The sequence below is a fragment of the Rhinolophus ferrumequinum genome, chromosome 5 (assembly GCF_004115265.2).
Source record: "Rhinolophus ferrumequinum isolate MPI-CBG mRhiFer1 chromosome 5, mRhiFer1_v1.p, whole genome shotgun sequence".
NCBI classification, from domain to species: Eukaryota; Metazoa; Chordata; class Mammalia; order Chiroptera; family Rhinolophidae; genus Rhinolophus; species Rhinolophus ferrumequinum.
In genome coordinates this window covers 24,450,429-24,594,607 of record NC_046288.1, presented here as the reverse complement: position 1 = coordinate 24,594,607, position 144,179 = coordinate 24,450,429, and the positions used below count along the sequence as shown (strand labels likewise).

At 33.4% G+C, this 144,179-nt stretch overlaps 1 pseudogene; it reads left to right on the top strand.

The window, feature by feature from the left end:
• The first annotated feature begins 37,436 nt into the window (after nucleotides 1-37,436).
• LOC117022060 (mitotic spindle assembly checkpoint protein MAD1-like) lies at nucleotides 37,437-38,662 on the top strand (annotated as a pseudogene).
• Nucleotides 38,663-144,179: the final 105,517 nt, after the last annotated feature.

Genomic DNA, 144,179 nt, shown 5'->3' with positions numbered 1-144,179 from the left:
TTTGTCAAAACTTACTAAATGATATGTTTAATATTTATGCATTTCATTGTACATAAAATTTATCTAGAAATAATTCTAAACAAATAGTAAACCTTGGTTAACGATATGTATGGTGAAACTGTAAAGGTACCCTTTATGAATGTCAGTAACTTATTTTGAATTGCCTCAAAAGAAAAGCAGAATACTGGATGAAAATAGGGACAGATAAGTGGATAGGTATGTACACAAACCAAGTCAGATAAATGTTAATGCTTAACTCTAGGTGATGAATATATGAGAGTTAAGTGTAAAATTCTTTCAACTTTTATGTTTAAAAATTGTCATAATAAAATATTTCAATAAACAACAGGCGCTAGTGAGGATGTGGAGCAAAGGGAACTCTTGTACACTGTTGGTGGGAGTGTAACTTGGTGCAGCCACTATGAAAATCAGTATGGAGGTTCCTCACAAAATTAAAAATATAACTACCTTATGACCCCGTAATACCATTCCTGGGTATTTATTCAAAGAAATCCAAAATACTAATTTGAAAAAATATATACACCACTGTGTTTCCTGCAGTGCTATTCACAATAGGCCAAATATGGAAACAACCAAAATGCCCATCAATAGATGATTGGCTAAATAAACTGTGGCACATTTATACAATGGAGTGTTATTCTGCCATAAAAAAGAATAAAATCTTATCATTTGTAACAACATGGATGGACCTAGAGAATATTATGTTAAGTGAAATAAGTCAGACTGAGAAAGACAAATGCCATATGATCTCACTTATATGTGCAATCTAAAAACAGAATAAACAAACAAAACAGAAATAGACTCACAGATACAAAGAACAACCTGATGATTGCTAGATGGGGGGAGGTTGGGGGATGGGTGAGAAAGGCAAAGGAATTAGCAAGCACAAATTGGTAGTTACACAATAGTCATGGAGATGTGAAATACAGTATGAATAAAATAGTCAATAAATTTGTAAACACTACACAGCATGTCAGATGGGTACTGGACTTATTGGGGGCATTATTTCATATATGACATAAATGTCTAACCACTGAGCATATCCCTGAAACTAGTATAAAATAACACTGAATGTCAACTATAATTAAATATATATATATATATATTTATTATATATTATATTATAAATATATTATAAGTATATTATATTATACAGTATACATGTATACCACATATATATCTCTATATATACATATATACATGTATATATACCATATAATACAATATACTTATAATATAATATACTTCTACTATAATATATTATATATGGTATATATATATAAATATGTATTATATATTATATATATATATATATATATGGTAATGGGATGTAAAGTACAGCATAGGGAATATAATCAATGGTATTGTAATAGCTATGTATGATGTCAGGGGGTAGTAGACTTGGAGGGTCATCATTTTGTGAGAGGTGTAAATGTTTAATCATTATGTTGTTTTGTACACCTGAAACTAATACAAAATAATAAAAATAAAATATTTGAAAATTGGAAAATTGGAAAATTGTAACATTACAATAAACGTTCAATTCTTACTTTGCTTTTGAAACTGAATTCTTAACTTCAGTACAGTTTCTATAACAAAGGATTATTTTTAATTTTACACTTAAAAATTCCCTGTTGGTTGCTATCTTTTAAAAAGTCCTGAAAAAAGTCAAGTTATGGTTATATTATGTGGAACAGGAAATTAACATCTCCTGTTCCCATTATTTTGGTTTTTAAACTGCCACTACTGATTGCTAAATACTTCAGATTTGCTGGTCTTAGAGCAACAGACTACTTTAGAATCTTGGGGTAGATTATGTTAGTATAAAATGCCAAATGAATCCATTAGTTAATAATAATAATGTAATAATAATAATAATAATAATAATAATAATAAAGTTATCTGCATGATTATGAACTCAATAAAGATAGGGAACTGGAAAGAATAAAATAAAAAGTTCTACTAGGCTTATTATAGTCTATAGTGTTCCCACTGTCCAGAAATAGTCTACTGGAATCTGGTTATATTTCATGATCCTGATTTTATATTGTCCCTCTTCTTTCTGTTTAAATATTTATAACAACTCCTTTAATATAACAACTCCTTTAAATGTATTAGTTTTCAGTTTTCATCATCTTTTAATTTATATCTATTTCACACAAGCAACAAGATAAATGGCTAAATGAGCTAGATTTGACAATATGTTAGGCATATTTTCATATCCTTTCTTATAGATCATCCTAACATGCACATTACATTTCACTGAAATACAGTACCTGGACCTTAATATGATATCTGAACTTAATAAGAAAAAAAAATCTAAGCCAGAATAGAATAAAAAGTTTAATATGAAATTTTAAGATCTCTCCAATGTTTCTACTACCTTTATAGACACCAGTCTGGATAAACTATGAAGGTTTGCATTATCTGATTTTCACATAATATTATAATAAAACAAGTTTGGCAGTGACCCCTGCAAAGTTTCTTAATATATGCAATTTCTTTCTTCTCACCCATTGATAGAATTAATCCTCTAGGTGACATCCTTCTTATCACCTCAACATTTTTTATATGAAAAGTGTAAAAGCTTTTTTTATTTTATTTTATTCAATTTAATGGGGTGACATTGGTTAATAAAATCATATAGGTTTCAAGTGTACAATTCTACAATACGTCATCTGTATATTGTATTATGTGTTCACCATCCAAAGTCAGTTCTCCTTCCATCACCATATATTTTACCCTCTTTACCCTCTTCTACCTCCCACTCCCCCACCTACTCTGTGGCAATTACTGAACTGTTGCTTTGTTTATGAGTTTTTGTTTGTCTTGTTCGTTTGTGGCTTTGTTTTATATCTCATATAAAGGGCTAATAACCAAAATATATAAAGAACTCATATAACTCAACAACAACAACAACAAAAATCCAATTAAAACCTGGGCAGAGACCCTGAAAAGATACTTCTCCTAAGAAAACATACAAACAGCCAACAGGCACATGAAAAAATGCTCAGCTTCACTAGCTGTTAGGGAAATGCAAACCAAAACCAAATGAGATACTTCACATCTGCTAGAATGACTATCATCAACAAGACAAGTAATAATAAGTGTTGGAGAAGCTCTAGAGAAAAAGGAACCCTCATACTCTGATGGTGGAAATGTAAGTTGGTCCAGCCATTATGCAACACAATATGGAGGTTCCTCAAGAAGAATTACCATATAACCCCTCTTCTGGGTATCTACCCCAAAAATCTGAAAATATTTATCTGTAAAGATATATTTACACCAAAGTTCATTGCAGCATTATTCATAGCGTCCAAGACATGGAAACAGGAATCCTTTGATAAACGTGTAAATTTTTCAAAGCATAATTATTTGTACCCCTCCGTCCTTCTAAATTACTTAGTACCCATTTCTATAATATAATAGTACTGTGTACTTGGTGATTGCACTTAGCATGACTCCATCCTTATGTAATACTATTTTGTTGGATCTGAATAACCCCATCCCGATCTCCTGGAATGGGACTTAATTTGCATAATTCACTCAGCAATCTTAATACTTTGGTCACAGTAATTACTATGATGGAGTCATCATATTGCATGCAGCTCAAGGCTGTTTTCATTCAAAGTGTGAAGGAAGAGAGCCTTCCTAGTCTTGTTTTGAATAGTTAGTATGTAGATGTGAGATTTGAATTGCTGTAGAAACTTTGCTACCAAAAAGAAAACTATCCTGAAGACTGTGCTGAGACACAACAGAAGGTAGAAGTAAGCAAATTATAAGAAATGAAGGCAAATATATGATCAAACCATGCTTTAAAATTAAGCTTTCTTAAGATATTTTTAATGATGTAAAGCAGTAAACTGCTTTATTGTTCAAATCCATTTGAGTTGAGTTTTACATTTTGTATAACTGAAATCATCTTAACTGAAGCATGTGCTCATGGCATTGTGTGGTTACTCTCTCTGTATCTTTGTCCCATATTAAATCATGAGGTCCAGGGATCAGAAGCCATGATGTCTTCAACTCTATATCTCTAAAACCTATCAGACAGCCTGATTCATATAAGAATTCAGTGAATACTTTTTTTTTTAAATGAGTGTATCAGTATGGTGCTGATGGCACATGGATTTTCAAAAATTAAACATCCACTTTTTTCAAATTTGTTGTACATACAGTTGAGCCTCATTATTCACAGATCTGTGAATTTATCTACTCTATAAAAATTTTTTGTAACCCCCAAATCAATGATTACAGTGCTTTTGCAGTACTTCTCAGAGAACTTGGGAATATTTGAGTCACCAGATATGTACGTGCCCAGCTGTGATTAAACACAGACACTCTCTGCCTTCATGTGTCATCTGTCACATGGAAACGACTAGAGGATGGAGATGGTAGAGAGCAGTGCAGTGTGGTACATGATGCTCCATCTCTAGGGTCAGTTGAAACTGTGGCACCTGTTAGTGGGTGGCCTCAGGCAAGTCGCTTCACACTCTGAACCTCATTTTCTCTTTTATAAAGCAAAAATTAGAACCTAGGCATCCAAATTGAAAGGGAAGGAATAAAATTATATTTGTTTGCAGATGATGTGATCTTATATATGTAGAAAATACTAAAGATTCCACTATTAGATCTAATGAACAAATTCAGCAAAGCTGCAGGATACAAATTCAGCATACAAAAATCAGTTACATTTCTCTACATTAATAACAAACATCCAGAAAAGGAAAGTAAGAAAACTACCTCATTTACAATAGTATTTACAATATATTTAAATAGGAATAAATTTAACCAAGGAGGCAAAATGTTTGTACATGGAAAACTAGAAAATGTGACAAAACTTATACAAAACACAAATAAATGGGAAAACATTTAGTGTTTATGGATTGGAAGACAATACTGTAAATAATGTCAATATTACCCAAAGCAGTCTTGAGATTTAATGCAATCCTTAACAAAATCCCAACACTTTTTGCAGAAATAGAAAATCCATCCTAAAATTCATATAGAACCTCAAGGAACACCAAAAGGCCAAGTTAATTTTTAAGAAGAACAAAGCTGGAGGTCTCACCCTTCCATATTTCAATCTTACTACAAAGCTACAAGTAATAAAAACAGATACTGGCATAAAGACAGACATAAAGGCAAATTGAATAAAGAGCCTAGAAATAAATCCTTGCATACATGGCCAAATGATTTTGAATTACGGGGAAAAGGACAGTCTTTTCAATAAATGGTGTTGGGAGAACTGGATATCTACATGCAAAAGAATGAAATTGGATCTTTATCTTATATCATATACAGAAATCAACTCAAAATAGACCAAAGTCATAAATGTTAGAATTAAAACTATAGTTTTAAAACTTTTAGAAGAAAACATAGGGGAAAAGCTTTGTGACATTGGATTTGGCAATAATTTCTTGACTATGACAGGAAAAGGACGGCAACAAAAGAAAAATATAATAATAAACTGACTTCAACAATTTTTTTTAACGTGTGCATCAAAGACACTATCAACAAAGTATAAAGGAAATCCACTAACTGAGATAAAATACTTTCAAATCACGTGTGTGTGTGTGTGTGTGTATGTGTACATATGTATGTATGTATATAAAATAAGGGGTTAATATAAAAATATATAGTGAACTCCTACAACTCAATAACAAGTACAATAAAAAAACAAAACAAACACCCAATTAAAAGTGGGCAAAGGCCTTAAAGAGACAGTTCTCCAAAGAAGATATACTGAGAGCCAATAAGGACATGATCTTTATCATTAGGGAAATACAAACCCAAACCACAATGGGATACCAATTCACACCCATTAGGATAACGGTTATTAAAGAAAAGCAGTGTTGGTGAGAATGTGGAGAAATTGAAACCCTTGGGCACTGCTGGTGGAAACATAAAATTGTGCAGCCACTGTGAAAAATGGTATGGTAATTTTTCAAAAAAAATTACCATATAATTTACAGCTATTTCATTCCTGAGTATATATTCAAAAGAATAAAAAGAAGGGACTCAGACAGATATTTGTGCACCCATATTTACAGCCGCATATTTACAGTAGCCAAAAAGTGAAAAAAAACTAACTGTCCATCAACAGACAGATGAATGGTGGTGATGGTTGCAAACAATGATAATACATATGATGTCACTGAATTGTATACTTCAAAATGATTAAAATAGTAAAATTTTATGTTATGTATATTTTACATAATAAAAAATAAATAAATGAGAGAAAACAGAGACAAATCTCTAGTGGAGAAGAATTCTACATAACTTATATAGCTCATTGGCCATCATTAGTATCTACTCATAAGTGTGAGCTGAACATAATGACTCCTTTCCAAAGAATACAGTATGTGAAGGAGGAAAAAATACTAACTTTGGTGTGGAGAAACCTGACAAATGCCACCTCAGCCAAGTAATCAAGATCAATGTCAACAGTGATAAGGTTTATTGATAGCATGATAGATATGAGATAAGAATGGCACTTTTGCTCTGTGATCTTCCTTCCAGAAATCCACAACATGGTGAATGATGAGAAAACCATCAGACAAAACACAAAGAGGTATGTTCCACAAATTCCCTGACTAGCAGCCCTCAAAATTGTGCATGTCATCAAAAACAGATGTCTGAGGAACTGTCACAGTTCCTTTGCTTTGAGACATGGGAACTACTAAGTGCAATGTGATGTCCTTTATGGGATCTGTAAACTGGAAAAATATATTAGGTAAAAAACTAAGGAAATCTGAATAAAGTATGGACTTTAATTAATAATAATACATCAGTGTTAGTTCTTAATTGTAACAAATATATCATACTAATATGTTAAAATAATAGGGGAAATTGGGTACAGGGTACATTTGAACTCCTTATTCTATCTTTGTAATTTTAATATAAATCTAAAATAAAAAAATAAAAAAAAAACACTTTATTTTAAAAAGAGAACAATGAGAAAATCAGTAAGCAAACCACAGACTATTAAAAAATTCGTAAAACATTTATCTAATAAAGGACTTGTATTTAACATATAATTATTCTTACTTCTACATTCAACAATAAAAGACAAAAATTTGAAAATGGGAAAAAGTTATTTTCAATAAGTTATTTCCAGGGGAACTGTTTCAATTGATTTTTTTTTTTCTGCATGAATATTTTTCAGGGAAGATAAAAGTAAATAGTCACTTTGTCCTCTAATGAGCATACTAATATATTAAGAGAAACTCATATTTTACCAGACACTAAGGGTAGTATCATCTTGAGACACACAATGAGTACTTTCTCTATGAAATGATGTGGCTTTGCTTTATAGATTATATTTGAGTGGATGAAATAGAGGGAGAAATAAAGGGTGAAGCCGTAACTCATGAGGCTCAGATAAGAATTTAAATTTCATAGCCTGCCTAAACTGAGAAATTAAATTGCGTAGTCTACAAATAGCCAGTATTACGGCATGTATCAGTGTTTTTTACTGATTAAACTTTTCTTAAATCAAAGAAAAGTGCTTGTTTCTTACCTACTAAACCTCTGAGTCTATATTGTTTATACAAATTTGTTTTATCTTCTTTCTTATTCCACTTTTGGAGAACGTTAATTTGTTTCACTAAGAAGCACTCTCTTTTTTTCTGTTTACGTTTTGTGTGGTGGATGGGATAGGTGGTAAAGTTCTGGGTTGGAATGGGGCACATATATAGTCTAGAATTTCCCCTAAATGACCATATTAGGATAAAATAAAAGGGTAAGATTTGAAGGTTGTGGACATAATGCTTTGTTTCATGTGATAAATTGTCATATTTCAAGTTCTCAGTAGAAGCCTCTTCATTTAAAAGTAAAATTAAGTGAGCCAGATACTGTATTTGTTGCTTATTTCAAAATTAGCCATTCAATTAATGAGAGATGTTGGCAAGGGTTAAGGATCAAGGACTCTGCATTATTCATTCATGTATTTATTATGTATTTCCTGCCACAGTACATTACCCTGAATCTATGTCTTATAAATAAGAATTGGGAACCTTGCAACACAGTGAATATCAATGCACGTTAGTTGTGTAGAAATGTATTACATGCACATGCATTAAAGTCATAGCACAATAGATTTGGGACCTTATATTCATTTAGTCCAATTTTATCATTTTTCAAATGGTATCGGGTGGGCATGGGAGTTGTTTTGAATAACTGAGAAAAACCTAAGTTAAATACCTTCTCAAAATTCTCAAGCATGGCTAGTTTCAGAACTAAAGTCAGAATTCGATAATCTTTATTTTCAATGTAACACACACTCCACTTCATCAGCCTGATAATTTGAAAAATGTAACAATTAATGTTATATCAACTTCAGGTAAAAATGTATAAACTTTGGTAAAAATTAAATAAAACATCAGTGGATATATATTAAACAATTATTTTCAAATATATTTTTAAATATTATTTTCCATTTTATATTTTAGTGTAATTGAAAGGAAACCAAAGTATAGAGTAATGGGGGTCAAACACTTAACATTTTGCATTTCAAGACTTTTAAGTCTTTTTTCTTTCCATCATTCTTGTATCCTTAGTGTATTTTTTTTCCTAAAAATAACTAATTGGGATAATATCTGATCCAATTTTGTACATTGGATATGTATAATGCTATTCTTCCTAAAGGTGAGAAGGTAAATAAATTCTGACATTTTCCCATCTATAGTAAATGTTAATGAATTCCAAATATTTAGCAAAATAAAAAAGAATAGAACATGGTGAAGACAGTCTTTTATTTGGGGTTGGCTAAAATATCATCCCAAGTGTTTCCTTCCCTCTACTTCTAAATCTTCTGTTTCTCTTATGAATATACATAAATAATCTTAAAACTAACTTTAAATAAAATAAATAACAGCTAACATTTTTTTTGTTTTAGTATTAGAAATCATTTACTTCACCTTTTTTTGACATATAATTGATATATAACATTATGTTAGTTTCAGGTGTGCAACATAATGATGCAATATTTGTATGTATTATAAAATGATCAAAACAAAGTCTAGTTAACATCTGTCACCTTACATAGTTACACAAAATATTTTTCTTCTGATGAGAATTTTTAAGATCTACTTTCTTAGTAACATTTAAATATGCAATAAAGTATTAATAATAATCACTATGTTGTACATCACATTCCCATTGCTTATTTATTTTACAACTGAAAGTTCGTAACAGTAAAAGCTAAGTTAAATAAAGCTGATGATTAGAAACAATTTACATCGTAGAAATAAAAACGAATGGGAGTCAGAAGATCTTATACAATACTTGCATTACAACTGACCTGCCTCACTGAACAATTGGTCCTTATTTTCCTTAATCTTGTGGAACAACGGGGCCAAAAACTTAGCTTTGTTAATGTTGTATGTTTCATAAATTACATGTTTATGAATTTTCTTACCACAAAAAGTGTCAGGTTTTGTAATTTATTTCACTGATCTTACGTTACATAAACTGAAATTCAAAAAATAATGACAATAACTAAAAAAGACTGTTCATTGTAAAAGAAGTATAAAATAACTCAAAGAACTTGCTATTACTTAAATTAATGTAGACTATCAATAAACTGTTAAGTCACTACAATTTAATTAAAGTCTATTGAAAACACCATTTATTACTTGTTCCTTAACTCTTCAAGGTAAATAATCATTCTTCCATGTTTACTTTTAGAACCATTTTATCAAAACTCTAGCAGAGTTTCTGAAATAAAATTTGAATATTGGAAATAAATAAGAAGTTTTTATCAGCTGCCCTATATCAGGGTCAAATTATGAATATCTGAGGGAAGTTTAAGAAGAGTGGAACATTAGTGATTTTTGGTCAGGGAACCAACTGGATTTGAGGAATTTTTTAAACTATAATTCAGGTACTTGTTTTTTATATCATTTAAATGTACAGCATCAATATAGAGATGTCTATTTCTTGCAATGTAACAGATTCAATGACTTGAATCACCTTTGAAATGTACAGCTGAGCTTATAGGAAAATATGTAAAATCCTTATTGGCCAAAGAAGAAAGAACTGAGAATCAGAGTAATGAGAACATGAGATGACATTATAGTAGTCCTGGGTAGTGTTGGTGGCTTCTAGTCTCAGGAAACAAAATTCTTAGTTTTCATACCCAGACATAGAAATGAAGGATGAGATATAGGGATAAACTGAAGTGAGAGGTTAAAGCTGAGTCTTCCACATAATGTCAGAAATTAGGATAAGCTATGCTGTCAGTGAAAAGGTAGCATACACACAAAAATAAATCTTACAGAAACGTATGTCTACTTTAACAAAAATTCAAAATGCTATAATTTTGTTTTATTTCATGTTACATTATTGTCATTTCCATTGAAATTACTTATTGAAAATATATTCATTCATTTGCAGATTTTGCCAAAATATACTCGTTTACTTATTTCCAAATATTGTTCGATAAGAGAGAACCATTCGCGTGTATGCAAAGCAGACACTTTTAAAGGTAACATTAAATGTAAGATTGTAAACCATTTTTGTATATTTATGCCATTTTTCGTACAATAATTATACATGCAGAATAGCAATTAAAAATGTTTTTTATAGTCAATGGTGGGAGAAATCTCTTTTTACATATGATGAGAATAAACCATACATTTGATTGAAAGAATGGCTATTGTACATAATGCATCTGGAGCTTTTCACTTAGAAGTCAGATGTTTCATTCATGAATATTGCAGTCAGTGAATGTTAAAAGAAGGCAATGATTCTAGATTTATAAGGCTGTACTAACATCGTATTTTGTAGGGCATCTGTAATAGCTCTATAATTACAAGGGAATTATATGTTCCTACAAATTACTTGATAATTATACTTGATATTACCAAGTAATTCAAAGATTAGTTACTATGTAACTTGCAATTTTGAGATCTCGTTGCAATGTATTTCTTTCCTTATTTTACGAGTTTGCTGATACCCTAAATAGTGCACACTCAGAGTATATTTCTAATTATTTTTCGGTTACTTTACTATATAAATTTGTTTAAAAAGCAATTAGTTTTCAGAAAGAACAAATAAATATGAAGGGATTACAGCCATTTATCTTCATACTTATTTTGTCCTTGTGGTATATTTCAGCATTACATTCTCTTTGATACAGATGGTTCTGTGAGGCATGCCAAAAGTTTCTGAAAAAAGTGACTTTTAAATCAAAATGATTAATCAGGTAAACTAATGTATAATATAATCAATATGAAATAATCAAAATATTACATTGCACCCAAGCACTTATAACTATATTTAGATTGACAGTTAAAACCTTAAAGATCAAATGTTGTCAGATTACATCAGAGACTCAACAACATTTATATAACATTAGTTGGCACATAGAAATTATAATATTTCAGAAATAGTGTAGCTATAGAGCAACTGGATGTTTGAATATTTGTGAGTTTTAATAAAAACGAAGGAAAAACATATTATAGAATGTTTCTTCGACATCCTATGCCAGTTAATTGTAATTAATGTTTTATATTGGGATTGCGGGATGCATAGATGTTTGCTTGCAAGGAAGCAACCCAAAGAGAAGGAGCTGGGTGCTGGCAGTACACCCCTCTTCAGAGGTGAAACAAGAATCACTTAGTTCAGAAAACGAGAGGAATTTAACCATATAGGCAGAGCTATAATTATAATTGGTGGTTTTAAGCCCTTCAAATGAAAAGTCATGACCTCTTATTCAGAATTAATAATTTCAAGACAGTAACAATTACCCATTAAACAAACATGAGATCAGGGTCTTTGCAACTTCATATGTTACATGCCTATGCAACGGGCCAAGTACAAGCATCCAAAATATTTGCTTTTGTGGCCAACATCAGCCAGGGCACAACAAAAGGGAGTCCAAAATGGATAATGCTTAGAAGTCCAAGCTAGCAACTTGAAATAAAGAAATATTCCTAACTGCTAGAATAAAGTAGAATTGAATGACCAATTATGTAGAAACCAAAAAAATGATTTATTTAATCATAAAATGCTTAAGACATTTCAAAAATTTCACTCTAAAAAAATTAACCGTATGTGCTTTATTATTAAAAATAAGAAAAAAACTGAAAATAAATTATGTAGATATCAATCTTAAGAAATCAGACAGTTGTCAAATTATACACAAAATTGTTATATTATAGCTTGAGAGAGAACTATTTTAAGTAGTGAAACATTATAAAAGTCAGTGACTATTGATTCCTATAGAATCAAGCTCAAAACATGAGGAAAAATCAGAAAATTCAGGGAATTTGTGTAGGTTCTGACTTAACAGACAAGTAGTGACCAAAGGGAAAAATGACATTTGAAACTATTACTTTGGGTTACAAAGTAAGTGTACTAAACTAATAATGTTTGGTTCAGATTAGTGATGGGGATAGAGACTAATTATCTGTGTTCTACATGATAATTGTCTATTACATCAGACTAACAAAGAGAAGGGAGGGAGGCAGGAGCAGGAAGGAGGGAAAAGACATGGCTACTGGCAAGAAGATGCTTGAGGATACAGAAGTGTCCTGTTAACTTTTTCCTGTGAAGATGAGCAGCTCATTGGTGGAAAGATAGAGAATGCAAATACAAGTAATGAGTCAGAATTTGCTGTAATCCTGTCTGGGATTTTAATGTGCAATTATCTCAATTTATTCAGCATTAAATATTGAAGAACCCCACTTTAAGTAAATAATAATGTAATATGCTATAGTGGTTACAAAGATATACTAGAAATAGTACACATGGATTTAATGCAAATATTTCACCTAAGGAATATTAGACTATTCAATAAAAACATGCATATGCATAACTCAAAAAAGAATGTAGCAAAATATAAAAATGTATAAACGTCTGTATATGTTTGAAAAAAGAAAATAATAAATTAACATATTAACATATTTATCTCAATGAGTCAAAGAAAGTCATCATTTAGGGAAAATGTTTTCCAACAGAAGAAGATTTTATATATATATATATATATATATATATATATATATATATATATATATATATATATATATATTCCATCTCATGAAAGAGTGATTCAAATACATAGGAAGCCATGTCTTATTCATGGAGAGGAAGTACTCATAATTTAAATATGTTATTTAACCCATAATTCAATTTAATCTGTAAATTCAATGCTAGTTGCATTGAAATTTGGGAGTAAGCAACAGGAACAGAGGATCAGAAAAAATTCCAAAGATTCACTTGGGAAATTGAACAAAATAAATAGAAAATTTCAGAAAATAAATATGATGGGAACTATTAAAACATATTTAAGCATGAGTAAAACAATGTGGTAATGAAATAGACATAGACAGAATCATAAGAAAAGGCAAAATACATCTATAAAGTTCATATAAAGTCTTTTAAATTAGTATAGTGATAGATTATTTAATAAATGTTGTTGGTATATCTGCCTATCAATTTAGTACATATATATATATATATATACACACATATATATATATATATATACATATATATATATATGTTCTTAACCTCACTCATATATAAATATATATTCAGACTTAATCAAGATTGAAATGTTAAGAACAATCCAAAGAAAGTGAAGAAAAGCCAAAGAAAGTGGTAAAGAGGTACTTTATAACTCATGGAATGAAGAAATTTATAGAGAGGAAAAATAGATAATATACTATAAATAAAGTTATATTATATTCTCATTACTTGTAACAAAGACCTAATTCTCTCAATATATAATCAACTTTTTAAATCAATAATAAAAAACTGTCTGAAATTGAAAAATGTGAACTGAGAACATGAACATATGGTTCACAACGAAAGATATATTCATGGATAACAACCATGTGGAAAGAGTCTCAACTTGCTCAATAAAGAAATGCAAATTAAATCAAGGTTTCATTTTTCTTACTCTATTAGAATGTCAAGAGTTAAAGAAGTGGATTAGAGCCAGTATTGGGAGGTAGCATAGATACATGTTCTCATAGGCATTGTTTTGACATTGTAAAATGATTCCACCTGTTCAGAAGACTTTGGTGCTATTTATTCACTTTTAAATGTATACACCAGCAGTTTTCCTTCTAGAATTTTAATACAGAGAAATACATATGTTCATAAAAATGTCTCTACCAAGGTCTTGGTTGATCACTGTGTATAAGAAAAATTAGAAATGCTGAGATATTAATCAATTAGGAACTAAATTATGTCATACAAATTTTGGGAAATGCACCAAAACTAAATTAAGAATACCATATATTAAGTGAAAAGAACAAATTGCAGAATGTCACTATAGTACATACCTACTTTTATAAATATATGTACATATGCATATATAATATAAATATATAAGCATATGTACTTGCACATATACAGAAATATTATGGAAAACATGCCAACAAGAATCATCAAAAATTATTACCATATAGTAGGCTTGAAGAAGTTGAGACTTATGTCTTAACATGTATTATGTTTCTCTGTGCTTTATGTATTTTTATTATGAGCCTGTCAATTTAATAATAATAATGAAATGGTAATTATAATATTTATTATTGAATAAAAATTAACAAATGCTATTTAAAGGATTTGGCAAGACCTAACTTGATGTGGAGTCAATATTAGAAGGAGTTAGACTTTGGATTCAAATAGGAATCCAAGTGTCTGAACCTGTATGATTGCAATAATAGAGCCACTTTTAAGAGACTGTAAAATGAAGGCTATCCATCATTGAGTGATAAGAGATTTTCATTCTCTCTTTTACATATTGACTTAGACATATCATTGAAAATACAAGTCTTTAGCTAGCAAATGGAAATAATGGTGTGAGTTTCAACTAGAGTTTGAAATAAAACCTCTTCAATTTAAAATTGAAGTCATAGAAAAATTGGAAGAACATAAGGGAAGCAATAACATTATGATGAAGCTCTCATTTTACTGTGATGTATTAAATATTTTAAAAGTCTTAAAAAGTCTATGGAGACATAGATGTAGATATAGATATATGTCTCCATCTATATCTATATCTATCTATCTATCTATCTATCTATCTATCTATCTATCTATCTATCTATCTATCTATACACATATAGATAGATATAGTGTTTTTGAATGTTCATAGTCTGAAAGTATTCCTCATGTGCTTACACTTCTTTTATCCTCACCTGTAATTGGTATTTTGGGAAAGGTTTTGAAGAAGAAAATTAAGATTGCTTCTGAAATAGAAAGCATTCACAAATTAATATTAGTCACAAGCTGGAGAGTCTCTAGCAAAAATTAAATCACTGGTTAGAGAATTAAAGCCAAATGGTACTTTTTCAACAACAAAAATACATACTTATTGTTTGCTACAGGCTCTGTGCAAATGAAGCCTACCTTTGAATGAAAGCCACAGAATAAAATGGTGCTTCAGTTATCTCCTACTTTGTAAGTTATGCCCTCTCTTAAAAATTGTACCAAATTTAAAATATTTCATATTTGTTTTAGACTAGAAAGTCTAAAAGGCCTGAGAGCAGCAAGGACACTTTTATTGGAAGCTTGAGAGGAACTGAGGAAATTATTGAACACTAAGAAAAGGTGACACATGTTATGAAGGGGCAGACTATTTGGCCACGCTGTTGCCTACGGTAATGTGGGTAGTTTGAAAATGTACCTAATGAACTTGTGAAAGCGGCTATGGAGATTTCCAGGCAGAAAGTAAAGATCTCAAATACCTCTTGGAACTCTCTATGATAAAATCTTGGAGGAGTGTAATGTATTGAGCAAGGAACTGTCTAGTTTCAAGGAAAATTTAAAGGAAATATGTCCACCTAAGGACTTGCTTGGTTGGAAAATAAAATTGCTTCTCCTTCCAACTTCATCATCAGTTTGCAAAATGTTCTCAAAGTAAGAGATTGCCTCAGGGAAGCAATGAACTTGAGGGTAAAGATTATGCTGGCAAAATGTTTTCAAAGTAAAAAATTGTTTAGGGTAGCAGTGAAATGAGGGTAAAGATTATATCCATGGTGGAGCTATAAGACTGTCTGTTAATATATCAGAAAGATTTAAGACAATGCCTCCTGCACACTCTCTTCCAAACCAAAATGCTTCCAAAAATCATATAAGCCTTGACTGCAGTTATTTGATTGACAGCCTAAGGTGAAAAGCAGCACGCCTTGAAGTCAGTTGTCTGTACAGCTTTCATCAATGATGCAAAATTGAGTAAGACTCATGAAAAAAATCTTTCATTTTTTAAGAGTTGTATTGTCAAAGGCACCATTAGTTCAGAGGACAAAAATGAAAATAACATTAAAATAAAAAGAAACTTCTGGGTCCTTATATGTCAATGGTCAGGAAGTAGTCTAAAAAGGCTACTACTAGCAAACATTGGCCATTTTTTAAGAATAAGAAAGAATAATTCAGTGGGTAGAACCAAGAGCTCAGAAAGTAGGGCAGACAACCAAGAAATACCAACCCTTGGGAGCAGAACTGGTCCTAATCCACATACACTTCATGTTTCTGAATAGAGAGATTTGGTGATAGACACCTGACTGAATCTCAAAAATGCTATGGAGCAATGACTACTATGTATTTCATTTTCCCATTTTTTAACTACTTTTGAACAACTATTACCACACAGTCACTACCATGACTCCTATTTCTATTACTATATAACAACTTTCTTGTAAACCTTTGTCTTTTTAAATACCTTTTATATATGAAAATGTAAACCAGTGCATTATCCAAGTATTTTAGACATCTGATCATCACAATTTTGTAAGAAAAGTGGTACACTTGGTAGATCTTTGTAAATCAGAGATATTACTCAGTTTTTAAGAAAAAATGTGAGTTAATTTTTGAATGAAGTTATACTATATGGATCAAATGAGGTTAATGTGTGGCTTAAATACAATTCTCAAAATATATTAATGTTTTATTTTGAATGGCGATTACTCACTTCTCTAGATTCATTTATGACAAAATTCAACAGACATCATGAGCATTTCAAAGTAGCCATAACATCTCTGGTCTAAAGTTTCAGTTGTGAAATTTTCTTTCCTGGACACTTCTAGATACTTAAGGTTTTTCCTAAGAAAGAAGCAGCATGTTAACATACTATGTATAATTAAGCAGAATTCTGGGGATTATCCAAGATGGTAGAGTAGATAAATACTGTACCTGCTGCCTTCCATGAACACATCATAATTACAACTAAATTATAGAATGATCAACTTGAAAAACCATCTGAAGTCTAGCTGAATAGAAGTTTTATAACTAAGGATATAAAAAAGCCATGTTGAGACTGATAGGAGGGGTGGAGACTCAAAACAGGCCAACTTCAAACCTTCGTGTGGTGGATGAAAACTGGGACGGATAACTTGGCCACAGAAGTTCCCGACAGAGGAACAGTCCCACACCAGACACCTGAGCTTAGAGTACTGGTGCCAGGAAATGGAGCCCCATGACATCTAGCTGTGAAAAACAGTGGTGATTCCGACCATGTGGATAGGACAGAAGGCTGGAGAAATCCAGACATCCTCTTAAAGGAACCATACAGACTCACTTGCAGGCACTTGCCCTGGGATCCAGCTGAGGGACAGTGACTCAGGGCACATTGAAGATATAAAGGGGCCAGACTAAGGTGTGTGGCTTCAAGACGAGGGCTGTAAGATAGTTGCTATTTTCCTTGTGGGGGGGCTCCTTAACCCAAGCAGCCGGCAGGCAGGTGCCATCTTTCCTGTGTTGAGCCCTCCCCCTTAGGTGAAATCTGAATCTGAATTGGTCCTGTGAGCTCTGCTTGTTCTGGTCCTGGTGACTCACTGAGACCCCATCCAAACCAACTCCTTACCGCACAAGGCTTTATCAGTGGCTGAAACTAATGGGAGCTAGTAGGTGGTAGCAGGGCTTAGTGAGTCCTGGCTCTTGTCAGAGGTACCCCAGACCTGGTACTAAAGGCAGTCATCCTCCAGTCACAGTGTGGCGTTTCCCATGTACCTCCAGGTCCAGCACAGACAGCTACCAATTCAACCAACCATGGATCACTTTGTAGCTCTTGCCAGGTAGTCCCTGACTGGACACAGCCAGTTGCTGACCTGGGCCTGCAATGCAGCTCCTCCCAAGAGGATCCAGAACCAAAATACTTGGAGTTTGGCTTTAGAGCACAGCAAACCACCACTCCATTAGCCCTGCAAGTGGCACACCCAATGGACAGTCTCAACAGGTACCAGAGCCAGCTGAGGCAAATACTGCTCTGTGGGGTAAGCCCCCCACATAGCAATCCATAAGCTGTGGCTGTGGTCAAACCTGACAGCCAGACAGCCTGAAGGTCAACCCCAATCACTGATGTGTCAATAGCAATCAAGGTTTAACTATAACAGGAAAGGACACACAACCCACATAAGGGACACATCTGGAGTACACAGAGCTGGTGACCAGGGAGACAGTGCCAATGGGCCCCACAGGGCACCTACTACATAATGTCAACTGGCAAGACTGGTAGACATAACAGATCTACCTAATGCATAAGAACAGACATAGAGAGGCAGCCAAAATAAGGGAACAAAGAAATACATTGTAAAACAAACAAACAAACAAAAAACGGAGAAAACTCCAGAAAAAGAACTACATGAAATGGAAGCAAGCAACCTACCACAGACAGAATTCAAAACATTGGTTTTAAGGATGCTCAGGGAACTTAGTGAGAACTTCAACAAAGAGACTACACGCATAAAAGAAGACACAGAAACCTTAAGAAAAGAACCAGTTAGAAGTGAAGAATACAATAACTGAAATGAAGAACACACTAGAAGAAATCATCAGCAGACTAGATGAAGCAGAGAATTGAATCAACGATTTGGAAGACAAGGTGGTAGGAAACACCAAAAAGAAACAGCAAAAGGAAAAAAGGAGTTCTTTTATACATGAGAATACTTTATGAGACCTTGGGACAATATCAAGCATAACAACATTTGCATCATAGGGGTACCAGGAGGAGAAGAGAGAAATCAAGGGATTGAGAACTTATTTGAAGAAATAATAACTGAAAACTTTCCTAACCTGGAAAAGGAAATAGATATACAACCCTCAGAAGTGTAGAGTCCCAAACAAGATGAAGCCAAACAGGCCCACATCAAGACACATTATAATTAAAATGACACAGATTAAACAAAAAGAACGAATCCTAAAAGCAGCAAGAGAAAGGTAATCAATAACTTATAAGGGAGTTCCCATAAGATTGTTAACTGACTTATCAACAAAGACTTTACAGACCCTAGGGGATTGTCAGGATATATTCAAAGTGATGAAAAGCAGGGATCTACAATCAAGACTACTCTACCCAGCAAGTCTATCATTTAAAATAGAAAGACAAATAAGTAACTTTCCAGACAAGAGAAAGCTAAAGGAGTTCATCGTCACCAAACCAGTATTACAAGGAATGTTAAAGGGACTTTTTAAGATAGAAAAAATAAATAAATAAATAAATAAATAAATAAATAAATAAATAAATAAATAAATAAAAATTACGAATAAAATGGCAATAACTACATTTGTATCAACAATTACTTTCAATGCAAATGGATTAAATGCTCCAATCAAAAACATAGGTAGCTGAATGGATACTAAAACAAGACCCTTACATATGCTTCCTACATTAGACTCACTTCACATCAAAAGACACACACAGACTGAAAGGGACGGAAAGAGTTATTTCATGAAAATTAAAATGGAAAAATAAAATCTGGGGTAGCAATACTTATACCAAAGTTGACTTTAAAACAAAGATTATAACAAAAAGACAAAGAATGACCCAGTAATCCCACTTTTGAGTATTTATCTGAAGAAGCTCAAAACGATACTTTGAGGGGATGTGTAATCCATTTGTTCATTGCAGCATTATTTAAAATGGCCAAGATATGGAGGCAGACTGGGTGTCCATTGATGGATGAATGGATAAAGAGGTGGCAATACATATATACAATGGAATATTGCTCAGCTATGGAAGGGAATAGGTACTTCACATCTGTGGAAGCATGTATGGACCTGGAGGGTCCATTGTGCTGAGTGAGTGTATTATGTCAGACAGAGAATGACAGATACAATGTGATTTCACTTATATGTGTAATACAAAGAACAAAACAAACAAGCAAAAGAGAAACAGACTCATAGATATAGAGAACATTTAGATGTTTGCCAGATGGAAGGGGGTTTGAGGGGATGGTGAAAAATGGGAAAGGACTAAGAAGTACAAATGGATACAAAATAGTCTTGGGGATGTAGGGTATAGCAAATAATATAATCAATAATTTTGTAACAACTATGTATGGCATCAGATGGGTAATAGATTTATCCAAGTGATAGATGGAAGGGGAATCAGGAGATAGGGTGAAAAATGTGAAGGGATTAAAAAGTACAAATTGTTAGTTACAAATAGTAGTGAGGATGTAAAGTAAAACATAGGGAATATAGTCAATAATATGGTAATAGCTATGTGTAGTGCCAGGTACATAGCTAATCAGGGGGACTAGTCAGGGGGATTACTTGTTAAATTATACAAATGTTTAACCACTATGCATACACCTGAAATTAATATAAAATAATATTGAATGTTAATTGTAATTGAAAAATTAAAAGGTGGGGGGAGGTGAAGGGTAATTAGAGGTTCAAATTTCCAGGTATAAAACAAATAAGTCATAGGGATATAACATACAGCATGGGGAATATAGTCAATAATATTGTGATAGCATGGTACAGTGCCAGATGGTTGCTGGACTTATGGTGATAACTTCTTTAGGTATATAAAGATTGAACAACTATGGTATACACCTGAAACTGATATAATATTGTATTTTTATTTTCAATAAAAATCGTTTTAAAAAAAGAAGAATTTTGGATAATATTTACAAGGCTATAAGTTGACTTTCTACAGTTCAAAAAGAAGAATGTATGAACAAAATAAGGACCCTGAACAACCACTTATTGCATTGTAAATCCTTAGTGTGTTTTGTGGGGGATACTGGAAATAAAATTTGCAGACTCTTGGAAGAGAGGCTACAAAAATAGTTAACTTTAATGCAGTAATATTGTAATTTATAACCATATAAATTGTTGAGTGGTATTTTAAGCTTAATCCATTCTGTTTGATTTTTCAATCCACATAAATTGTACAAATTCTTACATAGAAATATAGTATGCCAAATAAAAATCATTGCCAAAATCTGAAAAACACGGTTGAAACATAATGTTAAACTAGCACATGATGATGTGGTGGTCCTTTTAAGGGAAAATACATTAAAACTGTTAATTTTTATATCCTGAAAACAATGTAGCTTTATAATTATAAGTAATATTCAATCATTTTCATCTATATTTTTGGAATAGAAATTCCAAAGACTTTTAGGGAATTTGTGCACATTTCTGAAACTAGATTTTCTTACAGTAAATTTTAATGCAACTTTATAGGGAGAAGAAAGTTGTTAAAATAAGTTTTCCTGCATTTTAAAGTAGTCGAAATATAGCTATTTCAAAACAGTAAATTGCTATACATTTAGTAATAATACCTGTGATGATTTGGCAAGATTTCTAGCCTTGTGTTAAGCATCTTTGTTTTGAAACATCAGTCTTTGAATAGTTTCACCTATTTCTCCTCTGTGCTCATTTAAAAATTATTGAAATATTTTCTAAAACATTAAAAACATGCCTCATAGACATTCAGTTCTGTCAAGGGGAATATATATATATATATATATATATATATATATATATATATATATATATATCATCATCATCATCTAACGTTGTTCTAAAGACTTGTCAAATCTGTACAAAATGGAGAGATCGTTTCTGCATTATAGGCATGAAAATGGTTGTAATTAACTTCTCAAGCCCAACTGCATGGTGAGAGGCATAATTATAAAATAATTCAAACCAATCTCAGCTTAATTATTCTGCACAGGAATGGGGTGGGGGCATTTCCAATAGCCTCCTGTTGTGCTATTGGAACCAAAGCAAGCTTGATTAGTACAGATTATGTCAGGTTCTTCATCCAAATAGATATATTTACTCTCAAAGTAAAATGTGAGTGGTAACCTTTGTGAACTTACAGAACTATTTCAGAGAACTTAGTCTGAGCGTGTTTGAAAGAGGAGGATAGTGGATAGATTAGGTTGAGGTTATACACCTTGCAAATAAAGATACACTTAGAGAAGGATTCAAATCTGATTTGACAACAATGGCAACAAATTAAAACGTGTCAAGGTTTTGGACAGTTTTGATACTAAAGAGCCTTTTTTATTTGATTTGTGCCATTATAGTCTTTAGTGTGAAGAGAAGGAAGCACTGCAATCTCCATTAAAAGAGAAACAATACAATTGCTATTATTGTTGTTATTAGCCTGAATATCAGTGTATTTTTTCATGATTTTAAATTGTATGTTTTTTAAATTATTAAAAAAGTTTTTCGATCCTTCTTTTAAATAAAAATAAAATGATAGAATACTACTTTTATTGTAATGAGGTGTACAAATAATTATAATAATGGATGAAACACACAGTCAGTACAAAGCGATCGACAGGCACTAAAGAGAAAGCTATTAGAGAACTACTTAATATTATATAAGTGCTTTTTATGAAATGTCCAGTACTGACAATCTTAGGGACATTGCAGATATACCTTACATATTTTTTTTGTTTGTTCCTGTACTATGTCATCTTAAAATAATTTAAATATTTAAAATATCCAGAACACATTAAAACAAGATTGCAAAAAAAACACCATATAGAGGACACTGCTGGAGTTAGATCTACAGAAAGCCAAACATATTTATCACAAACACATCTCAAATACTACAGCTCTGAGCTTCTGGAAACCAGGAATAACATTAAACAAGCAACATAACCCTCATTGACTTAATAGATATGAGATGCAAAATATTTGTGGTATATAATTCTGAGAAGAAATAGTTATGGGGACTATTCAGTAACCGAGCCACATACTAGTTATTCTTTAAAGAATAAGAGCATAAAAGTTAATAATTTTATTTAGCCATTGTTCCATACTTAATGGAATATCTTTGAGAATCTAATGTTATGTAGACAAATATATAATCTTAATGTATTTTATTTATAACTATTTTATATCTGCATTCAGTTTTGTTTTAATTACCAATTTAATTTTCATTATTGTCTAATTCATTTGCTGTTTATTCTTTTAGTACTGATGAAATAAAGTATACTTTGAAAGTAAACTATTTTGATAGTCTGAAAATATTTTGAGAAAACAGAGAGAATCAATGATCTCATTATTGTATGAGCTTATAGATATATGAAATATGTGGAATATTTTAAATGATAATGTTTAATTAAAATTAAGCCAGTCTTACTTATTTTTCAAGTCTACACTAGGTATAGTTAGTTTTTGTTATCATAGGTACGTGTGGCAAAAACTATAGGATAAGCTCTTTAGAATTTTTTTATCTTTATTAAATCTATTTGGGTGACCGGTTAGTAAAATTATATAGGTTTCAAGTGTACATTTCTATAATACATCATCTATATATTGCATTGTGTGTTCACCACTCAGAGTCAGTTCTCCTTCCATCACCATATATTTGAACCCCTTTACTCTCTAGTAACCACTAAACTGTTGTCTGTCTACTGTTTTTGTTTGTCTTGTGCATTTGTTGGTTTTAGTTTTATAGGCTACATATGAGTGAGGTCATATGGGCTACTAAATAAGTCATTGCAAGATAGTTATCTTTTCTCATTCTTGAAATTTTGCCTCTTACTTCACTGTGTATCCTGAAATTATTTAGTCTGAAAATGTCTTAATAAATGGTTCTACAAGCAGAATTTCCAATGTTAGCTCTGAAAATGCTAATGGCAGTAAGTGATCATTTCATTGTAACAAATATCTCATAATGTCCTATAAGGACAATGACAATATTTTGGCCTACAAGAACATATAGGATCTCCAAATTAAGCAGATAAAAGATAAAGGGGAAAGAAAAATGTATGTTTCAAAAACTATTTCAGTAGTAAAAGAATTATCCGATATTTTTGTTTTACTTCAAAATCCCCACAAATTATCAATTAGTTATGATTTAGCTCCCAGAATTCAAACATTGCCAATCACATCACAGGCACTTCTTTAGAAACTATAAAGAAGTTTAACATTGAGGAATAGAACTATTACCAATATTGTAGATACTCTCACTTAAAAAATCCTAGAGTTATATGGCAGCTTATAAATATTTAGTCCAAATTACCTCCCATACGTAGGCATTCCATCTGCCAACCCCATTAAGTTGAATGCTTCCAAAAAAGAAGTAGCTGTATTTTTTTCAGGGATATGCAAAATTTCCTCAATGTAGCAAATCCAAATGATAGTTTATAAAAATAATTGTTGTTCTTGAAAGACCTACCTAAAGCAACAATAGATTGACCAAATTGAGAAGTGTGGTTGTGCGTGTGAGTGCCTATGTGTGTGCTAGTGTGTGTGTGTGTGTGTGTGTGTGTGTGTGTCTGTGTGTATTTTATTAATATTGAGCAATTTTATATCAAGGCCCGCTTTAAGTCTGTCTTTTGATAAAATCACCCGTTTTTTCACCATACTAACAATTTTTGCTTCACAATCAGAATTCAATGAGATGGTATAATTATTGCCTGCTTTGATTAAGATAGTGTTTTAGAAATGTAAATTCTTCCTGCTGGCTGTTAAATTAATCTGCCATGTAGTTAGTAAAGAGTCCTAGAATTTACTATTGTGCTAGGCATTTTTGTGTTCGCTCTTACCTCTATTCTTACTGAAAAACCCAGATTCAGCTGCTTGAGCATGAAAGACAAAGTCCAAGAGACAAGGGTCGGTTCAAAGAAAAGGAGGTTTACTTAAAATGCTGACATTCCGGGAAGATGGTGTGGAATCCTGTCTCAGAGGCCATCTTCCCTGTTCCTAGAACTGCCAGAAGGTTTTACATCTACATAAAATGAGGCAGAACAAAGGAGAGAGAAAGTTAGGTGATTCCTGGGTGCTGACATCTGGAAAAACGCATCCTAGGGTCTGATTTGTTCCAAGATAATGTTATTTCAGACCCAGTCATAGGGGCAATTCATATGTCATCTGGTGGAAATTTGCAAGGGAGTTGCAGTCTGGTTGTCAGCATCTAGAGGTCTAAGGCCTGAAACAGTTTATTTTAAGTCTATGTTCTGGCAATTAACCAGATTAATGAGGTATGCATGTAACCTTGGGAAAACACAGCAATTGAATCAGAGAGGAGGGGAAGGAAACAAAGAAAACAGACAAACTACATTGTTAAATCTTGCAAAATAGTCCATCACCCTTATACTACATCTTTTTTCTCCCTGATCCATTAATGGCTGACTCCTGCAAATTAGATTTTCCAATCTTCCCTGTCAATGGACCAAGCTTCTACCATTTTTTCTCCAGATCTAAGGATTTCTTTATTATTGATGGTATTTACAGACTTTCTCATTCAAAACAACAAAATTCCTCTAAGGACCATACAGATCCATCTGCAAATTGAATATGATTTACATAAACAAAACCTAGGATAGTCATCCCAGAAAGGCACAGAGACAGGATGGAGCTGCAGGTGGCTTTGCTGCATCAGCGGCTAGAGAGACATTGCCCAGAAATTGGAGTGTGCGAAATTGGGAGAGAAAGCACTTCTACCCCTTTCTCTCTCCGAATTAGCAGTATCTTCAGCACTGACTCTTTCTCATCTGTAGTTCCCAGCAGATCAATTCCCTGTGCTTTTCTGCTCAATGACCACAGATCCTGAGCTCAGGTCACCTTATCTTCTCCTTTTGTTTTATCATCTCTCAGAATGGTTGCTGCTTTCTGTGTTTGCTAATCTCTGATTGTCTCACTACTTATTGTTTGCACTTTTAGCATTTCTAGGCATATGTGTATTATCCTTTCTTAAATGCCCTTTGAGTTACTTAGCATTCTTTTGGTTTCCTTTTTGGACACTGACTTTAATGACTACTATTTTTTTGATGATGGACCAATTAAATGACAATCTAGAGGGACAAATACATTATATTAAGATTATTTACTTCAACAAGTTATGAACAACAAAGAAAAAGGGATTAATGAGAATAATAAAAATCTGGCAATACCTCTAAATGTTACTTTAGAGTTACTGTTCTGGTACAGAAAGACTTGAGCTAATACAGTGACAGTTTCCCTCAAAAACAACTAGAAGGTTAAATAAAAAATGTTCAATAAAAATTTATTTAGTTAACTAGTTCTTAAAATGTTAACATATTTTATATTTCACATATCAGTAGTAAAAAGCAATCCAAAATACCATATTCAGTTCTGCTAGAATTTCTTGGAATTCCACAAAGGGAAATGTTCAGTAATATCTATTCATTAGCAAACATTTATAAACTTACATAAGTCATACAGGTAATGTTAATTTCAATAAAGAAGTAATTGTGACATTCTTTCAGCTTTTTCTATATTGGCACAGAATGTTTCAGTCTTTTCTGATACAAATCTCTAGAACATTTTTCTCTATTATTAAGTGCAAATTTCTGCAAATAAGATTTTGGGAGTTTTGATTTTATGGAATGTCCCTACTAACTACTGATTTTTTAAAAATGAAACAAGTAATATTTCTTTCTAAAGCATTTCATAATTTACTCCATTTTCTCTTACAGTACTTTTCGTTTTTTCTTTTTTTTAACTTGTGGCAAGATAAAGTAAGACAAAATATTGTCTTTCCCTATATTTGTGTTGCCTAGAAATGATTCATATTTAAAGTTTATTCTTTCACCTTGGACAATCTGACAAGGACAAATGGTTCATATATCAGGAAATACCCTGAACTGTGAGGTGAGGCTCTCATAGTTTGTGTACACAGTGTCCTACAGAGGTGACTATAATGACTATAATACATCATCTGGAAATGGGCTGTAGAAACAGGGTGAATCCATGTCCCAGGAACAAAGGTTATTTATTTCGGCTGTTTTGATAGGAGCTGCTAGAAGCATTTTTCTAATGGTCCTAATGAGTCTCTGAAGACCTTGTTTCTTGTCTTATTTCTTACAGTACCAAAAATAGAAGTCGGTACTTGTACAGCAATAGAGCTAGATAAATAGATTTAAGAGCATTCTACAAACCACTTTATTTTATGGTTCTTTTTGTTGTTGTTTTCTTCCCCCTGAATGGACTTTAAGACAGTTTTAACTTGCAATCTATGGTTATTCTGGATCTCCTCAGGAAACACCAATAGTTGATATAAAATATACATAACATATGCTAAAAGAGTGATTCATATCCTTTACGTCTTAAAGGCACAGTATTCCCTGGCCATGTACAGAATTATTCAAATATATTTTAATACTATCCTCTGATTATTTATTTAGTGTACTCATTACTATGATTCTGAGTATCAAATATACAAACTGCCTCTTGAGAGAACAAGGGTATTACCTGAACAATACTCTTGGCAATTTTATAATTTTATAATTTTATACTTTAGCTACACTTATTTTTCAGAATTCTGCCTTTAACTAGAAATTATTCTTTATTTCTTAGTATTAGGAATAGAAGAGACTTGGATTTAAATAAGATTGGCATGATGCAGGCAGTCACTCTAGGAGGCTTTTTAAGTTGGGTCCTATCAATATGGCACCCTGATGGGTGACCAGTAATTCCAGATCAGCCATTTATCAACATAGATCTGAGACTAAAACATTCCATCCCAAGTAGAAATACATCCTTAAGAAAATCTGCTCAAATCTTAAAACTCACATAAACTTAGTTTGGAACAGAGACAACTTAATATTTTTGAGAGGATAAATAACTAAATCGTTATGTATTTACACTGAATGACTGGTTTTCTTTTTAGAGTAGAGGATACATATTTGTATTAATGGCTTAACGACTTTGTCAAGCCACTTGGCATTTTACAATATGCCTTTCTTTTTTACTTCTGAAAGAATATCACTAGTCACACTTCCTCCCTCCTGGGTCTTTTTATTCATCTAGTTTCACAAACTCTTTTCTCCTTTTCTACTAACAATCTTCTATATGATTCACTTTCAATTAAAGGGAGCATGGAAATGACTATCCAACTTTACGAGTGATATTTTACATTTTTTTCAATGTTCACTGAGTTCCTGAATACATCAAAAAAAAGCACTGAAGACCTTATTCCATTTGAAAAAAGTGCATACAAGGGGGAGTGCTTTCATTTCTCCCTCTTGTCAACAAGTGTATATTTTTGCCTTTTAACTGTATGAAATAAATTCATACTTCTCTCAACATAAACTATAGGTTTTTGTTTATGTATTGATATGATATTTTCAGTGAGATAAATAGGCTTTTTTTTTTTTTTTAACCATGTAACAAATGCAAAACTGCAATTCTGTTGAAACCAATCATGAAAAATGCAGACTTTCCCCCACCCAAATTGGGAACCAGGAGAGAATGTGGGAATTCTTAAATCTGTATGTAATAGCCTATTTTAAAAAATTGTTTTAGCAGCCCAAGAAAAATGTTCTAATTGGATCACCATCTAAAGTCATTAAAATTTGTGAAAATACAACAGAAAACAATATGGATAGACACTAAAAATATATTGTCTTATCTATGAGTTAATTAAGTAACTAAATCTAGTCTTAAAGAGTCAGCATGACATCTTACTGAATTTGAAAATAAAAAAAAATGCAAGAAAAGTGTTTATCTGCAGAAGATTTAGAAACTTACCCTAATTATTATTGACTTTTTTTCCATTCTTACATAATTTGGGAACAGGGATTACAAACAAACCTTTTAAATGTTCTTTAAAATTTTATCTATGGTTGAAATATATTGAAATTCTAAGCTGAATTCCCAAGAGAAGTCTGATTATAATCAATTGCTTCTATTGCCTATTTTGGTGAACAGGACGATTTATTTTACTTAACATGAGTGAGTAACTTACTCTTATAGACTGTATTATTTTAAATAAGTTTACGTTGCAAAAACAATGATTATTATTTTATTGTCTATTACATTTACAATCAGAGCCACATAAAATACACATAAGGATAAGTTCTTACAAGATTTTAAAATATGCTGTTTTTTAAACCATAGAAATCTATCAAATCTGCTAATACATCTGCAATAACAGCAACAATATTTCCGTTTATATAATCCATAATACTAATGCTTTCTTTTCATTAGCTATTTATAAATGGAGATCAAATATTTTCCCTTCAATCATAAATCTAAATGATATGATACACTATTGGCTACATTTATCATTTTATAATACAAAAGTAGGTGTACTCCATTTAAATAACACAATAAGAAATAAAATACTTATAAAAAACATAGTCTAGTGTATTTTAAGTGAATAAACAAAAACAGCAGGTTCACATTAGAGAAGAACTAAACACTGTGATGGGTGAGAAAAACAGACCAAAAACAGATTTCACTGTCAAGATTTCAAGAAGTCGATCATCTAAACAGAAGTGATCTATTTAAAGGATCTGGGAAATATTTTGACAAAATATCACCTTTAATATATTTATACATTGAAAGCTGATGGATAGAATACACAGATATAATTCAAGCAGTCACATTTTTAAGGGTTTTTAATTCATATTTTTTAATTCTTTACTTGCCTCCTTTCAGACAAGAATGATTCATGAAATAATAAATAGCTACATTTTGCTTCTCCATTAACCAAGACTATCTTCTATTCCATAAATGCAAATAAGATCATCTTTGGATTCTTTGTAGGATGCTAGCCTACAAAACCTCGATGGAGAAGGGAAAGAAATTGTTTAGGGTGACTGAAGGGTATATAACCAGGAGAAATGGAACTGAATGAAGTGAGAAGAAAATCTATGCTGATCTTCATATCGATGCCCTAAGTTTATTAGACTGTACAACTCTCTCCCAAGGGAAATGGTAAAAGCCCCATTATTTCAGTCACTTAAAATTAACCAGGCAGAATACCCCAGGACATGATGTTAAAAATAATCCTGGTATTGTCAGAATCAGAGGAAAGAGATGATCTAACAGGTCTTCCCAATCATTAATTTCCATGGTCTATGAACTAGTGATTGTGCCTGCAATTAGCACTGTTTAAATGAAAATGCTATTTCAATACCGCAACTAGCTTCCCTGAAGCTAAAAAGGTTGGACCTAATTCAAAGTAAAAAAGAAGCAGAGGAGGACTGGAGCCAAACTAAACTATAATAAATACACTTAAAAGTGACACACACACACACACACACACACACACACACACACACAAATATTTCTAATGTTGTCAGTGCTATTATAAATGGCTGTTTTCTTTTGTTTTTGTTTTTTATGTTTTTTTTGTTTTCCCTTATAGAAAGGAAACTTTGGTGGCAGTTATGATTCACTGATTTGTTTTCAAGTTCAGGAATAATGAGTGTTTGGAGAATATAAGGCTTGGCTCTCTAGTTAGCCACTTGAAATTTGTCCATGTCTTCATTCTGCCCGTTTGTATGTTATCGTATCAAGCGATTTCTAAAATTTTCAAAATGTGCAAATGAATTCCCAATGATGTCTGTAAAATTAAACTGTCCAGAGCAATGAAGCACAGGATTCTAACTCATCTGACATTCTTAGTAGCTATCCATGTCATAATTTTTTAAAAAATATTTAACTTTTTTCAGATATCTGTGAATTATTTATTCTTTTTATCATGCAAAAAAAAGTGGGAGAATTGAAAAGAGCGGCTCTATATTATTGACTCTGATTCTGAAAAATTACTTTCAAAATAAGAATGAGAATACTATTTGACTATCATACTTTCTAGAAGTGAATATTTCAAAATGGTATAATGAACACTGAATTGCAAGAGTGACGCAGGGAAAAGAGAACCATTTTCATATCAGTAACTACAATCATAGAAGTCTATCTGATCTTTGTAAAAGGCAGAAAAAAGAATTTGGCTGACTGTACTTTTGGTGAAAAGGAATAGACTGGCCATATTTTTTTCCTAATTCTTTAAACAAAATAATTCTTATGTTTTTGAACTCCACAGTTATTAGTAAGCCACAGTCTCTGCCCTCAAAAAGCACACAGAATAGACCAGAGGAGGTAAAAACATGCATTGAATATAGCACCGATTATAATCAAATAGTTTAATAAATATAACTATATTTGACAGAAAGATGAATTTGTCTGACTGATCAAGGACAGAGCTATCATTTGCTAACCTGTAACTGTGTATGTGTGTGTATTGTAAAGATCCGAAAAGGAGTTTTTGCAAGTTGGAGCAGAATAAACAATTACATGTTGTCATGCAGGGTCTCAGCTCTCCTTCCCAGCACAAGAACGCAGGATGTGGTGAGGCCAAAAAGGAACAACAACAGAGCCATAGATAGGGGAGTCATACCACTATATTCTCGATGGTGGCTGGCCAAGACACAAAAACAAATATCTGCCAGTATCCCAAAGAGGGGTCTTCCTGTACCCCAGTCTCACTGGCAGCAGGGCGAGACACAGGAAGTAGGATCAATGCCATCCGCAATGTAATCCGCTTGCTAACTGCACTTGCTAGCCACAATCCACACTTGCTAGGGTCTCTGCCAACCGACCCACTTTGCTAGCTGCAATCCACTTGCTAACCACAATCTGCTGTCCGCTTCTCTGCCAACCAACAACCACCTAGTGTAACCACAGCAGTTATATTAGTGGCTAATGGCTAACCGGTAACAGCTGACGGCCACCTAGCCACAGTGGATGGCCATCTGATTACAGCTATAAAATGTGTTTGGGGAATAACAGTTTTATGTTGTCAAAGGGAGGAGTTTAGGAAGGGGTGGTAAGAAAAAAGGTAGAAAAAATAGGATAAGAATTTTGAATATTATGAACTCCAATCATTGGCAATAGAGCACCATTAAAACAGTCTCTGTGTGTTCATTTGTCAGGTTGTTTATCTGGGGACTACCATGGTCAAATGTGCATACTACAAACATGACCTTGATAGACAGAATGGAAAGAGGAGGTTGCTGAAACCATGGAGATTAGTTTAAAGGCTAATGTAACAATCCAAACAAGAAGGTGAGCATTTTTCTTTTCCTCAAATTCCTTGTAATTAACTTTGGTCCCCTTTCACCCCACACCCCCCAAAAACTAGACAATATTGCCTGATTTTGGATAAGTATGAGTCTATTTTAATTCAGGGGAAATGAAATGTCATTAAGCTGAAAAAGATAAAAGAAAGTTTATCCATGTCACTTATGGCAAAACAATCAGCATAATATCCTTGGCAGAATTAGTACATAAGCAGAAAGTTGAATTTTACAAGACTATCAGACAGAAACAGATACCACCCTGTAATGCAAGGTAACACAAAGTACAAAAGTTGGCCTAAGGAATTTCAGCTAGTTTTGTGAATTTAACAGGGCAAGAATGGGATCCAGTGTGGCTTCTCAGCTATTAGCCTGGAATACTGAAGAGGCAAAGCTTGGAAGACCACACAGCAGGTGCTTTTACTGAAAGCAGCGTCATTCATTATCAAAAAGGAACATCTCACAAAAAATTGTTCTGAAGGAAAAAAATGTATTTTTCTATGATCACTTTAGAAATTTCTTTTTTCAGTCATATTTTCTTTGATGGCAGGAACATGAGGTTAGCAACATGAACATTTGCCTCATAGAGATCACATAGCTATAGGCAGCTTTAAAGGAACACTCTTTTAATCATTTTTGAACCACCTCTATCATTGAGTACTACTTGGGTATGAACCTTTTATTTTTTTAACCAGTTGCTCTATCAATGATGTATCTTAAACTTTGCAACTTAGCTTTATCACAAACACTAGAACTTTCCTAAAGCCCATTAGTACAGAAGAACATTAGTATAGAGAAAGCTTAAACCTTATCTTTAGAGGTATTTTCACCTGTCAGATGTTTCTACAGCAATTGCTTCTACAATTATTATTGAACAAGCTCCAGTATGTTTTTAATGCCACAACTTCTTTATGTAGCCTCTCTCTGTATATATTATATATTTATAAAAGTATTATATATAAATGCATCACATATATATTTATTAAATAAATATATATTAAATAATAAATACTGCACTGGTGAAGATATTCCTTAATATATACATCATATATTTATATATTTTTTAAATATTTATTTTCATTATATATAACATAATACATAAATATATTATATATAATGCAATTATGTAATATAATGCATATTTAATAGTATGTATAAAATATTTATATATATTTAAATAAATATATATGTATATATACATATATATGTATGTGTATATGTGTGTGTGTGTGTGTGTATATATATATATATATATATATATATATATATATATAAAATGTTGACATTTGATATGGACTTGTTGAATCCTAGGCACTTAGAAGAAAATAAAATCTTCCAAGAGATTTTTTTCCAGTCATAATCATTTTTGTCTTTGTTAACCTACTTTCATGTGTTGAGGGAGCCTCATCAGTAATGGATAGTGTTAATATTGCCAGATTCATTAGGTAAGGCATGAACTGTTTTTTGACCATTTATAGATGAAGAAAGTGATAACTAGGTGTTAAGTACCTTAACTAAGATCACAACCTCCTCGTTTGTCTGAACTCATTAAAATTTTCAGTAAACATATTTGAAAACCATTTTTGACAAACATTTTGTGTATTTGCTTTATGTTACATGTGTTGAATATATTTTTTTTTACCTCTCCTATGAAGTAGGTATGATTATTCTGTTTTATTTAATAAGAAAACTAAGATTGAGTCTGACTGGTCCTGAGAATGACGAGTGGATAAGACAGCCCTCAGCAGACCTACCATCACTGACCTAGTCAAAATTACCATTAAAAAAAGCTGCAGACATGGTAGCAGGTTTTAGTCAATATCTCAGCGACTAAGCAGTGAGGAAGGAACCTGGTTGCCAGTTACCAATGGGTCTCCCTCAACTTCGGAAAACCTGAGTCTGGCACTAAACAGATGAGGTGCAGAGGAAGAAGCTCAGTGACCTCAAACTCATTACATCTTCCATTAGCATAGCCTGTGAAAAATAAATTAAATAAATAAATAAATAATCAAATGACTAACACAGTGAAAGTTATTTTTATACAGAAGACTGCCATAAAGAAGGTAAATTGGAAAGCAACTTTGCAATTTAGGCGATGAAGAGATTATGGAGTTTGATGTTGTTGAAAGGGATTAGGTACAGCAGCAGCTAATTTTACAGATAGTGTTTCAGTTCAAGGCAGTAAATATGTAGCAGATCACAACTATCGTAAGTGTTAACCACCCCAAATTACCAACAGCAGCACCAACACAGTGAGATTGAGAAACGTGAATTCAAAGATGGCTCCAGGAAAGCAATCCAATAATGTCATCCTTATAGCAAATGGTGGTGATTGTCACCTTACTAGATGTGAAGTCACCATGATCCTCAATCATAATATACTAAGCTTCTCTAGACTATAATGGCAAATGCTAACAACCATGGTGAAAATAAAGAGAGTAGACCTGTAAGACAGACTGATGAAGACAGCCACTCTATTGAGGGCTTCTTTACCAATTAGAGCCTTGAGAGAGTATCAATAAAGAGGATAAGGAAAATTGAGAAAATGCAACCCAGAGAAAGTGACCACCTCAATTTTGATACTGCTACCTATTCAATTACCTACCCCAGACATCCATAAAACACTTAAATTGCAAGATGAAAGAGAAAAAAATGTAGTACATAAATCACATGAAAAAAAGAAAAGAATACCGTTAGCCCAGCAAACCCTAAACTCTTGCTACTCAAAGTATGAGGCAGGGACCAGCATCATCAGCATCTCCTAGGACTTTGTTAGAGATGCAGAACACTCAGGCTCCACCTCAGATCTACTAAATCAGAGTCTGCATTTTAACAAGATTTCTAGATGATAGGTATATACGCCAGGCTTAAGAATCACCACTTTTATTCAAAAAAGGGCAGAGAGACATTAGCATTAGATTCACCAGATAAGCAAAATGCATCTGCTCTGAGGCTGTGTAGGAAATCAGTGATTAAATGCTGTTTTAGCAGCTTTAACCTCATCCGATTTTGTGATTCAACCAGAAGTAACTGACATGAAATTATAGCAATAAGATTTGAACTAAAAGAGACAGAAAGAGCTCAGATGTTAGGAAAAAAATGTTTAAAATGTATAAATTTGCAAAGGTTACTACCTTTGAAACTTTTCAGTTGGTTTGACAAATCTTAAAATAGTAAAATAATAATAAATATGGAAAACATAAAATTAAAATCATTGTGATCAAAAGCAAAAAGAATGCAAATGAGTACTCCTGTTTATCTTAGGAACCAATTTTCCATGTAGGAGACAGACACTACAGGTGTAAAATTTAAGATATTAGGGAAAAAAAAGGTATTAGTGATGTATGGTGAAGTACTTATATTAGAAAGGGTCATGATTTCTTCATTTCTTTTCAAATGTTTTAATAAAATAACATTAATAAATATAATACTATGTGGGTGTATATATCATATATATCAATACAGATGATAGAGAGATAAAACAAAAGCCACAAAATATTAACAACTGGTGAATCTAGAAAAGTCCAGAATATGTTGTCATAAGTGAAAGCTATCAAAAGATGCTATCAAAGACTGCTAGAGTTGCTTTATAAATTATCTTGTAAAGGCACCCACAGATTAAAAGTGAAAAAATGTGAGCATTAATAAGAATAACCACCGAAATATATTGAAGCATAATATGTCTAATTCCATGAGTTTATTAAGATACAAAAATAATATATTAAAATTCCCATTCTTCACTTTTGGAAGATATCTAGATCTAATTTGCTATTTGAGAACTGGTGAATTAAAGAAAATAACCAGACATTTATCTTGATCACTATACCACAGATAACCAAATTATTATTGAGATGTTTCTCTCTATGGAAAAACACAGCTAATAAAGAAAAATATCATATAAAAACACCACTTTTCCAAGCTCCTAAAGAAATTCTGAATTTAAGCAATGATAATTAACAGCCACTAGCATCATAAAAAGACAACTAGCTAATATGTATCTCCTGATGGAAGTACACAGCATTCTTGCCAAAAATAATCTAAATTGAATCTGATTCAAGCTCTTATGTTTTGAAAGAGGGAGATGGGAGGGAGAGAAATGAGAGAGAGAGAGAGAGAGAGAGAGAGAAGACAAGTCAACTTCTGTCTGACTTACTTCACTTAACATGATAATCTCAAGATCCATCCATGTTGTTGAAAATGGCAATATGGTCAAGTAATATTTCATTGTATATATGTAGCACATCTTCTTTATCCAATCATCTATTGAAGGACACTGGTTGTTTCCATGTCTTGGCCACTGAATAATGTGGCAATGAACATAGGGATACATATATCTTTACGGATAAATGTTTTTAGATTTTTGGGGTAGATACCCAGCAGAGGGATTGCTAGATCATACTTAATTTTTTAAGAAACCTCCATACTGTTTTCCATAGTGGCTGTACCAATATACATTTTCACCAGCAGTGTATGAGGGTTCCTTTTCTCCACAGCCTTTCCAGCACTTGTTATTACTTGTCTTGTTGATAACAGCCATTCTAACAGGTATGAGGTGGTATATTATTGTGGGTTTAAACATTTAAAATACTTGCTAAGTGCTCATGGACTAGCTAACTAGAACTGTCTAAATTACCTGTGTAGCAAGTTTTGTTGTTGTGTTTACATACTAATGTTCTTTTTTGATAAATTTTTCTTATGTCTGAATTTTTTTAATGTGCATTTAAAGATTTTCACACATCATCATATACAGTCAAATCGAACAAGCTGCAATTTTTTGATAACTTTATTTTTAATTTGCAATATAACTAAAAACTATTTTTAAATGTTAAACTGTAAGAATGTGTTCATAAAGGACTTAAATAACAACAATAATACCAACAACAAAATCAATAGGAGTATAAGAAAAGTAATGTTTGACAATATAGTCATTGAACTGAATGAAAAAACATGAGCTTAGCATCCCAAAATAAAAGATGTGTTATAAAGTAGTGAGGGCATTTTAGAATTAATATAAAAAAGTAGGTCAATCTTGGATGTTTAACAGAGATAAAATATAGTCCAGTTAACAATATTTGATTGAAATTTTTCATAAGAAAATATAACAAATGATAATTCTATTCTTTCTTGAATTTTCACAAAATAATCAGCACACAAATTAAGGAAAACAAAATAAGTAGCACCCTAGAAGGCCTCTTCATGGGACTGATGAAAGAAAGGAGAATGGAAAATCAGTACGATGATGTTACCTTTAGTATAGGACAAAAGGAATAGAAGAGAGAAGGAAAAGAGAAAATGTTGGAAGGAAGGAAGGAAGGAAGGAAGGAAGGAAAAAAGGAAGGAAAAAAAGAGGCTGGTGTGGTGAGAGGGTAAGTATCCATGGAAGACCTGTGGGGAAACACCACTGTCCTATCCACCCTGAGGTCTTTGAACAACTTCATTCCTTAGTGAAAGGAAGGTCTGAGCTGGATGTTTCCACCTCTGCCCAAGGTTCTTTGCGAATATAGTACCAGCAAAGCATGCAGTTAAAGAAACGAGTAGAGCAGATCCATTGGAAATCTCACCTCATCCAGGTGGGGCGGGGAAAGATGCAGGTGGAGCTGATTCATAAAAGGACTTTCGTGGAGCTACTACAAGCGGCCAGCATCAGTGTCAGGAGCCATCAGCGTGAAGCTGACCACAAAAGGAGCTCCTGACTCGCATCTGGTAGTTTCAGGAGCAGGAGACCAAGGTGGAGAAGCTGAAGGAACAGCTGGGGCACAACAGGTTGTGCAAGCGGAACCTGAATACCGCCAGCAGCAAGAAGCTACGGCAGAAGGAGGACAGCCTGGCTGAAGCCTGTGAGACCACAGCTGCGTTAAGGGAGGATCTTAGAATTGCAGTGGAGTGTGATAAACCAGAAGAGGCTGGTGAAGTGCCTAGAGGCTGAGAAGCTGGAGCTGAAGGAGCAGCTGTACTTGCAGCACAACATATGACAGGAAATCATTTAGAAGATTCAAGAACTCCAGGCCAGCCAAGAAATGAGGGCAGACCAGGAGTACAGGATTAAGGATTTGGAGCAAAAGGTTTAAGTGCAGAAGCGGAATGCTGCAACTGTGAAGAGTGTGAACTCTGGTGCAGCTACTAAAGATAGAGAGGGAGCGGAAGCAGCGAAGAGAGAACACTTACCTGCTGCACCTGGGAGAACTGGCGGGGCTGCAGCAGAGGGGCTGCAGTCAGGAAAGATGCAGAAAATTTTAGTAGACTTGGAGCTGAAGAAGGCAAGGCTGCTGGCCAAGTGCAAAGCTGGGAGAGACTGGACCAGACCACGGGCTTGAACTTTAGGACCCGGAAGACTTTTTCAGGTTCATTGTTAAGCTTCAACATAAAGATTGGCCTCACAGGAGGATAGGAACTGTTCCATCACCTGCATCTCACAAGGCTGGAGAAGGTCAGGTGGCAGCTCTAGGAGGAGGGCCCAGGTCAGCCTCAGCTGCTGGAGTTGAAAAAGAAGCAGGAAACCCACCTAGTCCTGAGCGGAAAACTAGAGAAAACACATCCTGCTTCTGACGAAGGTGAGGAAATCAAGGCCCAGAGAGAGTGACTTTGCCCGGCGCCCACAGTGAGTAAGCAGCAGCATTCCGCCTCTGTTCCTCCCCCGGAGCATGCGCCCGGTGCTCTGCTTGTAGAAGGGCTCGCTGCCGGTAGGCTCCTGAAACAAACAGCTCTGTGCTACCCCCTTCCGGCTGGGTGTTTGGGAGCCCCAAAAGTGTTTGCGGGAGAGATAGTGGATATGGATGTGTCTGTTTTTGATGCTATGATTTAAAATTAGCAACTTGGAAATTTCCTCCCCCAACACTGATAGAATTGCAGCCCTCAGCTGAGGCAGAGGGCAGGAAGGTAAGTACCGTAGTAGTGGAGCAGGAGCCCAGGAGCAGGATGGGGGTCTGCCCTAGGATTGGAGAGGGCAGAGCCTTAGAGGTCTCCTTGGTGCAGGAGTGGGTGTAAATGACTGGAGCAGCTCCCGGTTTTCGTTGCCTCTCAGATGCCTCCCGAGCGTGGTTCCTGCTTCTACACTTGTTCTGGAAGGCCTGCACCCCCTGTCCTAAGAACGTCATGCAAGTGATTCCTCACTCCCACTCCTGTCGCCTTCCTCCACTACAGGCACAAGGCTAGGGCTGCATGGCCGCCAATGCGCTGTTCTTGGCTCTTTCCAGCAGTTTTCTCCCGACTTGCTTGATTGTGCACCCCTTCTTTAAAAAATGTAATATGCACGCCAGTATGTGCATATTCATTTTAAAAGCATATATGTCATGGTCAATAAATATTAATTTTTTTAAAAAAAGTTTAAAAATAAAATTACCTATATATTTTCTTAAGTGTGCTATTAAAATATTTGTGGTTATAATCAACATGTAACATTATATTAGTTTCAGTACAATATAACGATGCGATATTTGCATACTCCTATAATGTGAAATGATAGCCTATTTAACATCCATAAGCATACATAGTCACAATATTTTTCTTTTTTTTCTGGTGATGAGAGGTTTCAGGATTTACTATCTTAGCAACTTTCAAATATACAATACAGTGTTATTAACTATAGTCACCATGCTGTACATTACATCTCCATGGCTTATTTATTTTATAACTGGACATTTGTACCTTTTGACCACCTTCACTCATCCCTACTTTCTCCCACCAATTTGTTCTCTGTATTTATGAGCTCAGGTGTTTTTGTTGGTTTGTTTGTTTGTTTGGGGCAGGTTCTTTTGTTTTGTTTTTAGATTCCACATATAAGTGATATCATAGGATATTTGTTTTTCTCTGTCTGAATTATTTCACTTAGCATAATTCCCTCAAGTTCTATTTTGTCACAAACAGCAAAAAAAAAAAAAAAAAAAAAGATTTTATTCTTTTTTATGGCTGAATAATATTCCATTATGTGGTGTGTGTGTGTGTGTGTGTGTGTGTGTGTGTGTGTGACTTTCTTTATCCATTCACCCATTAGTGGACACTTAAGAGTTTCCATCTCTTGGTTATTGTAAAGGTGCAATGAATACGGTAGTGCATATATCTTTTCAAATTACTGTTTTTTCTTTTCTTTGGGTGAATACCCTAAAGTAGAATTGCTTGATCATGTGATACTGCCATTTTTAATTTTTTGAGGAACCTCCACACTGTTTTCCATAGTGGCTGCACCAATTTACATTCCTACCAACAGTGTACAAGGGTTTTCTTTTCTCTATATCCTCACTACCAACATCTGTTATTTCTTGTATTTTTTGATGATAGCCATTCCAAAGGTATAAAGTGATATCTCATTGTGGTTTTGATTTTCATTTCCATGATAATTAGTGATGTTTATCATCTTTTCATGTGTCTGTTGGCCATTTGTATGTCTTCTTTGGAAAAATGTCTATTCAGATCCTCTCCATATTTTTTAAATTGGATTGTTATTGCTATTGAGTTGTATGAGATCTCTATATATTTCAGATATTTATCCCTTATCAGACACATATTTGACAAATATCTTCTTCCATTCAGTAGTCTGACTTTTCATTTTTTTGATGGTTTCCTTAGCCATGCAGAAGCTTTTTAGTTTGATATTGTCCCACTTGGTATTTTTTAATTTTGTTGCCTTTGCTTTTGGTGTCACAAAAAAAAAAAAAAAAAAAAAAAAAAAAAAGATCATTACCAAGACCAATGTCAAGGAGCTTACGCCTATGTTTTCTTCTATGAGTTTTGTGATTTCAGAACTTTTATCCATTTTGAATTTGTTTTTGTGTATGAAGATAGTGGTCCAATTTTTCTTTTGCATGTGACTGTCCAGTTTTCTGAACACCATTTGTTAAAGAGATTGTCCTTTCCCCACTGTATGTTTTTGGCTCCTTTGACATATTTGACCATATATGCATGGATTTATTTCTGTGCTCTCTATTCTGTCCCATTGATCTATATGATTTTTATGCCAAAACCCATACTTTTTAAATTAGTATAACTTTGCTTATATAGTTTGAAATCAGGAAGCATGATGCCTCCAGCTTGGGTCTTATTTCTCAAGATTTCTTTGGCTATTTGGGGTCTTTTGGGTCTTTTAGGATTGTTTGTTCTATTTCTGAGAAACATGACATTGGACTTTTGATAGGGATTGCATTGAATCTGTAGACTGTTTTGGGTAACATTTTAACAATATTAATTCTTCCAATCCATGAGCACACAATATCTTTCCAGTTATTTGTGTCTTCTTCAATTTCTTTCATCAGTGTCTTACGGTTTTCACAGTACTGGTCTTTCACCTCTTTGGTTAAATTTATTCCTGGGTATTTTTTTTGTTATGATTATAAATTAGATTGTTTTCTTCATTTCTTTTTTCTGATAGTTTGTTGTTAGTGTACAGAAATGCCACAGATTTTTGTATATCAATTTGTATCCTGCAACTTCACTGAATTCTCTTATTAAAACAATTTTTTGGTGGAGTCTTTAGGGTTCTGCTACATAATATCATGACACTTTTAGTTCCTCTTTTTCAATTTAAGTGGCGTTTATTTCTTTTTCTTTCCTAATTGCTCTAGTTATGACTTCCAACACTATGTTGAATAAATGTGGCAAGAATGGGCATCTTTGTCTTGTTCCTGATCTTAGAGGAAAAGTTTTCAGCATTTTATCATTAAGTATTATGTTAACTCTGGGCTGTCATATATGACCTTTATTATGTTGAGGTACATTTTCCACAGTTGTCTCCATGAACAAATAATGGTATGATTTACCTGATGCTTTTGTTGACTTACCTTCAGGTATGAACTATTAAAAACCCCAAATAAGTATCAAAATATTTCAGCAGGTTAGACTCAGCAATCAACACAATTGAGGTTTCTACAACTTATCTTACTCTGCTTAGTAAATACATCTGCACACTCATGAGTTCTAAATGCTGATAGTAAACTTCTGTGCTACCTGACAGCTGTTTCTAAAAGAGCTTTTTCCCTAATATTTCTAAATTTTCACTTATCAAAACACCCAAGCACATTCATCAATAAAAGCAGATGTCTGTTAATTCAAGTGTACTTCAGAAATCCTGAATTGTCACAAGCTCATTTATAATCCAGCAAGGCAACTGTGATTTAATAAGGAACAAACCATACAGATTTTTTTTCAAGAAAGCACAAAAAATTGGAGGATGAATAAATTGGCAAGATGTTTTCATTTACTCAAGAGATAACCTTGAAGTAAACTAAAAAGGTATGCTGCCAAATTGTTCTAAACTGAGTAAATGTCATTGAATCACAGTGGTTATAAATCACCTTTCCATGACATAATATGACACGTGTACCTACAAATCAGTTTAATACAATGAGAAGAGAGATTAAGCTCCTCTATCTATTTGAAAACTATTTCCCCTGAAGCTCTACATAAAGTCTATATATTGGAAAAGTTTTAATTTCTAAACTGTATTTATAATTTTTATAAGAAGAAACTATTCAAAACTCTTATCACAACACAAAATTTTAACTTCCAAATTTTATGTTTGTGAGGCTAAAATTTTAACTTTATATATCTTTCATCTAGTCTTTTTAAATCTGAAAATCTCTTTCAAAAATCTACACAATATATTTTAAGCCAGTATAATAGTCCACCCTCCCTGGAAATTACATCATAAATAAAGTTCCTTGATAATTAATTATAACTAATGGCACCAGAATGCTCTCAAGAAAGCAATACTAGATTTTACCAGATTGATTGCTCTGTTAACAAATTGATAAACACATATTTATATTATTGTTCTATATAAATATATGATTATTTTTAACATGTATTTTTAAAATGCCACACAGGGAGTAATATATACTCTTGATACTTTAAAACCACAATAACTTCTACTTCTGGCCATAAAGGTATAACTGCATTTTTTTTAAACTGTATTTTACAAAGTTATCAATTTATAATGTATTGGAAAAATAAAATTGGTCCTTCATTGCTGATCATTGGAGAAGCACATTTCTATTCTACTGCAGCCTAGATTAGAAGTTCAAATGGGTTCTGCCTTATTCCCATCTTTCAGGGCTAAGCTTTCCCTTTACATACCAATATATAAAAGGATGTTCAAGTACTCTCAATCTCTGTTATATTGGCTTTGAGGATTCATTAAATGATTACTGAATGAAACAAAATGTCTCAGACAAAACAAGTAAATCATTACTCCAAACTGAATGACCAATGGGCAGTAGGCTGGATGCTGGCCAGAGGATAGTAACAAAATGTGTATATTGACCCTGAGTTTGTTTCCACACAAAGTCCTGGTGCCTGGACCTAACCATCTGCATCTGGTCTCTCACCCATCCGGCATACCAGAGTTAGAGTTCAGTTTTATTTTGTTTTCGTTTGTTTTCTAGTTCCTGAAAACTGAATTTCCAAGGCCCGGATGTTCCTTCTCCTTCTTTTCTATTACTTTCTTAAATAAACATTTATCTAATTTCTGCTTCTGAAAAACTCTTCTTAAGAAACATGCGTGTAAATCTTTTTGACTACTGCAATATCCACATCCCTTGTGTCTTCCTTTGTAATAGATGACTCAAATCTAATCATGCAGGGTAGAAAAAGAAGAGGTATATGAAGTGCAATTAAACTCTCACACACACACACACACACACACACACACACACACACACACACACACACACTGAGTCCACGGGGAAGAGAAAAACATACAGATTAATATTCTGGATATGATTGCAACCAAGTTTTCATATTTTTAAAATTTACTCTTATAAGAAGTATCCATCATTATTTTATAGATTTTAAACTGAAGAAGTATTACCTTGTCAAGGGCAAAGCACAGTGGTAGGACCAGCAATCAGGGTCAGTTCTGTCCAACTCCAAGCATGTTTACACTATCCTCAATGTTTTATAAGCAGTCCAATTCATTTCACTCATACCACAATAATAGTATATGTGAGTAATTAAAATTTTTATACCCTTTATTTATTTTTTTCTATTTAGTAGCTAACCAGAAAGAATGCAAGTTGTAGATGACATGATCAGAACAATTCTACAGCATTGAAATGTTTATATGTTGGGCTTTTTTTGAAAACACGTGGATTCTCTATGCACCTAAGACAAATTTAAATTTGATCAAATGTAGGTACCTAGTTGTATGTATCTTTAAAGAGTAGCATTATCCAGAGGACAGATTTGCTGAAAGTACGGTTACTAACCTATGCTTAACCAAGCTACAACACAAAACATCTATTTGCTTACTGTCTTTTAAAGGGTTAAATTATATTTGAATTTACTGCATTGAGTTGGCAGAAAATTCATCATTAAATTCAAATGTCTATGTATATGCAAATTAATCTATTGGTTAAATCAAGATCCTAAAAGGCAACAAACAAAATGTCAGCCTATAAACAGTAAAACAAACTCTGAGTTAAAATCAATGCCCTGAGTATTGAAAGTAATCTGTATTAGTTATGACTAAGACCAAATCTTGAAAAAGCTCCCTAAATAAATGAAATCCATAAATAAATAAATAAATAAGTATTATATGGCCTACTCAAACCAAAAAAAAAAAAAATGTAGAGCTTCAGATTTAAAAATAAAATTATCCTGCAAATGATAGTTACATAAATGGATGAGGTAGTCAGAACACTTGCAAAGTAAGAAGGTTTAGGATATTGAGACATTACAAACTTTTTCTTAGTATATTAGAATAAAATGAATATAAAAGCAATATGAATCAGAATAGTTTATTAAAATATCTAGTTTTTCCCTATTTCCGACATATTACTTGTTTTTTTCTCTTTGCGGTAAGAACTGTATTGGATAAAAAGAATAAAATTTCATTTCATGTCCTTTGCCTTGGCCAAGCACAAATGACTTAGAATGGCATTTATCTTATTAATCTAAATAGCATTAGGAGGGGAGAAATGAACAGAAGAAAAGAACAATTCTGATTTCTGAGGCTGCAAATGGAAATACTTATCAAAGAATGTGGTCTAACCATGTGATTCTCTGAATAGAAATAAGGGAACAACGTGCATGATTTGTTAAGGAGGTTTATCCTATAAAGTGTAAGGATGTAATTGTCTGTTACATCAAACAAATAGAAGTATGCTGATTCATCCATTTAGTTATATCTGTGAAATGTCCTAATTCCCTTATTTTTTTATATTTGATTTTATTTTGATGATATTAGCCCATATTCCACAGGAAGTGAAATGAAAAAAGATAATAAGTTATATTTTACAAATGATTTAAAAATTATATTTTGGACTTTAAAATTTTATTTATGTTAAAGTTAATTGCATTAAGAAGCTATTACAATGTTTTTAATTAGATATCCATTCTCAACCGCAGCACAAATAAATACTTTTTAATGCAACATGATATTTTAGGGTCAAGTACACATGAAAGTAAAGCAATAATGTTTAACTTGTGTTATGCTACCAAATCGTCATTTATTTGAGGCAACATGTTGTAATGAACCTTCTAGTTCTTGACTACATAAGCTCCGTGCAAGCAGGGAGCAGGCCTATCTGCTGGTTTACTGCTATATCAAGGGGATTTTTCTTTTCCTTTTCCGTTTTTTTTCCTTTTCCGTTTTTTTTTTTTTTTTTTTTTTTTTTTTTTTTTTTTTTTTTTTTTTTTTTTTTACCTTTTGGCCATATGAGCATGTGGAGAACTGTATAGTACTCCATCTCTCTCCTAAAAATTCACAATGCCTATTATGTTAAGGTCTCACAAAAGTCTTGAAACAAATCAAAGTAAAACAAAGCACAATAAAAACCAGTAACGAACTCTGTTTAAACCAACAGTTTCAAAATTCAAAATCAGAACCCTGCCTCTCCCTGCCCTGCTCCCACCCCCAGACATTTCTATTAATTCACCAGTGGCCTTTTTAGGAAGACACATGGATTCTCTAGGCTTCCAAGACAAATGTAGATACTACCTAGTTAGATGTATCTTTAAAGAGTAGCTTTCTCAGAGGATAGATTTACTGAAAATATGGTTACCTATGCTTAACCAAGCTAAACACATAACATCTATTTACTTATTTTCTTTTAAGGGATAAAATTATATTTAAATTTACTGCCTTGAGTTTGCCGAGGATTCATCATTAAATTCAAATGTGTATGTAAAGCAAGTTAATCTATCAATTATTCTAATAAGCAACAAACAAAATGCCAGCCTGCAAACAATAAAACAAGCTCTGAGCTAACATCAGGAACTTGTATTTCTTATTATGTTTTACAAGTTTTGTTTATTTAAATATTTGCTTGGATGTGCTTTATATTTACTTTTGTTTCTTCTCCAAGTGTTAAGCAAGACTTTTTTACAGGTCTCCATCTGCTGGTCATCACTTTGTTAAGCTACTTTTTATAGTGTGACACAGTTAAGAGTTAATTGTTTAAAACTCATAGATACGGAGAACAGGTTAGTGCTTCCCAGAGGGTAAAGGAGGAGAGAGGTTGTAGATAAGGGTAAATGGCATCAAATATATGGTGATGGAAGGAGAACTGACTCTGGGTGGTGAGCACAATGCAGTGTACAGCTGATGTATTATAGAATTGTATACTTGAAACCTATATAATTTTACTAAACAATGTCACCCCAATAAATACAATAAAAACTTTAAAAAAGAGTTAATTATTTTGTAAACACTGCTTTTATTCTTTGATCATTTGCTTACTTCCCTGCTTCTCTCTTCACTGTCAATCAGACATCTAACTTACCTTTTCTCAGGTTATAATTCGAAGTCATCTTGGATTTCAAGTCAACGACATGTCAGAGCTCAAAATTAATACTGTTATCCTCTGATTCTTTTGTCTCCTTCCTCTGTCTGACATTTAGTCTGTATCTTCATTTATTCTATGGCATGTTATTATTTTATTTTTATTTTTTTTTTTATCGAACCATCAATCTTGGTGTCATTACCACCACGCTCTAACTAACTGAGTTAACCAGCCACCCCAAGCATGTTATTTCTCAAAAGTGCCAAAAAATATTTCACTTGTAATAAATTAAATTAATTTTTAAAACAATGTAGACAGAGCAGTATTCAAATAATCCTATAGGAGATTCTTTAGGGGAATCTCACATGCAAGAGATTCATAGACATAGATGGGGAGGAAAGCATACATGGGGCATCACAGTCGGGGCAATGAAATATTGACAAGGGCAGCAGATTTCTCCCAATCTGACAAACTTCAATTACTTCTCAGCTGGCCTATGGCTGGCCTTGGCTATGCAATTATGATGTGTATACAAGTATGTGTGTAAGGGGGAGTGAAGGACAATGAATACATAAATTCATCTTTACACCTATCAAAACAAAATTAACACTTAGCCTTCAAAACGGAGAATATGACATGTATACTCTATTTTATTCTTGTGTCTCTCCTAGTTAAAATTGATTCAAATAAAAGTATATATCTTCCCTTAACAATTCCCTTAAAAAGATTTCAGAATCTGAGGCCAGGAATGGCAAAGATAAACACCTATACACATTTGTAATTTGTAAGCATTTTATTTGAAGTGGATCTTAAAATAAAACTATAACTCAGACTTAAATCAAAATATGACTCAGACTTCTTGGCTTTAGAAACTGAACAGTTACACATTTCAGTAAAATAATAAAGAATGATGAGTATATTTGTAGGAGAGGAAGATGAATTCAATTTGGGATGTTTTCAGTTTGAGGTGCTTATAGTACATCAGAATTAAGATGCTCATTTGGCATATAAAAGTACTTTCAATAACAATATCTGTGTTGTATAAGAATTCCAAACAATTTAACTAGATACCTCTTTCTGAAAGAGTTGAAGCATAAATTCCCACCCCAAAAGTATGTACTGTGCATTATGACATCCTTCTAAAGGCTACAATGTTGAAAGGGGTGGAGGAATTAATATTACAATAGAGAAATCTGACATACACTATCTCAGCCAGGTAATCAAGGTCAACTTCAACAATGACAAGTCATGTGGTTAGTATGTATCCTTGATATGATGTGATGAGAATGGCACTTTTCCAATGTGGTCTTCTCAAAATCCATAACCAGTTTAATTATGAGAAAACCATCAGATAAGTCCCAATAAAGGAATATTCTACAAAACATTTAACCAGTATTATTCAAAACTGTCAAAGTCATCAAAAACAAAAGTTTGAGAAACTGTTATAGTCAAGAGAGTCTTCTTTGAGACATGTTTACTAAAATGCAATGTGGTGTCCTGGATGGGATCTTGGTACAGCAAGAAAAAAAATAAATAAATAAATGATATTAGGTTAAAAGCTAGGGAAGTCTGAATAAATCATGGACTTTAGTTAACACTATAATAATATTGATTCTTTAATTGTGACAATGTACTATAGTAATGTAAGATGTTAATAATAGGGGAAATGGATGTGGCTTCCTCAATGTTTTATCCTCATACCGGGAATACAAGCCACAATCTTGATATAATTTACAAAATCTTTAGTTCACCTTTTCCTTGGTAATATGTATATCGGGATTCATCTAATATGTTCTCCATCACTCTTGGTGACCCATGAGTACTGGTTTTCTTCCTGTTCTGTGAATATGCCCAGACATCTATATGTACATTAGCTCTTTCTTCTTCTTGGAATAGTCTCTATTTCCTGATCTTTGTATGGCTGACTTCACCTGGCAATTGTCATTTCATCTTAGATGTCATCTTCTCAGAGAGACCATTCCTAAGTGCTTCCTCATCCACCCTCTATTTGCACTCTATCACACTATTCTTATTTTTTTTCTTTGGAGTTAATACCACTGGAAATTATTTTGCTCATTGATTGATTTGCATGTTTATGAACTCTTTAGTTCACTAGAATATACATTTCATGATGACAGGGATGCTTTATGTATCATAGGGTATAGGAGGTGCTCAATAAATATTTGCTGATGGATGTATGAATCAGTATAAAAGATTTAGCCAACAAAGAGGGGGCAAGAATGACTCAGACTTCTTGGCTTTAGAAACTGAATAATGAAACATTTCAGTAAAATAATAAAGGATGATGAGTATATTCATAAGAGAGGAAGATGAGTTCAATTTGGGATGTTTTCAGTTTGAGGTGCTTATAGAACATCAGAATTAAGATGCTCATTTGGCATTTTTGATTTGTCTGGTTCACTATAAAAAAGGTTTAGGCTGGGAATGCATATTAATAAGAACAAAAACTCATAATTCTTCATTAAAACTAAAGTTTCATTGTATTAATCAGGGAAGTAAAATATTCTTCCTATTTGACAAGAATGGGATTTGAAATTTGCATCCCAGAAACTAATAGTCAAAATAGGAAAAACAATGATGAGCAAAGAGCTTCAGTAAAATTTACTTGATTTTATCAAAACAAGTTATTTTTGCATTTAATCTAATTCCTAATTTCTCTGTCTTCTTTTACTACCATGAAACTGAGTGAATTAGTAGGTCCATAGTCCTCAAGGTCTTTTGTATGATATGATATTATGTAGAACATACTCTATCCTGTTTTGAGAGTGAAATCTATTAAGTGTGCCTTGTAATATTTACCCCTTGGCAATGGAGCTTCTATGATAATAAATGTTTTCTCTAATGTGTGGAAGGCCCACAACTTGAAGAGGAGAGTGAAGATTAGCAGAATGAGAAAAAGTAGAGTGATACAGCCTTTTTAGCCATACTACTTATAATGTAAGCATATGCCCCAACTCTTTAGATGAACATAATATGGATAGAATGTAACACCACTACATAAGATGTTATATTTATATCACAAGAGTCATATTTATAGATATAGAACACCAGGTATTCTGTCACCTCAAAACAGATCTGCAAAGTATTATTAGCCTTATATTACAGATAAGGCAATTGAATTACAGCAGGATTAAATTAACTTCACAGAGCTAGCAAATAGCTGAGCTATGGTTTGAAAGAAAATATATCTTGATTTCAAAGACTACTTAGCACTATACCATGTTGCCTCCTTTGTCAGACTTACTTCCAGTGCATTAACTTTTTAAATCCATTTAACAAATATTTATTAATTGTTCACTTCATGTCAGACATTCTGCTATACTTGGGGTACATAAATTAACTAAATAGACAAATATTCCTTCTCTTATGCTTTTTTTTAATGCTAACAATAAGCAAAGCTAAGAAGAATAAATATATAAATTAGATTATTGCAAGGTGATGAATGCTATAAGGCAACAGATTTAGGTAAGGGTAATCCAGATGCTGGGATAGGTGTAGGGGTTGTAATTTTAAATAAAAATGTCAGGATAGACCTCACAGAGAAAGTACCATTTGAGCAACTACTTGAAGGAATGAAAAATTAGCCATGCGGCTATGTGGAAGAAAGTTGTTCCTGGCAAAGACAGGAGTAAATTCATATACCCTGTATCCATTAAAGTCTTGGCAGAGAATACATAGTTCATTCAAAATGGGTGAAAGAAGAGTTTAATGAAACAGCTATTTACACGTGTGGTCAGGATATAAGGAAGCCACAAGAAAGAGTACAGGATCCCAGGTCCATTAATATAATGAGGGGGCAGGGAGAGAACAGTTAAGTACCTCACAGGAAGTCTGGAAGCCTTTGGTTAAGGAACTCAGCCTGCTTGCAGTGATTCCACAGAGAAGGAGCCAGGGTAAAAATATGTGGGGACCTTTCCCCACCCTCCTCCTGATTCTCTCTTGATGATTCCCATTGGCTGAACCCACCAGAAGCCAGAGTACATGGGAACTGTTGAGAGAGCACAGAGAGAAGTGGAGCAACATAAAGAGAGGATCTAGATAGGAAACCAAGGTCTTCAGATCCTAAGGTAATAAAAAAAGCCTAGTCTTTTCCAGGAAGCATAAGTAGACTAGTGTGACTGAGTGAGAGGAAGAGTGGTAGAAGAAGAGTGAGAAATGTAATAGAAAAGAGGTACATCGTATCTAGGAAACAGTGAGTTTGAATTTCAGTTGAAATTTATTTTGAAATACATGTGTACATGTAGCTAACAATTTGTTTTTTGAAATTTCCAAACATCCTTACTAACTTTATATTTTATATAAAAAGCTTGCTTCTAATTTGAAGAATTTCCACAATTTAGTAGTTCTTTGAATAGAAAGAAAGCCAGAAACTCTTTAAAAAGAAATGTACAGGGGTGTGGTAGATGAGGGTAAAGGGGATCAATTATATGGTGATGGAAGGAGAACTGACTCTGGGTGGTGAACACACAATGTGATTTATAGAGGATGTAATACAGAATTATATATCTGAAATTTATGTAACTTTACTAACACTTGTCACTTCAATAAACTTTAATTTAAAATTAATTAATTAATTTAAAAAATAAAAAGAAACGTACATAATTTAACATTACAATTTTACATCATTTTTAAGACTCTGGGTCCTTGTCACAAACCAATTTATATTGAAGTCTGTAGTTGCTATTTTTATAGAGTGTGATTTACAACAATTAAAGTAACCTTTCTAAGCAACACATTTTCATGTGCAAATTAATAATAACAAATCCTTCCTTACAATGTTGCTTTGAGTATTGTTTGAGTTAATATACATATAAAATAGTTATTGTAATTCCTAGCACATTCCAGTGTTAGCTTTGTAAGTCTAACAATGTTATTACTTTGTAGGCTAAAATATTTTTCTTAATCTTTCTCCAGAACTCTACCTAGAAACTTTCAGCAATCTAAATAATAATTTAAGAAAAGGATATCTCCACCCATGCTGTGCTTAGTAATTTATGGTAAAAGATTCAAATAGAGCACTTAGCCACTCTTATCTACCATTTTTGGGCTAAACATTTTACAACACTACTGAAGTACAAGAACAACTAGAATGTAACAAAAAAAACAAAACAAACAAACAAACATTGAGTAAACTGTAGTTTCATTCAAGCTACACCGTAATTAAAATAATTCAAATGTAAGCAAGTTTGCATTAGCATGTGCCATTAAAAACTTCTGAGGTTTGACTCAAATCTGGCCCTATAATTTAAGATTTCCACTATTCAAGTATCAAGCTACCAAATGTATATAGTGAAGTGTTGGGAACTGCATGTAAACGGGGCTATTCATTGAACTGTGAATTCTCTCTGATTTATTGTTTTGTCAATTAAGAATTTAGGAGCCTTTGAAGTATTCCCTTCTGACAACTGGTTTTGACATAGAGCTGCCAGGCATCATCCATCCCAATAAGAACTGACAGTCCTAAGATTAAACTATCATTTCCTCATGAAAATTGTGAAGGTGCATTTACATATAATTAGTATGCATGCTTTGACAGACCGACCAGGCATTTGCACTACTTTTTCAAATAAAAAGATGAATTAAATGTAAATTATTATTTATAAGGTAATCTAGTGCCTGAATTTGACTATATGTATAGAAAAAATGATTCCACAAAGGAAAATAATAAACTAGGGTTATCTTGTCTTTTAGGAGAAAAAAACAAAAACAAACAAAAGACACTTTAAACTAAGAGCTGAGCTGTTATTCTTTCCTGGTTTGAAGTATTTTACTTTATTTTAGCCTTCTTAATCTTTATTTAGGGAATGTTCTTATTTAGGAAATGTTCCAACACAGATTTTTCTGTGTAGACAGATGGTTGCATTGGCTTGCCATTTATGTCATAGTTAAAAAGTATTGTCCTGAGTGGAGTGCTGAATTGTTTCCATTTGCAAAGAGAATCTCTACTTGAAGTTTATCTAGCTTTCAGATAGTTACATAGATGGGTAGATAGATTAGTGTGTAGATAGATGATAGATAGATAGATAGATAGATAGATAGATAGATAGATAGATAGATAGATAGATAGGCAGACAAGAAACAATGTTTGGAAGGCTCTCCAAAACCAGGTGAAACCTTAAACATGGTATAGTAAAACCTAAGGAAATGCATAAAAGCACCATTATTGTTGAATTAGAGAACAACTTTACATAGTCTACATTTTCTTTGTTGTTTTATAAATTTATACAATATCAAAATTATAATCTAAAACATATCTTTTCAGTCTTAATATGTCCTACCATAATCACCTTATTCAATACAGTAATTAACTTGCTACTACAAGCACTCCCTATGACAAGCCTTCCTTACTCCAGATGCTACGTTTTGTATTTTTACATAACACTGTTAGAGATCTAAAATAATATATTTTGCAATTCTAGTTCATTGTTTATTGACTATCTCCTCCACTAAACCAAAATAACCTGAAGGATTATTTTTTGACAGGTGTTTTTCTAGTATGTGATAATTGCTCAACAAATATTCTTAAATAAATTAAAGAATGAATTTGAAGACATTCTTAAGGTTTTCTAAGATTTTGCTTTGTTCTAAATCTTGGTATGTCCAGCAGAAAAGAGTATACATAGAAAAGAAAGACAAAAGGATTTTAGATACTATCTATACTTTTCATGTCTTCTAGCCTCTATGGCACATATTATTTTTCTTGTGCTGTAAGAAAAAGGTATAGTGAAAGAATATGCTTTAAAATCACATATGGCTGGGGAGCTACTGGTCAAGATTGCAGAGTAGGTAAACACTGTGCAGGCCTCCTCCCACACCACAGCAAAATTAAAACTAAACTATAGAATAACTATCATTGAAAATAGCCTAAAGTCTAGCTGAACAGAATTCCTGTAATTAAGGACATACAGAAGCCACAACAAGACTGTTAGGGACAAAGACACAGAACTGGCTGTTCCCACACCCATATGAGGTGGTTAAAAATCAGACAGGACATCTAGGCTGTGGAGGTTCTCCCTGAGGAGCAAGCCCCACACCAGTCACCCCAGCTCAGGGTTCCAGTGCCTGGGAGAGAAGTCCCCATAACTTCTGGCAATGAAACCCAGCAGGAACTGTGGCTGAGTGAGATGGAGGGCTGCTGGAATCTCAGGTATTCCATACAGATTTATTTGCTGACAGATTCACTCACTACCATGTTTCCCTGAAAAGAAGACCTATCTGGACCATCAGCTCTAATGCGTCTTTTGGAGCAAAAATTAATATAAGACCTGGTATTATATTATATTATATTATATTATATTATATTATATTATATTATATTATATTATATAGACCTGGTCTTATATTATAGTAAAATAAGACCGGGTCTTATATTAATTATTGCTCCAAAAGACACATTAGAGCTGATGGTCTGGGTCGGTCTTATTTTCAGGGAAACACGGTATGAGGTCCAGCACTGGGGAAGCAACTTGAAAGGCACCAGGTACATACAGGGAGGAACTGAATTGTCTGGCTTCAGGGAGAGAAATGGAGGGGCAGCTTTCCCCCATAGAGAAGTGCTGGCAGAAGACATTAATGCTTGGTGAACCCTTTCACGACCTATCCTGTATGCCTAGGTGGGCACAATATCTGAGTTTCCATCAACCTAGCTAACACTGTTCGCCACACCCAATTTATGGGCCCACCAAAGCTGCTTCTGGTGTCTTTTACGTGCAAACAGCCTTCCCTGGTTCATGCTGTGGATTTTCCTAAAACCTTTCAAAGGTTCACAAACCCCGAACAAGCAGCATCTGGCCTCAGTGTGCCCCAGAGCATTTCCTGAACAGCCTCAAGCCAGGCACTGGTGACAACCAGTCTCGATCCACAGCTTATCCTCTACCAAGCACATCCATGACCAGCAGAAGTGCCAACCATTTGCAGATCACTTTGTAGCTCATACCTAATGGCCCTGGGCAGGGCATAGGCAGTGGATGATATTGGCCTGTACCAGAGCCCCTCCCAAGACGCTGCAGAAGCAATACACCTGGTGGCCATCTTCAGACCACACCAGAGCACCACTCAACAACTTTCACAAACATACCCAAAAAGCGGATTCAGCAGGCACCAGGATCCCGCTAAAGTGAATCCTGCTCTATAGGGTCAGACCCTGTACAACAGCTCCTCCACTATAATCACAGGCAGTCCTCACAACCAATTACTCTGAGGGTCAATCCCTTTCACTGATATACAAATAGCAATCAAGGCTCAACCACAACAGGACACACACACAACCCACGTAAGGGACCCACCTGGAGCATCCAGCTCTGGTGACCAGGGAGACTATGCCAGTGGGCCCCACAAGGCACCTACTACATAAGGCCACTCTACTAAGACTGGGAGACATAGCAGCCCTACCTAATACATAGAAACAAACACAGGGAGGCAGCCAAAATGGAGAGACAAAGAAACATGTCCCAAATGAAAGAATAGAACAAGCTGCAGGAAAAGAACTAAACAGAATGGAGACAGGCGATCTACCAGATTCACAGTTCAAACCACTGATTATAAGGATTCTAAATGATCTCTCTGAGAACTCAACAAAGAGATAAGAAACATAAAAATGGACATAGGAAACATATAAAAGAACCAGTACAAAATGAAGAACACAATAACTGAAATAAAGAATATATTTAGGAAATGAACAGTAGATTAGAAGAAACAGAGGATCACATCAGCAATTTGGAAGACAAGGTAACAGAAAACACCCAATCAGAACAGTAAAAAAGAAAAAAGTATTTTAAAAATGATAATTTAAGGGTCCTCTGGGACAACATCAAGTGTACCAACATTCACATGATAGAGTACCAACAGAATAACAGAGAGAGCATAGAGTTGAAAACAAAACTTATTTGAAAAAACGATGATGGAAAACTTCCCTAACCTGGTGAAGGACATAGACATACAAGCTCAGGAGGTGCAGAGAATCTTAAATGAGATGAACCAAAAAAGGCCCACACCAATACACATCATAATTAAAATGCCAAATGTTAAAGACAAAGAGAGAATCTTAAAAGTAGCAAGAGAAAAGCAGTTAGTAACCTACATAGGATGTCCCATAGACTGACAGCTGATTTCTCAACAAAAACTTTAGAGGCCAGAAAGGATTGGTGGGAAATAGTCAAAGTGATGAAAAGCAAGGATCTACAACCAAGATTACTGTACCCAGCAAAGCTATCATTGAGAATCGAAGGACAAATAAAGAGCTTCCCAGACAAGAAAAAGCTAAATGAGTTCATCACCACCAAACCAGTATTATAAGAAATGTTAAAGGGATTTCTTTAATAATAATAATTTAATAATAAGAAGGAAAAGAAGGGGGGAAAAGATTTAAAAAATGAATAATAAAATTGTAATAACTACATATCTACCAACAATTACTTTCAATGTAAATGGTTAAATATTCCACTCAAAAGACATAGGGTGGCTGAATGAATAAGAAAACAAGACCCATACATATGCTGTGTCTCACTTCAGATCAAGACACAAAAAGACTGAAAGTAAAGGGATGGTAAAAGATATTTCAAGAAAATGGAAACAGAAACAAAAAAACTGGAGTAGCAATACTTATACCAGACAAAATATACATTAAAATAAAAGCTATAACAAGACAGAAAAAAAGGACCCAATGTTTCCACTTATGAGTATTTATCTGAAGAAACCCAAAAGACTAATTCAGAAGGGCATACACATCCATGTGTTCATTGCAGCATTATTTACAATAGCCAAGATATGGAAGCAGCCTAAGTGTCCATCAATAGATGAACATATGAAGAAGAGGTGGTACATATATACAATGGAATATTACTCAGTCATATAAAAGAATCACATGTTGCTTTCTGCTATAATATGGATGGACTTAGAGGGTATAACGCAAAGTGAAATAAGTCAGATGAAGAAAGACAAATACCATATGATTTCACTTATATGTGTAATCTAAAAAACAAAGTAAATGAATAAACAAAACATGAACTGGTAAATACAAAGAAACTTTTGATGGTTGCCAGATGGGAGGGTGGTGGTGGGACAGGTGAAAAAGGTGAAGGGATTAAGAAATACACATTGGTAGCTACAAAATAGTCATGGGGATGTAAAATATAGCAAAGGTAATATAATCCATAATATTGTAATAACTATGTATGGTGTCAGATGGGTACTAGATTTATCAGGGTGAATATTCTATAAATCATATAAATGCCTAATCAGTATGTTGTACATGTGAAACTAATATAATGTTGTATGTCAACTGTAATTGAAAAAAAAAGTATTTTTTTAAAAAAATCACGTTTGTAATCATTCTTAATTTCCTCTTGGCAAATATTTCTAAATAAAAAATTAAATATCAAAAAATAACCTGATTTGAGGAAAGCCCTATAACATACTCTAATGAAAAAAGATGCAACATCTTCTACATTCTATTAGTCCTAATTATTGTTCTTTGTAGGTAATATATGCAGACATAGAATCTATGAATTAGAGAGAGGAAAATAAATAATTTGACTGGTATAAGAAAATGGTGTGATTCAGAATGGAACGTCAGAACCAGCAAATGACATAAAAAGCAAACATATGTTCATGACAATGCTGCCAATGGTTACATGTGAAGAAGATCACAAGGACAACGGGTCAGAACAAAAGTGAGTAGATTATATTGAACATGAAGAATCATGATACACAAGCTCTGGAAAATTTGGAAAAGGTGGGTTCTGTCATCTCATTCCAGAGTGTTTTAAGCCAATGATTTTCCATTTGTGTTTGGCAGAGGTCATAGGATACCTTGGGAAGCTACCATAGAAATATGCACATTCTCTGGGATTCTTCCAGACCATGGGTTATTTTTAGTATTTTTCTCAACCTTTTCCACCCTCTGTCCACCAACAAATGACCTCCTTCCTTCAACTCTACCCTCAGGTTCATAGTATGGTATTTGTAAAATACCCCCAATAAATTAAATGTAACAATACATTTAACAATAAGTTAAATGTAACAATAGTTATACAGCAGACCACTAATAGTTACTAAGAATACATTCCAAGAACTTTAAATATATCATCATTTTCTTGGAAATTTCTTCATTTCCATCACTACCTCTAACAAGAAGCTTTCTTTTGAAAGCATATTGTATATAATGGTAATGCATACAAGATGATGGCAGAGATACAATGAGGATGGTTTTCTCTAGGCAATGAAGTCTTGAAAGCAGAGAAGACATCAACTTCTACTCATCAATTTACTTCGTGCATATCACATGTGACTTGCATACAACGTGCAGAGTAAATGAATGCTTGGGTGATTGATTTAGCTCTGTAGGTTAGCTAAATAACTGGTATGAGTAGTCATCTCAGCATTATTATGAATGTAAAATCACGCCATGGTCCTTCAGGACTGCCCATTTCATAGATATCAAATTCATAGATATCAAATCTAAAAAAGCCATAGACCCAGTTTAAAATGATATATGTGACATATTCATATGTGTTAAAATGTAAATTTTAATTTTTGGCTTTATCTAGACACATCTTAGTCCTAGAATGGACTGAAATAAGCTGTCAACAAAAAAGAAAAAAAATAAATGAAACAAACAACAACAAACTCCCATACTTACATTTTCTTTTTAAACTCAGCTATTGAAAACAGGGATTTAACTCCTCTAAGCATGAACATAAATTCAAGTAACTGTCTTCAACAGCATATTCGATCCTTTTACAAGCACACCTTGGGGGGAAGCCAACCCATCTTTAATTAATTTAATTAGAAACAATTTTGTCAATTAACCTGATAAAATGGTGCTGCCTATGGGCTGGCTGCTTGTGTGGCATGAGCCCTGCTGCCTTTTGAAAAGCCAGCTGATAATTATTTGCCACATTTTCAGGCAGTGCTTCTGTTAAGGGTAGTGTTTGCTGAAGATTTATTTAACATGTTTTCAGCTGACATTCAGAATTCTAGCATTTCCTGTCAAACTATTTGTTGTATGTTCTAACCTCTGCATGGCTGTATTTTCACATGTTCATGAGAAGTGTTAGATTTGGTATGCTGTGTTGGTAACATTTTCTACAAATAATTTAAACAAATATCACTTCTACCATGTAAAGAAGAAATTGATTTTCTGCTAAAATAAACAGATACACACACACACACACACACACACACACACACACACACACACACACACACACTTCTGGCAACACCAGCCACATCATTTTATATATTACTGTGTGTGAAATCTTTGCTGTACGTTTACTATTCTGTTCTATATAGCTGATTAATTGTTTGAAATCCAAGTATTTAATCACTGATCAAAGCAACAACACCCCGTTTTTGTACAAATTACTGACCTGACAGAATGAAGATGATCAGTAAAAATAAATATCTTTGATACTAAAAGCACAAAATTAGCCATTGTATTTTTGTCATTGGCAACTACTTGAAGTTCATTTAGTGGCTGTAGCCAAGAGTGGGCAAAGACTGATAAAAATAACCCAACTGATAAATAACAAAATAAAGAAGGTTCACAACAAAGCGTTTTTCAAACAGTCAATATATTAGTTGAATTTAGATGAATGCTAGAAAATTATGAAACGACGACAGTAACAATTCAACTCAAGCTGTATGTGTACAAAATCAAGGTATTATTATATATAAACAGAGAAATTTTATATATATATATATATATACACAATTTTAATATTTAAATACATACAAATATTACTGATCATCCTCAAATAGTACTTAAAGTCTTAGAATAGGAGTGCATATTATATCCAATGCACAATAACACTCACAATATTTTTAATATTAAATTGCAAAATGGGGATTTGAGGGTGATAAAGAAAGTATATGGTATTCAAAATTTCTATGAAGACAGTAAAAATTCCATGACAGCTTTCTAAAATATTAGATGATCTATGAATAGATTAACATGCCCTTGATTTTGTATTCTTGTTACATATATTTATATAAATATATTACATATATTTATATAAATGTTTATATATCATTACACACACAGATACATATGAATATATAATCATTTTAAGTGGTAGACCATAACTCTCTTCTTAACACTGGTGAATGAATCATGATAATTTCTTGAAGAAATTATCTGATTAAAGTAGGAATAGTACTCAAGAGTATTTTAGAAGAGTCATTTTAGGATAAAAGATAAAGATATAGAGCCATGATGAGCAGGGGATATGATAGAAACAGAAGGGGTGAGGAGAAAAGGGAAGGAGGCAAGGAAAAAACAGACTTTGACAGCTGTTACACCAGATGCTTTAAACAAAAGTCATTGAGATTGGCAGAACTGGAGAACAGCTTTTCAATAAAATTATGCAAAATGGGTAAATTGGACAAAAAGCTTTTATGTTGGCAAAAATACATTCCTTCAATTACTTTTAAGACTAAAAGCCCAAATTGCTTGAGATCCCAGAGCTAGATAACATATGAGAACTAACAAAAAATAGTGTGGAAAAAACATGATTCCAAAATGTGATTATATGAAAAAAAACAATGGATTCATCACTTTTATCTATTATTATTGATTCCTTGGCATGATTTATAAACTGATCGGCGCATAACAAAATCACAGATAATCATTCAGGGAAATAAAAGAAACAATGAATGATGAAAATTACTGAGCCTAATGTAAAAGAACATTTAATTGCATACTTAAAGATTTTGCCAACCTACAATGATAGAATCATGACATCCATATTAAATATGTTTAGACATAGTACTCTCCATCATAAAATCAAAGAATTCTATGACTTAACAATAAATCTAAAACCTCAATTATACTGCAACCAGGAAAATTATAAGTAGTGAATTTTTAATGAAATCCCACTCAAGTTAGTGTATTTTACAAAGACTTTTGCTGCCTTTTTTTTTGTAATTAATTCATTTGAGATAAAAGTATTTAAGGCAAGTCATTGCTTTTAAGTAGGAGAAGCTCCTAGCCTTATTTCTTAATTTTAATTAACAAATGACTAGAGTCATTAAAGAAATAGTACTTTATATTTTTCCCAATTGTTTTTTTTTTTTAGAACTGAAAAATAATTATGAAGAACTTTGTGAGTCTCCTCGTTCCCTCCTTTAACTTAGTCCTCATGTCTACAAAGTTTAGAACATATTTATTCTGTACTGTGGAACTATTAAAAATATGATTTTCTTAATACTATCTATTAATTCAGCAGGTCCCAGGAACCTGAATTGTTAAAGATCTCCCAGGAAATGATATGCATGTTTTCCACCAATTTTTTTTGTTTGTTACAACAATGGTGTAGACCACACTGCCCCCATCTGAAGGCTCAGTTTTCCTTATGATCTAGGCCTTTAACTAAAGATGGCCCCTATCTTCCATGCTATTATTTAAAACCAAAAGTATATTGCTTCAGTGTCAAGATAATTTCAACAATTGCCATGTTACATTGCCAAAGGTGCATTTCTAAGATTGTGATACCTATGGAAGTACCTGAAACATGAGAAAGCTTTTCATCTAGATGTGGCTTTCAGGTATATTGAATATTAAATAAGTACCTAATACTATATTTATCAATATTAATGGCATCATTTACTTTTCAAAATTTTATTATTATACAAGTAATAAATGTTATGATAATTATTTCAAAATTAAGAAAAATGTGTATCAAAAAATATCCCTACCCACGCTCCTCCCACCATCACTTTTCTTATGATAACCAGTATATAAATGTGATCAAGACATTTGTACTGAAAATTATTTTATCACTGAAAAATCATATTTTGTATATATACCTATATCAATATAATTAATTATACCTCATTCTCTTTAATACTTCATACCACTGAGTTTTATGGATGTAATATTAATTCTTTCATCTGTCCCCTTTTGAGGTAATTTATGTTATCTCCTATTACTTTTCTCTCTGTATACACAATGTTGCAGACCACATCACTTACATATATTTTTATTTAATAATAAATATATTTACAGGATGTATTCTAAAAATTAAAATTGCACTGAACATATTCTTTAGATAGAAATGGCCAAATTGTTCTATCAATAAAAACAACAACAACAACAAAAAACTATCAAAACTATCAAAAAAACCCTCTATTTCCAATATGTGAGCATTTTTTTCTTTTTACCTATATGTTCTGAGCGGAATATTGTAGCCCTTTTAATCTTTGCTTTTGTCAATTGATAGGTGGAAAACTGTGACATCTTTTATTATTTAAATCTATATTTCTCCAATTATGAAAGATCATAAGCTATAGTATTACAGATGTAGTTAGTTTAATATGTTCTATCTGTTCATATACTTTTCAAAATTGTATGATTTTTTTCTTGTGAATTTTAAGTGTTCTTTATATCTAGACATTAATTATTTAATATATTTTGTGAGGAATCATCAGAAAGTAAGAACTAAAGTGTTATGAGCACGAAGTTCTTAGTTTCCATAAACATGGAGGAGAAAGGGGCTAAATTTTAGGAGGGATTTTTATGAAAAGAAAATTGAAGACTAAATGGACCATGTCATAAATTTGCCTTGAACTACCTAATATGAGAGTCTTGAAAGGAGTTGTATCCAGAAGGGAAAATTTCACCAGATTCTTCTTTAACAAGAGGTAGGAGCTACACTTTCTTCAGTGTTCTTTCCAATGAAAGACAGGAGAACAGTCCTAATGTCTATGGGAGTTAAGGAGGACTCTGTGTGCACCTAAATATCCAGTTAGAGTGGTGTGGGAAATTTCAATACCAGATAGCTCAGACTTCTTCCTAGATGGGAAAATATCTCACTTTTTTGCTTTTTTTGTGTGTGCTACTGATTTTTTATTTTAATAAGCATGCCACTATTATTTTGTTATTTTCTATTAGCATTATAAGTTGATGTTTCATATCATTGTATTTGAAATATGTTACTTTATTGCTAATTAGAATTCATAATAGTGGCAGTAAATCTTACAAGTATGTGTTAAACAGTATTCTAGGCACTTTATATTTCAGTTGCATTCAATTTCACAATAAATCTCTGTGGTGGTACAGGAGCTAGTGATTTATGCATAATCCCTGTAACATACTTATGATAAGTAGTCTGATGCATTTCCGGGCCAAAAATTTAGAATTATTCTCAGACTTCCACAATTAAATATGAGCTTTGATTAAGTTGCAACTAGTATCTAAATATTATAGCTCTTACTGTAAAATACTTAGTCTGGAGTTACTTGATGTTTATGAACTCAATGAGATGTTCATTTAGCCAAATCTGATTTAAGGCCTCTTTGGATAAGAAAGATAGTCTATGTACAGGTAAACCATGATTACCTGTACAGCAAATGCACCTTAGCAGAGACTAACATGCATAATAGTGGAAGTGTGATCCACTGTTTTTTTCTGGCTATCTTCCATCTAGTCGATCTTAGTCAGGTGTAGGAGCCTTTCTAAACCACCAAAATCTCTCTGAGTTTAGAGGTCCCGATCTTTAATTCTCAGATGATTTTCACTGTCCTGGATTGTCTTTTCAGAGTTTGACACCTAAAAAGCAAATGACCAGGCAACACAATGGCTGCTGTTGAATGTTGATTCTTAATAGAGAAAGACAGTAAGAAGGACTCTTGGTTTCATGGAATTCTTGAGTGCTGGTAAGAGACTGTGTTTGCCCAGGAGTAGTCATGTTCTCTTGAGCATACTGCTCCTGTTCTGTGGTCCTTCCTTTAGTTTCCTTCTATAGTCAATGAAGTGTGAATGGAGTGGAAAAAATGCTGATCAAGTATGCATACAAATCTTTAACCCAATACTTAGCTGCATATTTAAATTTCTTTAATTATCAAGAACTTCTTTCCATTTTTTTCTGCTTTGTAAGTGTTTTTCCACACAGAGCAGTGAATAATCCATGTCTGGCTATTTAGACTGGAAAATTGGGTTGAAGACTCTTTAGTATCCTAGTGAAGGCAGTTGATGAATAGAAGACCAGAGGATAATATTGTGGTTAGCATTTTGTCATTACCAGTAGAATGCAACAGAAACAAGTTTTTAGTGAACTTACAGCCAAATGAACATAAGAAGGAGTAAGAAGTAAAGGAAAGATTCCCATATATGATGACAGTTAAACATAAAGAGTGCAGGACAAAAGGTTCACCTATATTTGTAGTAGAAATAAAAACTGATAGAACTTTTTGTAGCATGATACTTAGTAAATCAGAGGTAAAGTATTTCTCGTTCCAAGTCCATTTTATTTAGCTGAGATTCTTCCCAGAATTTTATTTATTTTTAGTTTTTGACTTATTGTAGACTTCAGAGCTATTGCAAAATTATTTTTCTCTCCTAGACTTCATGATACTGATACTATAATAAACTGCAGGTTTTTGTAATTTTTTTCAAAAACTATTTAGTAATGAGTTTCTAAATCTATTAAGATGTGATCAGAAACTAAATCCTGTATCATGTTTGTCTATTATAGGATGTTTTACAGGCATTTAAAAAAGGTTCAGGAATATTAGAATACAAAATCTAACTTAAGCATCTATAACCAAATCTTGGTTTATATGCATATATAAACAATTCAATATTTTTTACATTATTCAAATATTCTGTATCTGATAAATTTTAGTCTACTTTTTTGTCATTGACTTCTAGTGATATGACAATAACTCAATGTAAAATTAAGTATTGAAATAGTCTACGTTGATTGACTTAAACATACTGACCTATAATTTTACATATAAGGGTTTATTAACATTTTATGTTAAATCCCTTTGTTCTACAATCAACAATTTTTATTTTGAAATTTATTATGCCTGAGATTAGCGTTGCCTCCCCCATTTGTTTGTATTTGCATAATATGTTTTGTTCATCCTCTGTGAAATATAGATGTAGATGTGCTATTGTGAGGCTCATACCATTAGATTTTATTTCGTATTTTGTTGGGAAGCATTTTGTTTTTACTAAGAGAAGGTCAACTCATTTATACTTGTTGGCAAAATTAGTTTTTTATGTTTTCATTTACTTATTCTTAAAAATATTTTCATATCTTAATGTTTCATTGCTAATTTTGTTATTTTCCAGAATAGGTAAATAAATAAAATCTTAAAAGTTTGAAGCTAACCTTGGTTTTGCAGTCAGTGATTTCAGGAAGTTTCACTGTGGCACTGTAAACTGTATCTTAGAAAGTATGTTCTGTCTAGTTCAAAATGTGTATGTTCTCAGTGGTATGCTCATATGATTCTGTTCTCGAAAATAGAAAAAAATATAAAATCTAATAAATCAATTTATTTTTAGAAAAATATAGTGGCAGATGCTAAAAGTTCATGTCTTATTCTTTCTTGTTAACTTAAATGTCAGTTTAAGAAATGACTTTCTCCTGCTTAGAATTTATCTCTTAACTCAGTGATTCTCAACTGGGGGAAATTTTTACTTCCCTGAGAACATTTGTCAATATTTGGAGACATTTTATTTGTCACGACTGGTGAAAGGGTGCTACTGGAATCTAATGAGTAGAGACCTGGAATACTGGTAAACATTCTACTTTGCACAGGACAACAAAGAATTATTTGGTCCAAACGTCAATCATGCTGAAATTCAGAAACCCTGCCTTAACTTATAATTTTGTCTTTAACATTGGAAACATTCTGTTATTAAATAAAACAGGTCTGAAACTAGATCAAATAGTGAGGGATAAAAGGCAAACTAAAAAATAAAATAAAATAAAAAAATAAATTGCCACAAGTTCTTTCCTCTCTTATGGGCTGAATTGTGTAACCCCAAAATTCAAATATTGAAGTCCTAAATCCTACCTCAGAATATGAGTGTATTTGCAGAAAAGACCTTTAAATTGGTAATTAAGTAAATGAGGTCATATGGGTGGGCCCTGATATAATATGACTGGAATGTAAGAGGAGATTAGGAGTCAGACACACACAGAAGGGATACCACGTGGAGGCACTAGAAGAGATCACCATCTCCTAGCTAAGCAAAGAGGGCATCAAAAGAAACCAAACCTGCTGGCACCTTGATTTTAGATTTCTAGACTACAGAACTGTAAAGAAATACATTTCTGTTATTTCAGCCACCCAATCTGTGGCACTTTGTTAGGACTGCTCCAGCTCTAGCAAATTCACATGCCCTTCCCTTGCCATGCAATTTTCAGTGTCTTCCCATGACTTGCTTTGGCTAATGCCATATTATTAAGCATGATATAAGCAGAGACTTGAAAAGTTCTAGTGCATGAGACTTGTCCTTGCTTGCTCCTTTTGGAAACCCTGTGATTTTCTTCATATAGACAACACTGGGCTAGCTTGCTGATGAGAGACATGGCTCAGATACACTACCCACCCCCATTCAACCAGCCCCATTTCTCTCAGCCAAGAATTATTCAACATTCAGAAATCGAGACACTTTGATGAGCAGAGTATTGCTAAACTGAGCACATCTCAAATTACTCCCCCACAATCTTGAGTTAAATAAGCCACAATGATTTGGATTGTTTAATGGTGGCAAAAGCTAATCGTCAGGTAATCAATAAAAATGTACAAATTATAGGTCAGTTTTGTTAGATATTAGCATTCCAAAACAAGTTAGATCCCATTTTTTAGTACTCTAACTAGGAAAAGTCTACCAGTTGCTATTGCTATCAGTGCGCATTTTTCTTAGTACTTTATTGTAAATCAGGTAATTTTCTTGAGACTAAAGGATTCAGCAAATGTAGGCCAATAGCCAAAAGCCATTAGACAATAGATATTATCAAGGGAAAAATGGAATGCCATCAGTACTCAGATAAGTGCTAAGCAAATTCAAAAGACTGATTATAACAAAAGTTCTGGGAGTATATTTTTTATATCATTTATTATATTGCTCTGTTTGACAGAGTGTAGTATATTGCACCTATAAATCAGTTGTAGCAAATTATTTAATGATTCATTAACTGTAGAATTTCACACATATTACTGTTCTTTAGCTAATGTTCAGTGCTTTTGCAATAGTTTAATCCATCCCTGAAGTACTAGAGCACACACAGTCATCCATCACTGTAGGACACAATTTAAACTGCAGTTTTCTTATATTCTTTTATTTTATATAAAAGTAGCCTTATCAATAGTAGGTCAGATACTAAATGAGAACTGCCACTAAATATACAGTTATATGAATACATAAAAGGTGTGTTCTTAATCCATAATCCTTCTTTAAAGTCTTATCTTGTCTATTTTCTTATTGACTAGTTCTTTCTTCCTCCCTTGCTCTCCCACCGATGTACCTTACAGTTAAAATTTTAAACAAAATAAAACTGGGAAATACATTTTTAAAAGATTTGAAAAACTGTTTTTAAACATTACTATAAGACATATTAGGGACAATTAAAATAACTTGAATAAAACCCAATATTAATTTGTTTCTTTGAAAATTTTGCATTATTACTTTTATAGTTTGCATTACTTTAATAAACCAAATAAATTCCACACACATCCCACCCCAGGTAGACATTAAGTAGAAAAGAATTATTGGAGCTTGCATTAAACAAGGAGGATTCATCATGCTTATTTGTCCCTCTCCCTCTTGAAATTTAACTAAAATAATAATTAAATATGAAAGTTACTAATCCAGAAGGAACCTTCAAAATTAAAATTGTGATTAGAGTTTTAATTTTGAAAGACTCAGTTTAGGATATTGCTTTCCTTTGAATGCTTACTCCAAAACCTTGGGGTTATCCTTAACTACTGTTCCTCTCAAACTCCATGTAAAATGAATCAGCAAATTGTTTTACTGAAGCTTCAAATTATATTTGACTTCTTACCATAACTACAGTGGTTCAAAGCACTATCATCTTTTATCTAGATTGTTACAACAGCTTCCTAGCTCCTTTCCCTTCTCATACGCTTATTACATCCCATAAAAGCAACAGTGAATCTACAATGAAAGTCAGATTATTTCAGCCATCTTCTCAAAACTCTCCAATGTGAAGAAATTCTACTGCACAAGAAGAACTAGTCTTAAGTGGCTGACAAGGCCTCTTATCATCTAACCCTCTGCTCTCTGAACTTCTCTCTCACCTCTATTCCTCTAACTTACTCTACTGTAGTTTCTAGAATATACCAAGTTCCTGCCTTAGGCCTTGGAATGTACTCTTCTCTCTCTGAAATATTTTGCTCTCAAAATCCTTCACTTTTCCCTTTTTTCAGAGTTCTCCTAATAATCCTTATATAATCAAAGCCTTCCCTGTTCACCCAGTATGAAATAGCTATCCCCTACTCCACTCTGACTCCTTAAATCCTAGTCTGCAGTATTTTCTCTGTAGCACTTATCATCATCTGATCTTTATGCCTAATTGTTTATTTTTAAATTGTCTATCTTTCTACACTTGAATGAAACCTCCATGAGTACAGAAACTTTTTCTGCTTTTGTGCACTGCTCTATATCCAGCGTATAGAAAAATGCCTGGTATTTAATAGTTTGGGTGAATATAAGTTTGTTCAATGATAAAATGAATAATTACATTGGGATATATCATACCTGAGAGGTTCTCTACCATCAAGATCTTTCATTCTAGACATCTTCACTTTCGCCTATTTTCTATTTCTGTCTTTTCTATTTTCTGAATTACTCCCTTAAGGCTTAAAATTGCTGCCTTCTCTTAAATCTCAATATCCAATCCATCAGTTGACAAACTCTATTATTCCATCATTTTGTTTCATCTCTTTGATATAGATACAAAGAAAAGCCCCCATGGTTAGCCTTCTCAGAGGTGTTATCATCAATAAATCTACACTACATTTCCATGTTAACTTCTGTCATGCTCCCTTGATAATGATCAGACATGAGAAATTACTATTATCTGTTTTCTCTGTTTCTATTTTCAAGCTGTTGGTTATTGCTACAAAATTTCACAGAAGCAAACTCTTTGGAAATACTATGTATTTTCCTTTATATATGTCCATATTCAAAATGATATTAGCTCTTTCAGGCTTCTCATATAATAATGTTTGGTAAATAAAGAATATGTTAATTTTAAAAACACTGAAGAATTCAGTACAAAAATGATAATAAATTATGTTTCTCTTTGACTTGCTTATTTTAAAATAGGTTCTATTTAACAGATATTGCTGTCTACTTTGTGCCCAATTATAAATCAAAATCCTTTTTCTAAAGGAATGGGAATTTAATATAGTGTGCTTCAATTAATATATTAATTCTGTAAGATATTCCTATTTTACTAAAGACATTTAATTTACAGAGACATATCCAGTGTTGCTATCTAAGTATTACCTAAGTGAATGATGATACTTAAATTTTATTATCTTGAACTAAATTTAAAAAAAAAGACAAATAATACAGATCACTGAAAGTAAAACAGCAGGTATTTCCAACATTTCAATGAAGAACCTAAGATCAGAGAAAAAAACAAAAACAAAAATAAAACTGTACTCTGAATTTGGAACCAATTAAATCTGCACTGTTGCTTGGCATAATAAACTCATTGTTTCTCTTCTGAGTCTCACTTATTTCTTCATATGGAACTATCATACTGTAGATTGTAGCTATAGAGTCTATTATTAACTTCAAGGAAAATCCTATTATCACACTACAGAAAGGAGAATCATCTCAAACTATCAGAAGTCTTAAAAACATATGAGGGGGATTTCTGGTCAAGATAGTAAAGTAAGTAAATGCTATGCTTACCTTCTCAACAACCATATCTAAATTAGATTATAAAACAACCATCATTGAGAATCCCCTGAAGTCTTGCTAAACTGAATTCCTACAACTAAAAAATACAGAAAAAGACATACAGAAAAAGCCACCTTAAGGCTGGTAGGAGAGGCACAGATGCAGAAGAGGCTGGTCACATACCTGTCTGTGACCATTAAAAATTTGGAGGGTTATCTTGACATCAGAGGTCCTTCTTGGAGGAGTGAGGGGTCCTAGTGCCACACCAGGCTCCCCAGCCAAAGGTGCCAGTGCTAGGGGAAGAAGTTCCCATAATTTCTGGTTATAAAAACCAGTGAAGATTTTGGATGATTGAGACAGAGGTGGCGTCAGTCCCAGGCATTTCATGTTTAGACTTACTTGCTGATGGACTCACTCACTCTGAGCTCCAGTGCTGGGCAGGAGCTCAAAAGGCTACAGGGACACACAGGGAAAAACTGAGTTGTCTGGCTTAACAGTGAGGGCTGAAGGGACAATTTTCTCCTGGACGGAGTACCTAGTGGAACCCATTATTTCTTTGTTGAGCCCTCCCCCTACCCAGCATATGGATACAGGCAGATGCCATATCTATTTCTCTATCAAACTGGCTAATGCTGTTTATTCGCACTGCCCTGATGATTTCCTGAGACCCTGCCCCATCCAACTTGCAGGAACACCCAAGCCACATCCAGTGGCTTTTTCATACAAACTGCCTGCCTTGACTTATGCTACAGACTCCCCTAAAGTTTCTCAAAGGTTCACAAAAACCAAAGAAGCAGCATCTGGCTTCAGTGTGTCCTGTACCTCTGGCTGAGCAGCCCTAAGCCAGGTACTAATGGCAGCTGGTTTTGGTTTGGGGCTTGGCCTTTCAAGGCATGTCCAAGCACAGTGCAAAAGGTGGCAATCTGTGGACTGCTTTGTGGCTCATGCCAGGTGGCCTCAGACAGGGCAAAGGCTGTGGTTGAACTTGGCTTTCATTGGTTCCCTTCCCAGGTGGCCCTGAAGCTGGTACACCCAGTGACCAGCTTCAAACCAAGCTGGAGCATCACCCGGCCACCTCCAAGGACAACATACCCAAAGGGCAGACTGGGCAGGCACCAGAGCCTTGCTGAAGTGAATACTGGTCCATAGGGTCAGCCCTGCATAACAGCTCTTTCAGTACAGTGAAAACATGACTAACCTGGCAAAGGGAATGGATATTAATGCCCAGGAAGTGTAAAGAGTCCAAAACAAGATGAATTCAAAGACAACCATACCAAGATGCCATTAAAATTCCAAAGGTTAAGGAGAAAGACACAATTTTAAAAGTACCTGATGTTCCAGTCCACACAGCAAATAGACCAAGGGTCAGTTTCTCCCAATGATGTGCAAAAAACAACCAAGGCTCAACTATAACAGGAAGACACACACAATGCATACAACACACACAAGGGACATACTTGGAACACCTGGTTCTGGTAACCAGGGACACCTATGCCACTGAGCCCCACAGAACACCTACTACATAAGACCACTGTACTATGACTGAGATACATAGCAGCCCTACCTTATGTATAGAGACAAACACAGGAAGGAATCCAAAATGGGGAGACAGAAACATGTCCCAAATAAAAGAACAGAACAGAGCTCCAGAAAAAGAACTAAATAAAATGGAGACAAGCAATCTACCAAAATCACAGTTCAAACCACATAAGGATACTAAGTGATATCTTTGAGACCTTCAACAAAAAGATAAGAAACATAAAAATGGAGAAAGAAAATATAAGAAAAGAACCAGTTTGGGAAAAAAATACAATAACTGAAATGAAGAATACATTATAGGGAGTTGAAAGTAGATTAGATGAAGCAGATGATCGAATTAGTGATTTCGAACATAATGTCACAGAAAACACCCAATCATAATAGCCAAAAGAAAAAAAGAATCCTCCCCCCCAAAAAAAAATTAAGACAGTTTAAGGGCCCTCTGGGACAACATCAAGCATACCAAAATTTGCATCAGAAGGGTAGCAGAAGGAGAAGAGAGAGAGCAAGGAATTGAAAACCTATTCAAAGATATAATGACAGAAACCTTCCTTAACCTGGTGAAGAAGATGGATATTCAAGCCCAGGAAGTGCAGAGTCCCAAACGACATGAACAAAAATAGGCTCACACCAAGACACATCATAATTAAAATGCCAAAGGTTAATGACAAGGCAAAACATTTTAAAGCAGCAAGAGAAAAGCAGTTAGTTACTTAAAAGGGAGCTTCCATAAGTCTCAGCTGATTTCTCAACAGTAATTTTGTAGGCCACAAGGGATAGGCAAAAAATATTCAGAGTGATGAAAAGGACCTACAGCCAAGATTACCCTATTCAACAAAGCTATCATTTAGAATTGAAGGACAGACAAAGAGCTTCCCAGACAAGTAAAAGCTAAAGGAATTCACACCACCAAACCAGTATTACAAGGAATCTGAGAGAGACATCTTTAAGACAAAAAACAAAATAAAAAAATATGAATAATAAAATGGCAATAACCACATACCTATCAACAATTACTTTCAATGTAAATGGACTAAACGGTCCAATCAAAAGACATAGTGTGGCTGAATGGATAAGAATATAAGACCCATTCTTATGCTACCTACAAGAGACTCACTTCAGATTGAAAGACACACAGAGACTGAAAATAAAATTATAGGAAGAAGTTAGTTCATGAAAATGGAAATGGGAAGAAAAAAATCTGGGACAGCAATACTTATACCAGACAAAATAGACATTAAAATAAAAGCTACAACAAGAGACAAAGAAGGTCCTAATATTCCTATTTCTGGGTATTTCTCCAAAGAAACCTAAAACACTACTTCCTCAAGGGAACATGTTCATCCATATATTCATTGCAGCATTATGTATAATAGCTAAGATATGAAGGCAACTTGGGTGTCCCTGAATGAATGAATGGATAAAGAAGATGAGATACATATACACAATGGAATATTACTCAGCGATTAGAAAGAATGAAATCTTGCCATCTGCAACAACATGCATGGATCTAGAGGGTACTATGTTGACTATATGTAGTAAGTCAGACAGCAAAAGACAAATGTCATATGATTTCTCTTATATGTGAAATTTAAAGAACTAAATAAACAAACAAATGAAACAGAAACAAATTCATAGATACAAAGAATATTTTGCTGGTTACTAGATGGGAGAGAGATTGGGGGAAGGTGAAAAAGGTGAAGGGATTAAGAAGTACAAATTGGAAGTTACAAAATAGTTAATGGGATGTAAAGTAAAGCATAGGGAATATAATCAATAATATGGTAATGACTATGTATAGTGCCAGGTGGGTAGTAGACAAGTCAGGAGAATCACTTCTTAAATTATATAAATACCTAACCACTATGCTGTACACCTGAAATATAAATAATACTGAATGTCAACTGTAATTGAAAAATTTAAAAAGCAGAGGGAGATAAAGGGGAATAAGAGGTTCAAAGTTCCAGGTATAAAGCAAGTCATGGGGATATAATGTACAGCATAAGGAATATAGTCAATAATATTGCGATAGCATGATACGGTGTCAGAAGGTTGCTGGAGTTATCGTGGTCATCTCTTCTACAGGTATAGTAGGTTGAATTTTACAGGTATATTTATACAGGTATATAAATGTTGAATAACTATGGTGTACAACTGAAACTAATATAATATTGTATGTGAGCTAATAATATTGTATGTGAGCTATATTTTAATGAAAATATTTTTAAAATACATAAAGTAAAAATAAAAATAAACAAACAAATGAGAATTGATGCTTCTTGTATTCTAACTTGCAATTTCCAGTTAATGAATTTTAGCCCAGTTATGGTCATTTTTTACATCTTTTAGAAAATACACCCCAACTGTTCATTAGTGTTTGAATGGTCTATCTGGAACTACCAGTTTCTCTGGGATCAAGGTCCTATCTATTTTCTTCCAGCATTCCATTTATCAGATAATGCCATGAATACTTATTATTATTAAGACTTTGTTACTTCTTCCCAAATTTACTCAGTACCAAATATATGCTTACATTGTTCAGTGATCATTGCTCGATTCAGTACCTTCCTGACCCTGATTATCTTCCTGGCTTCTTGGTGTTATCTGATCTCAGGGCCCTTCTATTCCTGGACAAACTAATCTGTAGCCAATTATGTCTTATGTCTTCTTGACTTTTTATTGTCATACTTTATCTGTTTCATCTTTAAACTTCTCTTCCATTCTCTCTCTCTTTCTCTCTCTCTCTCTCTCTCTCTCTCTCTCTCTCTCTCTCTCTCTCTCTCTCTCTCTCTCTCCTTTCTTTTCTCTCAGAAGTGACCTCCCATCTTTTAAAGGTAATTCTTTTACTTAATATCTGGTTTCCATTATTTCTTTTCTTCTCTGGAAAATTATTTTCTTCTCTTTTTTCCCTTTCTATGTCCTTTATTTCTCCTCTTCCCATAAATACAACCATACTCATTTCTTCCCTGGAATAAATTGAAAATAATTTCTTTGAATTCAACTACTATGTGCTATGAACTACTTAATTATGTCTTGTGTTTATCTAATTTACAAACTTCTTGAAAGTACAATCAGCAGTCCTTACTTCTACTTCTCAAATATCAACCCAGTCAGTCCATAATACATTATAAAAGGCTATTCTTACCATTTCATTCCATATTTTAACAACTGCTCCTATCAGAGTAATCAATATCCTTATATTCTCCAGATTATCAATGACCATTCTTTAGTTCTTATATTTTACTATAGTACTTAAATTATCTCTTATTTTAAATATTATTTCAGTCCTTGGCTTTAATATTTACTTTCTTCTAGTTTTCTTCTTTTTGGAACCCTTTCTTCTTGTTTATCTCATCAACATGTCTTCCTGCATTTTATATCATTATTTTCCTAACCTACTATGCATTCTTTAGGGTTTGTTTTAAGTCCTTATTCTTCTCTTTACATTTTCTCTTTGAGATATTTAATCAGGCCCTTAATAGCATAGAGATAATAAGTTGAAGTTAATACATAGATAGATAGATGATAGATAGATAGATAGATAGATAGATAGATAGATAGATGATAGATAGATATATGATATATATAGAGATATAGATATATAAGATATCACAATTATTTTCTCAAGTTCTATAAGTTCATTACATAAGATGTTGAAGATAATGACCTAAATATACAACGGCATGTCATGTTTATAACAATCATCAAAATTCATCATTTTCTCACAAATAAGCTCTTTATTGTCACTCCACTTTTAATAATTGGAATATTCCGTATTACAATCACATGGAATTAATATTTAGAAGTCATATATTACTTTTTTAAGTTTGTCACATCACATATCCAAATAGTAGCCCAAACCTATAAATTCTGCTTTCTGTTAAATTACCATTGCCCTGTTTTGAATTATTACATTTTTGTTGAGTTATTTAAATGGTATCTTAAATGGCATTAGGGCCTTCAATATTTACTGACACACCATACAAATAAATACCCCCGAATAATTACTAATTATTCTCACTGCTTATAGTATTAAACTTTATCTTTTTGTAACCTTTAGTCTCTGAATAAGCAAATACTAGGTCAGACAATTAAGTTTGAGAACTCATCCTAAAAAAAATGCTACATACCTCATTGCTGAATATCACTACAGTCACCTTCAGAGTACTCCCCTTGGAGGCTATGCACCATGTCAGTGCCTAGTCCACCCTTCAAAGACATTTTAGAACTCTGTTTCTGGAATGTACATCAGAACTGTTGTCATATTACCCTTGATGTCCTGAATGTCATCAAAATGTCTTCCTTTCAATATTTTCTTTATCTTCGGGTAAAGATAGAAGTCATTGGCAGCCAGATCAGGTGAGTAGGGAGGGTGTTCCAATACAGTTATTTGTTTACTGGCTAAAAACTCCTTCACAGACAGTGCCGTGTGAGCTGGTGCATTGTTGTGATGCAAGAGCCATGAATCACTGGTGAAAAGTTCAGGTCATCTAAATTTTCCACGCATCCTTTTCAGCACTTCCAAATAGAAACTTAGTAAACTGCTTGTCCAGTTGGTACAAATTCATAATGAATAAGCCCTCTGATATCAAAAAAAGTTAGCAACATCATTGCAACAAGTTTGCTAACTTAATTATCAGACCTCATATTAATGGACCTTTTCAATAAATATAATGAATATTTTACAGTACTTATTCATGTACCAATAAAACGTTCCAGTCCTTGAGTATTTCTGTATTTTCTTATATTTTTTGTCACATTTGTTTTTACTGAAATATTTTCCAATAATTCATGTTTAATATCAAACTCTCAATCCTATACATTCTTCAAAACCTAGGTCTAATGCTACTTCCTTTATGTAAAACCATTCCTAGTTTATCCCTTATGATATATTTATTTTTCCACAAATTTTCATGACATTATTATGCGTTCCTTTGGGGTATTTGTTAAAGTGTTCTTTCTTAAGTTTCATTCATTCTTTTGAAAAATACTATTGAGCATGTGATTTCCTTCTCAATGAAGCCTAACATACCCACTCATTTAACATTTCAACACTTCTATACGCACCATCCCCATTACTCTATTTTCATAGCACTCATCAACTTCTAAAAGACCATACATTCGTATATTTTTGTTTATTGTAAAATATCTTTCTTTTGTATACTGTGATAAAGCTTTAGAATAGCAGAATGGTTTGTGTATTTTGTTTACTAATATAGTCCCAGTATCTAAAATGATGACCGACACTGAGTAGACATTCAACAAAAATCTGTTGAATTAATGAGCACTCGCTCTATACCAAGTACAATGATTACTACAGTAAATTAAATAAACACAACTCATGGGTTTACTATTGAGGAGATTACTATTAGAGAGGGAAATAGATATTAAACACAAAATTAACCTTGCATTAGAAGTATTGAAAAGGAAAATAATAGCCTAGTCTGTACATATGACATTTAAGCTGAGTCCTGTAAGATATATAGCTGTTATTCTGCAGTGAACTCTTCAGGCGGAAAAAAAGCATGTGTGAAAGCAGTAAGCTCTAAAAAAATTCATGCAGCTTAAGTGGTGTGAATAAGATGTACACCAAGAGGCTAGAGAGGGAGGCCTGGGTCATATCACGTACAATGTCATTCTAAGAGCATTGAGCAGTCATTACAGGATATTAAAATAAGGATCATACATATATATATATATATATATATATATATATATATATTTTTAATATCACATGGCTTTTCTATAAGAAGTGGATTGGAGAGGAACAAGGGTGGATCAGAAAAAGAAAAACTTAGTATCTTGTTATAGCACTTTATGTGGAGAAGATGGTGAATTTGATTAGGATGGTATCATTATAACATGGAGAAAAGTGAAAGATAGTAACTTTTTTACATACATAATTTTAACAAAGGCCACTGCAAATGGCTTGAGGGCAAAACCAATAGTTCCTACATTCTGGCTGTTGTCTGGGTGCCATATTTATATGGAGGAAACATTAGGTTTAGATACAGATAAATCAGAACTGTAGTTCACTTTTGTCCTTTTTAAATTATGTAATTTTATTAAGTACTCAATTCTTTAAGCCTCAGTTCTCCTCCTATATATTGAGAATAATCACATACCACTTATGGTGCTTTGATAAAGGCTAAATAAGATTGTGCATACAAATCGCCTAATAGAGATCATGATGTATAGTAGGTCTTCAATAAATATGCTCCCTTAGTGGGCTATATAATTCTTTGAGTGCTCTTTTTACATCCAAATTTCCTCAAAAAGATGTAAATATTGGTACCAAGTAAGTATGGTGGCAACTCTGGTTTCCTTTAAAAAATACAAGTAAACAAACTTTCAAATTATCTTAAAAATAGGCTTAGACATTCTCAAATGATTACAGATTTTTAAAACCACTGACTAGAATAATAAGATATCTAAAATAAATGTGTTATTCTCCAATATTTATATATGCTTTAAATATGACTTGTTTTAGTTTGGGGATCACCACTCTTCCATAGTTCACTGAATTTTATCTTCCATGTTTCATTTTGCTATATCTTTATAGGTCAAAAACAGAGCAACTAATTACTAAAGACATGTATAGGGAATTTATTAAATGGGCTTAATAACATTACATTACTAGCAATTTTAGAATAAACATTATTTTTCTGCTTGCATCTATGAGATACATCTATGAGATGAATATATATGAGAAGGTATATTCTCATATACCTTCTGAGAATATACATGCTTTATATATCCAATAATTGAATGATCCTTTTTTTATTTTATAAATGAGAAAACCAAGGTCCAAGGTAATTAATTGGTATGCTCAATATTACGTAGGTACTTAATGTCAAAATTTACTTAGTGTTTTATTTCTAAATTAGCTCATCTTTGGCTACACCAACTATTTCTTATAAATTGTTTCAGTTTTCACAGATAACTTATTTTACTAACATTACACCTGACAACCCAGGAAGATTCAGTGAAAACAGAGAAAGAAAGAAAGAAGGGGAGCGAGATGGGAAAAGAAATGTGGGGAGGACGAGGAGGACTGGAGTTATGCTGCTACAAGCTGTGGAATGCCATGGGTCACTGGTCACCTCCAGAAACTAGGACTTTTCTAGAGTCATAGGAGATAGCATGGCCTAGTTGACACTTTTATTTCAAATTTCTCGTTTCCAGAAATGTGAAACAATAAATTTCTACTGTTATCCAGTTTGTGGTACATTGTTACATGAGGCCTGGGAAACCAATACGATCACTAGCAGCAGCATCTTCTGAACAGTTCTGCCGCTGAGCATGACTTCTATGGGTCTCTGTTGTGAACTGATGTTTTCTGAACTCCTTCCACAACCTCTCAGAGGGGGAAATTCCTAGCGTGTCAGATTCGAGGAATTTCAGTTGTTCCAAAATAGTTTGATGTTTTTCATCAGAATATAAAGAAAAGATAATTTGTTCATGGACATGTAGATTTGGAGGTTTCAAAACTCACTTTTATAGATGAGGAAGGCTATGGATCTTTGCTAGGTTTTTAGATTTCCAATGAAACATACGACTTTGGAAAAGAGGAAATAAATACCTCAACTAACTACCAGTACCAGGATCAAGAAATACTGCTTCAATGACCAAATAGACCATATTAAATTATTAAGTCATTGTTTATGTTGCTTTTTTAATGTGGACAAAATTACTAACCATTTACCATCATTGCCTCCATTACACAATTTAGACTTACATATTTCGAGGGATCTCAGAAACTTTAAGAAGCACACGTGAATAAGTAATACAAAACCAAAATATTGAAAAGTACATTATTTGGTTATCCACATGGAAACATACAAATTTTGATTTAACCTCATTTGATTTTAATGTGGCCCGTAAAAATATGGGGCAAGCTTTTAAATGGCACCTATTTAAAATGACATACCAATGAAACACAGCAAAATGAATCTCAGGGGAAGACAACTTAATAAGACTATAAATTTCTCAATATAAATTTAAATGAAATGCCTTATGAGATCTTGAAGGATTGGTGGTTAGCCCCTGGCTATCAGGGAAATCATGGAAAGGTCCCATGAGAATAAGAGCTTCTGAGATAGGAAGGTTTTCTGAAAAAGGGGGGTGTTATGTTGGGAAATTAATCTCAGCTGGAAAACCTAAAAAGGTCAAATTTAATGGGTTTTTGATAACCCTTATGTATATATATGGCATTACCTAGCTTGAAGTACATTTTCTTTGTGTAATGGGCTTTGATATAATTTACAACAGCCACTCATTTTTTGAGTTATAAGTGGTAAATTTTTTTAACCACCCCAGAACTGACATGCTATGTGTCAAATCAGAAAATGTTTCATTTCATATAAAAAGAAAATGCTTTCATCAAAAACTATTTCTTTCCAGAGAAATACTTGCAAACACATTTTGACATACATTTTGGGGAAAAAAATTCTTTTTTATTATCACAAAAAGTCACTTCAGGCTGTGCTGAGGTACTGATTAATGCTTGCCTGGATAACACTGAAGGTACTCATGTTTCACTGTGCTCTCTAGACAGGCATTAATCGCTTCCAACACACGATGTTGTCATTTCTGCTCCCAGGCTGGAAGCACTTAAAAAAAACAAAAATTGCTTCAAACATGGGGGAAAAAAAACAGTATTAAAAAAAAATACAAGGGGAAGTTGAAAGGATTATCATCCTTATTACCCAGTTTCTATTACCTAATTTATTTAAATTATTGCTGAATTGGGAGATTGTGCTAAGCCAACAGGCAAGAAAACAAACCTATTTCAAATTTATGTCTTCTAGTATTAATAGAGGTAAAATTGAAACTGAAGTGAGGATTAATATAAACTTGCTAGCACTTTGTCAGATAATAAGGGTTATTATTACAATTATCCTTGGTTATAATTTGTGGACAGGATTTTATGAGTCTTTGGTCTCCATTTGTTTTACCTGTACCTGAATAAATTGTTTGGCGATGGCATTAGACGTTGATTAGGGTATGGCAGCCTTTGGTTATGCCCCGTATATAGTGCTGGCTGAAAAACCAGAGGCATTCATACATAATTTCTAGGCATTTCTGATTTGCAGTTTCTAGAATATATTATTACATGCTCCTTATAAAGATGTTATTTAATTCTCAGAACAGTCCTGAAGTATATCCTGATATTATCTTTAATTTGCAGATGTTTTACAAATTGAAGTCCACAGAAATTAGATAAATTTTGCAAAAACACTAGTAAATGCATGGAAAAGAAAGAATTTTAACCTAGTTATATCTGATTACTTTCATTACACTCTTAGCCACTACTTTAAATTCCTTTACTGATAGCACTTTGAGTCTTTGAGATTCTTCACAGAAAAAAAGAGAACCATAGCTATGAGCTTTATAAATTTATAAATAACAAAATTGAATATTGATTAAAGGTAATGGGATGACACTCAGGAAAGTTTTTCACATGCATAGTACTTCAGCTGTTAGAATTATGTTATTTTAAAAATATATATATTCTTAAGAGAAAAATCATTCTTAATAGAAAACAAGGTGCATTGTCAAAGGAAAGGTGATTTCAACTGCAAATGTATCCCTTCATCAAATCTACATTTCAAATTTTATCCCTTAAATGTCCTACAATAAAATATAGTAAATATTTCATATTATTAACAAATAAATAAACAAACCAGCAACAGGATGAGCATAGAACATTAAAGGGTGAGCTTGTTGATAATAATTATCATCAATTTTTTTTGCTTTCATAACCCAGTATTGCAAAGGACATTTTTTTAAGTCTTAGAGCATTGTTTTGGCCATGTCCAGGCTTATACTAAAGAACATTTGCAAACTACAATGAAAGAGAAACAGAAAGTGAGAGAGATAAATGTTTACCTTTATCTGAAAGACTAGCCAAAATACTGTAATAACACAATCACTACTTTATAACTTTCTGATCTTTCTCTATGTTAACTACATTTTTCCCAATTTACCTTGAGGCTTATTTATCAGAAGAAAGCTTTAATTTATAGTGATAACATTGCGGCACTGAAAGTACAATATGGAAGTATATATCATGTGGAATGTACCACCATTTAGATATGCATTTACCTACTGAAGGACTACTTGGTTGTTTCCAAGTTTTGGTAATAATGAATAAACCTGCTATAAACATACATGTATAGGATTTTGTGTAGACATAAGTTTTCACTCCTTTTGGGTACATACCAAGGAGTACAATTGCTGATTGTATGATAAGATATGTGTTTTTGTTAATGAGTAATATGAGGTATTTTTTAACTTGAAAGTCAGTTTTCTTTTTTTTTTATTTAAATTTATTGGGGTGAAAATGGTTAGTAAAATTACATAGGTTTCAAGTGTGCAATTCTATAATGCATTATCTATATCACATTGTGTGCTCACCACCTAGAGTCAGTTCTCCTTCCATCACCATATGCTATATACAGAGGGTGCCAAAACAAACAAAAAAAAAAAACAACAAAAAAAAACAAAAACGTATACACATTCTAAGAAAGAAAAAAATTATTAAAGTTGCAATACTCAATATACTTGTATATCAATAACAAAACATGAATACAAGTCACATTTGATTTCTGCAATTACAAGAGGTGCTCAAAGTGGTTACCATCAGTGTCCAGACACTTCTGATTAAGGCAAACTACTGCTTGAGCAACATTGACCAAAGTGTCCACTTGTATACATTTTTTGGCACCCTCAGTATTTGATCCCCTTTACCCTCTTCTACCATCCCTCCCTCCCCACTTATCCACTGGTAACCACTAAATCACTGTTGTCTGTGTGTATGAGTTTTTGTTTCTTAGTTATCTTCTTCCTTTGTTGCTTTCAGTTTTATATCCCACATGAGTGAAGTCATATGGTTCTCGATCTTTTCCTGTTTGACTTATTTTGCTTATTTTGCATAATATTCAAGATCCAACCATGTTGTCGCAAATGGCAATATTTCATCTTATGGCAGAGTAGTATCCCATTGTCTGTGTATACCACATCTTTATCTAGTCATCTATCGAAGGACACTTTGGCTATTTCCATGTCTTGGCCACCTTAAATAATGCTGCAATGAACATCGGAGTACATATATCTTTATGATAAGTGTTTTCAGATTTTTTGGGTAGATAGCAAGAGAGGGATTGCTGGGTCATATGGTTATTCTATTCTTAGTTTTTTGAGGAAACTTCATACTGTTTTCCATAGCGGCTGTACCAATTTATATTCCCACTAACAGTGTATGAGGGTTTCTTTTTCTCCATAGCCTCTCCAACACTTGTTATTATTTGTCTTAATGATAGCCATTCTAACAGGTGTGAGGTGATATATCATTGTGATTTTCATTTGTGTTTCCCTAATAGCTAGTGAAGTTGAGCATTTCTTCACATATCTGCTATCTGTCACCATATACCAAAATTAACTCAAAATGGATGAAAGACCTAAACATAAGACCTAAAACAAACTGCACAGAAGAAAACATAAGTAATAAACTTGTGGACCTTCAGTTCAACGAGGATTTTATGAATTTGACCTCAAAAGCAAGGGAAGTAAAAGCTAAAATAAATTAATGGGACTATATAAAACTTAAAATCTTCTGCACAGTAATATGACTAGTATCATTGTGAGAAGGGGAAATTAAGACAAAGACACACACAGAGTGAAGACCATGTGAAGACACAAAGAGAAGGTGGCCATATACAAGCTAAGGAGAGAGGCCTCAGAAAAAACCAACTCTGTGCACATCTTAATCTCAAACTTCCAGCCTCCAGAATTGTGGGAAAATAAATTTCTGTTATTTGAAAAAACACAAAAAGAAACCATCAACAAAACAAAGAGGCAACCAACGAAATGGGAGAAGATATTTGCAAACCACACCTTCGAAAAGGAGATAATATCCTAACTATATAAGGAACTCATACAACTCACCAACCAAAAGACAAGCAATCCAATTAAACAATGGGCAGAGGACAAGGAGATAAAGTTAGTTTTCTTGATTTATAAGAATTCCTAGAACACATGTTAATTTTCATAAAAACAAGCAATTGCCTTTCAATAAGTTACTTTTGAACAAATAATTTTAACAGCAAAATGAGAAAAATTCTTTCAAAATATTATAAAAGTAACATGTAAAGTAAAATATGGATACATTTTCATATAGTTGATATTAAGTAGATTGAGGCCTTCAAAATGATGGTACCAGTTTGCCCATTGTATTATTTATAAAACATCTGTAGTTGGAGCACACATTCATATGACCATTATGAAAAGTCTACTTGAGAGATGAAAGGAAAATTTTGCTTTTCAATGTCTAGTATTCATGCCTGCAAAGTTTGAAGCTACTTTTAAAGTACTAAATTTTACTTTGTCTCCTCCTCTAGACAGTAAAAGAAAATAGTCATATTCCAGAAAATTGGGGCCTGCTTAATTAATTACACAATTCTTAATATCTAACATGAGATAGATAGATAGATAGATAGATAGATAGATAGATAGATAGATAGATGATAGATAGATAGATTGATAGATACAGATGATAGATGATAGATAAGACAGATAGAAAGATACAGATAGAAATATCAGAAATGTTGTTTTGATCATGCATTGTGCATGACGTTTCAGTAAGCCATTTCAAAAAATAACCACTTCTTAAATGAAGTAAAACTTTGAGTTTGTTGTATAGAAAAACATCATACACTCTTAAGAAAAAAAAAAAAGATACTGAATTTGGTAAAATTTTATAGGGACCAAGAAGTTTAAACCATAATTAATATGTAACTGATTATAAACACAGTATTGGTATATAGTAGAATTTCATGTATGTACATTATGGTTTGAAAAGCACTATCCTAGAGCATAGGAATATGGAGATTTTCTTCATGAAGTTAGTAAATACGTAATGTGACAGAATTAACTCTATCATACCCTATACTCTCTAATATTTTGTGTGCATTAACATGAAATAGAAGGAAAAAACAAGTTGGAATAGTTTATATGACACTCCCTAAAATACAAACATGTGAATAAAATGATCATAGGAATTATTAAAAGGTAAGATTATTTATTTTATAGCTGAAGAATATAGATTATTGAATTATATGAACTACTGAGATGATAATTTGTTTATATGCTTTCTGTCTTCATTTCTAATTTGAAAAATTATAGTCTTAGTTTGAATGCTATTAGGAATCAACATTAAGTATATTGGTTTTATATATATATATATATATACGTATCTATATATGTATATATAGATACATATATATACACATATATAGATATACATATGTACATATATAGATATGTATACATATACATATACATATATACATATATAGATATGTATACATATACATATATATACATATATGCATGTATATGTATATACATATATACATATACATACATATATACATATACCTATATACATATACACATATACATATATACATATATATACACATATATACATATACATATATAGATACGTATATATATGTGTGTATATATATTAGAAAGTCTCTAAGAGACTGTTAGGGAAATAACCCAAAGGGCCCAAATTCTGCTAAAGAATGAGCCCTGTGTTTATTAAAGCTGTCAGGAAAATCCAGGATGACTTCTTACACTGTTATTCAATATAAAGCATGGGCTTTTTTTGTTTCTTTTCCCATGATTGTTACTCTTCTAATGCGGTCATTTCTAACTTCACAATTCAGGTGCCTCATCTCTGCTGAGCATATTTTCTAATGTGTCACGGAAGTGGTAATTTATCTCTTCTTGTCTTTTATAACTGGGTATGAAACATTTAATAATTGACACGTTATATGGTCTGTATTAAATCATTTTGTCAGCACTCTTTCATTTATTGGACTCCACACGATCATAGCTCTTGGTCTCCATGGTTTGAAAAGAAGCAAATCTGTATTGTCATGAGAAACATCACCTTCTTCAATGGCGGAAATGTCAAATAGTCATCGTGTTTGTTCTCTAGTTTCAAATAACTTGAGAAAAGGACAAGAGTTGCAAAAGTTCAGATCCTGTACTTCTGGAAATTACAATCGATATGGAAAAGTAAAATACTGTGATTAGTGTGAAACAGCTCTTTACTAAGAGTTAGAAGAGTCAAACCGCTCTCTAATTTTTGACCTTGAGCAAGGGTTCTCTCTGACAAGGTTCTCATCTATAAAAAAACAATGGATTGTACCAGATGATCATTAACTCACATTCTAGCTTTAACATTACCTAATTCTATGTGAATGACTCATTTATCTCTTGGGGAATTAAAACATTGTGAAAACTGTTTTGCAAATAACTTATAGGCATTTAAAACTAAACATGAATATTGAAGGCCTCTTATTTTATTTATTTACCCTGAAGGTAAGAGTCCAATGGTGGTATTTGAAACACCATATGCCCTAATCTCATAGGAATATCTGAGCAGGTAGAATTTTCCATGTTCTTTTAATCCCACCACAGTAGCAATAATACAATACTACACACACACACACACACACACACACACACACACACACACACACAGGATTTCTGCCACAGTTTTTTCATGGGCATAGTCACATTAACACAAAGAACAATTGACAATTAGCTAAACTCTGGAAACGGGACAAATGAATCATATGTAAGATGAAGAGAAATAAAGATACTTCAGGAAACAAAAAGGAAATTGGATAGAGGTTTATATTTGATATGTCTAAACTATCTATATTTTTCTTATAAGTAAAGGATAGGTATGTAGTGTCAAAAAAAAAGCAAAAACAAACAAAACCTTTAGTTTCCTCTAGTGAATGGTATAGTCTGAAACAGTTGCCACTGAACAAACTTAGAAAAAATAACAACTGAGTTTGCATCTGATACTTCCCAGAGGTGCAAATTTTTTTGCTGTTCATTCCTTCTGATAGATCTGCCATTTAAAAAGCCAATTAAAATTTTATTTGTAATCTTGAATTAGTGTGAAAAATGTCATCTAGAATAGGCCTAACACATGATTATCTCCTTAGCCTAATATGAGTTCACCAGTTCGATATACTTCTGTCTCAGAGCAGAGAAACAAAGAGTTTATTCAAAACAATAGGTTATTATGGTTATTATTAATGCAAAAAGAGTTTTATATTATTTTTTTACTGAGTTTACTATTCAACTCTACAACTCTGCTGTTGAAATGGAAATTGATACACAATATGGTGAATATTTTCTAAAGTCTTATTTGTGATTATATAATATTTGTGATTAATTGGCTGAAAACAACATAAAATCAGGTTTCAGTGGTTTACTGGAAATTTTCCCTGTATAGAATATTATTACATTATGTTCTTCATACTCTGCCTCCTAAAAAAATAATAAAAAAATACACAAATCATTTTTGTGTTGTTGTTTCATTAATATCTGTGTTTTGACTGATACTTTACAGGAAATGGTCAGAGATCATTTTAAACTGGTCAGCCATGATTCAACAGAGAATTGTATTAATTTCTAGAACTAGAAAAACTACCTTTGTATTTATTTTACGGTAGGGTAAATAAATGAGACAATGAAAAAGAAAAAAATAGGCATTCTTTTCTATATAAATTAGACCAGCTTTTATTTTTCATTATAAAATAATGTATATTCATTGTAGAAACATGAAAAATGAGGGAAAGTGTGAAAAAGAATGTAAAATGAGTTCATAATTCTGACACCCACAAATAATACGTGGGTTTTTAAGATATCTTTTTAGTAATCATTTTGTTTTATCTTGTTTTTTAATCAAACAAGTCATATATAAATGTTTCATAAAAAAAAAAAAATATTACAGAAATCATTGAAATCCCCAGCAAATAAAACACACTCTGAAAACCAGTTTTATCTGTGAAGTTTATTTATCGTTCTAAATATTTTCCTATGTATTAACACATATACTATATAAATAGATGTATGACTCACTAAAGAGGTATCTTTTATTGTGATATAATCAAAATCATCAAATTTCTTCTTTGCAATTTTTTTTTGTTTGTGTCTTCTGTAAGAGATTCTCTGCTATTTCAATGTCAAAAATAATTCTTTGTCATCTTTTCCAGTTTGCAGTCCTTCATGATTAATTCTTTAATACTTCTAGAGTGTATATTTTGGCATGAAATAAATTAGGGTTTTAATTTTAGTTTTATTCATGTACTATGACAGATTTTATAAGACTATTTAAAAATCCATAAATTTTAACTGGTTTGTTAACATTTCTATCAAATAACAATTATGGCATTTGTTAAAATCTCAACATTTGTATTCTAATTTATTAAATCAGTAAATCTGTTTTAATTTATTCCACTTTCACTACTAGTTCACTATTTTAATTATCGGGAATTTGCAATATTAATATCTGTACAAAAGTATTCCCTGAAGTCTGAATACTTTTTTATGAATTTTCCGAGACATTTGTGAATCTTTCTACTTTACATAAATTTTAGAATCAGTGTCCACAACTGAAAAAATAAAATCTAGCTTGGGATTTGATTTGAATTGTAGAAGTGGCATAGATTAACTTCAGGGAAATTTACATCTTTATAATACATAATTATTTCATCCACAAACATCGTATCTCTAGTTATTTGGGACTTCTAATATATATATATCAAGTTTAAAAAAAAACTCTGTGTATAAGGCTGAACAACGACCTCCAAAATGTCCATGTTCAAATCCTTGGAATCTGTGAATGTTACCTTATATAAATGGGATGTATAGGTGGGTCCTAAACAGAATCGCAAGTGTCCTTAGTAGAGAAACACAGAGGAAGATTTGACACAGAAGAGAAAGCAGTGTGACCACAGACACAGAGACTGGAATGATGTGTCCTGCATACAAATTGGTCTCTGCTCAGTGAAACTAATTTTGGACTTCTGACCCTCCAAATGTAAGAGGATAAATGTGCATTCTTTTAGGACACCAAGTTTATAGTAATTTAATACAGTAGCCAATGTTATATGGATTTTAGTTAGGTTCACATCTATGTTCTTTATAATATTTTTTCAGTTGCACATAATATAAATGTTTCTATTGTATTTTCAATTGGCCATTGTAGTGATAAAAAGTTTCTTGATTTATATATCTTGATCTAATATTCAACAAAAGTATTAATGATCTTATTGATCTCTATAGTTTTCTATGTAAACGATCATTTTATAAGGTTTTCTTGTCTCATCCATTTGTATGTATCTTTTTTCTTTGTGTGCATTGATCAGGATTTTTATGTTGCACAGTAGTAGCGATTATGATCTTCCTTGCTTTTTCCATATCAAAGGGAATACCTGTAATGTATCTCTGTTAAATATGTTGTTTGACCTGGATTTATTTTATAAGGATTTTTTTGAGGTTAAGGAAGTTGCCTTCTGTGGTGGTTTGTACTATGCCAGCTTGATTAAGCTCGAACTGTGTTCTCCAGAATGCATTTTTTTTTTTATAGTTCTAAGATAGAATAAACTGAAGGACAAATTTGCTTAGGAGTTGGCATTCATAAGTGAAGTAGTAGCTACTACTCACTGAGGAACTCTATGGTAAGGTGTGGAGACAGAAATGTGGAAGTACTGGCTGTTTCCAGCTTGTCGTCATTTCATCTGCTCCACATCCCACTCTCATTCCTGATTGCTACCATGTAGACTATCTGCAGTCCAGACTTACCACATAATGCTTGGTGGTGAGTCCACTCACCAACTTTCCATAGACCTAGCCATGAAACTTTCATTTCCTTATATGGGTGCATTTGGCAGAGATTCTTGATTCAAAGTATTAGATTAATTGCCTGGAAAAGACTCCAATAGGTTGGCTGTTTGATAGCTAAAACCAAGGTACAAAGACGACTGACGTTAAATTCTGTTGACATGCCAGAAATTCTTGATATACTGTAGAGGATGATACACAAAGGCAAAAAGAGATTGAAAGCTGGAGTGAATTTATTATGCAAGATGTTCTTATCCTCATCCTAATTATATCCTGTAGGAAATTGCATAGAACATTCTCTGAACAAAGGCTTTGAGAAATATATACACATATGTGTGTGTGTGTGCCATATATATATCTATATATATAGATATCTATATATATCTATATATATTGAAAATGGAGAAATGCCATCCTTTAGCAGTCCTATAATGACTACTCTCTGCAGATCAGGAATAACAGTGACAAATGCTGCCATAGAAATGGAAAAGAGCCAACTGGTAGCATTTACTCACTAGAGTCAAGGTGCATGTAATTACCATGAGTACACAGAGATCATTTGCATTGGCTACTTGTTCAGGATGTCCCTGGACTTCCATAGGTGGGAAGCCTGATAAATATCATTGATTTGTACAAAGCAGAAAAGCTGAAGGTTGTTGAACAGAAGTCTGATTTGAATCACAATAAAGAGTCTCTACTTAATTCTCAGAATTGAGCCAGTTCAAAGATCTATTGCAACTTAAATCAGGAGAGGATATGTGCTTCTGAGGAAGGATCTTGATACACTGACAAATTTTAAATCTTCCTTTTTAGCCTTCCCTAAAATGACCCGTGGTCTCTTAGGATAACTGCACTGCAGAAGTCCAACTAACCAGGCTTTGGAGAAGTTTCTTGGACACTGGCTCCGATGTGATCCAAAACACCATTGTGTTCTACCAGTCAGACTAGATGTTTATGGAGGTCAGAAGAATTAACGGAGTTTTAACTCAGATTTATCTTACAGTGGTCTGAATACTCCTCAGTATAGCATCTTATGTGATAAAACTTAATTTATCACTCAAAATCTTAAAATAGTCAAGATGACAAATGGCACAGACCAGTCAGGAATGATGATGTGATTTATTACACTATGCAAGCAACTTTGGCCAACTAAAATAATTACTGAGAGGCAAGGGAATATGGAATAGATATTGGAAAAAAGTATCACTTCACTTATGACCAAGTGAAAAACAAGAGGTACGAGAACTATGGGATATATAAGCATTTTTTCCTCACTTTGATGTTAACCGGTTATGTTTTCTTTTTTCCCCTGCCTTCTCCTTCATTTCTTTTTCCACTACTATCTAACATAAGATAGTTCACTATTTAAGTTACAGGATATCAAAGAGGGAATGCCACTCATCTAAAAGAAAAATGAATCATCATCACTCAAAGATGGATAAAGTTGCATATGAGTTCTGACAATTAAGTTCACGAACTTGTTGCAACGATGTTGCTACACTTTTTTGGTATCAGAGGGATTATTCATTATAAATTTGTGCCAAATAGACAAACAGTTACCAAATTTACTATTTGGAAGTACTGAAAAGGCTGCATGAAAAAGTTAGACGACCTGAATTTTTTGCCAACAATTTATGGCTCTTGAATCACATTTTTAAGAGTATCTGGTGGGTGACTTCTGCTGTCATTCAATCTCTCTAACTTCTCTGACAATTGCATAAGGTTCTATTTCTATAGTAAATCCTTAATCCCTTAATTCATTTTGTTTTCTTCTTGTCTAATTGAACACTGACTCATATACTTTCTATTCTATGTCTGTTAGTTATTGCTATGTGACAGATACCCCAAAACTGAGTGGTTTAGAACAATAACCTTTATTACTTCTCAGGTATCAGAAATAGGTCAGCTGAGGAGTTCTCCTGATCTAGTTATGATCAACGGACCTGTGTTAACTGAGAATTGTGTGGTTTGGAGCTGGATGGTCTAGAAAGCTACAATCAGGACAACTCAGTTCTGCTCACATGTTCTTTTATCCTACAGTATGATAGACAGAGTTTTTCTTATGGTAATGTTAGGGTCTCAAGAGAAAACTGACCTAGGCATGTTCTCTTAGTGAAGGCAGATGATCAAGACAGAAAGTAGAAAATTTCAAGCACTCTTCTGAGCCTTTTTGTGCATTAAATCTGCTGACATCCTACTCACTGAAGGTAGTTACAGATAGCCATAACCAAAGTCAAATGGGAAGGAGATCGATACTTGCAGGGAAAGAAAGCGTGGATTAAAAAAGATCATTAACTGGGGTCATCCATGACATCGATTTATCATATATTTCTAGTTTTGTGATGTGTGCTTTTATTCACAAAGAGGTGTTGAAATTTATCAAATGCTTTAGAAGTCAGTTAAAAGGTGTTATAACTGGTTACAATATTTGCAACATACAAAATCAACAAAGGATTGCTATTGAGAGTTTACAAGAAGCTGTAGTCACACAGTAGCCTAGCCAACTGTCCCCCTGTGTCTTTCCTTAAGGAAAGAAGAGTCTGTAAGACTGCCTTTCTGGGACTCTGTTCCATCTTTGTGTATACACCTTATGTCTCTCTGTCTGGTCCCCAAAAGATGGTTTGCAGCCAAAGACGGGTAAGATATCTCACGGGAGATACAACCTAAGCCAGGCGGAACCGAGTGGGGACCCCTAATGAGCTGCCTTAGAGAACTATGGAAAGGGGCCTTGCCTCCCCTTCCCCCTGCCTGGGAAAGTCTGTTGCCGGCTCTGGCTTTTCCCTTGCACCTGTTTGTGAGAGAAGTCATAAACACAATAAAGATCAGTTCTCTCCACTTATCTCAACAGAGCTGTTACAATATGAGAGACTTGACTCTGAAAAAGTACATACCTTAGGTTAGACATCATGGGACCTTGTGCTTCAGCTGTTTATAGACAAAGGGTGATTGGAATAAACATTTTTCTACTATGATGGATGAGTCTCACAGACCGTGTAAGAAACAATGTTACTTTCTTATATTTGTATACCTATCAATAAAAACCTTCAGTCAGCCTTATTCTGGGCTCCAGTTCTCTGAGACTGAGAGACCCCTGGCCTTTGGAGAGATTTAACTGCATTAAGTCTCTGTTTGTTTCTTTCTTACAAACTTAACCCAAACCGCCCCTTCTCGCACCCTCACTGCCCTTGTTGCGCTGGATGCGACAAGAAGCATTTGATACATATAGAAAATACCAACTAGAAAAATGAGCAAATACAAAGCTAATAAATTAATAGGGGATAAACCCAAATAGCAAATAAACATAGAAGGAAAAGTTCGGCTTCATTGGTAATGAATATAGAAAAGTTAAAATAATAATGAGATACATATTATTGGCAAAAACAAAAAGTGTAAGTCTGGTAATAATTATTGGCAAGGATGTTGGACAGCATGAAGCGTCAAGCAGTACTGGTGAAAGTATATATTGGTACAGACATTCTGGAGGGATTCTTTTAAACACATAGGGAAATGCATGTGTATAGACACAGACACTGACTGAAACACAGAAATTCCACTTCTAACTATATATACCAAGGAAGATTTCTTACAGGTAAATAAAGAGATTTGCATATGGCTGTTTATCATTGTATTGTTTATTATTACTAATATTTGTAAATAAAACAAATTCCCATGAAGGGGATGATAAATAACATATGGCATATTTAGATTTCAGGAAGAATAAGATATACTTGCATATAAAACCTATATATATCAAATACCGTGTTTCCCCGAAAATAAGACTAGGTCTTATATTAATATTTGCTCCAAAAGATGCATTATGGCATATTCTCAGGGGATCTCTTATTTTTTCTTGTAAAATAATCTACATTTATTTAAATACAGTCATGTCACCTTCTTCTGGAACATCATCATAACATACTAAACACGTTCATCTGGCTGACGATCTTAACTGGGGCTTATTTTCGGGGTAGGTCTTATTTTCGGGGAAACACAGTATTATAAATGAACATACCTTAAATCCATACCTTTGAGCACTTGAGTGAGGAAAATAAGTTATAACAGAATAAAACACATTTGTATGTGTGTGTGTGTGTGTGTGTGTGTGTGTGTGTGTGTGTGAATAAACTACATAAAAGGGGATGCCTTTGGAGAGAAAATAAATGGGACATAGACTTAGCATTACTTTAAAAAATGTAAATAAATTACATAAGTATGTGCACACACACATGGACACATATACACACAAGAGAAAAATCTGATTGGGGAAGATTTACTAGGGCTCAAAGCTTATGCAATTTTTGGGAGTCCTATTTTTTTTTAAAGGTTACTAAATTATAATGATAAAATTAGGTTCAGGTGCTAGTGCAATTGCAAGCTCTTGAGACACATATTTCATTAATTTCAAGCAATTTGAAATATAGTTGTACAAGTAGGCAGGAGTCATAGCATGCAATATGTTTTAGTTAGGTAAGAAAATGTATATCTCTATCATAAATTCAATGGGAAGTTATCAGAAGGATCAGTTGTGTAGCTGGCTAGAAAATGAGATAAATGGTATGTAAGAATTCAAGTTCAGTCTACATCATGGGGGTAAAACAAGTGAGAGAAGACAACAGCTTAGTCTGCAATGTCAAAGGCAAAGAGCAAAACAGGATGGGCCCATGATATATGGAGAGAGTGGTGACGGAACTTGCTAGAAATGCGAGACATAGAAGCGAGTGAGGGATCAAGAATGACCTCCAGGAGTAGTGGCCTTTATTGAAATGGAAGACTGAGGGAGGAATAGTTTTGAAAGTTTATTTTGGAGTCTTTTGAACATCCAAGTTTGCAGTTCCATCAAAAAGTCAGGATTGTGACGCTTGGGAAGTAAAAGGCTTATGTTAACCATGGGACAAGGCTTGTGATGTCCAGAAAGGCAGGCATATTTCAAAAGCCTATCCAAAAGAACTGAAGATATTTGAAAGAAGTCAGTATATGTGAAATATGTGTCAAAAATCAATCACTGTGCTGAATCTATAGAAATTGGTTTATGGAGAGTATGACTTTCTTCTCCTGTTATGTGGTGCAATCTCTTCATCAGAGTCACTAGTGAGAGTTGGTGCCATGCATGCTCAATTAGCAAGATCAACATATGTGATTATACCATTGATCAATCTATAGTTTATGAGGTCCCAAAGAGAAGAGAAGAAGCTGTTCCCAGCTGACACATCAGGTGACTCATTGTAGGTCCTCAATAATTATTCAATGTGCTCTTAGAAATCACAATTGTAAGAATCCTTTTGGTGAATGTTCCTTCCTATCTACTGTGTTTCCCCCAAAATAAGACCTAGCCAGACAATCAGCTCTAATGCGTCTTTTGGAGAAAACATTAATGTAAGAGCCATTCTTATTTTAATATAAGACCGGGTATAATATAATATAATATAATATAATATAATATAATATAATATAATATAATATAATATAATATAATATAATATAATATAACATAATAACAGGTCGTATAATTTTTGCTTCAAAAGACGCATTAGAGCTGATTGTCCAGTTAGGTCTTATTTTGGGGGAAATACGGTACTACTATGGTAGATGCTATTAATACTTTAAAGAACTGTGGACTAATAAGGAAACCATACAATTAAACACAATATAATAAGTATAATAAAGAGCATAAATACTGTTATGATTAAGCACTTAGGAGAAGGATCCATTCAAAGTGGGCCATCAGGCAAGACATTTTGGAGAAGATAATGCCTGTGTAAAGTCTAGAGAACAGTTGTAATTAGGTAAGCAAAAACAAAACAAAAAATATTAATCATCAGGTCTACTTAACCACGAACAGTGGCAGTACTCACCTACTCATCTCTGCATATTTCTATTCGAGGAACGGCTTCCATTATGCTGGGGTTAAAAATATCTGTTTCCATTTTATTTTCATCCAAGATTGCATTTCTGCCTTTTGAAGCTGTACTATGTGTGTCTACTTCCTGTCACGTGACAGAACTCCAAGTATTCTCTTTCAATGGGTTATTGCCTCAATTCCTTTAACTATTTTTCAATAATATAGTTTTAAGACATTCACCATTCTAATCACCATCAGCTTCGTACTCACTTTCAACAATGTTCTTAAAAGATAATGTATAGAATTAAACATACCATTCAAGCTATATTTAAAATACCAAGGAGAATTAAGGCAGAGCTCTTTTGTTTTTAAGAGTATTGAAAACAACCCCGCTAGTAGCTTTAAACTGGTGGTTTTCACATAATTCATAATTTGTGCAATCAGACACGTGTGTTTTATCAAAAGTTCCCATAGTTAAGCAGTGTGTAAAACAAACACACTTAGAAGGTGAATTTATTACTTAATAGATTTTATGGTTTCTTTGCAACCATTAGGGAATATTGTATGAATGTGTGTTTTGGCAGCCGCATGACTACAGGGAATACAGCAATTAACATTATCAAGGTCTTCATGAAATTACTTAAGAACCCAGGTATGTGTCTCTAATGACAGCAACCACAATGCAACAAAAGAAGTTCGGACATGCATGTCTCCATTAAATAACTTCATAGTTAGACCACAGTGCCTTAATCTTATTGGTCTTCAAAATATATTTTAGATTTAGAGCAATGATTCTTAAAAAAAGATAAGAATAGGTGTGAGTCAACTGTGAGCAGAAAGGCAAGAGAAAATTGATTCATGTGTGAGACATTTATAAGCTCCTCACAGACCTAAATCCTGAGATTTGGGCTATAGTTGATATTTCATATGTATTCTTTTTTTAATCAAAAGACTGAGGAAAAAAAATCAGTTAAACTCATCAATTTTATGCCTCTCCTACCAAACTATTCGGCAAAGGACTTTTTGTTCTTTTAATTATTGTTGTTGTTCTGATTTACATGTGTACTAGGCATAGAAGTGGCTAGAGTGATCAGGAAATGCAGGAGGAAATGTAGAAGGTTCCTGATTGAGTCAGAACTCCTTTCACATGCCTGTCAAGAATGGCAGTCCAAATGCTTTTCATGTATACTGAAACTTTCTTGTCTACTGAACAGCCCAAAGGGGTATCGTTGGAAAATTTGTGTTTGAAGAGTGACATGAAGAGTGATACAAAGCAGAACTTAATGAGTCACAGCCTATTAGCAAGGCTGGAGGAGATAGGGATGCTATAGCATCTCTATAGCATCCCTTTTACTCCTAAACTATTCTTACCTCTTTTGTTTTAAACTAGGACAATGTCTCCCATTTCACAGGAAAAAAAAAAAAAAAAAAAATATATATATATATATATATATATATATATATATATATATATATATATATTTATATATGTATATATGCTGTCAAGTGTGAATAAATCCTGAGGCTTTTTGTCAGCAAACTTACAAATATATATGCACCATCAACCTTGATCTGGTTTCCAATTAAAAAACAATAATTGTTTTCTGTCTAAAGTTAATCTCTCACCTTGTACTCTGAATCCCATCCCTTCTGGGTTTTTTGAAGACAATACTCTCCCCCGTGTACTATGCTACTAAATACTGAAATGAATGAAATGAATTAATGAAAATAACCATATAGAAGATACTCATGCTCTAGTGCATATGCCTGAAAAGACCTTCTTCTAGTTCCCAGAGCCCTTATCTTCATTGTTCATTCAAATTAAGTATTTGAGGCTTAGAAAAGGAAACAAATTTACATATGCTACCTATACAGATTATTCTTTTATGCAGGTTGATTGAAGTATTTCACAGTCAAGACACACTATCTTGAGTTTTCTGAGACAAAGTTCTGTTTCTCTATAAATCTCTGTTGTCTCCTTTGAAAGAGAAGAGGATTTCCCAACTCTCCAGCTTTCTAAGTGGCTCTTCTTTTTTTTCTTTTTTTTTTCCTTTTCAGACTAAAAAGGATAATAACTCAGGAGATATTGACTTGGACTTCAGGGTAGTGGGGGAGGAATAACAATGGTTATTGTGCTATGATTTCACCTGTATTTTGTGACCTGGTACACAGGAAAATACAAACAAAAAATTCTGTCTATTGTTACTTGACCCTGCTTCACTCACTCAAAGAGATCAGGTCAGTTAGAAGCTCAGTGTAGGTGAGGACTTGCACATGCATAGTCTTAGAGCAGGCGTATGCCAATGAGGAAGAGAAGAAAGGCATTTCACTTGCTTCTGCCCCATGCCTCTCCAAACAACCACCAAAAACAAAACTTAAGGACTTACCCTCTTAACTAACATGCGATGGCTTTTCTATTTGGTGAATAGAAATTACTATTTCAGTTGTGTTTCTCAAATAAATGGAAAAGGATTATAATTACTTAATAAAAAGCCATATTTGGAACCTCATAAAATAGATAATATCAGCATAATTTGTCTTTTGCAAATGGATAGTTGAAAGATTTTCCTCCAAAAAATTTATAAGACCTACAAGCATATCACAACTAGATAAATTCCTATTGTTATTAAAATTTCTTATTTATATATATTTAGCGTCATTGCGGAGTTTAATTCCAGGCTAGAAAAAGAAAGTATGCCCTTTCTTCAGAAGAGCACTCACTCTGGATAGGCAAATTCTCAAGGAATGAAGCACGTTTAGATATGAAGGTTTATATTTACAATAGAGAGTCCCATCTAAAGCATTTATTTATTTTGAGGTGTGTTTTTTTCTTTTATTTGATTATATCCCAAATAATATTGGGTCTAGAGTTGTACTGAAATTTGATTGTTAGGAAAAAACAATGCATACTTTTTCCTTATATTTCTTAAAAGTACTTTGCATATTTAGGAAAAATTTTGGAAGACTTTGAAATAAGCAAATGAGATTACTGGGGGGCTCTTTTAACAAAATATCTAGAATTAGCTGATTCTGTAGGTGTGTGCTCGTTTGATTATCCTCTATTGGCCTATTTTGAAACTCTATAAGTTGTCAATAGTAATGCAAAAAATCTTTGTCCATAAAAATATAAATAAAATTTTGTTTGCAATTTATTTTAGCCCTGTGAGAGGATTAATCCAAATATTATATTTTATTGCCTTTTAGGCTAAGAGCCGATTTTTCACTATTAGCAGATTCCTACCAATATTACTAATTGCCTCTATACATGTATGTTCTACAGATTCTCCTTTGAACCTGTTTTAATCTCTAATGTTTTCCTTATTAATTAATGAGCTAAAGAGGCTCCTTATTAGTAGGAGTGTCATGATTTTACTTCTTTGAAAATTTATCTTTATCAGCATGCTAATAAGATTGTTCAAGAATGTAAAATTTCTGTTGTACCCTAACAGGGGTATACATTTTCTGATAAAGCTATCAATAAATAATGTGTGAGTAAAATTTAGGTTTCTGGCTATGAATATAAGTGTGCATTTTCTATAGCATGATGGATAGTGTACCACTCATTGCTGCAAAGAGTGCAGGAAGTACTTGATTCATTATAATCACTATCAGTTGTCATTCAAAAATAAAATAATAAAAATAACTATATATACAAAATATACTTTGGGTTAATTGCATTTACCGGTATGATTTAATTCTTTTTACGCATGTGATGAATTATTTACATAATAATTGGAATTGTCTTTGGCATAAAATTGATGACTAAAGATTTGAATAAGTCTTGAAAGTATGAAAGAAAGCAAAAATGTCATGGAGACTTAAACTGAAGTTATAAATTGAGTAATTATAAATATTCCTTTTCTGAGTAATGATTCTTTAAATGTTATAAACCCTTTTCCATACCAATTGGGTAGTATTCATCTGTCTAGGTTCTGGTCCATGTATGTTTGAAATAAACTCACATTTATATCTTTATCTGATAAGGACACAACTACCATGTTTTATCTCAAATAATTTCTCAAAATAATGTAGTCCTTTAGGTTAACTTTTTACATCAAATTTTTCATAGCTTAAAACTAAAGTAGTCCTCCATCAAAGTTAAGGTCCTCTCTGTTATAGGCCTATATCCTATCCTTTCACAAGCTTTTCCTTGAAGAACCATTCAGAGCTGTGGTGTTGTGGACTTTCAGTAGGATTTCCTTCCTTTGTCCCACCACATCAGGGTGTTGTAAGTTATAAGGAAGACGTTTTCCTGCCCTTAATAGCAAGAAGATCTAAAAGTTAAGATATGAAAACTTTTCTGTGTAATTTAAAATTCCTTCTCTGTTGTTTTTTCCATATTAGGTAGATAACCACTGCAATGCTAAAGATTACTGAAAAGGAAAAGGTAAAGACAGCTCTGTTTCTTTTATTTTTTTGACATTGTGACCAATGAAATGTCATTGCTATAACGTACTATGAATAGTGAAGGAAAATTACCAAAATAAGACTTCTATTTATTTTTTATCATAATTTTTCTTAAGGAAGTATAACACACATTGTGTTCCATAAACCCAGTATGTCAGCATTACATAGAAGCTTGTTAGGAATGCAAATTGTTGGGCCAAACCTAGACTTACTGAATCAGAATGTCTGGAGGTGGACCCAGGAATCTGGGTTTTAGCAGGCCGTCCACTTACGTACAGCATTACCACATTAAATTCTTAGAAGCACTGTTGAAAGCTCCTGGAGATCTTGTAAAAATGAAAATTGTAATTCAGTAAATATGAGGCTGGGCCCAAGATTTTTCATTTCTAACTAGCTCCTGAATGATTGGTCTGTGCACCACACTTTGAATAGCAAGGTCGTATGGAAACAGAGTGAACATCTGAAATTAATCAGATCTTCGACCCTGCCTTGAATTTGCTTATTTATCTACTATGTATTTATTTGAATGTCAAAACACACACACACACACACACACACACACACACACACACACACACACTCTCTCTCTCTCTCTCACAGAAAACAGTGTTTATTTTGGCATGAAGACCAAGAAAAATATAAGAGACTTATTGGAAAATTATTAAAAACCTGTAGTTTTATGAGTGTTTAAAATATAAAACCTTATACATTGATTGAGAAGGTATTTGATAGATAACGATCAATAAGAACATGAAGAGTATTATCAAGAGTAACTGAAATGTGTATTTTACAAATCATAGTAAATTACAGCCCTATTTCAAAAGCAAAAACCCCATTTTGATGTATTTGCATTAGACTACTGTTGCCACCTGCCATATCAAATTGCCTACACTGATGCTAGCGTGCAGTTGTTGATTTATCACCACTGTCAGCAGCACGTAATGCTCAGTCTCCAATGAGGTAGCGCTCCTCTAACCTTTCCTGTTGGTGATTTAGACTTTCTCCTTTCATTTCTATTTTGTTAATTCGAACCATGCCTAAATGGGTTGTCATAGCGTGTATTTGCCCTCCACTGTCACATAATAGTTCTAGCTCATCCAAACAGCTTACATCTTTTTCAGGATTCTCAGCTCCCAGTTGCATGATGTACTGGTGACCTTAGCTTCATTGGTATTCTGTAAATGTCAGAGATATGCTTGCTTCAGCTGCCTGGGCCCCGGTGAGCAGGTGGAAAAATGACCAGTTGAAAATGAGTTGTTAAGACCACTACAGTGAAAAGATTGATGCAATTAATTTTTCATTATGCACAGTGTCTGAGGATTCTAATCAGTTTGGATTGTTCTTCCTTTGAGGCACAAATAAAATGCAAATGGATTTGGAATGAAAGGGAGCAGTCTTTATGGTATAGAGTTTCCAAAGCTGAAAAATGGCTCAAAACTAATCTGTGGAGTTAGAAATATTTTATGTATTAGACTCTGGCAGGCTAACGTAAGTTCTGCTTGGGAAATCCACACTGTAGCAACTGCAGGAAGCCACTTTAAAGGTATATTTCAAGGGAAGAACAAATGGGAACAAGCCTTGAGGTAAAACTTACGGGATTGAAAAGAGAGTAGAAAGGAGCAGAGAATTTCATTTGCTAAACTAATTGTGTAAATGAATATGGTATACATAATCTAAAATCAAACATTATGTATATAGATTTATTTTCATAATCCATGCAAGTACTTTGTAAAAACAGAAATATAGATTTAGAATTTTCTTCAGTCTCATAATGAATTGTTTCCCCTTTGTTACACCAGCTACTAGAATTTACTGTTGTGGATATGGAAACTATGCATCATGATTTATCATGGGAAGTCCAAATTTGAAATTATAAATATGCTTATTTTATTATGTATCTAATTTTCTCTTAAAATAAGTCCATTCTAATTATAAAAGAAACGACTATCTTTTATTGTTAAAATGACTCTCCAACCATGTTTTCATTTATTTCCATGAATGATGCTGTCTTTACATTGTATATTTGCTATCTAATATTTCCTTTTATTTGGATTAAAATTTCTAAGAAAAATGTAGAGATATAATATAAAAATTAACTTGAAAATATTACTTTATTCTCACTGCGAGTGATAAGTAGCAGAGTGTTATAAAATCATGTAATAGTTCTCTTTATTTCACAATTAAAATGCTTATCATATATGTGGACCTGATCCCCTGGCAGACTAGAGAGATAGAGAGATAGCTAGATAGACAGATAGATGATAGACAGATAGATATATCTATAGATAGATATATCAATAGATAGATAGATAGATAGATAGATAGATAGATAGATAGATAGATAGATAGGTAGATAGATAGATATAGATAGATATAATCTCATGTTTAAATGTGGTCTTGTGTCTGTTACTAATAGTGTAGCTGGTCTGTGGACAGTAGCACATCAGGACCACCTGGGTGTTTCTTAGAATTGCAGAATCTCAGGTCCCACCACAGAAATATGTAATGAGTTTGATTTTTAATAAGACATTCAAGTGATTTAAATATCTTGTTGAATGTATTCATTGAAATTGAATACTAAAATTAATTTTCTTATAATTGAGGATGTTTTTCCCCAGTAATGATATATTGCATTAGTACATTATAGTTATACTCATGCATACATATTTAGCAAGACCAAAGCCAAATGAATAATCTGGATTCAAAGACTAAGGAGACAGATGACTTAAGAATTCAGAAATTCATTGTCTTCAGCTTATCTGAATAAGCAGTATAAAAGAAATAAGATATAAGTGTTCAAAATTTGTGAGGTAAGAAGAAACTTCCAGGAGGAGCATGGAAAGAGTTTCTATCTCAGATCTGCAATTTTGATGTGTAAGCTTACGTATAATTGTTCTGCTTGAGAATATACAGTTGACTCATGAACAACATGAGTTTCAATCTAATCTCTGCAGGTCCACTTATATGTGGATGTATTTCAATACATACCTGTACTGCTTTTGATCTATGTTTGGGAGTCCAAAGCTGTGGGGGCCAACTGGATGCATTGAATATGCCATTTTATATAGGAGACTTGAGCTTCAGTGGATTTTGGTATCTGTAGCAGGGCCTGGAACCAATCCCCAGTGGATAACGAGGGACAACTTAAGTTTTGGGGGAGTAAAATTTATATGTGGACTTTTGATTGCACTGGGTCATCACCCCTAATGCCCACGTTGTTCAACTCGCAATTTGAATACATACCAGTTCTACTTTTCCACCTAACTTTTTACAATTGATTTTTTGTTGTTGTTTTGTTATCTTAAGACTGACGTACCACTTCTCAACCATCTCAAATCTTATACCTTGGGGTGTAAAAAGGTCAAGAGCATGACATACTGTATAGTATAAAATTTGATGTCTAAGAAGCTCTCTTTAGTGAAGGCACACTAAACAGGCAAAGATTAATGTCTTTCTTATTCTTACATGCATTTCTGCAAAAGGAAAATCCTGGCATTTGAAATGAGATAATTTTGGTAGTTAGAATTTAGACAAATTACAGAATGAGGTGGGAAGGTAATGATAGTTTTGCTTTAATGATCCAGACTTTTGTTTTAATCCCTAAATTATTGTGAAAATATATATTTTAATATACCTAAAATATGTAATTTCCAGTTTTATGGTAGTTATGCTGATAATTTTAGTGTCAGGGAAACTTGCCTTAAAAACAAACAAACAAAAACTTGACCTTAATAGAGCAAATAATAGTAATTCTTGGAAAGTTTTGAGAAAAGTTTTTTGTTGTTTATTTACTTAGCAGAAACCAGAAAGTGAGATCATATGTGACTTGAATGGATTAAAAACAAATTCTTTTTAAATTAAGATGCTTTTTGTAAAATTTAAGAGAATCTAATTGATGAAACATATAAAATAATTACATAAGAGGTCATTGTGTGATATGTATCATATAGTTCAGAAGAAGTTCAACAATTGGCATTGCTGCAACCAAATTCATTCTATTCTTATCTCACTTTCATTATGAAGATTTCACAGTGCTGAGGAAGGTCTGAGATGGCTGACTAGGTAAACACTATGTCTACTGCCTCCCAGGATCACACCAAAATTACAAATAAATTATAGAACAATCAACCTCAAGAATTATCTGAAGCCTAGCTGAACAGAACACCTATAACTAAGCATACAAAAAAGAGCCACAGTGAAACTGATTGGAGGGGCAAATCCAAAATAAGCTGACCCTAAATCCAGAGATAGTTGTTGAACACCAAGAGGGACACCTTGGTGGAAGAGGACCCCCCAAAAGAGGGAGGGCTCCAATCCTCTCACCAGGAACCCCAGCCCAGGTGTCCTGTGCTGGGAAGAGGAATTCCCAAAACATCTGGCATTGAAAATCAGAGATGACTCTGTCTGTCTGTCCCAGTGAGATGGAAGGTGGCTGGAAACCCAGATGCCCTCTTAAAGGGTTTGCAGACAGACTCATTCACTTGCAAATACTCACCTGGCTTTCAGGGCAGGGGTGGTGACTGCAGAGGCACCAGAGACATACCTGGAAAGACTGAGTAGTGTGCCTCAGGGCGAGGGTTTCACCTGTGTGAAGCCTGCCTTATGTGTGACCTAAAGAAGGGCACCATCTTTACTGTGTTGAATCCCCCCCCCCAAAAAAAAAAAAGTCTCAAGCTGAGACCACATTTGTCTGGTGGGATATGCGCATGTGCACCACCTTGGTGACCTGCCTGGAACACATGTGCAGCACATCAGGAAGACTGGTCCATTGGATCCCATAGGACACATATCACATAAATCCACCCAGCAAAGACTGAGAGACATAGGAGTTCTCATTATTGCATAGACACAGACACAGAAAGGCAGCCAGAATAAGGAAACAAAGAAACATGTGCCAAATAAAAGAAGAAGAGGAAAAACCTCCAGAAATAGAAATAAATGAAATGGAAGCAACCAGCATACCAGTGGCTGAGTTTAAAACACTTGTTGTAAGAATGTTTAAGGATCTTAGTGAGAATTTCAACAAAGAAATAGTAAGCATAAAAGAGGACACGGAAACCATAAAAGATAACCAGTCAGAAAGAAATAATACAATAACTGAAATGAAGAATACTCTAGGAGGACTCAACAGCAGATTAGATGAAGCAGAGGACTGAATCAGTGATTTAGAAGACACGGTAGCAAAAAATACTCACTTGGAACAGCAAAAAGAAAAAAAAAATAATAACAACTTTTAAAAAGATAGTTTAAGGGACCTTTGCAACAAGATCAAGCAGAACAATATTCACATCATAGGAGTACCAGAAAGAGAAGAATGGGAACAAGGGGTTGAGAACCTATTTGAAAAAATAATGACTAAACGCTTCACTAATCTAGTGAAGGAAATAGACATACAAGTCCAGGGAGCACAGAGAGTTCCAAACAAGATGAACCCAAAGAGATCAAAGCAAAACAAATCATGACTAAAATGCCAAAGGTTAAAGACAGAGAGAATCCCAAATGCAGCAAGAGAAGGACTAGTTACTTACAAGGGAGCTCCCATAAGACTATCAGTTCATTTCTCAACAGAAATTTTGGAGGCCAGAAGGGAGTGACAGGAATATCCAAAGTGATGAAAAACAAGGGCCTGTAACTAAGACTACTCTACCTAGCAAGGCTATCATCTAAAACTGAAGGAGATATAAAGAGCTTACCAGACAAGAAAAAGCCCAAGAGATTCATTACCACAAAGCCAGTATGACCAAAAATGTTAAAAGGACTTCTTTAAGCAGAAGAAGGAAGAAAACAAGCAGTTCACAGTGCTTATATCTATAAAAAATGAAAAGGAGGAAATGATTGGAAGCTGAAGAGTGCCTCCTAAAAATAAGTACTTTTCATTCTCTAATTCAGGAAAAAATCTGTCTCAATAAAAGATGCATTTATAAAATTTAATATTTACAAAATTTGTAATATATTTATGTTTTGATCAATCATGTACAAATAATAATTGTAATAATTATTCATTCTAGAAAAAATTATAATATTGTCAATATAGGAATGTATAAAAATAGAAAATTAAAAATAAAAAAAATTTAAATACATACACATTCTTGTATGCAACATTTTTGTTTTTGAGAAGTATTATAGAACACTCAATAAAGCAATATCCAACATTAAATATGCTTCTTTAGGATAAACTTATTTTAGGAAGAGAAAAAATATGAGTTCAAAGAGAAAAAAATGTAGTTTCTTAAAGTAAAGCATGTTCATATGTTATAAAATAAATAGTGGTAATGTTGAATCATCATGATATTAGGTTCCTTTGTATACATTTAAAAGAGATGTTAAATTTGTATTTAAAAGTGTCATTATATGCAATATGCTGAAAACTATAATCTTTGCAATTAGAAGCAAAATTTACTGCAGAGCTAATGAAGCTTAAATTCAGGGCCCTTCATGTGCATAGACTTTTTCCAAGCCTGGAAGAGGCTCTAACAACATGTTGATGAGGCCCTATGTACTTATTACATTTTCAAAAACAAGTTACTTTAACCACAATCGGTTAAGATCAGTCACATTTCAATTAGACTTACTGTGTTTCCCTGAAAATAAGACCTAGCCAGACCATCAGCTCTAATACGTCTTTTGGAGCAAAAATTAATATAAGACCCAGTCTTATTTTGCTATAAGACCGGGTCTTTAATATAATATAATATAATATAATATAATATAATATAATATAATATAATATAACAAATATAATACTGGGTCTTACATTAATTTTTGCTCCAAAAGACGTATTAGAGCTGATTGTTCAGCTAGGTCTTATTTTCAGGGAAACACATTACCTTTTATCCTTTCTATATATGATTTTTAAAGTAGCCTTGGGGATTTTGTGAACCAAAGTAAAAATTGAATTGGTGAGATACATTTAGTTTGGGTTTAGTTTAATAAATTTATACAATTCAAACTCACTTTGTGTAGAGCTATTATTGCTAGTTGTACTGGTGTAAAAATGGCTTCAATGTATATTGTTAGCAGTCACTGTGACAACTCATCACTAGGCCAGAAGTCACATTGTGATATGAGCATGTCCAGTGGCACTTAGTACTTGAAATATGTGGATAATGGAGGAGAAACAAGTTTGAAAAACCTAGATCCAGAAAATGGTCTGAGGAAAGTTCTTGTAGTCATTAGATGTATGCAACTGAAATAAAAATTCTCTCTTCTTGACAATGTAGACTTGACAATGTCATTTTGACAATTAGAAATATACCATAAGTTCTTCAATACTTTTTTGGGGGGAATCACACACACAAAATATAAATTTTAGAAAGTTGGGGTCAGTAGGATAAAACTTGTACAGTACTACAATTAGTAAGTATTTTAAAGCCACATGTTTTATACATCTCAACCAAAACAATAGAAAACAAGTTTGGACCAACTATGTTGAAAGAGACTACTGATTGTCTTTCTTTTCGGTGTTGAAAGTATCACAAAATCATTGTCATATAATGGCACAATCAAAAACTATTCTGCCAACAATACTGGGATCAAAAAGAGTATTATAGATGAGTATCAGGAAGCAAATTAATAAAAAAATGTTGTTTTTGTGGGGGTTTTTCTGAGATTGGTAGGATTTGTTAATTTTTAAAAATTTGTAATTCATTGTGAATTCTCTTATTCTATATGAATATTCTTTTATATCTAATTTTACATTTATAATTTTGTATTGTTTTCTTTAAAAGAGATCACAACAATGTGTAAATTTTGTACCCCACGAAATGAAATCCACTTACATTTGCACTTATTTACAATTAAAGAAAATATCTATCTATCTGTCATCTATCTATCTATCTATCTATCTATCTATCTATCTATCTATCTATCTATCGATTTATCTACCTACCTATCTATCTATCTTTATAGTGAAACTTCTTGGTCAGTAGTTTTGGAAAAATCTTTTAGAGCTTATCTAAATCAAACTATTTTTAGTCTCTTGCTATACATGTGAGTGGTAGCAGCTTCCCAATGCCACTGAGGGGGAACAGAGTTTGCCACATCAAAATACTCTTTTTTGGGGGGGCTTATGGATTATTTTAAGATGGCTAATTTGAAGAAACGAAAGACTGCAAAAATCTCTGATCTTCCTGCTAACTGCCAAAAAGTATTTAGATAGAGAATTTCCTAAAGGAAGGGATATCTCATCACAGCTAACTATAGTTTAATGTAATTAGTGTGTGGTAGACAGGGAGGAACCTAGCAACGCCCTTTTGATCAAAGTCCTCTCTACATTCCACTGTTAAAGATGGCTCAGTAAACATTTGTTTACCAAGCTTTCGCTGCTCTATCTTTGCCTTTCTTCCCCTTGAAGTTCCAAAGCATAATCCCCCTTAGCTCAAACGTGGCATGTAAACCTTAACTATCCTATCCATCCTCTGGCCTCATATTCTTATGGAACATCCATATGTACACACATAATTAAATTTGGTTAATTTCCCCTGTTAATCTGTCTTATGTCATTTTAATTATTTGACCAGCCAGAGAACTAAGAGGGGAAAGAGGGACATTTTTCTCCTCCCCACATCACCTTCTTTTTTATAGCAAGCAAGCCTACAATTTTGCTGTTGATATAGCCCAGACAGAAGGAAGATGCTCCACCCCAGAAGGCCTATGGCATTAGGTAACCTGTCTGACATGTCATTGGTTTGGGCAGAAGCCACATGGGCACACAATGATCTGTACCCTACCATCCCTACCATACGATCTGTATAAAGAGTAACTGTACCACAGTTACATAGCTCTCTGTCCTGCTTCATCTGCAATATTATGCCCACATCAAGGCTAAGGTTCTACAAAAAACCTGAAACTGAATATTGATTATTTGAAACTGATGTTTCAATATTATTTTATAATCAACTGATATCATCCATGACTATTTAATTCTGTGACTATATAACTTTATGATATGATAAACTACCATCATTTTATTCAGATAGTACTTTGAAAGAACATTTACACTAATTAAAGTATATATCCATTAAAAAATTCAGATGAATATGGAAACTGTGGTTTTAAAAAATCCACAAAATTACAGTAGTTATATTAAAATGAAACAGATCCTTGAAATTAACATGAAATTATCTCATCTTAAGATAATTAAAGTAAAATATAACAGAGTAGAAAGGGAATTTTTAAAAGAAGCAAAGCTGAAAAGTTCACAAGTGAATCATAGTATTACTCAAGAACCATATTACACATAATGGGGTGAAAATGGGAAAATGAAATAGTTACACATCCTGGGGATCATAGAGTCATACAACATAAGAGTCTCCTGTCTGAGCCAAAAAAAAAAAAAAAAAAAAAAAAAAAAAAAAAAAAAAAGCCTTCTGTCCAGCATCATTACTTCACGGATATTCTCATTTGAGGCCAATTCAGAAAACCGTATTTGAGAGCATTAGGCCTTTTCCTTTTTCTCCCCCTTTCTTTGGTATGACCTAGTTTGTCCTGTAGAGACTTCTCGTTTTACCCACAGATTTTCAATTTATATTTCTCATTTTTGTGTTTTTAAAATTGACATTTATTGCTCAGGTTATTTTTTCAAAGTTATGGTAGAATGAGAACTTCAGTATCTGAAATGTGTCCTTAAATAAATGAATAAACAAAAGATGTACGAGGTCTGACACTTAACTTCATGAACTCACTGCTGCATATCACTACATTCACCTATGAACTACTCCCCTTGGGAAGCTATGCACTGATGCCAGCATCTAGTCCACCCTTCAAAGCAATTTTGGAACTCTTTTTCTGGAATGGCTATCAGAGCTATAGTCGTATTACACTTGATGTCCTGAATGTCATCAAACTGTCTTTCTTTCAGTATTTCCTTTATCTTCGGGTAAAGAATGAAACCATCAGGGGCCAGATCTGGTGAGCAGGGAGAGTGTTCCAATACAGGTATTTGTTTACTGGCTAAAAACTCCCTCACAGACAGTGCTGTGTGAGCTGGTGCATTGTCGTGATGCAAGAGCAATGAATTGTTTGCAAAAAGTTCAGGTCATCTAACTTTTTCACGCAACTCTTTCAGCACTTCCAAATAGTAAACTCGGTTAACTGTTTGTCCAGTTGGTACAAATTCATAATGAATAATCCCTCTGATATCAAAAAAGGTTAGTAACATTGTTGCAACAAATATACATATATATATACACATACACAATTTTATATACATATATATATATACTTACATATGTATATATTACACATAAATCAAAACAAAATTACATATATATATATGTATGTATAAACTGACACACCAACACACACACACACACACACATATACACATTCATCTCACACACACACACACACACACACACACACACTCATATAACCACCCACTGCTTAATAATGTATACATTTTCTTTTTAAATTATTTCCATATATTATAGTTTGGGATATTAAGAAAACTACCTCTATTGTGGAAATGCTTGTCATTTAAAATCCCCTGAAAAATACATGTAAGAGCATTACACTCTAACTGCCAGAGTTTGATTAATTGGGAGGGTCTATTGAAAATCCTGAGCCTGTTCTACTGGTTGGGGGAGATACTGAAGGATAACCCCTTGATCTTAGTGTTTGACCCACAGGGTTGACTCTTCTTCCTCATGAATTTTACTAAAGCAAAAGCAATAGCCTCAATCATCTGGTACTTAAGTCAGAGTACATTAAAAAGACACATACTAAATCTAAAACTTGGTCCGGCAAGGTAGGGTAAACTCCCACATCTAGGAGTCATAGATTTCTACCCTTCAACTCCTGTCCATCACTTTTGCACATTCCTGTTATAAAAGTGAACTTGTTGGAAGGAACTCAGAAGCCCCTGCTCTTCTGGGAAGGGCACCTATCTACCTATTTATTATCTTTTAGCTTACAACTGTTTCATGTAACCATTATTTTATTTATGAAAATAATACTCTTATTTATGCAAACAAAATATTCTTATTGGAGAACTTGGCAAAGTACACAAGGCTGTGTACCTGGCAATGTGCTAAAGTGCTAGGAATTGAAAGAGAAAATTTCTTCCTCTTATAGATTACATTGTATCATGAGAGAACACTCAGTCAAATGAACAGGCAAATGAATAAAACAATTGAAATTTGTGGTGAATTCTATGACAGAAACCAATTAAAGTCTGAGACAGAAAATTAAGGCAAAGAGAAATGCTGGGACAGATGTGGGTGGTGGCAATCAGACATTTTGGATCCTTCATTGTTTCTGTAGGACTGAAAGCCTCCAACTCAAAGAGCTTTGGTCACTCACTCACTAGACTCATTAGTCAAATCATGAGACAGAATTGTTTTACCTTATGGTAATTGATGGGGTGGGGATGTGTTTCCCAGCTTTTGACTGGAATTTAGGGAAAGTCTGAGATGGCTTCTATCAGTGGCCTCTTGTATCAATGAGCGTAAGTGTCATGGGAGGTAACAGGGAGTCTTGAATGCTACACAATACAAGGCGTAGGCAGTGGTCCTCAAAGTGTACACATTAGAATCACCCCAGATTTTTTAAATTTCGGAACATGATACAGGGAAATTATACATGGATTTCCTGGGGTGGAATCCAGGACTCAGTATTTTTAAAAGCTCTTCAGATGTCGAATGAAGGCTTAGACCCACTGGATAAGAAAACAATTCTCTTAACTGCTTTTTCTATTTTTGCTAAGGCATCTGCCTAATTTTTTTTTTATAGAATATTGGTAAGTCCCCACTATCTCGTTACAAAAATTTTCTCTTACTCAGATAGAAAGTATGCTGAACCTTAGTACTTTATAATGTTAAATGGCAAACTTATGTATTTATGTATGTGTATGTGTGTATACACAGTCCTAAAAACCTTAGTGAGACCTTGTAATTTAATGAACATACCTGAAATAATTAGAGCAAAGCTGTTTTTTGAACTACACTTTTCAAGAGGCAGAGGTAGTATGGTGATGGTTGTTTATTGGTAAATATAAAGGAGCCTTATTACTTCCAAATTTTAGGGCAAAACTTACCTTTTTGACCAAGCACTGAAGATTCTGTAATGTTTACCTCCTTCTGAACGATGTTCACATTTGAACACAAGATTTCCTAAGTCTATTCTATCTACAACATATGTGGTTTTCATTAAAAGTACTAAAGTATTTTTAAGAAAATATATCTACTCCATTTTTTTAGAATGTAAATGGAATATGTTGCATGTCTCCAAGCAAAATGCAACTGTCATTGAAGAAGACTATCCCTCTGATGACCTAGGCAAAGGGAAGAGGTCAGGGCTGACAGCTGGTTCGTCTCATTTCCTCTGGCACTTGCTTGGTTAGTCATTGTATTGTATTTCATGAATGGATTCACTTTTATTTGTCTGTTACAATTACTCTTTTGCTTTGGGAAGAGGACGATATCAAATGATTTTTGGCAAATGTCAGACTTTTTCCTATTATGACTAAAACTTCCTTTAAAGTTTGTGTTATTCCAATATATTTTTTATGAATGGATTCACTTTTTTTGATGAAGGTATATTTTCTAAATCAAATAATTTTAATCAGTGATGATTTGAAGTAATGATATTATACATTTATAAGATTTAAGCTAAGGTCCTACAGGCATTTAGAGTACCAATCAATGTATCAGGTGTCTTTTGAATTGCATTTCCACAGTTTCAGTTATTTTTAGAACTCTGTAAGTCCTTGTTTTCATACAATATTGCCTTATAGTTGAATGATAGTAGCAAGCAGAACATCTCTCTTTCTGAATATTCATGAAGCATTTATTACTTTCCCTGGCAAGAAAAAAACAAAGTGAAATATATTATTGAGGAAGAAACTTCATTGAAACTGAGGTAGCCTAATTCAGGAATGGTCTTTACTGACAAAGAATGAGTTATTCTCTTTAGTAACAAAAGAAAAAATATTATTAAAGACTTCTACACAAAGAAAAATGGTATGAAAAAGATGAGAATAGGTCAGTGAGGGTTGGTTGATTCAAGCAACTTAGATTTCTTGAAAAAACTATTTTAGATACTATTTGGTCTTTGAATAACACATACTGTGTTTAATTTATGCTCTGGAACTCATGAGAACAAATTATTCAAGTTCTCTAAGTCTTTGTTTCCGCATTTGAACAATGGAAATAATGGCATCTACCTTTCAGGGTTGTGCTGAGTCTATGACAGAGCATCTGGCATATAGTTAAGACTAGGTAAATATTAGTTCGCTTCCTTGTGTGCTTTATATAGTCTTTTGCCTGTTGGTGAGAAAAATGGCTGAAGGGTATTGCAAAAGTTTCTTTACCCCACATTGTTACTGTCAGTGAGGTTGTTACTATGTAAATCTCTAGTTATTAGCATCTATTTCTGGTTCTGTTAATCCATAGAGTATCTTAGACCTGCTTTAGCCACCTGCCTGATGTACCACAGTCCTATATTCTTTCTGTTCACTTTCTTTTCTCTGCTTTTGTAGCTTCAGGCAGTAAGAGGAATGGGTATAATAGAGAAGGCAAATTTCTCTCATAAAGACAGGTCCCTCTTGATCATTTTTATGCTCAAATTCACCATCCTCTATCCTCACAGGGAGTAAGGGATTGAGATTCTGTACAGTTTGCTATTGGGAAAATTTAGAGGACAAAAATCATCTAATGTATGAAGAAAAACCATATAATGAAAAGATACCAAACCATTCTTCTGCATAAGGTGGTTAACATTTTGAAAACAATTTATTTGGTAGCACCACTGCATATAATCATAAACCAACTCAAACAAGATGAACATATGCACATTGTTGAGCTGAGTGGTAGATGGTTTTTCCAGCAGCAACACACCTGTGTAACAACATAATTTCCAGGTAAATAGCTGTTTTATTGCTAATTACAATTGAGTTTGACATACTGTTTAGAAGCTCCAGTCAAGAAGCCCAACTATTTGCACATTTCTGACTGAAGAATCATGTCCCTAAAGCTGGAAAATTCATTCTCTCCTCTCTTTTGTTGATATCACACTTGCTGAAAAAGAGGCAGCCTCTGAAACTGTTGTCTAGATTCTCAGTAAATATGTAGTACTGGATGTCACAGCCAGATAGTCTTCACATTCAGTCCCCTTACTCAACTTTTTCATAAAGAGAAATTAATTGCTTAATGTGCTAACTGAAGAATTTGAGTAACTCTGGAGGCTGGCATTATAGATTATAACATGATTTGTTCTACTCTTCTTACTACATACAATTCTTGGGATGTTTTTTGAGCCAAGAAGAAAGCAATTATTAAGCTTCCATTTTATCTTTTATCTAAAGTCCTGATTCCTAAATCCTTTCATGATTTGAGTGAGAAGTTTAAGGAGCAGTGAAAAATAAACAAGGGGCTTTTAAATACTATTGGTTTGAAATCAGCTGGCATTTAAATCTGTTTTACAGAGCAAAGATATCCTTATCAAAGCAATGCTAGAATAAAGCTGAATCAGGTACAGCATGAATTAATTCTTGCTCTTTAGGATTTTCTTCACAGTGTAAAAGGGACATTTCAACATTAGAAGGAAGAATGGAAATAAAAAAAGTCAAAGAAACATCTCCAAGTATGAACAGTTAAGCTCTCCTCTCCATTTTACAGATGAAATAACTAAGAGAATCAGTGGGAATACACTGGTTTCAGCAAATTATATTGCTTGATTAATTAGTAATAGATCTGGGATAAGAATTTACTTAACTAGTTTATTTTGAAATAGAGCTTTCACACACTGGACAGCCCAAATTTAAAGACAACAGAGCAATAAAATGTTTTTGTTGGTACAGATCTTGGAAAATATTTTCAACCAAGCACTTGAATAGAATAAAAAGCAACCGCATATTTAAATTAGTGGGGAAAAAAAAAGTATGTGTAGGTTTGTTCTAAAGAGAGAAGATTAAATTATCTTTTAAATTATCTTTTAACCAAAATAATTGAATCCATGTATAATTTGAGATTCTCTGCTTTTTTCTCACAAATTCCACAAATATACTATTATTTGAAAAATGATTTACTTGGAAAAATATTACTTATTTAGAAAAGAGATCCTAACTACTAAAACAGTATGTTACGATTACTAAATATGTCATGGTTGATCTCCACTTGCTTCTTTTACCTATATTATTTCATAGAAGAACAGATTTAAATACTTGTAATTATAAAAATTATAGGTCATAAATTCTAACTTCAATTGACATAGTTTCTAAAATTTAAGTTTTAATATTGTAACGGCTACACAGGAAAACAAAAGCGTTAAATTTTTTCTGTGGAAAGACTATCCTCTTGTGGCATGAATTGGAATTACAACAATCTACCTTTTTTAGGTCTGGATCCCTACAATGGTACTTGGAACAGGTAGACTTTGAGAGCTAAAAATCACCTTAGCAATGTTCTTATAAATTTTGCTAATCTAGTAATGTAGCCTTATTTTGGAGATATTGAACCGGGGTTCTGAGTGTTAAGTAACAATGGATTACAAACATCTCCTTTGAAATTTGTAGCCTTAAAAAAACAAAACACTAACCAATTAGTATTTGAAGTTGTACTTCACCTTGACTAACATATTGCATCATTAATGGACTCAGTTTTAAAGCCATAAACTTATTTTGTGTGAAACTGTACAATTCAGACCTCATATTAGCAGCTTTAAAACTACCAAAACCCCCTCAATGTTAGCAATTATTTATTCCAGCTATTAACTGTTCACAAATTAAATTACAGATTTTATAACGGATGAAAATACCACATAAAGCCAGGCATTTCTCTCTTCAAGTCCAGTGATAGTTAATAATATTTGTCAAAAAAGTGTTACTTTCTTATCACTAGAAGGACAATGGATAATAACTAAGCCAGAGTAAGCGATCAGGGAAATACTCAGTATTGACTTCACCTTGTTACAAATTTGAAATTTTGAGGTAATTAGGACTAATTTGGCTGATGTCAATCTTTGCATCGAAGGAAGAAAAACACAGTGGTTTTGCAATCTGTTTAGGACTATGAACAAGTAATAGCCCTATGTACCCAAACTCGAGCCACAGTGGACCCTATGGCTTCATGTGATGTCCCTGCTTCTTGTGAGGACAATATCTGCATGCATTTACACTGCGTAGTGAAATAACAGTAACAATTGTAAATGCAGGATGAAAGGTCCATACGGACTGCCTTTGAGCGAGAAAGGATGCTGTACAATTATACCGTTGTTCTCACTGATGTGGTAGGTTCGATTGTCGTCCAGATATATTCATCCCATCCATTCACTTCCATAGGAGGAGTGTACTTACTGGATCCTGGACATTGATCTCAATAGTGTGACTTTGGACAACTGGATGCCATTCCCCATAATTGGGCATAAGCTGGAAATGTGCTTGTGAGGGTTTGCTTACTCACTTGCTCCTCTGCCACGATCATCATAAGAATATGCTTACCCTAGACTGCTGGTCCCAGGAGGATGACAGACGTGTGACACAGAGCCTACCTCTTCTAACCAAGCCCATCCTAGACCTATTGACTCACGAGTGTCACAGATTTCTGAGTTAAATAAAGGATATTTATTATATGCTGCTGAGAGGTTGTGGCTTTTTTGTTACACTGCATACTGTGGTCATGTTTCATATAGACAACTTCCTTTCTCTTCGTGGAACATATCTAATTGATTTACAGTTATAAAAGGTGGAATCTACATAATTTTTCAATCAATTCTCTTCTTCAATATCTTAATGAAGCTCACTCTTTTGATCCTTGAAATCAAATCAATGTCACCTTCTTAGAGGGCAGTTTCTGACTACTTTGTTTAGAGTATCTTTCACGAAATAATCCTTTATGTAGTCAACATGCTTATTTCCTTCATAACAATATTCCTTTTAATTTCAGTGTTCTTATTCATTAATTTGTCCACAAGCCTCAATCAATATAAATCCTACAAAGGTAAAATCCTATCGTTTTGTTCCCTGCTATATCTCCAGTTTTCTAGCTCATAGACTTCTTCCATTAAGTATTTTTGAATGAACAAATGAATGATTCATTCAGTCCATTAATACATCAATCAGTTTCATTACCTGATCTGCTTAACTTCCACTTCAAACATCACTTAAAAAAATAAGTCCTCATTAGTTTAATTACTTCCATAACTGTCCTTTCATTTCACTTGTGTGTCACCTGTCAAGGATCCAGTAGTAGTGTTGAGAACAAATTGTTCTCAGTTGACCTGAAGTCCCATGCCAACTCTGAGTCAGGCAGATAGATGATAGATAGATATAGATATATAGGTATCTCTCTCTCAATCTCTCTCTCTGTCTGTCTCTCTCTCTCTCCATATATATATATACACATATATATATATATATGTGTATATATATATATATATATATATATCAAAAATATATACACAATTTAAGAAAGGAAAAAAAAAACTATTCAAATTGTAATACTCAATATATACCAATTAAAAAAGATGAATACAAGTCACATTTGACTTCTGCAATTACAAGAGGTGCTCAAAGTGGTAACCACCAGAGTCCAAACACTTCTGATTACAGCGAATTACTGCTTGAGAAATGTTGACTAAAGTGTCCATTTGTATACATTTTCTTTGGCATGCCAAATAGTGTGTGTGTGTGGTATGCGTGGGTTTGGAGGGTCATTAGGTGTTAATCGTGTAGGTAGAGGCTAACCAGCAGTGTAAATACATAAGCTAGGATTAGAGCCATGGCGAATTCTAAGATTGTCAGTAGGATAAGAATGATTAACGAAATGAAGGCGGTAACTGTGCCGATGCTTAGCAGCGCTAGTGTGGCACCACCAATTAGGTGGATTAGGAGATGTCTGGCAGTAATGTTGGCTGTTAGCCGTAAGGCGAGGGCTATGGGTTGAATAAATAGGCTAATGGTTTCGATAATTACTAGTGTGGGAATTAGGGGCAGAGGGGTTCCTTGTGGCAGGAAGTAGGCTAGGGAGGCTTTTGTCTTATGGCGAAAACCCAGAATAACGGTCCCGGCTCATAGGAGAATAGCCATGCCTAGGTTTATAGATAATTGTGTGGTTGGTGTAAAATAATGGGGTAGAAGTCCTAGCAGGTTTGTTGAGCCGATGAATAGGATAGGGGATATTAGCATTAGAGTTCAGGTTTGGCCTTTGGTGTTGTGAATGGCTATTATTTGTTTCGATGTTATGTGAATTAATTATTGTTGGATGGCAATGAGGCGATTATTAATTAGTCAGTTTGTTGAGGGAAACAGGATATCTACACACACATACACACATACACACTATATATATATATATATATATATATACACACACACCCAAACACAATACACACACACGATATATATATATATATATATATATATATATATATATATATATATATATATATATCCTGTTCCTTCTCATATTAAGCAAACAAGGTGAGATCTCTCCTTAACACTTATGTCAAGCCTATATCCCTAAAATCAGAAATCCAAAACTATTCTCTTACCAGTTGCTAGATATACGTTTATTTGCATATAGTAATTACTTTAAGTTTTTAGGCAAACTATTTATAATTGTTATATAATGTCTGTGAAATCTGAAACAAAAAATATTTGTGAAGTAGAATGTGAAAGTGGAAATGAAAGGGACGAAAGGGAGAAAGGAAGTGAAACAGAGAAGAGAAAAAGGAGAGGGAGAAAAAGGAAGAGAAGTGAGGAAGGAAGCAATATGCTAGGGATTTTGATAAAATCTTTCTGTTACAACTTAGGTCTCAAACCAAATCATGCTAAGAAGAGGGCATATAATGTTGAGTTAGTCCCTGAAAGATAGGTAGAATTTTGATAAGTTGACAGGAATGAGAACTTGTATATGCGAGTTAATAGAAAGTATATTTGGGAAATGGTTAATAAGTCAACTTGATTGGAAAGGCAGGATACATCTCTTCTTATCAGAATATCCATATTTACCAAATTGTGATCCACAGAACACCTTCAAAATAGTTACCGATGCTTGTTATAGGCTGAATTGTATCTCCCCAAATTTATATGTTGAAATCTTAACCTCCCGGTACATAAGAATCTGACTGTACTTTGAAATTGTGTGTTTAAAGAAGTAATCAAATAAAATGATGTCATCTGTAACTATATATATAGTCATCTGTAACTATATATATATATATATATATATATAGTTTTATATGTGTGTGTGTGTGTGTGTGTGTGTGTGTGTGTGTGTAGCTACAAGAAGTGGAGTTCAACATTAGGAATAGAGACAGTGGAACTGTAATGGCTGTATGTGATGTCAGAGGGGTAGTGGATGGGGAGAGGGGGGTTGTCACTGTGTGAGGATATAAATGATAAATGTCTATTACATTGTTTTGTGCACCTGAAACTAATAAAAATAAAGTAAATTAAAATAAAATGAAATAAATAAAAGTTTTTTAAAAATAAATAAATAAGTAAATAACAAGGAAAAAAAAGATGTCATCTGAGTGGTCTCTAATCCAGTACAACTGGAATCCTTATAAGAAGAGGACATTGGGACACAGACATAGGGGCACGACCATGGGAAGACACCAATAAAAGTTGGCCATCTACAAACCAAGGAAAGAGATCTTCCGAGAAAACAAACTTACAACACCTTGATGTTAGACTTCTAGCCTCCCGAATTGTGAGAAGATACATTTCTGTTAAGCCACCTATTTCTTCTACTTTCCCACTCTGCATCCTATATTCAACAGTCAGTGTTTTTTGTTTTGTTTTGTTTTTTCTTTTCCTAAATCACAGAGCAAGTCGTGCCATCCCCCTGTTTATGTCTCTCTGGTGACTCTCACGGTAAGCACAATAAAATCCAAACATCTTAACTTGAGTGCTAAGGCCCCATTTAACCGGCCGTTTTTATTTTTTCGCACCTCATCCACTTTTCATTTCACACAACACATTTCAGTGAAGCTGAACTTTTCTTTCCTTTTAGTTTTTAAAGTACTAAGTGTCTTTTTTCCTCTCAAGGGTATTACACTTAATTTGTATTTGGTTGGGTCTTTTCTTCACAGATGTTTTTTTATAGGTGCTTTTCCCTTATTTAATTCTCAGTGTAAGCACTACCACATTATCTGAGATTCCTTGTCTAAGCTAAAGAAATATCTTTAGCAAGGTAACTATCCATTACACTATTCTATTTCAGTTTCTTTACATTTGTTTATTTATTTTCTGTGTCATCCTTTCAAGACAGGGACAGTCGTATGTTCAAGTGTTTAATCTATTTTGAGTTGATTTTTATGTATGGTATAAGATAGGGGTCTAACTTCATTCTCTGCAATGTATATACCCAATTTTCTCAACACCATTTTCTGAAGGGAATGTCCTTTCTCCATTCTGTATTCTTGGCACCCTTGTCAAAAATCAGTTGACCATAAATGTGTGAGCTTATTTCTGGGCTCTCTATATTATTTCATTGATTTATACATCTGCTTTCATTCCAGCACCATACTTCTTCAATTGCTGCAGCACTGTCAATACTGGGGGTGCCAAAAAAATGTATACACATGACTTGTATTCATCCTTTGTTATTGGTGTATATTGAATATTACAATTTTAATACAGGTTTTTTTTTTCTGTTCTTAAAATGTGTATACATTTTTTTGGCACCCTCTGTATCATGAAATGAGAAAACACGAAGTCTCCTAGCATTGTTTTTTTTTCTCAAGATTGCTTTGACTATTTGGGGTTCCATACGAATCTTAGGATTGTATTTTCTATTTCAGTAAAAAAATGTCAGTAAAATTTTGATAGGAATTGTATTGAATCTGTAGATCACTTTGGGTAGTATGGACATTTTAACAATATTAAATTTTCCAATCCATAAACAATGTCTTTCCCTTTATTTGTGTCTGCTTTAATTTATTTTACTAGTTTTATAGCTTTCAGTGAACATGTCTTTCACCTTCCTGGTTATCGTTATCTCTAAGTATTTTTTTTTTTTTTTTATGTAATTGTAAATGGGATTGTTTTAGTATCTCTTTCATATAGTTCATTGTTGGTATATAGAAATGCAACTGATAACTGTGTGTTGATTTTGTATCCAACGACTTCACTGAATTTGTTTTTTTAGTCCTAAGAGTTTGTGTGTGTGTGTGTGTGTGTGTGTGATCCTTAGGGTTTCCTGCATATAAAATCATGTCATCTGTAAACAGATAATTTTACTTCTTTTCCATTTTGGACACTTTTTTCCCCCTGCTTACTCTAGCTATGACTTCCAGTATATCTTGAACAGATGTGGCAAGAGTGGACATCTTTCACTTGTTCTAGATCTTACATAAAAATCTTTCAGTATTTTTGTTTTGTTTTGTTTTTTCCTTTGAATATCATGTTAGGTGTGCACTTTTCATATGTGGCCTTTCCTCTGCTGAGATAACTTCCTTCTATACCTAATTTGTTGAAAGTTTGTATGATGAAAGGGTGTTAAATACTGTCAAACATTTTTCTACATATTTTAAATGATCATGTGATTTTTATCCGTTCATTATGTTAATGTGTTGTACAACATTGATTGATTTGCATATGTTTACCATCCTTCCATCCCAGAGATAAATCCCACTTAGTCATGGTGTATGATCCTTTTAATGTATTGTTGAATTTGGTCTGCTAATAATTTGTTGAGGGTTTTACATCTATATTCATCAAGGATATTGGTCTATAGTTGTCTATTTTAGAGGTGTCTTTGTCTGGCTTTGGTATTAGCATGATGCTGGCTTCATGAAGTGAGTTTGGAAGTATTTTCTCTTCTATTTTGGGAAGAGTTAAGAAGTATTAGTATTAATTCTTTACATGTTTGATAGAATTCACTTGTGAAGGCTTCCAGTCCTGGACTTTACTGGGAAGTTTTTAATTATTAATCAACTGCCTAATTTGTTACTGTTCTGTTCAGAGTTTCTATTTCTTCGTGATTCAGTCTTGGTAAGTTATATGTTTCTAAGAATTTATCCTTTTCTTTTTTAGGTTGGTCAATTTATTGGCATATAATTGTTTATAATAGTTCCTAATAATCTTTTTAACTTCTGTGGTTTCATTTGTAATGTTTCCTCAGTTTTTTTTCTGATTTTGAGTCTTCTCCTTTTTTTTTGTTCCTGTGATTGGTTTACCTATGGGTTTGATATTTTTGTTTATCTTTTCAAAAGCCAATTCTTAATTTTTTTTATTGTTTATTCTATTCTCCCTTTCATTTATTTCTTCTCTAATCCTTATTATTCCCTTCCATCTTTGGGCTTAGTTCATTCTTCTCTTTCTAGTTCCTTGAGATGTATATGTAGGTTGCTTATTTGAGATCTTTCTTCCTTTTTAATGGGGCTGTATTTACATTCTATTTTTATTAGATAGCCCTGGCCTAGAAAAATAGCTGAGACATAATTGGTTTAAAAATATATTCATTGTTTCATCAGAGCATGCTAAATAAGGCCAGTAGCTGCTCTAAATGGTTTATATTTTATCTTTATAAGCTTGTGATAAAGGTTATTTTTCCTAACTTTACAGATGAGGAAGCAGAGGAAAACAGATTACTCAATCTGTGGACTTGGAATCACTGTTTAAGTGAAGAAAAAATGAAAATAATAGCTGGAGTGATATACAACACATTTTAACAATGATACTCTCTAGGTGGTTAGAGTAATTAGTAATTTTATTTTAAAAATCCTCACTTTGTGGCATGTTTCCATTTTTTGCAAAGAATAAGTACTGTTTTATATTTTTAAAAATATTTTTTAAGAAATAAAGCAAAGCAATTATTAAATAATATTAGGAGCATTAAGACAATAGATAAAGAAGGAAAAAACAATCTTATGCTTATACAATTTAGGAATAGCTTCCAAAGTAATCTCCTTTATTCTAGTCCCCATATCATTAATCAATGCTAGAAATAATAATTGGTACTTATCCTACCCTCACATAAACCCATTAAAATTTTAGTTGTTCTGAGGCCAGTCTTCTTGCTCTGTTTTCTATAATCCTATCATATTTCTCATATCTAAACTTGTACTACTTCCTTAGAGTCAATACTGACCATGCTTTTGTTCTCGCATTTTAAAAGAAAAGAACCAAAATTAGAATAAAACTAAAACAACAGCACTGGAATCTCCAATTGCATTAAGCTGCTTTAATTTCTTCTACACCCACCCCCCCCTTTTAACTAATAAATTGTTTAGTGTGTTCCCTAAGACATTCCATAACTTGATAGAACTATTACTACTTTGAGAGAAAAAGAATCCTTTGAGAAATAAATTCTATGATGACCATTAAATAAGGGACATAGAGTATCATAACAAAAAATGTATTTAAAAACTCTTTAGCCACACAATGAAATTATCCTTCCTTTAATAGTTTCTTCTTATATTAGACTTTTATCAAAGCTGAGAGTATGTCAATCTCTATTTTATTAAAGCACTCATTGTTTGAATTGCTTGGTGCTTTATGTTTCCAGAATCAGCTTAAACAGAGCTCCCTTTGCTGCTTCTCATAAATTTCCACAGGTTTGTGCATGTGTAAATTAGTCCTTCTTTTGCATTTACACTCTTCTGTAAAGTAAAATAAATATTAAATAAAAAATAACACTGGTGAGATTATTCGGGTCATATATAAATGACTAGCTTTGTCTGAGTTTCCTTCCTTCCTTCCTTCCTTCCTTCCTTCCTTCCTTCCTTCCTTCCTTCCTTCCTTCCTACAAATAAATGCACACATACACTCATATTTATATACATATATGCATATACCTTCATATATAAAAACACGTCTATATACATATATACATACATACATATGTGTCGTAGAAAAACATTTCTTGGACTAAAAAATTTTATAAATGGTGTTATTTAAAAAGTAAATAGAATCTTAGCAAAAGCAATTCACTTCTACATCTATCCTCCCCGTATCAATCACCTTGTTTTTCTTTGCTGAGTAAAAGAATGACCTGCTGAAGCTTGGCACACATCAGTTTTCCTGAGATGAAGCTTACTAGAATAAGAACATGATGAATTTTCTCATTTTCGTGTGTCCAATCAGTCTGTTCATTATCTGAGAGCACATCCCATGACTAAAGATGTCAGTTGTTTCTCTCCAGGATTTTCCAGTAGCCTTGTGCTTTAATCCAGCTGCTGTTTTGCATTTGAAAACTAAATCAGTCTCAATATTTCATAGTCTTTTTGATCCTGGGTTTTATGATAATGAGATTTTTGGCTACAGAAATCTCCATTCAAAGAATTCAAACTGATTTGAGCACCTGTTAGCAGGTGTTGTAAAATAAGTGCATCATTTACATTTTTCCATTCTTTTGAATTTGCTCACCTGCAATTAAAACTATTTTGTCCATGAAAAGTGCACTAGAAAATAAAAGCACTCCTCATACATTTTTTATTTCTGTTTTATTTTCATATATTGCTTGGACTGTTAGCTTCTTTTCTGTAAATCTCAATTTATCCATTACTGAAATGGGGAGGGAGGATGGGAGAATAAGGGTTTTGCTGAGTCATCAAATGAACATTTCACAGTGACAAAACGAATCACAGATTTCTTTATACTATTAATGTAACTGTTGCAGTGAAAATAGCAAAATTTTGCAGTACAAGGGGCAATGTCCAAACCCAGATTACAATTTAGTTATCAGTGGCACAGGACACTATATTTTCCAGGTTCTTGTTTTGTTTTTGCTCTTAACTCTGGAAAATGAAGACTTAATGATCTCATGGTTGCTTTTGAAGCTAAGGTTCTCCATGCCAATGTAAGAAACTTGTTTATAAAAGCTGTTAGGCTAGACAAATTCATGGTATGTTATTATTAATCATGAAAGAACCCCAAAAAAACATTTTATGAAGTTATTAACTATGGGAAAATCAAGAATACTGTTTTTATATTCTTGGTTAATATTTAGTGAATAGTTCTTCACTAGAATTACAATTGCAAAAGTATATGTATATTGTGGTGTAAATATCATAAACATTTAAATATACTCGATACATATTTCATAAATGAAGTAAGAAACATTTCTTGTTCAAGAACATTAATAATATTTCTTATTTCTTTCTTTTCTAAGATATCACTGACATGCTCATGGTACATGAATCATTACTAGAGAAATCTGAACATCATTTTTCTATTTAAAAAGGAAAAGAGAAAGATCTCCATCTGCTAGAATACTTACTGGAAGTGGAAGTAGAAGCATGAGGTGTGGTTGGGGAGCAAAAAGCTGACAGTAAAATGTAAATAGATATGGTCTGGGGCTGGCTTGGATTGGGGAATAGGTGTACCCGAAGAAAGAGATGGATACAAATTATCTTTCTTATCCTTCTTTCCTTCCTTCCTTCCTTCCTTCCTTCCTTCCTTCCTTCCTTCCTTCCTTCCTTCCTTCCTTCCTTCCTTCCTTCTTGATGTTTAACTTATTGGCAGCTTGACAATAAATGTCAACCTTACAAGTACATTTAAGGATATATAGCTATGTTTTTTTTTAAATGTTCTGATTTAAGAAGTAATCTTCAAATTGAAAATCTATTTAGGTCTATATCACAATATGTAAATTGCCTAAACATATCCTCCTGTTTGACGACACGTAACCTTTGGATTTGTTCAACAATATGCTTTCACTTGATTCTGTCCTTCCTTCAGAGATTTTCTCAGGCTTCAACAATTCATTAGGGTATACTTCTCAGCTTTCGTTTCTTTTTTCTATGCATCTCTGAAGGATATTCCATTCATTCACATGGCATTAATTATTACTTATAGAAAATCCAGAATCTTGCATAGTAATCAAGCTTTAAATTTTTATATTTGCCTTAAGTCTTTGTGGCTGATTTCAGAGTAAATTTGAACACAAACTATATCTTAGTTTCCTTTTCCACAAAATAAGAAAAATAGTGTATTTGCAGTGTACTTTTAAACCTTATGACACGAATGATATAACATGTAAGAATGGTTGAAAGAAGAGTGCATATTAATCTTGAGAAGAAAAGATTTCCAGAAATATGATAGCAACCTTCAAACATTTTAAGGCAGTGATTCTAAGACATAAGAATAAAGTATACATTTCTCTTAAAGTGTTTTTAATATCTGGAAATGAGTGGGGGAAGTATTCTCAAACTACTAAATTTTTAGTCATGTTACTCATTGTGAAATTTAAGATGTTAATAAAATGATTCAGAAGATTGTTCTGTTGTTCTTTCTCATTGAAAGTCTGCATAGATTTAAATAGTTTGAGATATTTGTCATATGTTATTGGAAGAATTTGAATTTCCCATGTCATGAAAATTTCTACTTAAAACATTTGCTTTTAAGTTACAGTGAGTCAAAAATTTTATAAGTAATAAATTGTTATACAACTATATGTATACACACACACACACACACATATATATACAGATATATACATATATATATATATACACAGATACACACACACACACACACACACACACCCATACTTTTTTTGGCACCCTCTGTATATGTGTATGTATACACACACAGAGAGGGTGTCAAAATAAAAGTATAGACGTTTTAAGAAAGAAAAAAACTGTATTAATATATACTGATGACAAAAGATGAATACAAGTCACGTTTGACTTCTGCAATTGCAAGAGGTGCTCAAAGTGGTTACCATCAGCATCCAGACATATCCGATTACGGGCGGGGAACTACTGCTTGAGCAACGTTGACTAAAGTTTTAACATCTTTTAAAATGTATATACACATGTATATCTCTACCCAAGTGAATAAGAAATGCAAGCTTGACCTACACTTGATGTCATACAGGAAGAAGACTACTGAACAGGCGCTAAATGGCTAATTTTGTTCTCTCTGTTCATAATGCAATGTTTGGGCAAGACAAATAATAGGAATATTTGTTATAGTAGAGATACTAGTGTTGTGATATATAAAGCCTTTTCTAATACAGAGAAAATATGATTACATGTCTAAGAATTTGATATATCATCATTAATAGCCCAATAGAAGACACTCCTTATAAATTTTGTCATTAAATATTATTGAGTGCCTCTACATAGCTAGGTTTTGTATTTTGCATGTAAACAATTAAAAAGAAATAAAATATAGATACTGCCCTCCAAGAGTTTACTAAGAAATTGGGTAGGAGGCAAGATGAATTAAAAAATTACAATACAAAGAGACAACTTTATTTGTTTAAATAGATTTAAATGCAGTATAATTGATGAAAGGTGTCACTCATGTATTCTCCCATATAAGTTTACACACACACACACCCATATAAACATACATACATACACAACTATAGTTAGAATCTGTGAGTGTGTGTGTGTGTGTGTGTGTGTGTGTGTGTGTGTGGACATGTGTGGATAGGAAGGATCATAAAATACATACGAGGTCTAACAATTAAGTGTGGGAAGTTGTTACAATGATGTTGCTAACCTTTTTGGATATCAGAGGGATTATTCATTATGAATTCGTACCAACTGGACAAACAGTTAAACAATTTTACTATTTGGAAATGCTGAAAATGCTGCATGAAAATTTACATGATCTGAACTATTTGCCAACAATTAATGCAATGTAAACAATTACAAGTACTCTTGTAACACAACAATGCACCAGCTCACACGCCACTGTCTGTGAGGGAGTTTTTAGCCTATAAACAAATAACTGTATTGGAACACCCTCCCTATGCACCAGATCTGGCCCCCAATGACTTCTTTCTTTACATAAAGATAAAGGAAATATTGAAAGAAGACATTTTGATGACATTCAGGACATCAAGGGTAATACGATGAAAAATCTGATGGCCATTCCAGAAAAAGAGTTCCAAAACTGCTTTCAAGGGTGGATTGCACTGACATCAGTGCATAGCTTCCTAAGGGGAGTACTTCAAAGGTGACCATAGTGGTATTCAGCAATGAGATATGTAGCACTTTTTCTAGGATGAGCTCGTGATTTTAATTGTCCAACCTCATATAGTTAGAGTCTTAATGTAAAGGTGTGTTGGGCTATGATTTTACAGCTATAGTTTTACTTCTCTTTGGGTTCCCTGTCCCGAATGAAAAATCAATTAGATGACAGTTGAACTCTAGTAAACCAGGTTAGCCTGGGAGTTATCTTTTATTTTCTGGTAATCCTATAAAGGTTATCAAAATAATATTATGAGCCTCTAAGAGCATATCAAAATATTTATGTCTATAAACTTAAGAATATTTTACCAGATTAAATAATAGGCATAATGAATTAATTCCATGATGTCGATTTTCAGAATAGGTTTAAGTCAAAGAATAGTGATACACTTATAACACAAGTTATTGTAGTTTTGCATATAGTTTACTATTTAAATAATTTAAAATAATCAGACATATTAAATATATGAGATTTATATTTTAAGGTCATTTAGCTTACTTTTTAACAATTTTGAAATTGGCTTTCAAAATTTAATGTAGTAACTTGAGAAATTGGTACAAATAGTTGCAAGTGTGTTTTATATAGAACTTTTATTATAAATTGTATTATGTTCATCTGAGAGTGACATATAACCAACATAACTGAATTAATAAATATGTTCAATTTTTCTTTCACATAAAAGTCCAAGAGGCTTTATTAAGGACCAATTATAAAATCAAAATGAGGGGAACACTTTTACAAATTTAACTAGGCCCAAACTGGGATAAATTTGTTGGATACATTCCAGTGATGCTGTACTAGAAAATGATGAATGTAATTTTATAGTAATTCAGTCTAAATTTATAGGTCCGTATGAGAGTATAGATATTCTGGATGCAATGTGCTAGCTGAAGCAGCTGACTTAAACTTAAATCTTACCATGGATGACAGAAAATTAAGTTGTGATGCCAGAAAACCTGTGATATAATGTAGAGTAAGGAATGTAAAACCATATAAGAAGACAATATTGAGTGGATTTGTCATACTATCTTCTTAATCATTCTCTAAATTTTTTTTCAGTGGTACTTGATGACACCCACTTCATCAAGGTATCAAGAAAAGGAGAGCAAGAATTCTTCAAATTAACTGCAGTAGCGATAAAGTTAAAGATGCTGAATTAAGTGGCGGTAGGACAGATAGTAGCAGCTTTAACTATTCGGAGGGGAAATGACATGGTTTAATATAATAAGTAGCAGTTTCAAGAAGTAATTGAGACTGATAAAATTAAATGTTTTTTTTTATTTGTTTGTTTGCTTGTTTTGTTTTTTATGATCTAATAGATTACAGGGTTTCTAGGACCAATATGGAAAGGAGGTCAATTAAATTTTATTTGATATGAATAAACAACTACAATAATACTTTAAAATCTAAGTCTGGGAAGAGTGATATCAGCAAGATGGCAGAATAGAAAGCTCCAAGCCCTCCTTCCCCCATGGAAATATTAAATAAAGAACTGGAGACTAGCTACAATAACTTCATAAGAGTTTTCTGAAAGTCAGAGATCTACAACAACCAAGCAAATGCCTGATGAAAAAAAAAAAAAAAGTCTCCTTCAAAATGGTAGGACATTTTGTGGTGTTTTTTGCTCACCCTATTCCATTCACTCCCTAGTATGGCCAGTTCAGGTTTGAGGAAAATAGCAGTAGAGGCCCCACTTCCCTTCCAGGAACTAGAGGGAACAGAGCAAACCGAATTTGTGAGGTAACCTCTGTAGTTATTGCCTGTGTGATTGAAACTATGTCACCAACCTCATAATCCAGATAGTAGAAAGTGGCACAACTCAGATTTCAGGCTAGGGGAAGCTGTGGGAAGCAACAGGTGCTACAAGGGGAATACAGACCTGCAGATGTCTGGGGCAAGAAATGACTTATTGAGAATCCAACAGCTAAAGTCCTGATAAAAAGCAGGGGTAAGACTCTTAGGAAAATCAGGACATGTAAGAACAGCTGTGCATATGGGGCAATCAGGAAAAACAAAACAAAAAATAGGTACAAGCCCAGAGAAGAGTCATGATCAGGAAATGCCCAAGAAGACCTTAAGCCTTCAGTTATATGAGGTACCTCCAATAGTCAAATTCATAGAGACAAAAAGTAGAATGATGGCTGATAGGTGTTGTGGGGAGGGAAGAATGAAGTGTTATTGTTAATGGGTATGGAATTTCAGTTTGGAAAGTTTTAAATAGTTATGGAAATGTGTGGTAGTGATGGTGGCACAACAATGTGACTATTTGTAATGCCTTTGAATGGTACACTTAAAAGGGGGAAGGTGAGGGGATTAGAAAACAATCAGTAACCACAAGATGGCCACGGGGTTTGAAAATTAATCTGGGGAACGTAATTTAGTGGTTACCAGAGAGTAAGGGGATTGGGGGGTGGGAGATGAGGGTAAGGGGGATCAAATATATGGTGATGGAAGGAGAACTGACTCTGGGTGGTGAACACACAATGTGATGTATAGATGATGTGATACAGAATTGCACACCTGAAATCTATGTAATTTTACTAACAATTGTCACCCCAATAAATTTAAAAAAAAAGTGGGTATAATGGTAAAATTTATGTTATGTATATTTTACCACAATTAAAAAAAATCTAGTTCTGTTGAAAATAGATCTTATTTTCAACACTGCAATAATGTTACTGTGCTCATTCCATTCTAAGATCTGGGACTATTTGCAGACTCAGAGTTCCTGAAATGAAGAGTAATTCATGAAGTTTGAAGAACAACTAAATTATAAAATCAAAAATGGGTGCTGCAAATCTTCCTGTTAGTAATTTCTAAAGGGTCATCTGTCAGGTAGCCTATAGATTATAACACACCATCTCTAATCTAAAACTAATACTGATACTTTTGGATACTCATTGACTTTATGTGAAAAGTGGGTTTTTATCAAAGCTGTAGTTCAATAAAACTAGTGGAACCATTGACCTGTATTGTTTTTGTTTTACCAGTTTATTCCTATGCACTTAGAATAATTATATTCAGCAAATGGGAGAATCTCCTTTGCTCTCTGATATTTGGAATGAAGATTATTGTACAAGGAATAAATATTGAAAGGCTTTGAAATTTGCCCTTTTATAAATATTGTAAGCCAAATGCAAAATTACATCCCTGATAGTGTTGCAGAGATTATTGTCACCCTCAAAAATTTTAAATGCTGGGATGGGGATTCACATTACACCCTCATTTAACTTAACTTTTCAGTGTCTGCAAAAGGGTCTTGGAAGAATTAAGTGGATTAGTGTACATTATACCAGCTGGTGTCTTCCATTGCAGCTGTTGTTACAGATGTGATTCCTTTACTGGAGTAAATCAGTACAACACCTGGTACTTGTTATTCAGCTATTGTAATTTCTGGTAATTTTTTTTTGTGTGTGTGACTGATTATTACAGTAATGGCCATTAATAAATCACCCCACATTCATTGGTTTAATCCCTTCATTTTTTAACTCTGGGCTTTACCACAGGACTTCCATAGGCCAATGGGATAGTAGCAAAAATGATCCACAAAGCTTAAAGAATGCTTATGCATTAGGGTTTTCCCTCTCTTTCTTGTTGCTTTTGCAATGTAGTCACAATGCAAAGAAGCTTTGGCTAGCCTGCTGAAGACATGTGGCTCAGACAAAAGGCAGCATCAATTTTCATACATATCTATATTCCATTCATTTCTTAGCATGGTCAGTTTGGGTTTGGGGAAAACAGCAATAGAGTCCCCACTTCCCTTCCAGGAACTAGAGAGAACAGAGCAAACAGAATTTGTGACATAATCTCTCTAGTTGTTGCCTAAACAAAATTACATACAATAAATATTTTCACAATTTCAGAATAAAGGTAGAACAGGGCTGTAATCCCTGAGAGAACAGAATTAAACCAGTTAATCCCTACGATCTCACAGCTTTCCAACTTCGAGCATGGTGCAAAGACACCTCCTCAGGGTGCCAAGCAGGGAGAGGGTTTCCAAAGCACGGTTTGTCTTGTGTCACTGTGAGGTAGAAAGGCAGAGAATGAAGTTCATGTGGAAAAAAGTAGTTAGAATTTTGGGAGCAGAACACCAGAGAGAACAGGACTATCAGGAAAGAGTTCAAGATAATTTCATAGGTGTTTCTTTGATTATTTTAATGAATATCAATCTATGCAATTATAGGGTACAATTCCCCACTGAAGAGTGAAGGATCCCAGCCCCACACCGGGTTCTGTGCTGGGAAGATCAGCCCCCACAACATCTGGCAGTAAAAATCAGCAAGGTTCCATCTATCCTTACTGGTGAGAAAGAAGACAGCTGGAAATCCAAAATCAGATCAAGAATAACTTTTAGGGAAACAACCAGAAGCCATAATCTTAAACATTTCCAGAACACTCAGGGCCAAGGGAAGTAGTAGGAAGAAAAAGCTGAAGAGATTCATCACCACCAAATCAGTAATAAAAGAAATGATAAAGGGACTTTTAAGAAAAATAATTGGATAAACAAACAAAAGAAGATACAAATTATGAATAATAAAATGGTAATAACTATGTACCTATCAATAATTACTTTAAAAGTAAATGGATTAAATGTTCCAATCAAAAGACATAAGGTAGCTGAATGTATAAGAAAACAAGACCCATACATATGTTGTTTACAGGAGACCCACCTCAGATCAAAAGACACAAAGTGGTGGAAAAAGATATTTCATGCAAATGGAAATGAGAAAAAATCTGGGATAACAATACTTATATCAGACAAAATAGACTCTAAAACAAAGACTATAATAAGAGAAGAAAAGGACATTACATAATGATAATGGGATCAATTCAACAAGACAACATAGCACTAGTAAACATCTAGGCACCCAACACAGAAGCACCTAAATATATAAAATTAATATTGACTGACATAAAGGGAGACATCAACAGTAACACAATCATAGTAGGGGAATTTACCACCTCATTGACATCAATGGACAGATCTTCCAGACAAAAAACAACAACAAGGAAACAGCAGCCTTAAATGACACACTAGACCAGATGGATTTAATTGACAATTTTAGAGCATTTCACCCCAAAGCAGCTGAATACACATTCTTTTCAAGTACACATGGCACATTTTCCAAGATAGACTTCATGTTAGGCCACAAATCAAGTCAGTGAATTTAAGAAGACTGAAATCATATCAAATGTCTTCTCTGGCCACAATGGCATGAACTGAGAAATCAATTCCAAAAAAAAAAAAAAATCCCTGAAAAACACAGAAAAATATGGAGGTTAAATAACATGTGACTAAAAACTGAATGGGTTAACAGTGAGATCAAGGAGAAAAACCAAAAGATGCCTTGTGACAAACGAAAATGAAAACAACAAAACCTGGAGGATACAGCAAAAGCAGTCCTAAAAGGGAAATTCATAGCACTGCAAGCCTACCTCAAGAAACAAGAGAAATCTCAAATAAACAATCTAGGTTTATACCTAAGGGAACTGGAGAAAGAACAGCAAACAAACCCCAAAGTGAGTAGAAAGAAGGAAAGAATAAATATCAGAGCAGAGACAAATGAAACAGAGTATTAAAAAAGAAATGCAAATGATCAATGAAACCAAGAGGTGGTTGTTTGAAAAGATAAACAAAACTGATAAAAATTTAACCAGACTCATTAAGAAAAAAAGAGAAAGTACTCAAATAAATAAAATCTGAAATGAAAGAGAAGTAACAATAAACACCACAGAAATACAAAACATTTCAAGAAAATTCTATGAGCAACTATACACCAGTAAATTGGACAATATGGAAGAAATGGATAAATTCCTGGAAACATACAATCTTCCAAGGCTGAATCAAGAAGAAACAGAAAATCTGAGCTGTCTGATTACTACTAATGAAATTGAATAAGTAATCAACAAGCTCCCAACAAACAAAAGTCCTGGACCACATGGCTTCATAGGTGAAATTTATCAATCTTTCAAAAAAGAATGAACATCTACTCTTCTACTATTCCCTAAAATTCAAGAAGGAGGAAGACTCTCAAGCTCATTGTTAAAGGCTGGCATTAACCTGATGCCAAAAAAAGACAAAGACACTATAAAAAAATAAAACTATAGGCTCTGATGAGCATAGATGCAAAAATCCTCAATAATATATCAGCAAACCAAATTCAGCAATACATTAAATAGATCATACACCAAAATCAAGTAGGATTCATTCCTGGTATGCAAGGTCGGTTTGATGTCCACAAATCAATTAATGTGATACACCACATAAACAAAATAAAACAAATAAAAATCATATGATCATATCAATATGTGCAAAACAAGCGTTTGCCAAAATCCAGCATTTATTTATGATAAAAACTCTCATCAACATGAAAATGGAATGAAGATGTCTCAACATAATTAAGACCATATATGACAAACACTCAGTTAATATCATATACAAGAAGGAAAAGTTAAAAGGATTCTCCTTAAGATCAGTAACAAGAAAAAGATGCCCACTTTTACCACTTTTATTCAACATAGTATTGGAAGTCCTAGCCACAGCAACCAAACAAGAAAAAGAAATAAAATGCATCCAAATTGAAGAGAAAGAAGTAAAACTGTCATTATGTATAGATGACATAATATTACACAGAGAGAACCGCAAAGAGTCCACCTATGAACTATTAGAATTGATAAATACATTTAGTAAAGTAGTAAGACACAAAATTAATATTTAGAGATCTGTTGCATTTTTATACACCAATAAGGAATGATCAGAAAAATGAAGAAAACAATCCTATTTACAATTGAACTGAAAAAAGAAAAAAACACTAAGAATAAATTTAACCAAGGAAGTAATAGACCTGTACTCAGAAAACTATAAGATACTGAATAGAGAAACTAAAGAAGATACTAATAAATGGAAGTACATACCATACTCATGGGTAGCAAGAATTAATATAATTAAAATGTCCTTACTACCCAAAGCAATCCATAGATTCAATCCAATCCCTATGAAAATAATAATGGCAATTTTCACAGAATTAGAATAATCCTAAAATTTATATGGAACCATAAAAGACCCCAAATAGCCATGGCAATCTTGAGAAAGAAGAACAAAGCTGGAGGTATCACACTAGCAAGTATCAACTATACTACAAAGCCACAGTAATCAAAACAGCATGGTATTAGCATTAAAAACAGACAAATTGATCAATAAAACAGAATAGAGAGCCCTGAAATAAATCCATGACTATACAGTCATTTAATCTATGAGAAAGGAGGCAAGATTTTACATTGGGGTAAAGATAGTCTTTTCAATAAATGGTGCTGGGTAAACTGGACAGATACATGCAAAAAATGAAACTGGACCATCTTCTTACACCATATACAAGGGTAAACTCAAAATGGATTAATGACTTAAATGTAAGAATTGAAACAATAAAACTTCTAGAAGAAAATATAAGAAATAAACTCTCAGACATAACCCTTAGTAATATTTTCAGTGATATATCTCTTTGGGCACAGGAAGAAAGTAAAATGTAAACAAATTGTACCATGTTTCCCCAGAAATAAGATCTAGCCGGACAACCAGCTCTAATGTGTGTTTGGGAGCAAAAATTAATATAAAACCTGTATTATATTATATTATATTACCCAGTCTTATATAAGATCCAGTTTTATATTATATTATATACAGTATTATATACATTATTATGTTATGTTATATTATATTATACCCGGTCTTATATTATAGTAAAATAAGACTGGGTCTTATATTAATTTTTGCTCCAAAAAACACATTAGAGCTGATTGTCTGGCTAGATCTTATTTTTGGGGAAACACAGTACTACATCTAATTAAAAAGTTTTTGCATAGCAAAGGAAACCCATCAGCAAAACGAAAAGACAACCTACTGAATGGGAGTAGATATTCACCAAAGATACATCCAATAAGGGATTATTATCCAAAATTTATAATAACCTCAATACCAAAAAACAAACAAACAAACAAAAAACAATTCCACTGACAAATGGGCAGAGGACATAATAGACAATTCTCCAAAGAGGACATAGAAAAGGTCATTAGACATGAAAAGAAACTCCACCTCACTAATCATCAGAGAAATATAAATAAACACCACAATGAGATATCACCTCACAACTGTCAGAATGGCTATAATCAATAAATCAACAAACAACAAGTGTTGGTGAGCATGTGGAGAAAAGAGAACCCTTGTACACTGTTGGTAGCACTGCCAACTGGTGCAGCCACTTTGGGAAACTGTACAGAGATTCCTCAAAAAATTGAAAATACAACTACCTTATGACCCAGCAATTTCACTACAGGGTATTTATCTAAAGAATTCCAAAACACTAATTTGAAAAGATGTATGCTCCCCTGTATTTTCTGTAGCACTATTTACAATAGCCAATATATGGAAACCACCAAAATGCCCATCAACAGACAATTGGCTCAAGAAATTATGGTACATTTATATAATGGAGTTTTACTCTGCAATAAAAATGAATGAAATATTACCATTTGCAACAACATGGATGGACCTAAAGGATATTATGCTAAGTTAAATAAGTCAGACTGAGAAAGACAAATATCATATGATCTCACTTATATGTGGAATCCAAAAAGCAGAATAAACGAGCAAACAAAACAAGAAATATACCGTGTTTCCCCGAAAATAAGACTGGGTCTTATATTAATTTTTGCTCCAAAGGATGCATTAGGGCCTATGTTCAGGGGATGTCATCCTGAAAAATCAAGCTAGGACTTATTTTCTGGTTAGGTCTTATTTTGGGGGAAACACGGTACTCAGAGATGAAAAGAAAAACTCATGGTTGCTAGATGAGAGGGGGATGACGATGGGGGAGAAGGTATGGGATTAGAAAGTACAAATTGGTAGTCACAAAATAGTCATGGGAATGTGAACTACAGTATGGCAAATATAATCAGTAATGTTGTAAAGATGATGTAGGGTTTCAGTTGGGTACTGGACTTATGGGGAGGATCACTTCATAGATTGTGTAGATGTGTGACCACTGTGCTGTGCACCTGAAGCTGATGTAGAATAATACTGAATGTCAACTATAATTATATACATATATAGTCACAGGATCTAAAGTACAGCATAGAAATATAGTCAATGGTATTGTAACAGCTATATATGATGTCAGAGGGGTAGTAGACTTGAAGGTGGTTATCACTTTGTGAAGGGTGTAAATGTCTAATCATTATGTGGTTTTGTATACCTGAAACTAGTATAAAAAAACAAAATTTAATTTAAAAAAGAAGCTTATATTTTATTTGAATGACGGTGTGAAATATTCAAAATTTAGGGGTGGAATCATAGGCATTCCCAGGGCAAGTCTTCACTGACTACTCCTTCAGTGAGGTGGTATTCCTTTGTCCTTACTTGGACTTGGTAGAAACTGTCATTGCAACACAGGGTGGAGATTATCCCTGACTGCAATGCTAATAGCATGATAATCCACTACAATTAGGTGTAGTTGCACCTTTTCTTATGGATGATCTCATCTCATCTTCTCCTTAGTTTTTGGCACTTTTTCCTTCCCTTCCTCTACCCTCCCTCCCTGTAGCCCTGTTCTTGTTGTCTAAGGTAACAAAAGAAAATAAAATGATAATTTTTAGGAAGGCATGTAGCAGACCAGAAATTCTACAACCTTGATAAATGTAACAGACTGTTTTCTTACTGTCTTTAAAGTATGTTATAGTTTAAAGCAACATTATATTATCTTGTAAAAATTGTAATACACATTGTAATTATATCATTAAGGGTGGGAGATGTGTCTAAATGGTGTAATGTTTCTACAATTTACTTACAGAAGTCCAGTATCAAACATACATATTAGGCTGGTGCAAAAGTAATTGTGGTTTTTGCAATTGCTTTTAACCTTTAAAATTGCAATTACTTTTGCACCAACCTACATTGTGAAGATATGTATAAATAATTGCAGTAATAATTTATATTTGTATGAATGAGTTAGATGATTATACATGTATAATATGTATAATATATAACTAAAGAAAATTAGATTGAAATAAATTAGTTAAATTATGCACCTTCAAATATATGTGGTACAAATGGAAAACTTTCTGAGAAATGTTTTCAATAGGAATACCCACAAAACAAAATCCCTTCAAACAGCAAACTCCTAAAATGAGAGACCACGTGGATTAAACAAAAAAAAAAAAATTGTAAAAATCCTGGACATCAGTGTACCCACTGTAAAGATATTAGGATATTGCGTCAAAGTAAAAATATCAATGAGGAAAACCTACTTGGAGGAGATCAGATTGCTTATATAGAGATCTAGTTCATGGACATTCTTCTTTCAACACTGAAGATCCATGTAAATGAAATTGCTTGAAACATTTTATGATCTTTCTACTTTCCCTAGATTTAACTGGGTAGGATCATATTGAGATAGGATAGTTAGCATGTGGCTAGGTAGACTGGGGGGCGCAGGGGGCTGGTGGAATAAACAAAAAAGCAGCCATATCCTCAAACTCCAGGCCCTTCACTCCAGGACAGAGACATGAGAATACGCCTTAAGGTTAATAGATAATCTCAAATCCCTTCTGGCCAGACAAAGGAGCAGATCTGATAGATAGGAATGGGTTGGTTCTTTAATCCCTTCAGGATGGGCAAACAGGACAAACCTGATGGATGAATTCCATTAGGAGCTCCAGCCCCCTTCCCCAAACAGGCAAGGGAAAGTATAAAAGTAAAAGCTTTTGCCTTAGTCACTGGGCACCCACTCAGGACCCCCTCCCGCTCAGGAGCTGCAACCTCTTCTCTTGACTCTAATAAACCATCTTCCTTTACAACTTTCTGCCTCTTCCTGGTCTGTGTGTCCATTCTTTGGGCTCAGGAGACAGGATCCTGGCCCACACCCAGAAACTGTCAACAGATCCAACATCATTTACATCATTTGAGGACTCACAGGAAAATATTCCTACTTCAATGTCAATTATAACTTTGTAATCAATATATAAACTGTATAATTAGGTATGGAACTTTGTAATAAATAAAGCTGAAGAAAAAAGATATAGGGATGCTTTCAATAATTACAGGACAAATTCATATAATATATATAGGAGATATATATATATATATATATATATATATATATATGTATATATGTATATACACACACACACACACACACACACACACATCCATATATGTATGTGTGTGTGTGTGTGTGTGTGCTTGTATACACTAGTTGCCAATAAATAGTTACATATATACTATTATATGTGCTATAGTAAATATAAGCTATGGTAAATTTATAACATATATATACTTGTACTTATGTTAGGCAGAGGTGGGCAATAATGTAACTGGCAATTTGCACCACCCAGGTCCAATCCCCAATGACCACCCAGGTTCAACCCCTGGGACTAATTTTGTGGTTAGAACATCCTGATAAGATGGAAGTAAAATCCATCTAGAATTATCTAGTTTTTGATGCCTGTGCAGGATGTTAAAGCTTACCCTTGGTTTAACGTTAGCCTCATTATAATATGATTACAATAAATTAGCATTGCTGTTTTAACCCCCCCAACCCGCTCCCCCCTCTCGCCCCCCGCCCCCGCCCCGTGGGTTTTTATGTGTGCATTGTGGGTAAGGGCATGCGCAGAAAGGACTGGGTTATATAACCTACAGATGCCAATCAAGTGACCCAAGTCTGTATGTCACTCGCAGAGCTGGCCCGAGTCAACAGTATAAAGCTCAGGCTCTAAACCCTTGGGGCCATTGTCTCTCTTGACTTGGCCTGTTCTTCCCTTAGAACATATCCTAATAAACTTTCTTTACTCTATACCTTCATGTCTGTTGATCTGTAATTCTTTACTGTATGAACAAAAAGACCAGGCAGTTACTTTGGTAACACGTAGTAGATGTGTCTGATGAGGGAAAGAACTTTACAACATCATCATATTCACATTTAAATAAGTCCCATGTCACAGATGCTAAGGTTAGGAGGGCACACCAATCAACACAGCTGCCATGTTTTACTCTAATTTCTATCCCAGTTGCTCTTTTATAAGGAGTCCACATGCTGTAAGAAAGAAAGAAATGATTTTAAATCTACTAATTATTATCATGATGTTATTAATTTAGACCAAGATAATAATAAGATGGTGTCTGTGAAGAAAGACTTTATTATAGAATTAATTGCATTGATTAGGGTCAACACTAGAGAAAAGATTTGCATAGCACTTAAGAAACAATTACTTTGATGGCTATTCAGGAGCTAAAGACATGCAAATTTAAAGAAATCATTTTATAATTTCCCCTTTACATTCAGATGCTAAGTTCTCTGAGAAACCCCACTTGTTCAACAGAAAATTAAAATTACTGGATTGAAGAAGATCTGGGTAATGATGTATTATTGATGTATTCTGTAAATGTTCAAATTATTCTTGGCTTCAATTTTGAATTTACTTCATAGAAACAAAAAAAAAATGTCATTACAAAGTCAATTTTAATCTTAGTGTTGATGTTGTGGTTGTTTCCCCTAATAGACGCCGATAGAAGTAGATTATAGTTATTTTTATGAATTTACTGCTACTCTTTTTTATTCTAATAGTTCTTGACTTGAAGATACATATGGAATGAGGAACTTCTCCGTGTTTAACACCTGCTTCCAATTCATTGAATATAAATGCGACTTAATTCTTTTGTTTTGCTGTTACTTACTATTTTTATAGCACTTTCCCCTTTGATGAATGTTTAAACTCAGTTTGAATGAAAGCATCTCTCTCCTTTGTTTCTGGGACTTACTTGTGCATGGTTCCCCATTAGACTGCATGTGCTGAATTGCAATTCTCTGTTGTTCCCAAAATAGACTCGTTTTGCTGGAGAAATATCTGGCTGTCTATGTGTTAAAGGTCAACAAGTTAAACGATGCAGTTTTTAGAATGTTAACTACTGCAGTGCAATGTTATTTGGAATATTATGAGAAGGTTTTTGGGTGTCAGCAAAGACATACTGCAATAGATAAGTAATAGCAAGGGGAGGAGTGATTATTTGAAAGGGTATAAATAGTAAAATTGGTACATAGGTCACCAGAGTGTTCTCAGAAGACTTAGAGAATATGCATATGCCAAAATTCCTTGAGGAAAAATCTTATCCAAATAAATGTGAATCTTCTGGCCTGGCTACATTTAGCCAGAAATAGCAAGTCAAAAGTGGGCTGGATAGAGAAATTCATATAAACTACATACTATTGGTTGACAGAAAAATGAAAACACTTATTCTTTTGTTTGGCTGCCGAAGAAATGGTTCCACCAGGAAAATTAGCAATGAGCTGCTAGGTAGACATAAACACTAGCTTTAGAGGGTTTCAACATGTGACTGTTAATATGGTCTCTGACCTTCTTTGTATTGTCTAATTGTATTTTATTATCTAGTTGTCTACTGTTTGTGTTGTACTGTCTTCAGTGTATTATATAATTGTATTGGCCAGAGCCCCAAATCCATCATTCTAAAGATCTTAATAGAATGAACTTTGAACATAATGAGCATTTATCAATAAATTAAAAACTTGTAAACATGAGCATTTAAACTAAAAAGTTCATAAAAAGGAATTAAATGGTTAATACACTCATCATAGATCAGTCATTATTCCAATAAAAGGAATTATTCCATTATTGGAATTATTCCATTATTCCAAAACAAATTAAATAATTATGAGATGCTTGTTTTAATCTATTATATAACAAGTGCCATTTTTACTACTTAGGAAAAGTAGAAATGGTGAGATTCTGAGGCAAACTAGCAGGCTAATCATTTTGAATTCAACTATATCCAAAAGAAATGGAGTACCCATTGAACTAATTGTGAGTGAAAAATCAATATTCTGTTTCCCCTTGAAACTCTAGCTTTAAACACATACTGAAAAAAAAAAAAGAAAGATAAATTCATTTAAAACAAAAAAAACAAAATTATGGACTTTACAAAGCAGTTTTCAAAATCCTAACCAGCTTCATGAGAGATTCATGAGAACTCAGATGCTTTTAACTCCCCTCCACCCCTCCAACTTTTTAACATTCAGAATTTAATATAATGTCCGTCATATACTAGGCACCAAACAAATATTTATTGAGTAAATAAATTAGTACTTTAAGTCAGTTGTCTCCCTTTTGATTAGAGATTGAAAAATTTTAATGCAAATCTTTTACCTTAAAAGGTTCCCTCAGGAATAAGATACAAATGTTTATTTGAATTTAATATTTAAGATTAAAAAAAAACTAATGTTTTATACATGGGGATAAAATTAAAAATTAATATTTTATATATGGAATAAAATTGAATGTTAAATTAAATATATTTCATATTTTAAATTTTACATTATTAAATAAAATAACATTTTAATATTTTATATACAGAAATTAAAATAGAAATGCATCTTCTTAAAAACAACAAACTAGAAGCCCCAAATATAATCTAGATTATGACATAGAGTGTGAAATTATTTATAACTTGTTTAATTCCAGGATTACAAAAGATAATATCTTCATTATTGAACACATTATCTGCGCCAAACATTCTACTAGGCATTGGGATATATTTATGAACTAAATAAGTATTCCCACTCATCCAGTGCTAAGTTTTTAGTACATAGGGACAGATGATAAACAAATATTTATTTTTTTGATGGTGATAAGATTTTTAAAATAACTGCAGGGTAAGGGGTTAAGAGAGTGCTGGTGGATACATGTTGATATTTCTCCTGGGCATATATCTAGGAGTGGGTATTTCTATGTCTGATGCTAATTCTACATTTGTTTGTGGATCTGCTAGACTGTTTCTCAAAGCAGCTATATCATTTCACAATTCCAACAGCAGTATATGAGGATTCTAATTTCTCCATATCCTCTCCAATATTTATCAGACTTTTTGATTCTAGCCATCCTAGTGGGTGTGAAGTGTTGTTATCTCATTGTAGTTTTCAATTGCATTTTCTTGTTAGCTAAAGATATTGAGTATCTTTTTAAGTGCTTATTGGCCATTCATGCATTCACTTGGACAAGGAAGTCTATCAGTTTCCTTTTCTCATTTTAAAAATTACATTCCTTTTTATGATTGAGTTATACGAGTTATTATATACTCAAGATACAAGTCCCTTACCAGATATATGATTTGCAAATATTTTCTCCCATTCTGGCTATGTCTTTGCACTTTCCTGATGGTATCTTTTGAAGCTACTTTTTTTTTTTTTTTAATTTTCAGGAAGTTTAATTTATCTGTTGTTATTATATTTTTGTGCATGCTTTGGTATCATATCTAAGAATCATTTCACAGAGCTGAGGTCATGAAGACTTACACCTATGTCTTATTCTGAGAGTTTTATAATTTTGGTTCTTACAGTTAGAACTTTAATTAATTTTGATTTAATTTTTATATATAACCGGAAGTGAAGGTCCAAATTCATTCTTTGCATGTGGCTATTTAGTAACCCTAGCACCATTTGTTGAAAAGACTATTCTTTCCCCATTGAATAGTCTCCATTGAATGGAATCCTTGTTAAAAATAAGTTGACCATAGTTGTATGGGTTTCTTTTTGAACTCTCAACTTTATTCCATTGATTTATATGTATATCCTTGTGCCTGTGCCACAAAGTCTTGATTGCTATTGTTTTGTAGTTAAGTTTTGAAATTGGGAAGTATATATCTTCCTACTTTATTCTTGTTTTCTCAGGATAATTTTGGATTGCAGGGTCCCTTGTAATTCCATAAGAATTTCAGAATCAGTTTGTCAATTTCTACAGAGAAGTCACCTGGGATTCTGATAGGTATTACACTGAATCTATAGTTCAGTTTGGGGATTATTTCCATTTTAATAATGTTTTAAATCTTTTCATTTATAAACATAACGTGTCTTTCCATTTATTTAGATTTTATTTAATTTCTTTGACAAAGTGTTGTAGTTTTTATGTTGTCAATTTTGCACTTATTTTGTTAAGTGTATTCCAAAATACTTTATTCTTTTTGATGCTATTGTGAATATAATCGTTTTCTTAATTTTATGTTTGGATTGCTCATTTCAAGTGCATAAAAATACAACTGATTTTTGCATAGAGATCTTTCATGCTGATGTTTTTGCTGAAATTGGTTATTAGTCCTCAGAATTTTGGTTGATACATTATGATTTTTTTTTAAATATAAGATCATGTTATCTATTAATATTGCTAGTTTTACTTTTTTCTTTCTAATTTGGATTACTTTAATCCCTCCCTTCTCTCTCTCTCTCTCTCTCTCTCTCTCTCTCTCTCTCTCTCTCTCTTTCTCTCTCTCTCTCCCTTTACCACCCCTCATTCTTTCTTTCTTCTAACTGCCCTAGCTAGAACCTCTAATATAGTGTTGCATAGAAGTGATGGGAGTAGTTTAGATTTTTTTTATAGATTTATTTATCAGGTTGAGCATAATCACTTCTATTTGTTGAGCATTTTTATCATGAAAGTGTGTTCAAATCTTTTAAGTTAGAGTACTCTTTGGTAATCTTAGGACTATCTGCTCGTTCTACGGCTGTGGCTGTTACTCTGGCCTCTTTCTAGACAACTTTCAAGTTTAGCTAATCTGCTCCAAGGTATTGCTGTCTCAGTATCCATTTTGTTTGGAAAAATGGCCTGTGGGGACCTTAAACTGACATTGCCCACTCATGCAAACACCTGCCCTAGATAGCGACCAGCAGAATCACAAATAAATGTATATTCCTGATATGACTTCCCCAATAGCTCTTGTGATCAACAGTCTCCCCTGCTTCCCAGTCCCTTTTCCTTGTGCATCCCTTAGATAAGAAACCCCTGACGTTTACCAAAACCCCATCCTTTTGGTTTCAAGTGATCAATCTTGCTTTAGCCGGGGATTCATTTCATAGACCATAATAAAGTCACATGCCCTGGGTTCTTTGTCTCTCTCTGAACTCCTCTTTGACCTCCCACCTTAGCCCCTTGAAGTGTGCAGTGTATTTCTCCAGGACCTGTGAATAATAAAGTTTTCTATTTCATTTTTTCTTGTGGTCTGTTGTTGAACTGCAGCTTACCACCCAGCACTCTGTGCTCCACATAACAGGTGTTAATCTAACAGTCATCACACCAAAGCTCTGCTGATCTCTCAGGAGCTCAGATACACAATGAAGCTGCTTTCAGTTCCTCTGCTGAGTTGAGGATATGGCATTGGTTTGCAGATTCATGCTTTCCGCTCTAATGACGTAAGTCTCGATCTTCATACTGCTACACCAGCTTGAATTCTGTTATGAATGATACAGGGGATGTCTACTATCTTTTGGGTTATATTGTTATAGAGTCCTGC